The sequence below is a fragment of the Bos grunniens genome, chromosome 25, assembly GCF_055505025.1.
Source record: "Bos grunniens cultivar Pamir isolate PY7600 chromosome 25, Bosgru_T2T1.0, whole genome shotgun sequence".
In the NCBI taxonomy this organism is placed as follows: Eukaryota; Metazoa; Chordata; class Mammalia; order Artiodactyla; family Bovidae; genus Bos; species Bos grunniens.
In genome coordinates, this window is record NC_141189.1 from 24,667,524 (window position 1) to 24,810,789 (window position 143,266).

The window sequence follows — 143,266 nt, forward strand, 5'->3', positions numbered from 1 at the left end:
AGTAGGCACTCAATAAACATTGACCAATGAGTGAATGAAAGTGCTGAGAGTCAGGCAGCAGCACTAGGATCAGTTTCCACCTGCTTCTTCTCTGCATGGTTGGTTTCAGCTGCCCAGAGCCACCCTTTCCATTTCTGGGCTTCTGAGACATGACTTTAGGTCCCTGTATTTTTCCTGGATGAGACAGCATGCTAGCATTTGGAGTTGATGTGTTTGTATATGGAGGAAGAACAAGATATGAGGCAGAGTGTGATATTCAGTGATCATTTCTGTAAAATAATTTTTTTTTCATTAAAAGATTTAAATATATTCACTGAAAAACTTGGAAAATAAAGAAATGTAGGGAAAGGAAAAATCTATCACCCATTATTTTCAATACTGAAGAAAATTTCTGTTAACATTTAGTGTATCTTCCTCCAGACTTTTTTCTTCTGTAGATTTTCCTTTATCATAGAAAGTTGTGGTTCCCCACTATACATATATTATTTTTACTGACAAAATGAATGTAGCCCAAGTTTTTCCCAACACATATTTTTAATGGCCAGCTATAAAACATGGTATTGAGTTAATCTACCACAATTTAGTTAATCATTACTCTATTACTTAGGCATTAATTACCCCCCCCCAATTTGTCACTGTCTTAAACAATTCTACAGTAACTATCTCTTGAATATTTTGTTTTGTAGTGATTTCCAAAGATGGAGTTTCTGAACTAAAGGTATGATTAAATTTTGTGGCCCTGGATATGATTACCAAATAGCTTTATCAAAAGGTTCAAGTGGTTACACTGCCCCTGGCAGTAAGGTCACAAGTGCTCCCAATACTCTGGTGACCTGTCCTTTGGAGGGCTAGCTAAAAGCTTATTAGGAAGTAAGACCAGTGGGCAGCTACTGAGGATACCTCCGGACAGATGAGGAAGTTAAGCCACTGAACAGTTGCTAGACAGGGCAGTGGCTCTGAATTGGTGGTTAATGATGTTCTTTGCTTTCTTCCAGGGTCATCTAATGATGCTAAGGATGCCCACTTGGAGACTGCAAGCCTTTGATTTCAGTAGGGTTGAAAGGATGTTGCTCCAAGTGGGGATTAACCAGTGATCCCACCACTTGCTCTTGGAAGTTTCAGTGACTTATGGGACCTTTCTGGGGTTGCTTCTCATTTTTCCACTCTTGACTTCTCAATTTACTCCTTTGAATCTTTCCAGAAACCGTCTTTGGAAGTTCAGAAACGAAGGCCATCTAGTGACCATAAAAAAAAAACAAACAAAAAACTTTACAATTATCATTTCACAGCAAGACTTTTGTCCTGAAAGAATCATTACCCTCTGACATGTTATTGGAAAGCATCCATGATTCCTGGTTTTCCCCAAATGGCAACAATAAAAACAGCTGGCCTGGAATACAGGCACTTCCCAGAAGCATTTCAGTACCACCCATTGAATCTTGTTTATGCTAATTTTTAGGGCAGGCACACAGTGTGCTAAAAGGAAGGCCCAGTGAAGAAACAGGGAGAAATGGATGAAGCAGCAGCCAGAGTTACTCAGTCTTCACACTCCTAGTGCCTGGCCCTGAGTAGGAGTGCATGGAGCACATACCCATTTGATTTCCCAGCTTTTCAAGTCCTAGAACTTCCAGATGTTTACCTTCCTGGGGTACTTGTATGGAGCAGTCACCCTTTTCACATGCTCCTGGAGTTCTTGGGTTAGTTTCTCTGGGTCATGCGAGGAATAAGCTGGAGAAAGAACTATAAATGCCTTTACCACCTGTTGAAAAAACCAAAACCAAACAAAGGAAAAAACAAAGAATCAGTCCCCATATAACAACTCTTTTATGTTTAACCTAGCTTTGTGAATAAGTGCTTACATTTACCAGCTCAACATGAAACTTTTACCAGTGCCTTGGAGTGGGCCAGCAAATTGGACACCAATTTTTTTCTGTTGTCTGCCTTTTTAGGATCAATTATTGGGAGTAATTATTGGGAATTATGGCTTTTATAGAGTGATTTAGAATCCTATTTACAAAACTCTTCTCCATACATGAAATGACACTGTTAGAAGCCAACATGCTTCTCTTAAGATGACAATACTTTGGAGAGAGGAGTTTCACAGACTCCTTAGGGCTCATAGTGCACCTGTGTGTGCTTAGTTACTCAGTTGTGGCTGACTCTTTGTGACTCCGTGGACTGTAGTCCACCAGGATACTCTGTCCCTGGAATTTTCCAGGCAAGGGTACTGGAGTGGATAGCCATTCCCCTTTCCAGGAATCTTTCCAACTCAGGGATTGAACCCATGTCTCTTGCATTGCAGCCAGATTTGTTTTACCATCTGAGCCACCAGGGAAGTCTTTTCCTAACTAGGAAGGCAGCTAGGAATAGGGTTGGAGAGGCAGGACTGGGGGAAAATTTATACCATTTTCAAGGGGTGGTGGGTCTTTCTGAGACTGCATGTATGAGTATTTGCAATCAGCAAGCATTTTGCTGCACAGCTGTTTCAGGCATCCTGAAACATCCTGGACATTCTGCACCTTGGCTCTCTCTGCCCATATCTTTCTTGCAGGTTGCCTCTTGTTGAGGACAAGAAACAGTCCCAGACTCAGACACAACAGAACATGGTTTCTGATGGAAACCATAGAAGAGTTCATGGAAGAGTTCAAAGGCCAGCATACAACTCTGCCAACAATACCCTCAGCAGTGGTTCATTGTCTTTACACACATTCCAGTGGTGGGCATCTCATACCATTTCAGGTGCAGATAGATCTGGCTTTTAGGAAGGGCCTTCTCTTACTGTTAAAACTACCCAGCATTTATCAAACAGTTTCTATGTGCCAGGTTCTAGTCTGAGCACTATTCTTGGCTTAACTTGAACATACAGGGATTTGTCACAGCCCCAGTTAATTTGGGGCATGCAGGACTAGGCATACTTTTCCAGGTACAATTTCTGTACCTCATAGATGGGACTCTCATCTCCTTCACTGTTTATTAGTGGTCTCAGATTTTGGTGGGTATCAGAATCACTTGGCTAGGGGCTTCTGGTCAAAATGAAGACTCCTTAAGGCAGCATCCCCAATCACTTTGATTCAGCAAGTCTCACTTTAAGTCTAGAAATCTGTATTTTAAACAAAACTCCCAGAAGATGCAGCTGTGAGCAGTCCAGGGTCCAGACTTTGCAAATCACTCCTCTCTCCTGAGGCTTCTGAGGATGTAGCTTGATCTTGTACCAACTTTCATAAAGTAACTACATTATACTTTAGGATTATGCTGGATTTATAGCCACTGAAAAGTTCATGGGTCTGCCTATGAGTTTATTTCTCTCATATTGTCCCTTCTTCTGGCACCCATTGGAAGGTATTTGCATATTTCCTGAGAAAGGCCAGCTTATTAAAATTGGCTCATCTTTCTGATATATCATGGACTTCCCAGATGGTACTACTGGTAAAGAATCTGCTTGCCAATGCAGGAGACACAAGAAATGCAGGTTTGGTCCCTGGGTTGGGACGATCTCTTGAAGTAGGAAAGGGTGCCCCACTCCAGTGTTCTTGCCTGGAAAATTCCATTGTCAGAGGAATCTGACAGGCTACAGTCTATGGGGCTGCAAAGAGTTGGACATGACTGAGTGACTGAGCACATCTGACATATCAAGGTCACTTGGGATACTTAGTTTGTCATCCCTCAAGTTGGCTATCCCTACCAGGTCACAGCCAGCAGTGACCATGTTTGGTGTGCTCACTATACTCTCATCTGCAAATAGAAAAGGACCTTTTATTGGACAGGGTGAATGACAAAGCCCACACCTGCCACCAACATCTCCATCTAATAGCCCCTTTTGGATCCAGTTCCATGTCCAGTTGACACCAAAGTGTTTATATTTTCCCATGGTGTCCCTCTGGAGAGTATTTGTATCCTCAAAGACATGAAGGCAATGCTTAGCCAAAAGACATGTGTTTGTCTGATGGTGGGATTTCAGGCTTTGTGGTACCTGGATGGAGTGAGATATGGGGGAACCTGGGCCTTCCAGGTTACTCTGCTGGGTGCTGGTAGGTACAGAACCAGGAGGGAATGCTCTTGGTTGGACTAGTTACCTCCCCTCTAATGGGGTCCGGGCTGCTGACCACAGCAGACTCCAGGACAGCTGGGTGCTCAGCAAGTGCACTCTCCACCTCAACAGGCCCGATCCGGTAGCTGGAAGAGAAAAACAAACTCTTTCAAGGGTCCTCCTCTGTCCTATGAAGCTTCAAAGGAAGAAGTAAAGTATAGACAACTTGACCTTGAGGAATTGATCACGTCATCATTTCTTCCCATGAACCAAAAGTAGCCATCCTTATCCATGTGGGCTCGGTCCCCTGTGATGTAGAAGTCCCCTCGTTCTGATGCTGCTGTCTTCTCAGGGTTGTCCTGAAAGACACAGTGAGTCCATTAAGGGCCATCTGAACACAGTCATTCAGTACATAAGGCCTAAGCAGTCCCTTGCAGATGTCTGAGGACCCCTCAACAGGAAATCCAGTGGCCAGATCCCCACTGGACAAGGAGCTGTGAATCTGTGGGTTTTCCCTTTTTTAACTGAAAGGAAGCTGCCAGAAAATGATTAAGGACAGATACTCACTACCATCCTTAGAAGTGTCTAGGCAGCATACTTGTGGGCAGGGGGGTGGGCACAGGGCTGTTAGCTCTTTTTTTTTTTTTTGTAATGAATTAATTTTTTAATTGAAGGATAACTGCCTTACAGAATTTTGTTGGTTTCTGTCAAACATCGACATGAATCAGCCATAGGTATACATATGTCCCCTTCCTCTTGAATCTCCTTCCCACCTTCCTCCCCATCCCACTCCTCTAGGTTGTTTCAAAGCCCTGGTTTGAGCTCCGTGTTTTTCAGGATAAAAGAGCACACTGATACTCTTTGTGCTCAGCAATCACTGAAAATAGAAAGGGGATGGTTGGCAAAAGCAAGGGTAGAGGAAAGGAATAAAACATCAAATTCTGATTCTCAAAGCTTTAAAGTAAAAGCTACTGCTCAGCAGGAAAAAGGAACAAGTTATTGACACATGCAGATGAATCTCAAAAACATGTGCTGAAAAAAAGAAAGCAGACACACACAAATTAATACTTTGATTCTATTTACATAAAGTTCTTTTTTTAAAAAAGGGGAAAATTATTCTCAATGATGACAAGCAATTTAGCAATTGCCTGGATTCTAGGAGTCGACTGCAAAAGGGCACAACAGAACTTTTGGGGGAAATAAACAATGTTCTGTATCTTAATTGCCATGGTGGTTACACAGGTGAATACATGTGTCAAAAGTCATTGAATACACATGTCAAAATTCATTGATCTGTACATGTAACACAGGGACATTTCATTGTATGTAAATTATACTTTAATTTAAAAAATGCATTCTGAAAAATAAAGAAAAGCTAAACTATCAATACCTAAAACTGAATCTAACACAAAATCTGTAAGAAGCATATACAGAAAAGAGAAAACTCTATAGAACATCAAAGAAGATATGCATAACTAGAAAGATACGCTTAATATCATAAAGATGTTAATTATCCACAGATTAATCTATAAACAATGCAACTCCAACTAAAATGCTAACAGTTTCCAGAGAACCTGACAAGTTGATTCTAAACTGACCATGAAAGAAAAGAGAAATAAGAGTAAGTAGGTAAAACATTTCTAAAGAAATTAAGTAAGAAGGAGAAATTTATTCTATTAGATATTGAGACTTATGATAATGTTTTTGTGAATAAGTCTCTTTCTCAGGGTAATGATGCTTGTTGTCAGGCTGGGCATAGAGATGTATTCAATGCGCTGCCGTCAGAGCCAAGGCCCTCAGGAGGGAATATGCTACACAAAGCTTAATAATCATATTACTCCCAAAGTGGGGGACCTCTAAATAGTCATTAAAAAAATGAATTTTTCCAAAAATATTGAGTGCCACAAAAAAGGCTCATGACATAATGTTAAAAAGTACATAGTACAAAGTTGTGGTATGGTGTGGTACTAATTATATGTGAAACTGTACTTGAGGACCCTTTCATTTTAAAAAATTTATCATTTCTATATTTCTATATTAATAATCATATATTTCTTATAGAATAAATACAAAATAAAGATGAAGGATGACAAAAGATCAGTCTCACTATTCAGATAACTAAGGCTAAAAATTTGATCTTGTGTATGGGACCTTTTCATGGCTTATCTGTGATTCTATGCATATACACGTTTGTGTGAATACAAAACATTCTGTTCTATGTATTTCTAAAATCCAATTTTACTTTAGTTAACAATATATCATGAATATCTCCTCAGAAGAATAAAAAGTCAAATATAAATATGAAATATAAAATAGTTGCATAATATTCCTGTGTGACTGCAATATTAATTATTTAAACAATTTCATGTTATTAGAAATTGGATTCATTTTCTTTTTAGTCCTTTCCCTTTCTTTTTTCTTCTTTTTCTATCTTTCTTTCTATCTCTTCTTCTTTTTTTAATATGGAGGGCTATAATATCACTTATGTAACTAATTTCCCACTGTTAGAAATTCAGATAGTACATCCACATTTTTTTGTCTGTTATAAACAACTCTCTAATGAACATCTGGCATTTGACAGTTTGCTTCCCTATAGGAAAATAAGTAAATTCCTTACCCTGGGCATAAAATTGATGTGGGCACATTGGTTTAATTGACAAGTACAATCTCAGCTATTTGGAATGTACGCACTAATGAAGGGGGATGAGCTTACCTGGTCAGTCCTACTGACAACTCAGCATTCACAGAGCAACTCTGGCCTGACAACCTCTATTAATTTTCAATGCTCCATGATTCTCATGAAGAGATTAAATGCCTTAAGAATTTTCTTTGCTAAAAATCACCCAGAAACAAAACTAACAGCTAATGCTAGGATGAAATGAAAAAGTTGAAGAAAGGAAATGTTCTTGTTAGGAAAAACTTTACACTGACTCTCAATGGCATGATCACAGACTCACAAAGGTCCTATATGGAAGCCCTATGAGGACAAGGGTCTTATCTTTCCTGTCCAGTGCTGAATGCTTAGTGGCATGAAGTCGGTACTCAGTGAATACAGAATAAATTCTTCAGGAAAGTCAAGGATTTACTTTTGTTTACAAAAGTGATTAGAAGGAAATACATTTAAATTTTCACATCATCTCTGCTTGATGGAATTACTATCTTGTTGTTGTTGTTTTGTAGGTAGCTTGTGTGGCCTCCTGGTGGCTCAGAGGTTAAAGCGTCTGCCTGCAATGTGGGTAGACCTGGGTTCGATCCCTGGGTTGGGAAGATCCCCTGGAGAACGAAATGGCAGCCCACTCCAGTGTTCTTGCCTGGAGAATCCCATGGACGGAGGAGCCTGGTAGGCTGCAGTCCATGGGGTTGCAAAGAGTCGGACACGACTGAGCAACTTCATTTTCTATGACTTTAAATGGAATATCATGAAAGATTTTCCTCTTGTAATCACAGAAAAGTCACAAAATACATGTACAGCATTTCAAAAACAAATGGACTGTTTTTCATCTGCTTCTTCCAATATTGCTGCTGACTGAGGCCTAGTATACACAGCAGATGGAGTTCCTATAGATTTGGGCCACACATATGGATCACCTGGGAGCTGAGGCCCATTCTCAGAAAAGTTGCCTCTCACTGACTTGGAAGTTGAGTATCAGTAATGGATGAAGCTTCCAAGCTGCTACTAATGAGCATCCAGGATTGAGAACCAGGTCAGCAGAGTTTTGTAGAGAAGAGTTTGGAGAAAACAATCCATCATAAATACCACCCAAGGTAGGTATAAGGGAGAATTTATTACTGGATTATCACATAAACTTGGACTGGAAACCCAGGACACAAGCCCTGACAGCAAACCCTTATCCACACAAGACTGAAGGCAACGAGTCCTGAAAACTAGGCTCTTATAAGAAATTTTAATTTTACCTTCGATAAGTCCCTTCCCTTCTCTGAACCTTGATTTTATCATCATTAAAATGATTGAGTTGCCCTTATCTCATCATTAAAATGATGGCATGTGCCCTTAGACACACCACATTTAAATCCCATGTACTGTACATATTAATAGTAAGTGATTGATATTGGATAAGTCACTTCATCTTTCTATAACAGCTTCCTTATTGATAATAACATCTTATCAATATTAGTGCCAACTCATGCAGTTATTGCAAAAGTTAAACAAATAAATACTTATAAAGCATGGAGCACCATGCTTGGGACAGTGCAATTGCTGTGAAAATGGCCATTCCCTGTTACTTACCAAATAGCAAGTGAAGAAACAGAAGGGTCTGGTGGGTCTAACACGGATAGCAACATTCCCTTCTTCTCCAGGAGGTAAGATATTGCCCTCCTCATCTACAACCTGGCAGAGAGATCACAGGAGGGTGTCTTGAAGTCTGTACAGCCAGGCCACCCTGCCGGATGTCTGCTATTGCTAATACAGATATGTGTGTTTGCTCTCTTCTTCAAGCCTTATCAACAGTTGGGAGAGGCTGCCTACCTGCACATCATATGGTGGGGACGCTTTCCCCATGGATCCTGACTTGATTTTCATCCCTTTTGGATTGGCACAGATTACAACCTGAAGAGAAACCAGAACCAATAAGGAGGAGGCTTTTCTCCTTAGTCTCCTTCCTGGTCCGTGCCTTTCCTTTCACCCTGCCTTCAAACTCTGTCTCCTTCTTTCTTCTTCTTCCTCTCTCCTTCCTTTCATCTTTCCTTTCTTCCTTCCCTCCCTTTGCTTCCTTTCTTCCTTCAATTCTTTCCATAGAGAACAAACCCTTATTGAACACTCAAATGGACACTCACACATAAAGAGCTTAAGCGGTCACGAAGCTAAATGACTCAATTAATCACCAAGTCTGTGCCCAGGTGGCTGTAGAGAATGCTGTTTAAGACTGGGCGCTGACCAGAGACTGACATGGGCTGTCCTGGTGGAGACAAATACCTCAGCCATGAGCGTTAGTTCGCTGGCTATGGTGTCATTGTGAAATTAAATTACCTTTAAAACAAAAGAGAAGAAAGGCCGATTGTGTTTGTAACAAAAGCTAGTGTTTTGTTACTAGCTTCTCCTCCTTGTGAATGGAGAATGGATTTCCCTGGTGGCTCAGATGGTAAAGCGTCTGCCTGCAATGGGGGAGACCCGGTTTCGATCCCTGGGTCGGGAAGATCCTCTGGAGAAGGCAATGGCAACCCGTTCCAGTACTCTTGCCTGGAAAATCCCATGGACGGAGGAGCCTGGTAGGCTACAGTCCATGGGGTCGCAAAGAGCTGAACATGACTAAGCGACTTCACTTCTCCTCCTTGCGGACAGGGCAGTCCCTGAAGGTGTCACAGAGACAATAGCCAGAAATGCAGGAGGCCCTGCAGACCAGCTCTCCCTATTGACTGGCAGAGGGCTCAAATGGAGGTGGCCTGGGCAGGGACTGGCCTGGCAGCACTCACGGTTTCAGACTGGCCGTAGCCTTCGTGCAGCTCCAGGCCCGTCTGGCTCTTCCACTTTCCCCTCACGTCAGGAGTCAGGGCCTCCCCTCCGGTCACACAGTGTCTCAAGCTCTGAAACTGGTACCTTTCTCAACCAAAAAACAAGGCCACGTGTGTCAGAATCCCCGTGCCCGACCCCACACTCTAGCACTGCTGGGAGACACCTCGAGGCACCGAAGCATAGGCGCCCATACTTATAAAGATTTATAAATCTGCCCCAAGTGCCCTGACCTTGCACGCATGGACAGAAAATTTTTTTTTAATCTTATCTGAGTTTAAAATAAAATCAGAACCTCACACAGTAGGTTTTGGCATAACAATGGTGAATTCCACGTGAACTGGTCAAAATGATTTAGTTGCAAACAAACTGATTGATAATAAGTTGGTTAGGACAACCACCTGTGAAAAAGAGAAATCAATTAACAACTAAGAAGACAGAAAGTAGCCCTTTAGAAACCCCCAAATTCTGACAGATATTAAGTCTTTTGCAAAAGTATTCAACAAATTATTCAACATGTGAAAGATCAGAGACTGTAAATAAATTTATGATCATTTTCCCCTTTGGATTAAGTTGGTTTGGCTATTACCTAATATCTTTCAATCACTTTCTGCTTAAACAAATCATTCTAAGCCTGCTTTTGATCAAATCATGCTGTGTAAATATTCACAATATATTGACAGATAGGAAGAATTCTTACATCATAGAAGAATTAACCTTGAGAATCATGGAAGAACTCACTCTCTTAGGCACTTTATGACCAGATATATGGGATTAGGGAAGATAAGGGGGTTGGGGCAACTCCCATTACTTGGGAGAGAATAGGCAAAGGGAGACAGAGATGAGGGTCAGTAGGTTACCAATGGGGATGGGCCTCTCTCTTCCCAACCCAGCAGTGAAACTTGCCCCATCAGAAGATGTTGCCTTGGATTCACCCGAGACGGGAGCCATCTGCAAGGTCTTGTCACCCTCTGTTGGGTGGCATTCACTTGAGAATGGCTGGCTGGAGTTGCTTTGGGATGGATGGAGCTTCTATTGTGGTGGACTTGTTAGTCCCACCAGACCTAAGGCTCTGGCCACAAACCTATTCCACAGGTGATTAACAATTATCCATCATTTTTTCTAATCTCGTTGCTGAGGGAATGGCCTATGGGTATACGGGTGTAAGCACCAAAATTTCAGACTGTTTAGTTCTACTCGGTTCAGTTCCATTTGGTTGCAAATTCCTGGGGGCCAGAGGTTCATTCCTAAGAGGTGTCTACAAAGGATATGGGTATATATGCTTGTGAGTATGTGTGTACATGTGTGTGAGAGAGAGAGAAAGAGAGACACTGAGAGAAAGAAAAGTGGGATAAGAGGGGACATGTGTTATAAGGGGTACCTGTGCTATATATTTAGATACTTGGGTATCTAAAAGCACCAAAGCACCAAAAAGATGGGCCATACCTGGTTAGGTCCTCCTGCACAAGCAGACGGAACATGGTGGGGACACAACAGAGGGTGGTGATCGGGAACCTGGACAGAGTCTAAACAAAAACAAAGTGTGGAGATCTTCTTAGAGTGACGAGGGTGGGATTTCATGGAGGGGGAGTGGGTGAATCAGGTCTTTATATTCCCATTACCAGAGGAGAAAAGTTGAGAACGCCATGTGGTACCCGGCGTCCGAGATGGCCTGGAATGATTTCCACCTACCAGTATTCAAACTCGGTCCCCTCCCACAATGTACCACATTTGGTCTATGTGACCAGTAGGCTAACCCAGATGTGGCAGTAGGACTACAGCTTCCGCCTTGGGCACTGTCACTGTCTCTCTGTCTCTTGGTTCCCTCACTCTGGGAAAAACAAGCTGCTGTGTTGTGAGAACACTCCGGTCATCCAATGGACAAGTTCTTGTAGTGAGCAACTGAAGCTTCTGGCTAAGAACCAGTGAGCAATTGGCATTTTCTAAAACCTACATAAGTGCAGTTTAAAACATAATCTCCAATCCCAGTCAAATCTCAAGATAGCTGCAGCCCTAGCTGACATCTTTTGTCTTATTATTGTGATAAATATAATGGAAAATTTACCATTTTAACTATTTTTAAGTACAGTCCAGTGCTATTAAGTAAATTCATGCTCTTTTGCAATCATCACCACCACTCACCTCTAGAACTTTTTGTAATCTTCCCAAACTAAAACTCTCTACCTGTTACATGATAACTCCTTATTTCCCCTCCCCCCATCCTCTGACCATCTACTTTGTTTCCATGAATTTGATTACTCTAGGTATTTATATATTATCTGTCTTTCTGTCCTATATATTATTTCACTTAATGTAATGTTTTCAACATGATGTAGTATGTAGCAGGATTTCCTTTTTTTTAAAGGCAGAATAATAATCCGTTGTAAGTATGTGTCACATTCTATCTGGGTTGATAGAACTTGGATTGCTTCCACCTTTTGACAATTATGAATAATGCCACTATCAACATGAGTATAGCTTTCTGACCTCTTGACTGCAACGCTTTGAGAAACCCAGATCCAGAACCACCTGGAAGCTGATCCCAGATTCCCGATCATCAGAAACTGTGAGATAATAAATATTTGTGCTTTAAATTTATATGTTATTTTAGTCACTAAGTCATGTCTGACTCTTTTGAGCCAAGAATACTGGAGTGGGTTACCATTTCCTTCTCCAGGTGATCTTCCCAAGTCGGGGATCGAACCTGTGTCTCCTGCATTGGAAGGTGGATTCTTTACCACTGAGCCACCAGGGAAACTCCTTTTTAATTCATATATTTTGGAGTAATTTACTACACAGCAGTAGATGACTAATACACTACTTCAGAGTTGGGGGAAGGGGAGGGAGAAGGCACACATTGGTCTATCAAGCCCTGGACGAGTAATAATGATGGTGAGTTTGATGATGATGACTCAAAATTCTCCAAGCCAGGCTTCAGCAATATGTGAACCGTGAACTTCCTGATGTTCAAGCTGGTTTTAGAAAAGGCAGAGGAACCAGAGATCAAATTGCCAACATCTGCTGGATCATCGAAAAAGCAAGAGAGTTCCAGAAAAACATTGATTTCTGCTTTATTGACTATGCCAAAGCCTTTGACTGAGTGGATCACAATCAACTGTGGAAAATTCTGAAAGACATGGGAATACCAGAACACCTGATCTGCCTCTTGAGAAATTTGTATGCAGGTCAGGAAGCAACAGTTAGAACTGGACATGGAACAACAGACTGGTTCCAAATAGGAAAAGGAGTTCGTCAAGGTTGTATATTGTCACCCTGTTTATTTAACTTATATGCAGAGTACATCATGAGAAACGCTGGACTGGAAGAAACACAAGCTGGAATCAAGATTGCCGGGAGAAATATAAGTAACCTCAGATATGCAGATGACACCACCCTTATGGCAGAAAGTGAAGAGGAACTCAAAAGCCTCTTGATGAAAGTGCAAGTGGAGAGTGAAAAAGTTGGCTTAAAGCTCAACATTCAGAAAACGAAGATCATGGCATCCAGTCCCACCACTTCATGGGAAATAGATGGGGAAACAGTGGAAACAGTGTCAGACTTTATTTTTCTGGGCTCCAAAAGCACTACAGATGGTGATTGTAGCCATAAAATTAAAAGACCCTTACTCCTTGGAAGGTAAGTTATGACCAACCTAGATAACATATTCAAAAGCAGAGACATTACTTTGCCAACAAAGGTTCGTCTAGTCAGGGCTATGGTTTTTCCTGTGGTCATGTATGGATGCGAGAGTTGGACTGTGAAGAAGGCTGAGCACCGAAGAATTGATGCTTTTGAACTGTGGTGTTAGAGAAGACTCTTGAGAGTCCCTTGGACTGCAAGGAGATCCAACCAGTCCATTCTGAAGGAGATCAGCCCTGGGATTTCTTTGGAAGGACTGATGCTAAAGCTGAAACTCCAGTACTTTGGCCACCTCATGTGAAGAGTTGAATCATTGGAAAAGACTCTGATGCTGGGAGGGATTGGGGGCAGGAGGAGAAGGGGACGACAGAAGATGAGATGGCTGGATGGCATCACTGACTCGATGGATGTGAGTCTGAGTGAACTCTGGGAGTTGGTGATGGACAGGGAGGCCTGGTGTGCTGCGATTCATGGGGTTGCAAAGAGTCGGACATGACTGAGGGACTGATCTGATCTAATCTGAAGAACCTACTATGTGCCAGGCCATATGCCTAATATTATTTAATTCTCATAACAGCTCTCTAGAACCATATTATCCCTTTCTTCCCTTCCAATGAGAAACATGAGGCTCAAGGAGATTATGTGACTTTTCCAAGAAAACACAGTGGAAGATGTAGGATCAAAGACCAGGTCTGACTAATGGCCCAGCCTGTTGTATTAACCACCATGTTATACAGCTTGCCTCAATGCAAAGAGCATGGGCAGATGGTTCCTCTGATGTTTTAAAAAACTGTGGTTAGGATGTGGAGGGCAGCAGAAAGATGCCCTATATCTTCACTGGGGACATTGATTATGAGAAAACCCTGGCAGGATGGCTGGAGAGTCAGGGTGGGGTGAACTATCTATGCTAGGCACCATGGACAGCAGCACACAATGTTGAGGAGCAGGTTATAATTTTCCACCAAGGTTTTGATAAATAACTCTGCTTTTGACAAGAGTACAAGGAAGAAAGTAGTACCAGAAAAGGCACTCCACAAAAAAACAAATAGAACATGCAAAGGTTTGGAGATGTTAAGTGGTCTTATGTCTAGGAATATAGCTAGAGGATAGGCAATGATTCAAGACAACCAGGAGGGCATGAACCAGATTATGGAAGGTCCTGGGAGCCTTTGGGATTAATGTCAACATCGAAGAAACTTTATAATCACTGATTCATGCCTTTTATGCTATACACTCAAAACCTATATCCCACTCAACTAATTTATACCCGACACAGAAGAGGTGTTTTTGTCTCTTACATTTAGGATAAATTTGGCATCAACCCGGGGCAACTCATGCACAAAAAGGCAAGATCCATTAGGCCAGGCAGAGAAGAGCGTCCAGGCTGCCTTCACCCAGCCAGTGTCAGTTGTGTTCCAGAAGATGTCTGATTCGGTCAAGGCCACCCACCTCCTGCCAAAAATGGGAGGAAATCAGAACCCTCAGCAAAGTTTCTACCTTTAAAAAGAATTACATTAGTCTGTTCTCCTATTTGGAGCCCTACTCACTCACTTACACTTGTCATATCTGTATAAGAACCATAAAACCAGACTGCCTCCAAAGCATTTATTGAGCATCTTCTAAATTCCTATGTCCTAGGCTAGACTCAAAAAGACAAATGTGCCGCTTCCAAAGACTTCACAATCTACTGAGAGTGATATATAAGGGAACAAGTAATCTCGAAATAATGTGGAAGGGCACTTTATTTATTCAGTCAATATGTATTCAGTATTTATCCTGCCCTTACCATTGGAGGTAGAAAAATGAATGATTTGTCTTTTTTTCAGGGGCTTATAGTTTAGTAAGCATAAGCATAAACTTGCCTCATCCTTGAGGTTTGTCTCTTACCTCTCATCAAATCTTATAGGTCTACATTCAAAACACTTTCAGGATCATACTTCCGGTTGCTCCTTCCACTGCTATTCCCCCAGGCAAGCCTCCACCTTTGCCTCTCAATGCACTGGCCTCTCAAGTGGCCATCTGCTTCACCTTTGCCTCCTACAGTTTATTCTTAACCCAATATTCTGAGTTATCCTTTTAAAAAAAAGCAAATCAGATCTTGTCACGCCTCTGCTCAGAATACTCCAATGTTCCTCAAAAAATTACATAGGCTCACCATATTATCCAGCAATTCTACTTCTGATTATATATCCAGAAGAATTGAACAGATATTTGTACACCCGTGTTTATAGCAGCACTATTGACAACAATAAAACATGGGAGCAATCCAAGTGTCCATCAGTGGATAAGCAATGGATAAGCAATATTAGTATGGACACAATGTTACATTATTCAGTTCTAAAAAGGAGGAAGATTCTTACATAGGCTACAACATGTGAACCTTGAAGGTATCATGCTTAGTAGAATAAGTAAGACACAAAAAGAAAAATATTGTATGATTCTACTTTTATGAGGTTCCCAGAGGAGTCAAATTCTTTATGACAGAAAGTAGAATGGTTGTTTCAGGGCTGGGGATAGGAGGCATTAGGGGGCTTTTGTACAATGGTACAGGCTTTCAGATTTGCAAGATGAAAAAGTTTTGCGGTTGAATGGTGGGGACGATTGCACAAAAATGTGAATTTATTTAATGACACTGAACTATATACTTAAAATGGTTAAAATAGTAAATTTAATGGTACATGTAGTTTACCAGACTTAAAAAAAAAAAAAAAAAAAAAAGGAACACCTCACTCAAAGTAAAGCCCAAAGCCTTCTGATCCTTACCTGATTTGCCCCCATGTTAGCTCCTAACTTCGACTCCTGCCACTTTCCCCCTCACCCACACTCCTCCAGCTCACCCACCTACTTTTCAGTTCCTTGGACCCACCAGGCAAGCTAACCCCTGGTACCTCCCACTGGCCACAAAACCCAGTCCGTAGCTGGCCTGGGTGTGCTCGACCATCTTGGGGGTCCCAGTCGTGCCACTTGTGAAGTAGATGGCCACTGGGTCTTGACCCCTGGTCCTGGCACAGTTGTGTTCTGTGGCTGCCTCCCTGTAAAATATAAAAATATTATGGGGGTACTGCTAGCAGCACCAGCAGTAATATCTATAACAAGTAATATCTATAACAGTCACAGTAATATCTATAACAACAGTCACAGTAATATCTATAACAACAAGACAGGCTACATTTGATAAATACCATGCGTGAGGTACCTGCTGGAAGCTCCAGCTTGAGTTATCTCTGACCCCTACAATCATGTCATGGGGTTATAACCATTTGCACATAAGGAAATTGAGGCTCAGAATATTAAATGACTCACTCAAAAGAAACCTGTGCTTTTATCAAGGCATGAGACCTTCTGGTGAAACCAGCATTTATGAGTTCTACCTCAGTTCCTGGTAATTTAGAGTTGTTTTCCTAAGTGTTCCCTAAATTTGGAATTTTGAGATGTGGGTAATTCCTAAAAGTTTTGTGATCTGGAGAATGCTCTAACTCACCATTTCTTAATCCTGGCTGCATCTTAGGATCACCCGATAGGTTTTTTGAAAGAAATACTATTCCCTGGGCTCCAAGCTGAAGAAAATGGAATCAGAATCTTTGTTGGTGGGCCTGGGCACTGGTTTTTTTTTTTTTAATTTTCTAAGTTCCTTACGTAATTCTAATGACCACCAAAATTGAGAGCCTGCTGATTCAGACCAACCTGACATCTCATCAAAATCACTTGGGCAGATCACTGAATATAAGGATCTGGGCCCTTGTTCAAATATGTCTGGTTAAGTAGGGCAGATGTGGGACCTTAAAATCTGTATTTCAAACTTCACTCTAAAATAAATAAATGGGGCTTCCCAGGTGGCACTAGTGGTAAAGAACCTGCCTGCCAATGCAGGAGACATGAGAGATGAGAGTTCGATCCCTGGGTCAGGAAGATTCCCTGGAAGAGGGCATGGCAACCCACTCCGGTATTCTTGCCTGGAGAATACCATGGACAGAGGAGCCTGGTGGGCTCCAGTCCATAGGGTCACAAAGAGTCAGACACAGTGGAAGTGACTAAGCACACACTCAAATAAATAAATAAATAAATTCCCATAATTTTATGGTGGAAAGTTTGTATTCTAGCGTAGGAAAGGACATTCAAAAAACCATTTACCATGTCCTCAAACTTGAAAATATATTTTTGTATCTAACCGTATTTCTTACATATATTGATGATTTGCCGTTCAACTTTCAGCTGCTTATGATTATATTGGAATATAAGGAAAGTACAGACAATGCCACATGTTGGAAATATAATATTTTATAAAATACAGGATACACTATTTATAACCTATGCGTGTGAGTCTTATAGTCCTAAAAATGATAATACAATTAAATGCAAGTGACACAAAGTTTTCTTTTAAGCTAGGGACAAGACACAAATACTGAGATTAGCTAAAAAAAAAAAAAAAAGTGAAATAGCAGGTGAATCTAATGCCCCTGATCTATGAAGACAAACATTTGTGACTTAACAGTGCAGGCCCGGGTGAGGGACCCATTTTAGTTCTGGCCTCCAGTCAAGACAAAGTCTCAAATGCCCAGTTAGATTTCCATGAGTCCTTACTGAAAGGCAAATGGCTTTGGTTCTGTCTCAACCTTGACTTCATTACTTATCATCATCTCAAACATGTCATTTTATCTTTCCAGGTCTCAGTTTCATCATCTGAAAAATTAGGGTAAAGTGCACTTTATAGGATTTTTCAAGGATTAAATAAGACAATGCTGATTCATTATTGTCCGAGTATCAAGTACCATGCTTGTCACAAAACAGGTGTTCGCTAAAGTTTTGTTGCAAGATTGAATGAAGGTGAATGCTAACCCAGTACAACACCTGGAATACATTTCAGTTCAGTTCAGTCCAGTCGCTCAGTTGTGTCTGACTCTTTGCGACCCCATGGACTGCAGCACACCAGGCCTCCCTGTTCATCACCAACTCCTAGAGTTTACTTAAACTCAGGTCCATTGAGTCGTTGATGCCATCCAACCATCTCATCCTCTGTCATCCCCTTCTCCTCCTGCCTTCAATCTCTCCCAGCATCAGGGTCTTTTCTAATGAGTCAGTTCTTCGCATCAGGTGGCCAAAGTATTGGAGTTTCAGCTTCAATATCAGTCCTTCCAATGAATATTTAGGACTGATTTCCTTTAGGATGGACTGGTTGGATCTCCCTGCAGTCCAAGGGACTCTCAAGAGTCTTCTCCAACACCACAGTTCAAAATACATTTAGCACTCAATACATGGAAGAAATTAGATTATTAATTTTGCATCATGTAAATCATCTCATTTACTCCAGCTGATAATCTGTATTTATTACCACATCATAGAGGCAAATGCACAAAAATATCTAGTGACAATTCCAGTCCTGACTAAGTGAGTAACACTGAAGGAACTGCAGGTAGTCACCGGGATTAGGTCTCAGGTCTGTCGGGCTTCCAAAGTGATTCACTCTTTCCATGGGCAATTAGAAATGCATTCTTTTTACGCAGAGGGAAATGCCTTGGCCTTATTTTTATGCTCTCCTCTGGAGAGTTCCAACTTACCAGAGGAGTTCCCTGAAGTTCATCCAGCCTGGCCGATAGCTGTCTGACACAAGCAGCTTGGTCTGAAGGGAAGGGCAGTCGGCGCTAATGGCATCCACCCGTGGAGCCAAGGAGTCACTGGTGATAATGGCCTTGGCTCTGGATGCCTGCAGCCGAAATTTGAGGTCTTTTTCTGTCAGCTGAGAGATGCCAGGAATCATGATGGCCCCTGATACCACACAGAGAGGGGATGTTGACTGGGAGACAGGGAAGACCCCTGTGAACAGGTCCAGACCAGATATTCCCAGATAGAAGCAGGAAAGGGCCAGAGATACTTAGAATGCCTGAACTGGAAAAGGCACTATTAATGATAAAATATTGAAATTCAGAGAATATTTACAGAACATTTACACATGCTAAGAACTTTGCATGCAGTATTTCATTTAATTCTTACAACCCTGGAAAGTAGATGTTATCATTAAACCCGTTTGGCAGATTCAAAACACTAAGACCTAGACCCTTAGGCCTTAAATAAATTAACTAGCCCAGGATCACACAGCTAAAATGCTGTAGAGCTGTGACTGTGAACCCAGGCAGTTAAGGTTAAGTTATTAACCTTAACTCTCCATGATCTTGAACACTGTATTACATTGTCCTAGAAATTACCTGGAGAAAAAATGGCAACCCACTCCATTATACTTGCCTGGAGAATCCCATGGAAAGAGCAGCCTGGCAGGCTACAGTCTATAGGGTCTCAAAGAGTCGGACATGACTGAAGCGACTTAGCAAGCACACACGCAGAGATTACCTAGTTCCATGCTTTCTCAGGCCTTTCAAACAAAAGGCTATAGTGAATCTTAGCGTTGGGTGTGGATCACTTGGGGTGGGGGCAAGGGTATAGCAGTGGGGGCTCCATGACCCCATACTACTTCAAACAAAACCACTCTCTAGTAGTTGAGTTCACTTACTCTTAAGGGGAAGTGATAAGGAAGCAGAAAGCAGGCAAATTTTAATTAGACACTTGAAAAACCACTTGAACATCTCAGAATGCAGGCTGTAAACACTCCACACTCCACCGAGTCCAACATTCTCATTTCACAGACGAGAAGAAAGAGATCCTAAAATAATCGGCCACCCAGTGAGTGAGGATAGAAGACGGAGGAAAGGGCCAATCCCAAATAGGGTGGAGTCCAAGCAAAACCTTCATCTCCCTTCTCTCTATCTTCCAAACTCAGGACTTAAAGCCCAGCATGAACACTTTGGGAGCTGAGCAGTTTGGCTCTTCACTCCACCTCTCTGTTTTAGCTGTTTCTAATACAAGTCTGTTCTATCCGGAGCTTTGGCGGCCCAGGCAGATGGTGGACAGCCAGAGCTGTCAGCAAGAGAAACGAGGTGAATACCATAGCCTGGAAGAAAGTGACAAGTGCTTATCAGGAGAACATGGGGATGTGAGAATGTGGGGTCATTCAGGTTGTGTAGCCTTGGAAATCAACAGGATGCTAGACTTGATGTGGTGATGGAGAACATGGTCTTGAGCTACTTGGACATCAAAGAAATAGGGTATGTGTATAACTGGGGACACTGGAGACATTTTCCAGTTATCATTCCAGAAAAAAATGATAATAATAATACAAAGAGAAGTTTTGATCATGCAAGGCGCCTAACACAGTGCCTGGAACACAGCAGGTCCTCAGGAGCTCCCTAACCTCAGTCCCCAGTTCAATGGATTTTATATTCATGGCAGAATATGGAGAAGTCCCCAAACCTGTGTGCCTGTTTCTTTTCTTCAGAGCTGGATACTCTGAAATGCTGCTCACTTTTATTTATTGTTCAAAAATATGTAAAAATAAAATTTTGGGGAGGACAACCTATTCACAAAATGGTTGGATTAAGTTTGATCATACGGGAAGGTTAATTTTCTGACATGAGTTTGTATTGATTTGCAAACATTTTTGACAACAAATTTCAGGTAGATTGTTCTACAGATATGACTGGAAGAGAGTGGTTGACATTCTAAGTGGTATAAAGTTCCTAGGGGATGGAGAAACTAGCACTCCACCAAAAGCAGATGTCTTGCTTTTGAAAAATCAGCCTAAAAACTCCAGCCTTTTCAACATGCGCATAACACAGAGCCAGCAGAGGCTTCTGGGGCTCTGAGGGCTATATCCTTTGGCCTCCCCTCCTTTGCGGAAAGAATCATCTGAAGATCAATATGTTCAAAATAGCAGTCATCTCTGATGGGTGAGGCATGTGAGCTCCAGTTCACCACAGTCCTCAGCACTCCCTGCTGCCTCACACTGTTAGGGAAATTAAATGAATAGTCTTGTTTAGGCTTCAGAGACAAAGCAGAGCAGTCCTCTGACCTTGCTTCTAACCTTCTGGGACACTGCACTGACTGGGAGTGACTGCCTGCTGTGAATGCAAGACTTGCAGCACCAAAGATAAGACGGGGGACAAATCTTGAGATTGTTGAGCCCCTAGAAGGGGTCTGGCCAAACAAACCCCAGGCTTAGCAACATTCTAAGTTTTACAAGACAAAACAAACAGCTTTAACATGAAACCAGGCTTGCGATTTGGTCACAGATTGATGATGATATCAGTTTTCGTAGTCCTGGGATTATAAGCAGAACACTGAACGGCAATCTTCGAAGTCTCACCCATGGAGTCAACACACTGCCTGGGACCCTTTCCCAACTGGGACTCCAAATGTGCTGTGACATGGCGTTTCCCAGTGCTGTTTAAGTCTGGATGTTGGTCAAACCCCAATTTGGTGATGTATTCTCTGCTCTTTCTATTTTTCTTTTCTTTTAATGTTGGTATGTTGAAAGTAAGCTAGAAAATTCTCTAATACATATCTGTATTCTTTATTTGCATTTAACGACTGGCTTATTTTGTTAGCAAATCCTTTGAACCTGAGACAAAAGTGAAATGTGTTCAGCAAAACACATACCGCTTTGATCAATTACGGTGCTGTCTGGCCCCTGCACACAATCATGGTGTGATTGGTGGGTAAAGGGGAAGTAAACCAAACTCCACAGGAGGTTCGACTTGCTCCATCTCCCAGACATTGTGGATGCTGCTGAAACTCGGGCAGGTTGTATGAGCCCCAACTGGGAGTCTCAGCCTTGCTCACTGACCTGTCCGCATACAAGCCACGCTGACCAGCCACCACTCCGGGAGCCGCGGGAGCACCAGCATCATTCTGTCTCCAGGCTGCAGGCCACAGGCACCCTCCAGCACATTAGCCGCCTTCCTGGATTGCTCTCCCAGCTCTTCAAAGCTCCACTTGACCTCTGCTCCTGTACCATCAACCCACCAGAAGGCAGGGATTGGGGGCCGGTGCCCAGCCTAGAGAGTTGCATAGGCAAAAAAGAAAAAATCCTCACTATGGGTGAGGAATTTTGTTTGCTTGCTCTTCTTTTTTAAAATTTATTTGTTTTATAATAGTTATTAAATTCACAGGGTTAAAAAATCAAAATGATATGAAAAGATATGCGTTGAGAAGGCTTCTTCCACACTGTGCCTATCCTAAGATTCACACTATACTGTGTGTCCTCCCCTTTTTAAAATTGAGATGTAATTCTCCTACCATAAAATTTACCATTTTGAAGCACACAATTCAAGGGTTTTTGGTATATTCACAAAGTTATGTAACCATCACTACCATCTAACTCCAGAAAAATTTCATTATCCTAAAAATAATGTTTTACAGATTAGTAGTCACACCCTATTCTCTCCTTACCAAGCCCCTGGCAACCACTAATCTATTTTCTGTATGGATTTGCCTATTCTGGATATTTGACATGAATGGAATTATACAATATGCAGCCTTTAGTGTCTGCTTTCTTTCACTTAGCATGTTTTTAAGGTTTATCCATGTTGTAGCATGTATTGGTGTTACCTTCCTTTTAATGGCCGAACAGTATTCGACTGCGTGGATAGACCATATTTTGTGTATCCATTCATCAGCTGATGGACATTAGGGTGGCTTCCACTTCCATAATGTTATGAACATTTGTACATACGCTTTTGTGTGAACATGTGCTTTCTCTTCTCTGGGATATACACCTACGAGAGTAGTGTAGGTCATATGATAACTCTATGAGGAATTACAAACTGTTTTCCACAGCATCTGTACCATTTTACATTCCCAGCAGTAATGTATAAGGTTTCTAATTTCTCTATATCTTTGTTAACACTTCTTAGCAAACACTTTTTGTTTTTGGTTTTTTTCCTACTTTTTCTGTTTATTTCTTCTTGCCCAACACTTGTTTGTCTGTTTTTGTTTTTAGCCATGTCACTCTGTGTGAAATTGTATCACTTTGTGGTTGGGATAGCATTCTCCTAATGAATAAAGATGTTGAGCATTTTACCATGTGTCTGCTGGTGATTTGTTTATATTCTTTAGATAAATCCCTATTTGAATACTTAGCCAATATTTAATTGGGTTCTTTATACATTGCAGATATGTGCTCTCTCTCTCTCTCTCTATATATATATATATAAACACACACGTATATACACTAATTATATATCTCTGATATGTGATTTTGTGGGTTGTCTTTTCATCTTGACCTACAAATGCTAGAAATTTTCATGAAATTCAATTTATCTACTTTCTTTCATTGCTTATACTTTAGAAACCATTACCTAATCCAGGATATGCACCTATATTTTCTTCTAAGAATTTTATAGTTTTTTTCTCCTTCATTTAGGTCTTTGATCCATTTTTGAGTTAATTCTTGTATGTGGTGTGAGGTAGGGATCACCTTCTTTTTTTGCATGTGAATATTCAGTTGTGCCAGCACCATTAATTGGAAGGACAATTCTTTCCCCATTTAATTTTCTTGACACCTTTGTTGAAAACTGATTGATCATAGATTTATGGGTATATTTCTGATTCTTAGGTTTATTCCATTCATTTATGCCTATCCTTATGCCAGTATCAGATTGTCTTCTTCTTTTTTTCCCACACAGTTGATTACTGTAACTTTGTAGTAGGTTTTGAAATAAGAAAGTGTCCACCAGGTTTGTGCTTCTTTTTCAAGATTGTTTTGGTTATTATGGGTCCCTTGCATTTCCACATGACTGGACAAGACTGTACATTTTTGCAAAGAAGTCTACTGGAATTTTGATAAAGCTTACATGGAGTATGTAGATCAATTTGGTATATATTGTCATTTTTTTTGCAACTTTATAATTTCTGCCTTAATAACAATTTAGTTTTTAAAATATACGGATCAACTTATTCATACTATTCCTTTATAAAAGAGACTTCAGGTAAGCTTTTAAATGTATGCATAATGTAATACATAATTATTTTCTGGTAGTTCTTGGCTGCCGAAAGTTAAATTTCATCAGATGTATTTTAACATTTTCAGAGTCGTCATAGAGAATATGTAATTTTTACGTAATGAGGTAATATCTCTGGGGCATTCTCATTGAGATACACCCAGATGTTAACCAGAGTGTCTTTAGTATACATTCCCTGGATTACTCTAATCTTTAGTTAGTTTCTAGAGTTCTGAAAAGTTGATTATGACTAAGGTTTTTGTTTTGCTTTTATGGAGAATAAAATTTCAGGAAGTCCTTATTCCTTCATTTTTGCTGACTTAACCCTCTTTGTTTGATTTTTTCATTAGGAGAAGTCTTCTAAGGATGAGCTTGCATGCATGCATGCTAAATCGCTTCAGTCCCATCTGACTCTTTGCAACCCCATAGACTGTAGCCCACCAGGCTCCTCTGTCCATGGGATTCTCCAGGCAAGAATACTGGAGTGGGTTGCCATTGCCTTCTTCAAGGCAGGAGGAAGCTGCTGTCATCCCCACCTTACAGGCAAGGAGCTGGGGCCAGTCTTGCTGTTCACATAGCCTGTGGGCTTATGAAATCCAGGGCACTGTAGAGCCTGGGAGGAAGGTCATTTCAGGGAAGCACTGGATGAGCTTAGAGTGGTTTTATTTTTTAAAAAATCTTACACTTTGTAGATAGTAAAGGAGCACTCTGACCCCATCTCTTCTCATTTAATTCTCACAGCTCCAGTTGGCATACTGTATGACTCCATTTTTATAGATGAGACAACTGAGATCCAAGGAACCTAGCGATTCGCTCAAGGTCATGCTTCAAGCAGATAAAGCACATCTATCTGACAGCAAAACTTACTTTTATATCTCAGTCATTCTCATACCACCCCCATACATTTGACCATATCCACTATTACTACATCTACTCACAATATTACTTATTTCATCTTTTTTCTTTAAACAAGCTCTTCTTAAAATTAACATAAATAAATTTCTTTGAGACAAAGCTTATATTCTCCTATAAACAAAAGGTATCTTTGACATAGAGTACAAAGAGAGGCACAACAGACACAAGGAAGGGAGGATAAAGAAAGAAGCAAATGCACTGAGATACACAAGGAAACCAAGATCATCTGAATTCAATCCTATGTATTTGCTGTGATCTGTGAAAAGCTTTGGAGAAGGCAATTGCACCCCACTCCAGTACTCTTGCCTGGAAAATCCCATGGGCGGAGGAGCCTGGTAGGTTGCAGTCAATGGGGTCGCTAAGAGTCGGAAATGACTGAGCGACTTCACTTTCACTTTTCACTTTCCTGCATTGGAGAAGGAAATGGCAACCCACTCCAGTGTTCTTGCCTGGAGAATCCCAGGGACGGGGCAGCCTAGCAGGCTGCCACCGTCTATGGGGTTGCACAGAGTCAGACACGACTGAAGTGACTTAGCAGCAGCAGCAGCAGCAGTGAAAAGCTTTGAGCCTGAGCCAAGCTCTCTCCTTATTTAAAAGGGACAGGCCCAATGTGAGGAAGATACTAAAAACAGATTAGTAGTAATACAAAACTTTCCCCTTCTCTTGCTCAGAATGATTTGAAGGAAATCAAATCATTGATTTAATTGGGGCGTAACTCTCTCCCTGTGTAATTTGGAATGTGAAAATACTAGAGATTAGGTAGGGGTATCTAAGGCTCAAAACCTTGGTCATAATAACTTTTTTAAGGCTTAAATGCTCACAGTTTACATTTTAAGACTTTCAAAACTCTCAAGCCAAAATGTACACATGTCTTGTAGCCTCAAGTCTCAGTGGGGTTTTGTGAAGGTGGAATCTGATGCCCAAGTTGGACCCTAGGACACCGTGAGCTTCACCTTTTCCAGCTGACTCCACACGTCCAGCACATCATGGGCAAAGTTGAAATACTCAGGCACTGGCTGCCTGCCCAGGCTGATGGCTTCCCAGGTGGCCACAATCTTCTGAGGGACAGGAAGAGGCGGTGGCTGCCCATGAGACCCACAGATACCCCGGGCATTTCTCAGTGCCTGGAGGACCAGTTCTCTTAGCCATAGTCTCATCTTGCCTCCTGCCTGTCATCAAAGAAGAGAGAGAATGTCATCATGAATTTTGGGCTTTAGGGAGACACTGAGGTTGGAGAGAAACCTGTGGTCAGCCATAGGATGAATGCAGCACATATTAGCTTGTAGAGCAGAGTCTTGGGCTTTAATCTGAGTTCCATGGTGTGATTTTGATAATTTCTCCTCCCTGGGCCTGTGGTTCATCTTTTCCACCATTCACAGCCTGTTGGATCTCTGTGGAGGGCAGGAACTCAGAGCCCACCTCCTAAGGCTCAGTCCTTCAAACTGAATCCCTCAAAAAGCCTTTGGCAAATCCTGAACTGGCCTGACAAGTCTGAAGAAAGCTCCAGGGCAGCACCTTCCAAAAGAAATGTGATATGAACCACACCTCCTCCTGTAATGCACAATTCTCTGGCAGTTTCATTAAAATAAATAAATAAATAAAAAGAAACAGGTGAATACATTTTATTTAACTATTGTGGAATGGAATGGAATGAAGTGAAGTGAAAGTTGCTCATTCGTGTCTGACTCTTTGCAATCCCATGGACTATACGGTTCATGGAATTCTCCAGGCCAGAATACTGGAGTGGGTAGCCGTTCCCTTCTCCAAGGGATCTTCCCAACCCAGGGATTGAACCCAGGTCTCCCACATTGCAGGCAGATTCTTTACCAGCTAGCCGCAAGGGAAGCCCTTGTGGAATGGAATACTTCCTGCGATATCAGTGGGCAAGAAATGTAACAGCTATCAGTGATTTTGGGCTTCTAAATGTGAATGAGGGCTCCCCAAAGGGAATGCAATGCCTGCTATCCAGCAGATTCGATGCTCCCTATGGTGATTGCTGAGGAGCTGGGGGAGGGGTGGGAAGTGCAAGAAGCAACCGTCCACTACCTCTGCCATTCCTTATGGTGAACAATAAATTAAGGATGTAAACAATCAAGAAACAGGGTTTGGCCCCAGATAGCTGAGGGGCATATGAGTCAGAGAATGAGAGTTGCTCAGTCATGCCTGACTCTTTGCAACCTCATGGACTGTAGCCTGCCAGGCTCCTCTGTTCATGGAATTCTTCAGGCAAGATTACTGGAGTGGGTTGCCATTTCCTCCAGAGGGGCATATGAAAGGATGAATTATCTGGTTTTCCATACTTAATAATCTTCGATGTTCAGATTGCCTGCCCGCTTTGTTCCAAACTTGTATATAGCCTGACTCCCTTTCCTGCCTCCTCAGAGCAATTTTCTCAGGGCTCCTGAGATGCTGCCTCCTGGGCTGGGAGTCCTTAACATTCCCAACAAATAAAATAATTCTCTACTTTCAGGTTGTGACTAATTTTTCAGTTGACACTAGCTATATCCCATAATTTCAAACATGTAATCAATATCAGAAGACATTATTAGAGATATTTTATGTTCTGTTGTTCTTAAGTCTTTGAAATCCAATGTGCGTTTTCCATTTACAGGCACACTTCGGTTTAGACCAGCCACGTTCAAATGCTGCAAAAGCTACACGTGGCTAGTCTCTACTGTATTGGACCAGAATAGTTTTAGTATCTGGATATTCAGAGTGTGGTCTATGGACCACTGACATCAGCATTACTTGGGAACATGTTACAAAGGCAGAACCTTAGACCTCACCCAAGACCTGTAGAATTAGAATCTGCACTTCAGCATGAACCCCAGGCCAGCTGAGCACATTAAAGTTTAAGAAGTGAAGCAGTGGGCACAGGACTATATCCCCAGATTCATTTCCTTTCTGCCAAGTTCCTCTTAGTAGTAATAATAATAGAATGCAGTAATAATAACTGCCATAGACTAAATGTTTGTGCTCCCCCAATGTGTAATTTAATCCTAACCTCGAATGTAATGGTGTGAGGAGGTGAGGCTGCTGATTGGTGATTAGGTCATGAGGGCGGAGCCCTTATAAAAGAGATCCCAGAGAACTCCTTCCTTCCTTCTGCTTGCTGAGGCTAGAACTATGAACCAGGAAACAGGCCCTCACACCAATCTGCCCATGGTGCCTTGATCTTGTACTATCCAGCCTCTAGAACTATGACAAACAAATGTTGTTTAAACCACAAAGTATGTGGTATTTTTGTATAGCAGCCAAAATGACTAAGACAACAATAATAATGTGCCAGGATAACAAGAAAAGCAATAATAACTGTCATCTTCTTGAGCATTTGAAAAGTGCTTTATAAATGTTAATTCCTTAAATCCTTGTAACTGTGTAATGTGCTATGTTCTCTATTTTACAGATAAAGAAAGTGAGGCCTGGAGAGGAAAAGTGACTTCCAAGTCTCACCTCCCAGGAAGCTAGACCTCAGCCCCTGTGTGGCCACCAGCCCCCCTGGGGGCCAGGCTGCAGGTGGTGGCTGCAGCTTCAGGACTCCCTTTCCCTCACCTCCCTCCCTTACTCCTTACCTCTCCAGAACTGTCCCAAGCCCTTTCCTCTGCCTTTCTCTCCTGGATTCCTGGGGTCCCTTGATAGCAGATAGTTAGAATCTCAGGCTTTCTTCCTAAGTGTACAAATCCCCATTTCCGGCCCTGCCCCCTTTAGGATTAATCAGTAAAGGCCTAGGGCAGCTGACACCTCCTGCCAAGCGTTTCTCTTCACTGTACCTTGTTCCTGAATCCAGGAAATGCGAAGACTTCCAGGTTTTACTTCAGCAGAATGCAGGCCTTTGTGCCTGTAAACGTTCAGGCTCCCAGGAACGCTGGTAAAGGCAATCTGCTAACTCAGCCTCCCGTGGGAACTTTGGCCCCAAATGCAGCCAAGAGAGAGCAGAGCCTGAAGCCAGCAGAGGACGCATGGCGTCAGCTGGTCAGCACACTTGAGCCAGCGAGAGTGGCCCTGCAACCTTTTTTCACAGCTGGGAGATGCAATTCTAACCCCAGTGCCTGAAAATTCAGGTCACCATCTAATCCAGAAAGAGAACAGGAACTTTATTATATTCTTGCAGAAAGGAGAAAATAGTGACAATAATATAAATCAAATCATGTCCCTTTTCTGTGCAAAACCCTCCAGAAACAGGAAATAGACAAGAAGTAGCTTGGCAATTGCCTAGAGGAACTGGACACAAGGGATCTCTTTGTTGGAAATGTTCTAAACTTGGAGCATGGCCATGACTGCACATCTCTACAAACTTCAGTTCAATTCAGTTGTCGCCCAGTCATGTCCAACTCTTTGTGAGCCCATGGACTCTGTGACCCCTTGGACTCTATAAACTTACCAAAAGAAATTAACAGTAATACAAATAATTGCACATTTGAAATGAGTTAATTTTTTGGTATGTGAATTATACCAAATAAAGCTACTAAAAATAACTAAGCCTCCTCTGTTGCCTTGTGTCACTTAGAGTCAAAGGCAAAGTCTCGGAAACAGTTCTCACCGGGCTTATTGGGCGGCAGCCACTGTGGTCTCCTTGTGGGACTGAAGTTCTGGCTTGGGGTGGGGCTGCTGGTAAACTGGTTCTCTGAGAACAAAAACCACACAAGTGACTTACAGTGTTTGCTAGTACCTGTGGTTAAAAATTCCCACCATGGCCAGTTTCGATTCCCACAAGTTCCAACCAACCAGAGTTGCAAAATTTCTAAATATTAACAAGCCCTCAGGCTGGCTCTGGCCAGTGCTGCTTCAGGTCTTCCTTCACATGGCTCAGCTCATGGAGCTTTCAACCCACTCCCTCATCGAAAGTGGAATCCTCTCCTTTCTGATGCTTCCTATCCACTGTTCTCTGCTTGATCTTCCTCCCCAGGATTTATCACTTTAATCCAACTCTATGCCCCAACCAGTAATGCTGAAGAAGCTGAAGTTGAATGGTTCTATGAAGACCTACAAGACCTTTTAGAACTAACACCCAAAAAAGATGTCCGTTTCATTATAGGGGAGTGAAATGCAAAAGTAGGAAGTCAAGAAACACCTGGAGTAACAGGCAAGTCTGGCCTTGGAATACGGAATGAAGCAGGGCAAAGACTAGTAGAGTTTTGCCAAGAAAACGCACTGGTCATAGCAAACACCCTCTTCCAACAACACAAGAGAAGACTCTACACATGGACATCACCAGATGGTCAACACCATAATCAGATTGATTATATTCTTTGCAGCCAAAGATGGAGAAGCTCTATACAGTCAACAAAAACAAGACCAGGAGCTGACTGTGGCTCAGATCATGAACTCCTTATTGCAAAATTCAGACTGAAATTGAATAAAGTAGGGAAAACCACTAGACCATTCAGGTATGACCTAAATCAAATCCCTTATGATTATACAGTGGAAGTGAGAAATAGATTTAAGGGCCTAGATCTGATAGAGTGCCTGAAGAACTATGGAATGAGGTTTTCATGGCATTGTACAGGACACAGGGATCAAGACCATCCCCATGGAAAAGAAATGCAAAAAAGAAAAATGGCTGCCTTGGGAGGCCTTATAAATAGTTGTGAAAAGAAGAGAAGTGAAAAGCAAGAGTTCCAAAGAATAGCAAGAAGAGATAAGAAAGCCTTTCTGAGTGATCAATGCAAAGAAATAGAGGAAAACAACAGAATGGGAAAGACTAGAGATCTCTTCAAGAAAACTAGAGACACCAAGGGAACATTTCATGCAAAGATGGGCTCGATAAAGGACAGAAATGGTAGGGAGCTAACAGAAGCAGAAGATATTAAGAAGAGGTGGCAAGAATACACAGAAGAACTGTACAAAAAAGGTCTTCAAGACCCAGATAATCACGATGGTGTGATCACTCACCTAGAGCCAGATATCCTGGAATGTGAAGTCAAGTGGGCCTTAGAAAGAATCACAACGAACAAAGCTAGTGGAGGTGATGGAATTCCAGTTGAGCTATTTCAAATCCTGAAAGATGATGCTGTGAAAGTGCTGCACTCAATATGCCAGCAAATTTGGAAAACACAGCAGTGGCCACAGGACCGGAAAAGGTCAGTTTTCATTCCAATCCCAAAGAAAGGCAATGCCAAAGAATGCTCAAACTACTGCACAATTGCACTCATCTCACATGCTAGTAAAGTAATGCTCAAAATTCTCCAAGCCAGGCTTCAGCAATACGTGAACCGTGAACATCCAGATGTTCAAGCTGGTATTAGAAAAGACAGAGGAACAAGAGACCAAATTGCCAACATCCGCTGGATCATGGAAAAAGCAAGAGAGTTCCAGAAAAACATTGATTTCTGCTTTATTGACTATGCCAAAGCCTTTGACTGTGTGGATCACAATAAACTGAAAAATTCTGAAAGACATGAGAATACCAGACCACCTGACCTGCCTCTTGAGAAATTTGTATGCAGGTCAGGAAGCAACAGTTAGAACTGGACATGGAACAACAGACTGGTTCCAAATAGGAAAAGGAGTACGTCAAGGTTGTATATTGTCACCCTGCCTATTTAACTTCTATGCAGAGTACATCATGAGAAATGCTGGACTGGAAGAAGCACAAGCTGAATCAAGATTGCCGGGAGAAATATCAATAACCTCAGATATGCAGATGACACCACCCTTATGGCAGAAAGTGAAGAGGAACTCAAAAGCCTCTTGATGAAGGTGAAAGAGGAGAGTGGAAAAGTTGGCTTAAAGCTCAACATTCAGAAAATGAAGATCATGGCATCTGGTCCCATCACTTCATGGGAAATAGATGGGGAAACAGTGGAAACAGTGTCAGACTTTATTTTTCTGGGCTCCAAAATCACTGCAGATGGTGACTGCAGCCATGAAATTAAAAGATGCTTACTCCTTGGAAGGAAAGTTATGACCAACCTAGATAGCATATTGAAAAGCAGAGACATTACTTTGCCAACAAAGATCTCTCTAGTCAAGGCTATGGTTTTTCCAGTGGTCATGCATGGATGTGAGAGTTGGACTGTCAAGAAAGCTGAGCGCCGAAGAATTGATGCTTTTGAACTGTGGTGTTGGAGAAGACTCTTGAGAGTCCTTGGCCTGCAAGGAGATTCAACCAGTCCATTCTGAAGGAGATCAGCCCTGGGATTTCTTTGGAAGGAATGATGCTAAAGCTGAAACTCCAGTACTTTGGCACCTCATGCGAAGAATTGACTCATTGGAAAAGACGCTGATGTTGGGAGAGATTGGGGGCAGGAGGAGAAGGGGACAACAGAGGATGAGATGGCTGGATGGCATCACTGACTCGATGGACGTGAGTCTGAGTGAAGTCCAGGAGTTGGTGATGGACAGGGAGGCCTTGCGACCCCCCTGATTCATGGGGTCGCAAAGAGTCGGACACGACTGAGCGACTGAACTGAACTGAACAGTGGATATATGTTAAAATATGTTTTTATTTTTATTTTTCTCCAACTTTATGGAGGTATTGATTCTGGACACTTGCAGCAGGAAGTGGCAGCTTGCAGCAAGCAGCTGGAAACAGGGTCTTAGTTTCCCAGACTGGAGTCCTAACCACTGAACCACAGGGGCCTGCCTAGTCAAGAATGAATTCAGGTGAGGTAAAGAGAAGGTTTAGAGTAAACCTTACTCAGAAGATAAAGAGTAAAGTAAATAGTTTATTGAAAGGAAAAGTACATGCAGAAAGGCTCATGGGTGAGCTCAGAGAGACAGTCAAGCCTCTGGGAAGTTTAAATCCTTTATAAGGGGCATTTCTCCAGGTCTGTCTTCCCTCAGGTCAATCACCTTGCTTTGTTCCACACTGGTTAATTTGTCTCAGGACATTCCCCTGGGGTGCACATGTACACTTGAACCATTAAGGTGTGGCTAATCTCATGCACACCATTTGAATCTCAAAGTGAAGTCTTCAGGGAGGAGCAAGACTCATTATGGCCTGGAATTACCCTCTAACTTTTGACTCCAAGGAGCCTTTCTGTATGTGTATAGGTTCAGTTCGGTACAGTTGCTCAGTCGTGTTCAACTCTTTGCAACCCCATGGACTGTAGAACACCGGGCCTCCCTGACCATCACCGACTCCCAGAGTTTACTCAAACTCATGTCCATTGAGTCGGTGATGACATCCAACCATCTCATCCTCTGTTGTCCCCTTCTCCTCCCTCCTTCAATCCTTCCCAGCATCATGATCTTTTCAAATGAGTCAGCTCTTCGCATCAGGTGGCCAAAGTATTGGAATTTCAGCTTCAGCATCAGTCCTTCCAATGAATATTCAGGACTGATTTCTTTTCAGATTGACTGGTTTGATCTCTTTGCAGTCCAAGGACTCTCAAGAGTCTTCTCCAACACCAGAGTTCAAAAGCATCAATTCCTCAGCGCTCAGCTTTATTTATAGTCCAATTCTCACATCCATACATGACCACTGGAAAAACCATAACCTTTACTAGATGGACCTTTGTTGGCAAAGTAATGTCTCTGCTTTTTAATATGCTGTCTAGGCTCATCATAACTTTTCTTCTAAGGAGTAAGCATCTTTTAATTTCATGGCTGCAGTCACCATCTGCAGTGATTTTGGAGCCCCAAAAAATAAAGTCTGACACTGTTTCCACTGTTTCCCCATCTATTTCCCAAGAAGTGATGGGACCAGATGCCATGATCTTCGTTTTCTGAATGTTGAGCTTTAAGCCAACTTTTTCACTCTCCTCTTTCACTTTCTTCAAGAGGCTCTTTAGTTCTTCTTCACTTTCTGCCATAAGGGTGGTATCGTCTGCATATCTGAGGTTATTGATATTTCTCCCAGCAATCTCCATTCCAGCTTGTGCTTCAACCAGCCCAGCATTTCTCATTATGTACTCTGCATATCAGTTATATAAGCAGGGTGACAGTGTAAGCCTTTATGTACTCCTTTACCTATTTGGAACCAGTCTGTTTTTCCATGTCCAGTTCTAACTGTTGCTTCCTGACCTGCATACAGATTTCTCAGGTCAGGTGGTCTGGTATTTCCATCTCTTTAAGAATTTTCCACAGTCTGTGGTGATCCACAAAGTCAAAGGCTTTGTGGTAGTCAATAAAGCAGAAAAGTTTTTCTGAAACTCTCTTGCTTTTTTGATAATCCAACAGATGTTGGTCTCTCTTATTTTTCACTCAGACATGGTTTTTTCCTTCTCTTTGTCTTTGCCATGATTATTCCCTTGAGGTGTTTACAAGAGACTCCAGTTCAGTTCAGTCACTTAGTCATATCTGACTCTTTGTGACCCCATGGACTGTAGCATTCCAGGCTTCCCTGTCCATCATCAACTCCTGGAGCTTGCTCAAATTCATGACCATAGAGTCCATGATGCCATCCAACCATCTCATCCTCTGTCGTCCCCTTCTCCTGCCTTCAATCTTTCCCAGCATTGGGGTCTTTTCCAATGAGTCAGTTCTTTGCAACAGATGGCCAAAGTATTGGAGTTTCAGCTTCAGCATCAGCCCTTTCAATGAATATTCAGGACTGATTTCCTTTAGGATGGACTGGTTGGATCTTCTTGAGTCCAAGGGATTCTTAAGACTCTTCTCCAACACCACAGTTCAAAAGCATCAATTCTTCACTGCTCAGCTTTCTTTATGGTCCAACTCTCATATCCATACACTGGAAAAACCATAGCTTTGACTAGATGGAACTTTGTTGGCAAATAATGTCTCTGCTTTTTAATATAGCTCTACAAGGCATGTTGGATGTTAGCTCCCTGTGTGTTAGTTGCTCAGTTGTGTCTGACTTTTTGCAACCCCACGGACTGTAGCCCACCAGATTCCTCTGTCTATGGGATTCTCCAGGCAAAAGTACTGGAGTGGATTGCCATTCCCTTTACCAGAGGATCTTCCCGACCCAGATATGAAACCCTGGTCTCCTTCATTGCAGGCAGATTCTTTACCATTTGAGCTACAGGGAAGTCTCTTGTTACAAGAGACAAAGACTGGCTATTTACCAGTCAACAGGGGGCTGGTTATGAATGCCTCAGCTGGACCCCACCTGTTTCTTATCTCAGGAGGCTGACTGATTGTAAAGCTCCAGCCTGGAGCTTTCAGTATGACTGACAAATAAAGTTGTATATACTTAGGCATACAATGTGATGACTTGATACACATGTACACGATTACCAAAGGCAGGGTTTCCTGCCTTCCAGGTGCTACCTGTAGGTATCATCTCATCTAACACTTACAACCCTTCTAGGTGTTGTATGTCATTTTGAAATGAGAAGAAAGGGGGCAGGGCACAACTTTTGAAAGAATGACATAGCCCACGGATATAGCATAAACCAATTAGAATCCAATGGGCCCCAGATGGCAGACAAGTCAACTTCGACTAGACTTTGATCCTCAATCAGCAAGCTAAATGACACACCCAGAGGTGCCATGACAGTTCTACTGCTAAGTCACTTCAGTCGTGTCTGACTCTGTGCGACCCCATAGACAGCAGCCCACCAGGCTCCTCTGTCCCTGGGATTCTCCAGGCAAGAACACTGGAGTGGGTTGCCATTTCCTTCTCCAAAGCAAGAAAGTGAAAGTGAAGTCGCTCAGTCGTATCCAACTCTTAGTGACCCCATGGACTGCAGCCTACCAGGCTCCTCCGTCCATGGGATTTTCCAGGCAAGAGTACCGGAGTGGGGTGCCATTGCCTTCTCCATGACAGGTCTAAGCCACCATCAAAACCAAAAAGTGATCAGTGGCCCAACTCCTGGAAATCTCCACCCCCTCCCAAAAATAGTTAGAATAATCCTCCCACTCATTAGCCTATGAAATTGCCCAGCCCATAAAAGCTAACCACACCACATTTTGGGGCCCCTGTTTTCACCCTCTGCAATGGCCCCACACTTTGTCTATGGAGTATGTTTCTCTCTGAATGAAGCCACTTCTTAACTATCACTTTGTCTCTCACTGAATTCTTTCTGTGATGAGACATCAAGAACCTGAGCTTCATTACTGTGGGATTTGGCTGGGTTCGAGTGCTGGTCATGTGAGTTCAAGTCCCAATCTAAGATAAACGGTTTCAATTTTACCGGTGAGCAAACTGAGCCTCAGAAAGCCTAAGTGACACTCCTGAGATCACACAGATGCTTAGGAACAGAGCTGGGATCCAAATTCCAATCTATAGGCACCTTTGATGGGGACACCCAGTACCCCATAGTGTGTTTTGTTTCTGGCCCTTCTTGTGACCTTCAGCCCCCCTCCCCCAACTCAGCATGGGCAGGGGAGGCCCCTGCTCTTACTCAACAATGGCCTATTCTTCTCCCGGGCCACCCCTGGTCCTCCAGAACTCCAGAACTCAGAACACTGTGGCTACAGTTACTGCGGCCTCAGTGTGTCCAGGAAGGGACTCCATTTCTACCTCTGGATTTCTTTAGGACACTCAGCTGCTTTTGGGTCCTGCTCTGGTCACAAAGAGAAGTCAGGAACCTACTCTTCAGCCCACGACTGTCCTCCTCAAGGGCCAGAAGAGTTCATTGCCCGAGCCCTGGCTCAGCCCCAGTAGGCCTGAGAGAAACCAGGCTTCTTGCAGGTATGAACTTGAGTGAAAACAGCAATTCTGACTAAAGGGCCCTGCCTTGACAGCCTTCCTTCTGCCAAGGTGGTTATGAATTTAAGTGTGAATTTCAGCATAAATGGTTACACATTAAGATGACCAAGAGGGCTTAAAAAGAAAAGATACCCAGACTCACCCCACCCCAGAGCAATGGAATTGAATCCAGTGCGTTTGAGTTCAAGCATCAGTATTCGGCTGAGAACCACTGAAACAGACTTGTGGAGTTTGCATGAGAATTAAATTAGCATTTTTATTCATTCATTAATTCAAATTCCTTGAGCTCCAAATCTTGGCCGGACACCATTCCAGGAGGAGGGGAAACAGCCACAGCCATGAACAAGGGCACTTACATTAAAAAGTTAGAAATATAAACAAGATGCAGTAGGAAGTAAAAATACAAAATTTGAAGCAAACTGTTGTGATGTGACCAAGAGCACTCAAAGTTGGGGTTTGGGGAGACAGAGTGGCCTGCGGAGACCCTTCTGAGTTGGTGGTGCTTGTACCCGGACCCTTCAGAAAAGGCTGAATGAAGAGCAGGATGAGGGATTCCAGGCCAAGGCAAAGGCCGGGAAGCAGGATGTGTTTGAGGAGAGGAAAGGAAAGCAATGTGGCTGGTGCCCTGTGAATGGGGGTGGAGAATGGAGCGCTGGTGTCAGAGGGAAAAGGAGCTACAGAGGCCAGAGTTGGCCTGAGGGGCCTGAGAGGACAGACATGCGGTGGGATTGTCCGGACAGCAAGCCGTGGACCTTTTTGTAAGACAGCAATGTGATCTACATTATGTTTAGAGAGAAAATTGATAACTGAGGGCAAGTAAAGAGAATAAGGAGAGGGATCAGACAGGAGGCCACCGCTCCAACTGGACGAGGGCCGACAGTACAGGGACGAGGGGCCTCTCTGGGAACGCGGGTGGAGACAATGCACACACCGCACTGGCTGGTGGGTAGGAAGCCCCTCTGTGGCAGCTATTCTTGTTCTTAATAATAAAAATTTCTTATCACGGCACAGTTCTCCAGAGTGAGTGAGGTGAGACCACTGGCCCAGGCTTCCCTTCCCTCTGACAAGAGCCATCAGGATCTCTCAGAGAGAGCCTACTACTGCTACTGCTGCTAAGCCGCTTCAGTCGTGTCTGACTCTGTGCGACCCCATAGACGGCAGCTCACCAGGCTCCCCAGTCCCTGGGATTCTCCAGGCAAGAACCCTGGAGTGGGTTGCCATTTCATTCTCCAATGCATGAAAGTGAAAAGTGAAAAGTGAAAATGAAGTCGCTCAGTCGTGTCCGACTCTTAGCGACCCCATGGACTGCAGCCCACCAGGCTCCTCTGTCCATGGGATTTTCCAGGCAAGAGTACTGGAGTGGGGTGCCATTGCCTTCTCCACAGAGAGAACCTAGCAACCTCAAATCTTGAGATTTCTTTCCAAAAGACCCATTGGTACTTTGGCAAATCCCTCCCACCCCTGCCAAACAAGAGATTTTGGGTGCCAAGGGGTTTGAAAGGGGTCACCAATGGTCAGTCACCCAGAAAGGCTCTGGGTGGCTCTCACTGTCTTATGCTTGCATAATAGATAAGGGGTTATTCTGGTGATTGTCTGTAAAATAAAAGTTAACTCTCTAGCACTTTAATGTCTCCATCTAGACAAAGAAATTTAGATGAGAGTTTCTCTTGCAAATAAATTAATCAATGAACAAACAAGCAAACAGGTGCCAATGAAAGAATAGAGCTCACCACCTGGTTCTATAAGAATTAAGTCATTAGTCATTGCAGTTGCTGACCTTCAATACACCCTGAAAGGAGTTCAGGGCAAAGATGAAGAATGAAGTACTCTGTGCTCTGGGAAAACTGGCAGCATAGGTCTTCAAAATAGTTAGATATTTTTAGGAGAAATTTTTATGAACCCAGTTTCTTGCATTTTCTCATGTTTAGAAAAGCACTAAAACCAATAACTAGGACATTGGTTCCTTGTGATCAATAGCAACCTTCTACTGAGATGTGTGTTTGATTACATGTACCCCTTAACCAGAATTATATATACACTGACCTCCTCCCTTACATCTTCTGAGCAGTTTCTCAGAGCCATCTGAGAGGCTGTCTCCCCAGGCTATAGTCTTCAACAAGACACTCAGTTCAACTCACAGCTCTTACATTGTGTGTTTTTTCCCAATTTGACAAAGGTGAATTAATACTGAAAACAAAAGCTCCATCTAATAGTCATCATCCTGTACCAGACTTCCCCAGGACTAACAAGTGGCATGTTATCTGTGGGTCCTGGGATTCTGGGGATTATTAAGCACCCTTCAGGCTGGGTGGTAGTAATGAGCCCTTTGGTTGAAATGTAGATTTGAATAATATGCATCACAGCTTTCCAGAAAACCAGGCTCTCCACTCTGCCTTCATCCTTATCTCAACTCTCCTTTATTGATTTTATTTGACCATGTAGTTCTCAACCTACAGGCTGCAGGACAGAATCACCTGGAAGGCTTAAGAGATCCAACAGTCAATGACAATACACAAATCTCAGTTGGATTCTGACTCAAACAAACCTAAAACTTATGAAATAATTAGAGTAGTTTATTGTCTAGGTATTTGATGATATGAGGGATTAGAGCGAATTTTGTTGTAGCTATGTTTTATTATCAGATTTTCATCTTTTAGAGATTCACAATGAAATACCTATGGATAAAATAATATGATGCATGGGACTGGCTTCAAAATAATCCAGGGTGGGGAGTTGACAGGAGTATAAAAGATATGATTGGGAGTGACAACTGAGGTTGAGTGATGAGTTACCTTGGGGGTATGTTGTACCATACCATTCTGTTTTTATGTTCAAAATTTTCTAATAATAATCACCTGGAGAGCTTTTAAAACATACATATATCTGGACCCCACCTTGAGCAATTTTGAATTAATAAAGGGTCAGAGGAGCATCAATATCACCTTAAAAACTCCCTAGAGAATTTTAATGTGAATCCAGGTTCTTAGTTCATGTTAGTCGTTCAGTCATATCCAACCTGTTTCGACCCTGTGGACTGTAGCCTGCCAGGTTCCTCCATCCATGGGATTCTCCAGGCAAGAATACTGGAGTGGAGGTGCCATTTCCTCCTCCAAGGAATTTTCTCAACCCAGGGATAGAAACCGATCTCCTGCATTGTGCTAATCAAGCACAAGTTCTTTACGAATCTTCACAACTACTCTGGAATGAAAGGCCACTCACCCATTCTGCAGAGGGAGGTGCTGTGCTCTGATAGAGGACTTTGCAAATCTGAGAATCTGTGACCACTTCCCAAGTACAAAATCTGAGGTATGGACATGAGAGCAGTGTGGTATGGTGATTTAGACCCGAGGTTAGCAAACTTTTCCTGAAGAGGGCCAGATAATAAATATTTTTGGCTTTGCTGGCCACATAGGGTCTCTATTACAACTACTTAACTGAGTAGTTGTGGTAATGGCTGCTGCTGCTAAGTCACTTCTGTCGTGTTCGATTCTGTATGGACCCCATAGACGGCAGCCCACCAGGCTCCCCCGTCCCCGGGATTCTCCAGGCAAGAACCCTGGAGTGGGTTGCCATTTCCTTCCCCAATGCATGAAAGTGAAGAGTGAAAGTGAAGCCGCTCAGTCATGTCTGACTCTTCGCGACCCCATGGACTTCAGTGCACCAGGCTCCTCCGTCCATGGGATTTTCCAGGCAAGAGTACTGGAGTAGGGTGGCATCGCCTTCTCCGGTAGTAAAGGCAACCATAGGCAATAGTGATGGGATGGGTATAGCTGTGAATCCTCTAACACGGTATTTACAAGAAAGGCAGAGGGCTGTAGATTGCGAGTCCTGGTTTAGACCCATATGCATTAGGCTTAGATATACCTGAGCTTAAGTCTTGCTCCTTCTTCTAGGGTGGGTCTCCACTTTTGTAAGTTGGGCTTATAATTGTACCTACCTCACAGACACGCTGTGAGGGTTAATGAGATGATGCATGTAAAGCTCAAATGCTAGCTTAATACATGGTGATTGACTTATTACTGTGACCAGAGTGTGACTGAGGATGGGGACTGCAGTGGTGAGCAAAAAGAGAAGGGACAGAGGGTCAGAACCCTTTCTCAGGACCCTAGAAGCATCAAAGCTCTTGCCATTCCTCCCTGCCCTCCTGATAAGAAGGCACACTTTTATCTCCTTTGGGGAAGATAAATGTTCCTTCTGTCAACGTGTTCTTCCTTACCTAGAGTTTATAGCAGAAACCTTTGAGTAGTCAAAAACCCTTTTATATTTTCCTGAAAAGCTTAATTCTTGCAATTAGAACCTTGACTTGCAAGCCCCTCCTGAGTTTTAAAGGCCTGTTTTGTAACCCCAAACCAAAAATTTGATTCTGTTCTGTTGCCAGCCTCAGTCCTCCCCTTCTGAGACACAGCATGATTAGATGGTGGATACCAGAGATGGTGCTTGGAGTCAGGGAGCATCAGTTACTGTCTCAAGACACTGTTCACTGCACCAGTTTTACAGGGGGCATTAGAGAGACAGTATATCATTCTGGTTAAGGACATGGATTCTGTAGCTAGATATCCTTTTTTGAAATCCTGCTTCTGTCATATGTTAGTTGTATGGCCTTGGACAAATCATTTAACTTTTATGTGCCTCATTTTATACTCACTAAATAGGGATTATAATATTACTATCTTATAGAATTGTCATAGGAGAGATGATGGCTTGGAATGCATAGAACAGCCATACATGACAAGTATATTTAGCTACAGGTATTTATAAATTTAACACTTGATACATAATTTAACAAGTATGTTTAGCTACAGTAAAGTGAAGTCACTCAGTCATGTCCGACACTTCGCGACCCCATGGACTGTGGCCTACCAGGTTCCACCATCCATGGGGTTTTCCAGGCAAGAATACTGGAGTGGGTTGCCATTTCCTTCTCCAGGAGAACTTCCTGACCCAGGGATTGAACCCGGGTCTCCCATATGGTAGGCATTGTAGGCAGATGCTTTAGCTAGCATAGGTATTTATAAAATTTAACACTTGTGACCAATTATCTAATACCAATGATTTTGGTATTAGACCAAAAAATTACATTAGAAGATCTACTTTTAAAAAATCCTCAGATAGTGTGCCAAACATATTTACCAGGTACGTATCAAATATCCACTCATTCATTCATGTTTATTTGCCTATCATAAATACCAAATGCTAGGAACACAGCACTCAAAGAAATTGAGGTCCTTATAAATTTAATCTGGACCAGCTATTTGCCATGTTCAAAACACTTGAGTAGTCTGTACGCTGCATAGGAAAATGGTTCTGTGCTTAAGGACAACATGCAAACATCTGTGACAGTGATCCTATGCTCTAGATTATTAGGGGAAACATTACTGGGGAGAGTGGCACTTAAGGAGAGACAACTGCTGACCCAAACCATCTGAACAGAAAAGAATTGTAAAAGAAAAAAAGGAAAAGAAAAAAAAAAATGAGGGGAAAAAAAAGAGGAAAGGAAATCATGTTATAGACCTAGTATGTACTGTTATCAAAAAGGTATCTGGATTATATTTTACATCATTGAGTAAGACAGTTGGACAATGAACAGTATTGCCTATCTAATTCCATTTATTATATACATTTAAATATATATTCATACTGGCATTTTCAACATTGGTAAAGATTCATTCCAAACTGAGTCACTTTCTCAGAGGTGGGGTTATGGGAGAAATTTTTGTTTTCTACTTAACATTTTTTTATTGTGTTTCTTGAAATTTTTACATGTGTGCATTATGGTGATTACTTTTGAAAGAAATATTTACATTTGAGAAAATTTGCTCAAAAATCAAATGGGTTACACTGCCAGCAGTAAGCTTCCCATCAAAAGAGGTATTCAAGCAGGAGTTGGGGGAGCATGAGCAGAAGCTGTGATAGGGATTGGATTAGTCATCTCTGAGACCCAGAGGCTCACCTTGGGATTCTGGACTGAGTTTCATATCTAAAAATATTCTTACCTATTGTCTGGGGAGCCAGTGGGCTTGAGTGTTGGTTCGTGATTTGGCTTTCTGTTGCTCCGAGTGGGACCCTGCTGCCCTGAGCTAATCCCACGCAGTTTCAATGGGCCCCAAGGTTAACCTCTCTGGCAAAGTTTGCCTCTCCTTTACCAGCTTGCTTTGCTGAGCTCTGGGCACTGCTAGGAAGCCAGTGGGGGCATGCTGAGGTAATATTCTCCACATCAGGACTGACCTTTTAGGAAAGGAGATGGGGAGGGAGTGATGACGTGGGTCCCCACCACCCGTGTTGGTAAGAGTTCTTGTTCTTTCTCCTGCCCTTGAAGGACAGCCATGGAGCTGCTCTGTATGTCTCTGCTGCTGGTAGCCTCTTGTGTCGGCACTGTCCAGGGCTCACCAGAGATGAATGGCAAGAAGGAGAGCATCAACATGTCCCAGCCCTTGCATATCCTTGTGGAGGAAAACTTGATGGTGCTAACACCTGCTGGCCTGACTCAGATGCTGAACGAGACGCGCTTCCTGATGGTGCTCTTCCGTGAGTGTCTCCCACTCCTGGGCAATGGGTGATGGGTGGGCTGAGACCTGCCCCCTTTCTTCTGGTAGCCAGAGGAATTTTAAGTATTGTTAAACAGGTGGCGCTAGTGGAAAAGAACCTGCCTGCCTGTGTAGGAGATGTAAGAGACGTGGGTTCGATCCCTGGGTTGGGAAGATCCCCTGGATAAGGAAATGGCACCCCACTCCAGTATTCTTGCCTGAAAAATCCCATGGGCAGAGGAGCCTGGCAGGCTACAGTCCATGGGGTCTGCAAAGCGTTGGACACAACGGAAGCAACTTAGCATAAATATATGAGAACACATTTCAATAATAATTTAAAAAAAAATAGCATCATCCTTAATTCCCAGATGAGAGTACTGAGGTCCAGGGAAACTAAATCATTTGCAAGATACTATGTCGCCTCTTTGGTCTTGATTTGTATGGGGTCACACAGGGTCGGACACGACTGAAGCGACTTAGCAGCAGCAGCAGCAGCAGCAGCCTCTGTTTCACTGAAGGCAAGAAGCCAGGATTTACCTTCAGGTGTCTTTACCATTCTGAACCTTAGTTTTCTTCTCTGTAAAATGGGTATAAACAGAAGTGCTATACTGGATTATTGTGAAGACAAAATAAGTTGTTAAGTTGCTAAATAATATTGTAAGTTGCTGGGACACAGTTATGGGCACTGTCTCAAGGAAGATTTTTTTTTTTTTTTCAAGGAAGATTTTTAGATCATCAGGTTTTTCATCTGAATTTTGCATGCCCACTTTTATTCTTCAGATTTTGCATCAGCAGGCATTTTGATGGAGGAAACGGACTCCTTTTTCCTGAGACACTGACACAGACTCATGTCTATGCTTTGAGACCGGATGGAAGGGATGTTCATAACAACTTTCACATAGTGGGCACCTACTGCGTGCCGGGAACTGTCCTTATAGCCCCACTAAATGTTCTCACACACTCCTCATAATCACCCAGTGTACTGCCACTATTTGTCTCCCTATTTGGGGACATTTCATAACTGAAATTCAATTTACATCTGCTCCTGAAAAACCAAGAGATCTGGAAGCCCTGGCTTACATTCCTATAATGTGACGGTTGGCTGGAGCTAAGTGACAGTTTCCCCCTTGTGATCAGGAAACAGCACACTAGTCAGTTTGCCACATTCCTAGTCAGCCAGCCCCACATAGTCACACCCCTGCTTCACCCCTCTAGCATTTGAGTCTGTGTCTTCTGCCTGAAATTCAGGCCTCCCAGCTCCTTCCTCAATTCTTGTCTCTTCTCATTTGATACATTCTCTCTGAGTTGCACCACTTCAGTGAGGTGGTCTTTGCATCAGTGGGCATTTTGTGACAGTGACATAGTATCAGTAGCTCAGTTACCATGGATCCCATTGCTTCCTCAGCTGACCTGTGCAGCCACTTCATAGCAACATACAACAACCTTAACCTTAACCTTGCCCTTAACCTTGGTAGTTCCCAGGAGAGAAAATCTAACTGGGTCATTTTGCCTCCTTCCAACTTTCACCCTTATGGCGGAAAGTGAAGAAGAACTAAAGAGCCTCTTGATGAAAGTGAAAGAGGAGAGTAAAAAAGTTGGCTTAAAGCTCAACATACAGAAAACTAAGATTATGGCATCAGTTCCCATCACTTCATGGCAGATAGATGGGGAAACAGTGGCTGACTTTATTTTTGGGGCTCCAAAATCACTGCAGATGGTGATTGCAGCCATGAAATTAAAAGACACTTACTCCTTGGAAGGAAATTATGACCAACCTAGACAGCATATTTCTTTTCCCTGTCTCCTGTACAATGTCATGAACCTCAGTCCATAGTTCATCAGGCACTCTATCAGATCTAGTCCCTTAAATCTATTTCTCACTTCCACTCTATAACCATAAGGGATTCGATTTAGGTCATACCTGAATGGTCTGGTGGTTTTCCCTACTTTCTTCAATTTAAGTCTGAATTTGGCAATAAGGAGCTCATAATCTGAGCCACAGTCAGCTCCTGGTCTTGTTTTTGCTGACTGTATAGAGCTTCTCCACCTTTGGCTGCAAAGAATATAATCAATCTGATTTTGGTGTTGACCATCTGGTGATGTCCATGTGTAGAGTCTTCTCTTATGTTGTTGGAAGAGGGTGTTTGCTATGACCAGTGCGTTCTCTTGGCAAAACTCTGTTAGCCTTTGCCCTGTTTCATTCCGTACTCCAAGGCCAAACTTGCCTGTTACTCCAGTTGTTTCTTGAGTTCCTACTTTTGCATTCCAGTCCCCTATAATGAAAAGGACATCTTTTTTGGGTGTTAGTTCTAAAAGGTCTTGTAGGTCTTCATAGAACCGTTCAACTTTCAGCTTCTTCAGCATTACTGGTTGGGGCATAGAATGGTTTACTGTGATATTGAGTGGTTTGCCTTGGAAATGAACAGAGATCATTTTGTCATTTTTGAGATTGCATCCAAGGACTGCATTTCGGACTCTTGTTGACCATGATGGCTACTCCATTTCTTCTAAGGGATTCCTGCCCACAGAAGTAGATATAATGGTCATCTGAGTTAAATTCACCCATTCTAGTCCATTTTAGTTTGCTGATTCCTAGAATGTCGATGTTCAACATATTAAAAATCAGAGACATTACTTTGTCAACAAAGGTCTATCTAGTCAAGGCTATGGTTTTTCCAGTAGTCATGTATGGATGTGTGAGTTGGACTACAAAGAAATCTGAGTGCAGAAGAATTGATGCTTTTGAATTGTGGTATTGGAGAAGACTTTCGAGAGTCCCTTGGACTGCAAGGAGACCCAACCAGTCCATCCTAAAGGAAATCAGTCCTGGGTGTTCATTGGAAGGACTGATGTTGAAGCTGAAACTCCAGTATTTTGGCCACCTGATATGAAGGGCTGACTCATTTGAAAAGACCCTGATGTTGGGAAAGATTGAAGGCAGGAGGAGAAGGGGACGACAGAGGATGAGATGGTTGGATGGCATCACTGACTCATTGGACATGAGTTTGGGTAAATTCTGGGAGATGGTGATGGACAGGGAGTCCTGGTGTGCTGCAGTTCATGGGGTCGCAAAGAGTTGGACACGACTGATGAACTGAACTGAACATGAAGTGTGCCTATTGTGTAAAGTTCTATCAAAATAATTCCAAGCCTCTGACCTCCATCTAGTTCAGGCTCTTAATGGTTTGTTTCCTTCAAAGTGTCAGAATGCACACCTGATTCTGCTTCAAGCCCATGGAGCAAAACTTGGTGAGATCCAGTTTGGGTCATTTTCTTTATAGGAGCCTGTGAGCAGGGCATAATTTCCACCTTACTGAACTACTCCTCCAGCTGGTTCCCTACCTCCCTCATTCACATCAAGACTTGGGTCACTCCTTGAATATTTGGTTCATGGTTTTTTCCCTCAGGGAAGAATTGAGAACTCTACGGCTGCTGTGGCTTGTGAGTTAATGGTTTGCACAGGTCAGCCATCTAAGCCGTCTTCTCTTTTTTGCTGCAGCCTTAAGCCCTGAATCCTGGACCCTCAGTGGAAATATTGAAGGATTTAGAGCCACACACTTTGCATGACACAACACACACCACAGCACTCATTTATGCTTCCAAAATGACACGGCAGGTGGACAAACCTGGGTAACCTATCCAATCTGGGTGAGAATGTAAGACTCTGTCCACAACTACTCTGCTTTAATCAGGGCAGAAGGGCAAGTTCATGGTTCTTTGGGACGTTGATGTTTTATAACTTAGGGATTGACACTGAACCTGGGGCTATGAAGGGAGCTAATCGATTTTATATTCTTTAATTATACCTGATAACAACCAATTTGAATACTTGAAAGTCTTCCCACCAGCAGGTATTTCAATTCGGTGAACACTGGCAGAGATGCTATCTAAAAGACACTCAAACTCATTTCATTTGAAAATTTGATTTCTTCAAATATGCAGCTTAAATAAAAATGAATTCTCAAAAGCTTGCAGACCCTTTAAAATGACCTTTGGAAAAACGAATCACTTAGGACAAGCATTATAAAAGTACCCCCCACCCTGCCGCCAGGAGTAAATGGCTCTTTACAAAAAGGTCTTTCCAATATTGTCCCAGGGAAATACTGTCCTGGTAACTATCAAATCCTTAGCTGCTCCCCAGTTTCTCATTTCTCCAAGGACTCCAGATTCAAGAACCAACACTCAGAGGCATCTTTTCTCTTGGATATCTCACACATCTCAATGCCACATGTGTCCAAAATAGACCTCAGCATCTTTACTTGATTTGCTTTTTCTCACATCCTGTCTTGATTGACAGCATGGCTATCTTTATAATGTCAAAGTCAGAAATCCTAGATCATTCTTGACTCCTTTCTAGTCTCATCTCTAATCTCTCACTGAGTCCTATTGAAACTACCTCCTGAAGCCCTCTGCAATCTCCAGTCCTCCCCATTCCCCCCGCCACTGCCATAGTTATGGCCTCATCATTCTCTCCCTGAACCACTGCAGTATCTTCTAGATCAGGGGTAAGAACTGGGCCACACAGCAGGAGGTGAGTGGTGGGTAAGCAAGCAAAGCTTCATCTGTATTTACAGCCACCCCTCGTTATTTGCATTACTGCCTGAGCTCTGCCTTCTGTCATGTCACTGATGGCGTTAGATTCTCATAGGAGCACAAACCTTACTGTGAATTGCACATACAAGGGGTCTAGGTGGTGTGTTCCTTCTGAGAATCTAATGTCTGATGATCTGATGTGGAGCTGAGGCAGAGATCATAATAAATCAATTGCTTGCGGACTCATCAAAAAGCTGCATCTGGGGGCGGACTTTATAGTGGCAAGAGAGGTGAATTTCTTCAATTGTACAGTTGCATCTTGGTGGCAGGCTTTAAGTTAGAATCCAGCACTTATTTCAGTCCATGCATGGCCTGCCTGTGTTTTATTTACCACTCTGTCTCTGCTTCTTTTCCACACTGTGCACTTGTCTCAGTCACAGTTTTGGCAAACTCACAAGCTAACTCTAGCCAAAATGAGTAAAAAATGAGTGTCACTGGGGAGCTTCTTTGAAAAGGGGGAAAGACTAAATTATGAGACAGCAGAATATTCTAAGACTGCCAACAAAAAGAAAGCCACAGTTACAAGAAAATATCAGAGACTTAAGTTACAGGCTCATTGCAACAGGTGATTTATATTCTCTAAGCTCACTTTCTATGGTGACCAGCTATCCAACAAAGCCATGAAATCTTCAAATCTGCTTTGCCACATGGAGACCTAGCACCCTGCATTAAAAGACAAGCCTTTGGAGCTTTTCAAAAGGAAAAATGTGAACAGGAAGAACAGAAGCAATTATTGAAGGCCACCACACCACCAAGCATTTCTGCACTAACAGCATCATTCTTAGAGGCTAAATTAGCACATCTGCTTGGATCACTTTCTGATTGAAAATCCCAAAGTTTCCAAACTCCTTAACATAGCTACAATGTCCTTGGCTTGATTTAACCCAGGCCTACTTTTCCATTCCACTTGAAGTCTGTGCTGTACACCCTGAGTGTGGCTACCAGGTAGGTCACACTGGCACTAGCCTCCTGGCCTTTACACTTGAGGTTCCCTCTACCTGTAGTGTCCTTCCTGAACTTCTTAAGCTGGATTATGAAGTTTAAGTTCATGAAGTTGCCTTGTCAAGAGGCTGTGTTCACCTCCCTCCCACCTAGGCTCTGGCATGCTCACTCAGCCCTCTGCACCCTGCTTTTTATAACATTTGCCACACTGCTTTGAAACTGCATTTAAACTTGTGAGTTCCACAGGGGACAGGGGTCAAAACTGATTCATCTCTTGATTGCTAACATCTAGGATTGTGCCTGGAGCACAGTAGTCATTTGGAGATGTTGGTAAATAAATGAGCTTTCCTTTGGCCCACAGTGTTCTTCATAAATGAGACAAGAGAACAGGAAAAGCTACATTTAGTGGAGGAGGCCAAAATGAGACTTAAAAGGAGCAGTTTCTAGGTTGACTAATTAGTAATCATCCGTAAGGCAGAGGTGGCAAGAGTCTGCCTTGGGAGCAGATTAGATGATGTAGATGGTATAGTAGATGAGGATGGTGATGACGTGGACAATCGTCATGATGAAAATGAGGAAGACCATTTACTCAGACCTGTATTCCAGGCACTGGGCTTGTTCTCATTGTTCCTGTCTTATATCATGAGGCAAATAAAGTCTCAGAAAGGTTTAGGATTTGCCCAAAATTATACAACTGGTAAGTGATGAGGATTTCAGACCAGGTCTAACACTCAATTCTTCTTAAACTGTGCTGATAATTGAAACATTCATTCATTAAACACTTATTGAATATTTATTATATGCTAGATCTCTTCTAGGCACTGAGTGGTAAGCAAAACAGACAGACCCTTGCTTTACATATCTTTTATCCTGGAGAGGTGAGTGAAAATGAAAGTGAAAGTTGCTCAGTCATGTCCAACTCTGGGACTCCATGGACTATACAGTTCATGGAATTCTCCAGGCCAGAACAGTGGAATGGGTAGCCTTTTCCTTCTCCAGGAGATCTTTCCAACCCAGGGATTGAACCCAGGTCTCCCACATTGCAGGCGGATTCTTTACCAGCTGAACCACAAGGGAAGCTTTGAGAGAGGAGACTCAAGATAAAATGATGCAGAAGTCAAAAATGTAGCATATCTTAAGGGTAGAAGTACTATGGAGAAAAACAGAGCAGGGCCCTTAGGAAGTACAAGAAGTGGTGCAAGTGGGTTAAGTACAGGGTAGCCAGAGAAGGCTTTCCTGTGAAGATGGAAATTGAACAAAGACCTGAAGGCAGTAAAACAGCAACCTGAGAAAATTTCAGGCAGAAGGAACAGCAAGTGCAAAGGCCCTGAGGTGGGAATGGGCAGGGTGGCTAAGCTGAGTTGCTGAAGAGAAAAGTAGTGGGATATAAGATCAGAAGGGTAAGGAGCAGATTTTTAGAGTTTTGTAGGCCTTTTCAATGGTCAAAGAAACTTGTTGCCTGGACCCTGAGGAACTGGGAGTTGGAGATCATCCTGAAGTCCTTATCACCTATGAGCACTATAAAGCATCCTATGGAATGGTGAGAGTATTATACTCATAAGCTTTTTCCATGCTTGATCTTGAACTTGGTCTTAAGTGGGGTTTCTCATCCTTAGCACTGTTGACATTTCTGCTGGCTAATTCTTAGCACAGTCTCTCTATGTATGTGTGTGTGTGTGCGCGCGCATGCGTGTGTGTGTGTGTGTGTGTGTGTGTGAGATGGGGAGGAGGGTGTCTTGTGCACTGTGGGATATTTATTAGCATCCCTTGCTTTTACCAACTAGATACCAGTAGCATTCCAGATGTGACAACCAGTAATGACTCCAGATAGGGCCAAATGTGCCCTATTGAGAACCACAATCTAAAGAAAGGCAGACTCCAGCTCCCTGTGCTGGGAGCGAATCTCCATTTCCTACATTCACACCTCTCCCATCCATCAGCCCCATGGGGTTACCTACTAAAGACCCAGGCAAACATTGATTCTAGGTCCACTAGCCATTAACACATTTACACACTAGGCACACTGTCGAGAGCCACTGCCAACTCTAATGGGACCCTGGGTGCCATTTGCTTAACCCCAAAACCCATGAGAGAGCCACAGAATAGGCCTCAGCCTTATTTTGGATGGCTTGTCACCCTTGTCTTCCTTTCCCCAGGAATAAGAAGATTTGCTGAAGATCCTGATAACTACATAGGATCCTTCCTCCCCAGAGAACATCTGGTCAGAGCAAGACCATGAATTTCCCCCATATTATCATAATGCTCAATGTTTATTGGGCACTTCTGTATCAGAGCTTTGCATACCTTGGCTTACTATGTAGGCTTATTCTAAGGTATGGAAACTTATCACTATCCCCATTCTATAGGTGATGAAGCTAAGGTTCAGAGATGTTTAAAAAAACTCGTTTTCTGGACCACAGGTGCTGTAAGCCACCATAACTGTCTCTGATTTATGAAACAACCTAAGGAAATGATATTCATTGAGTATCTAGTATGTGCCAGACAATGGACCCTAGTTAGAACCTGAGGAGGGCTAAAACTGAAGGAGCTCCCAGCAAAGGGCTCCCTGCCCATCCACAGTCCACTGGGCACTGCTTTGCCCAGGTTCCAATGTACAGCTGAATTGACTCCATGCCCCGTAAGACATAGTCACCAAGATCTGAGGGTGTATGCATTCATTTTACCTTTACACGTTTGGCATTCAAGGCTCCAGAGGTAAACACTGATTTGCAAATTTTAAAAAGATAGAAACTAGCAAACAGGACTGGACATAAAAAGTAGATTTGGTTCTCTACAGTCTATCTGCTTTCATATGAACCACCCAGAGCAGGGTAGATTGGAAACTCACCCCTCCAGGGAAAAAGAGCATTTTTTCAGTCTGGCTTGCCTACAAGGTCAGTTAGAGCATGGAGTTTGGAGTCAGCCAGCCTTGGAGATGGAGAAGGCAATGGCACCCCAATTCAGTACTCTTGCCTGGAAAATCCCATGGATGGAGGAGCTTGGTAGGCTACAGTCCATGGGGTTGCACAGAGTCAGACATGACTGAAGTGACTTAGCAGCAGCCTTGGAGCTGAGTCTTGGCCTAATGCTTACTAGCTGTGAGACTTCTGGGTTTCTATTTCCTTGTCTAACACTCCTCACCTGTAATAGTAGATGACTGTCTACAACAGTAGATGACTCCTAGGCTTTTTCTGAGGACTAATCAAGATAATGCACGTAACACTTAGCAAAGTACTTGGCATAGTAAGTGTTCAATAAATGCTGTTATCTTGTTATCAATACTATGATCATCATCACAATCATTACCATCATCATCACTATCATCATCCTTCTGGTTGCTCAGGTCAAAATGTCAGAGTCATCCTTGATTTCTTTCATTTACATTCCACCTCCAATCCATCAATAAACCTTGTCAATTCCTCCTTCAAGACCCCTCGAGGCTCTGACCACTTCTCACCCTCTCCATTGCCACTCCCCTGATTCAAGCCGTTAACATTTCTTACCTGGATTATTATAGTGGCCTCCAGCTGGCCTCCTTTTTCCTCTGTGGTCTAATCTCCATGTAACATTCAAAACAATCCAGTAAAAATGTATATCATCACATCTAACACTGCTCCAAACCCTCTAGTACATTTCCACAAGCTTCAGAGGAAAGACCAAAGTCTATTCAGTGGTCTACAAGGCCTGTGTCTCCAGACCCAATGGACTTCTTGTCATCCCTCAGACATGTTGCTGCTACTGCTACTAAGTTGCTTCAGTTGTGTCCGACTCTGTGCAACCCCACTGACGTCAGCCCACCAGGCTCCCCCGTCCCTGGGATTCTCCAGGCAAGAACACTAGAGTGGGTTGCCATTTCCTTTTCCAGTGCATGAAAGTGAAAAGTGAAAGTGAAGTCGCTCAGCCGTATCCGACTCCTAGTGACCCCATGGACTGCAGCCCACCAGGCCCTTCTGTCCATGGGATTTTACAGGCATGTTGCATGTGTTCTTACTTCAAGGCCTTTGCTCATATGGCTCCTTTGCCTGGAACTCTCTCCCTCCTGTGAGTGAGCACACAGCTGGTTCCCTCATCATCTTCAGTCTTCATTAAAATGTTCCATTCTTTTCTCAGTGAGACCTCCGTTTACCTCCCTACTTAAAATCCATTCCCAGACACACTCCCAACTTCCATGTCTGCTTCTTTTTTCTCCATAGCACTTAGCGTCTAGCATAGAATACAGCCTGTTTCTTTACTTTATTCTTTACTTTATTTTCTGGGTTTTCCAATGAGAGCAGTGATTTTTATCAGTCTGTTCATTGTTAAGTCCTCAATACCTAAAATACTTCCTGGCACATGGGAGATTCTAAAAAAGATTTGTCAGATAAGTGAATGAATGAATCCCATTACTGTAACTATTAGGTCCCATCCATCCAACTCTCAGGCCCCAGTTGTCACAGTCTCTTTCTCTCACTTTCATGTTAGACACCAAAAAGCACTGGGCTATGTGTGGAACCTCAAAAACTCCACTGTTTGGACAATCATTCCAAGTGTTTCTCTTGTCCCAAGCTTAGAAACTCAGATTTGAATGCTATGTCAATCAGCAGCCCTGAGCCAGGCATAGCCAAATCCGTGAGGAAGTCAGAGGAGAGGCCTGCAGGCCAGAGCTTCTGGCAACAGGCCAACCCCTGCTGATGGTGAGGGATGGGGTATCGAAGGCAATGCTGGTGACGAAGCAGGCAGTGGAGAGGCACTGATCAACAAGGGAGGCGAAAAGTCACACTTCATGTCCATTGATTGAGAGTTTAATGAAAGTGATCATTCACATTTGGGTTCCATCACTGGAGCAGTGTGCTGACTGGCAATGGGGTGTGTGCCAACTGTCCTAGGCCTGGCTTTCTGGGTTTTGCTTTACAAAAGCCCTTTCTCTTGTACTTGGAACTTGCCCATGGCAGTGGAAATGACTTGCACTGGTTTCAAGTGCTCCAGATGGACAAGGGAGTTTGAGAAAGATAAAGCACTCTGGCTTAAAAGGGAATCAATGACCCCCTACCCTGGCTCAACCCACCTGCTGCAGACACTGGGCTCTGAGAGCCAGTGAGGGGCCTACAGTCTCTCAACATTATCAGGAGGAAGGGAGACAAATGTGATTGCCTTTTAGCCCCTCCCATTTAGGCCAGGAAGTCTTATACTGCTGCTGGGATCGAATGCCAGTCCCGCAGGGCTCTTTCCAGAAAAAGGCCCCTGACTTCTACTTCCAGCCCACCACCCGGCAATGTGAGAGGCCAAGGAATCTTGATCAATAGTGCCAGGTCTCTTCAACACTCTGGACCAAGGAGATGAGCTGGATGGGTAGGGGGTCATCATAACCTCCCCCCACCCCCTTATCCTTCTCACATCTGGCCTCCTTTTCACAAGCATGTCTCCTGCCATATTACATGTAGATACAGGGCAAATGAAGGTGCAGAACCTGTCCTGTTAGCTCCAGGAACTTCCACCAGATGGTGCTCATTCTCCCTCTCTCTCCATGCCCCGCCCACCCACTTCTCTTTTTCTCTCCTCTCACCTCCCTCCTTCTCAATCTCTCCCTCTACTATGATTTCTGATAGACATTTTAACCATAATAACAATATTAATAAGAAGGCATTATATACTGACCAAGTGCCAGGCCTGATGCTAAGGACAGGCCCAGTGGAGGTTAGAGAGCAAGCACCCAAGCCAGAGTGAGTGAGTCCCATCCAGCTACACCTCCTATTGCTGTGAAACTTTGGGCAAATAAGTCATTTCAATTATGCAACAGTTTCCTCCTCTATCACAGTGAGATAATAATAGCCATACCTACTCCATAGAGGCTTCTTTGGTGGCTCAGATGGTAAAGAATCTGCCTGGAATGGGAGAGACCCAGGTTTGATCCCTGGGTTGGGAAGATCCTCTGGAGAGGGAAATGGCAACCCACCCCAGTATTCTTGCCTAGAGAATTACATGGACAGAGGGGGCTACAGTCCATGGGGTTGCAAAGAGTCAGACATGACTGAGAGCAACTAACACACACACACACACACACACATACCCCATAGGGGTACTTGGAGGATTCAGTGGGTTAATCCACATAAACCTCTTTGAAAGTAATAAGCACTATATAATTGATTGTTAAATCTTTTGACTCAGCTTCACAAAGCAGCCACTATTTCCCCACTTTATTGATGAGGCACAGGAGTCTCTGAGAAATTAAATTGCCCAAAGTTGTATTGTTTCCAGTGTTGCTGAACCCCCGAAAAACCTGATGCATATCTCCCAAACTGATCAGTTTCATGAACTGTGATATACTGTCACATTTCTGAATCTACCCATTAGCAGTGGAACATGAGAAAAACCCAGGAGTTAAGCAGGCCTTAGCTTTTAAAAAAAAAAAGCCTTAATAAAGGCTTAAACTTAACAAAGCCTCCTCCTTGGGAGATGGGATGGAGGAGAGGTTCTAGTGAGCTCTGTCTTCTTATTGGCTCTTTCAGATAACCCATCCTCAAAGCAATCCAGAAGCTTAGCTGAGGAGCTGGGCAAAGCTGTGGAGATCATGGGCAAAGGCAAGAATGGGATTGGCTTTGGCAAAGTGGACGTCACAGTTGAGAAGGAACTTCAGAAGGAGTTTGATGTCAAGAAGGCCCCAGAGTTGAAGCTGTTTTTTGAGGGCAACAGATCACAGCCCATCAGCTGCGAAGGTAATGGTATTTGTGTGTCAATCAAAGGAATGCTAACTATGGAAATACAAAAATCTGCATTTCAGTAGCTTAACAGAATCACAAGTTTATGTCTTGCTTGCACCAAACCCAGTTGTAGCCAAGGTTGGCTGTGGGGCTTCTGGTCCACACAATCTTTCAAGGACCCAAGTCCCTGTCAGCCTGTGGCACTGTCCTCCCCTAGGACCTCTGATTCTCTGGCTGTTCCCTCTGTGTCTGGCCAGAAGTCGGTGCTGGGAGGCAGAGGAGTGCCACCAGTGGAGTCCGTAGCCCAGACCTGGAGGTAGTGAATACCACTTCTATTCCCATCCTATTGATGACCTGGTTTCTGTTATGTGGCTCCACCCAACTGAAAGGCCTGGAAATATGGCCCTGCTCTATGACCATAAGGAAAAAAATGGATTTTGGTGGACATGTAGTTACCTCCACCATATCTGAGCTGGTGGGCCCTGGAGGCACACGAGATGGCACAGTGAGGTACATGGTTTCTAAACTAAAAAGACCAGAGAGTGAGTTCCTGGCTTACCTAACTGCCCACTCCCACTGCACCCTTCCACTTTAGAATGATCTTGATGGGGTCTCGGACCAAGGAAGTACTGACTGGTCAAAAGGGAGACCGGGAGGTGCTAGAACAAGATGCGCATGGGACAGGGTGACTACTAAACTAAAGCTAAAGCTTCTGTCACCATCCATTTCATTAACTCATTCACCCACTTATTCCACACCTCTTTATTAAGAACCTAACATGTGTCAAGCCCCATCTTGTAAAAATATTCATTTGTTTTTATTTATTTGGCTGCACTGTGTCTTAGTTATGGCATGTGGAATCTAGTTCCCTAACCACGGATTGAACCCAAGCTCCCTGTATTAGGAGCACAGAGTCTTAGTCCCTGGAACATCTGGGGAATCCCTCAAGTCCTATCTTAATGCTGGGGAATTTGAAGAATTTTGTGCCTCAGTGTGACTAGGTCTTAATTTTTAAAAAGTGTTAAATATATGGAGAAGCTAAAGGTAAAGGGGAAAAAGGAAAGATATATCCATTTGAATGCAGAGTTCCAAAGAATAGCAAGGAGAAACAAGAAAGCCTTCCTCAGTGAAAAAAGCAAAGAAACAGAGGAAAAAAACAGAATGAGAAAGACTAGAAATCTCTTCAAGAAAATTAGAGGCACCAGGGGAACATTTCATGCAAAGATGGGCACAATAAAGGACAGAAACTATATTGATCTAACAGAAGCAGAAGTTAGTAAGAAGTGGCAAGAATACACAGAAGAACTATACAAAAAAGGTCTTCTTGACTCAGATAACCACTGTGGAGTGATCACTCACCTAGAGCCAGACATCCTGGAATGCAAAGTCAAGTGGGTTTTAGGAAGCATCACTATGAACAAAGCTAGGGGAAGTGATGGAATTCCAGCTGAGCTATTTCCAAATCCTAAAAGACGATGCTGTGAAAGTGCTGCACTCAACATGCCAGCAAATTTGGAAAACTCAGCAGTGGCCACAGGACTGGAAAAGGTCAGTTTTCATCCCAATCTCAAAGAAAGGCAATGCCAAAGAATATTCAAACTACCACACAATTGCACTCATCTCACACACTAGCAAAGAAATGCTGAAAATTCTCCAAGCCAGGTTTCAACAAACAATACATGAACCGTGAACTTCCAGATGTTCAAGCTGGTTTTAGAAAAGGCAGAGGAACCAGAGATCAAATTGCCAACATCTGTTAGATCATCGAAAAAGCAAGAGAATTCCAGAAAAACATCTACTTTGACTGTGTGGATCACAACAAACTGGAAAATTCTTAGAGATGGGAGTAACAGATCATGTTACCTGCCTCCTGAGAAATCTATATGCAGGTCAAGAAGCAAAAGTTAGAACCAGACATGGAACAACAGACTGGTTCCAAATTGGGAGAAGAGTACGTCAATGGTGTATATAGTCACCTTGCTTATTTAACTTATATGCAGAGTTCAGTTCAGTTCAGTCGCTCAATCGTGTCCAAGTCTTTGCAACCCCATGAATCGCAGCACGCCAGGCCTCCCTGTCCATCAACAACCCTTAGATTTTACTCAAACTCATGTCCATCAACTCGGTGATGCCATCCAGCCATCTCATCCTCTGTCGTCCCCTTCTTCTCCTGCCCCCAACCCCTCCCAGCATCAGGGTCTTTTCCAATGAGTCAATTCTTCACATCAGGTGGCCAAAGTATTGGAGTTTCAGCTAAGCATCATTCCTTCCAAAGAACACTCAGGGCTGATCTCCTTTAGGATGGACTGGTTGGATCTCCTTGCAGTTCAAGAGACTCTCAAGAGTCTTCTTCAACACCACAGTTCAAAAGCATCAATTCTTTGGTGCTCAGCCTTCTTCACAGTCCAACTCTCACATCCATACATGACCACAGGAAAAACCATAGCCTTGACTAGATGGACCTTTGTTGGCAAAGTAACGTCTCTGCTTTTGAATATGCTATCTAGGTTGGTCATAACGTTCCTTCCAAGGAGTAAGCGTCTTTTCATTTCATGGCTGCAGTCACCATCTGCAGTGATTTTGGAGCCCAAAAAATAAAGTCTGACACTGTTTCCACTGTTTCCTCATCTATTTCCCATGAAGTGATGGGACCAGATGCCATGATCTTCATTTTCTGAATGTTGAGCTTTAAGCCAACTTCTTCACTCTCCACTTTCACTTTCATCAAGAGGCTTTTTAGTTCCTCTTCACTTTCTGCCATAAGGGTGGTGTCGTCTGCATATCTGAGGTTATTGATATTTCTCCCAGCAGAGTACATCATGTGAAATGTCAGGCTGGATGAAGCACAAGCTGGAATCAATATTGCCAGAAGAAATATCAATAACCTCAGATACACAGATGATACCACCATAATGGCAGAAAGCGAAGAAGAACTAAAGAGCTTCTTGATGAAAGCGAAAGAAGAGAGTGAAAAAGTTGGCTTAAAACTCAACATTCAACAAACTAAGATCATGGCATCCAGTCCCATCACTTCATGGCAAATAGATGGGGAAACAATGGAAATAGTGACAGACTTTATTTTGTTGGGCTCCAAAATCACTGCAGATAGTGACTGCAGCTGTGAAATTAAAAGAGACTTGCTCCTTGTAAGAAAAGCTGTGATTAACCTAGACAACGTCTTAGATAACAGAGGTGTTACTTTACGAACAAAGGTCAGTCTAGTCAAAGCTATGGTTTTTCCAGTAGTCATGTATGGATGTGAGAGTTGGACTATAAGGAAAGCTGGGAGTGCCGAAGAATTGATGCTTTTGAACTGTGGTGTTGGAGAAGACTCTTGAGAGTCTCTTGGACTGCAAGGAGATCCAACCAGTCAATCCTACAGGAAATCAGTCCTGAATATTCACAGGAAAGACTGATGCTGAAGCTGAACCTCCAATACTTTGGCCATCTGATGCGAAGAATTGATTCATTAGAAAAGATCCTGATGCTGGGAAAGATTGAAAGTAGAAGGAGAAGGGGATGACAGAGGATGAAATGGTTGGATGGCATGACTGACTTGATGGACATGAGTTTGAGCAAGCTCCAGGAGATGGTGACAGATGGGGAAGCCTGGTGTAGTGCAATTCATGGGGTCTCAAAGATTAGGACATGACTCACCAACTGAACTGAACTGAAATATATGGATGCAAAAATGTATGCACAATGTGTAGAAACAGTGGCTGACTTTATTTTTTTGGGCTCCAAAATCACTGCAGATGGTGACTGCAGTCATGAAATTAAAAGACGCTTACTCCTTGGAAGGAAAGTTATGACCAAACTAGACGGCATATTAAAAAGCAGAGACATTACTTTGTCAACAAAGATCCATCTAGTCAAGGCTATGGTTTTTCCAGTGGTCATGTATGGATGTGAGAGTTGGACTATAAAGAGGACTGAGCACAGAAGAATTGATGCTTTTGAACTGTGGTGTTGGAGAAGACTCTTGAGAGTCCCTTAGACTGCAAGGATATCCAACCAATCCATCCTAAGAGAAATCGGTCCTGGGTGTTCACTGGAAGGACTGATGTTGAAGCTGAAGCTCCAATACTTTGGCCACTGATGTGAAGAGTTGACTCATTGTAAAGGACCCTGATGCTGGGAAAGATTGAGGGTGGGAGGAGAAGGGGATGACAGAGGATGAGATGGTAGGATGGTATCATCGACTCGATGGACATGGGTTTGGGTGGACTCCAGGAGTTGGTGATGGACAGGGAGGCCTGGCGTGCTGCGGTTCATGGGGTCGCAAAGAGTCGGACATGACTGATCGACTGAACTGAACTGAACTGATGTTGGGAAAGATTGTGGGCAGGAGGAGAAGGGGACGACAGAGGATGAGATGGTTGGATGGCATCACTGACTCAATGGACATGAGTTTGGGTAGATTCCAGGAGTTGATATTGGACAGGGAGGCCTGGTGTGCTGTGGTTCATGGGGTTGCAAGGAGTTGGACACGACTGAGCGACTGAACTGATCTGAACGTGTAGATGAATAGATAGATGGATGGAATAAAACTGATGAACACAGAAATGCTCAACACAACCCTTCCTTTATTAGTAGAATGTCCCCATTGTGTATGTTGAATGATTCAATCACAGAAAACTGAGCCTGTCTTTTAGCAGGGCTCAGCATTTAGCAGGAGAAGGCAATGGCACCCCACTCCAGTACTCTTGCCTGGAAAATCCCATGGAAGGCGGAGCCTGGTAGGCTGCATTCCATGGGGTGGCTAAGAGTCGGACACGACTGAGCGACTTCACTTTCACTTTTCACTTTCATGCATTGGAGAAGGAAATGGCAACCCACTCCAGTGTTCTTACCTGGAGAATCCCAGGGACGGGGGAGCCTGGTGGGCTTCCGTCTATGGGGTCGCACAGAGTTGGACAGGACTGAAGGGACTTAGCAGCAGCAGCAGCAGCATTTAGCATGTTTGCAAAAATCCTATTCAAGAACCAAAGGGGTAGAGTGGAAAGGGCCACCATGTGCAGGGGCTGCAGGCTGCCTTGAAGCTCTCAGAAGGGACACAAAGAGAGTATGAGATACACAGGCCAGACTTGCAGAAGAGCCTGCCTCAGGGCAGGTTGCATAAAAGACTTGGAGCCTCCTCCTAGCTGGTTTGTAGGAGGGTAGTGTGTGAGGGAGTAAGAAGAGAAAGAGATGAGGAGAGAGGATAGGAGTGAGAGAAAGGATAAAGACTGCTGCTTCCTGTGTGCTGAGTGATACCCTCAGTGGCTACACACTGACCTAAGCGAGGAGTCCTTTGTGATGTGTTGGTTTAGGGGAGGGCTGTGAAAAAAATAAAAGCCTGAAGTTACTTTGTTAAAGTACATATCTGCTCATGGAGTTACTCAGGCTCTTGGGATACCCTCACTTCCTAAAGGACAGGTGAGGTCCAACTGCACTTAAGGGTAAAAGGGTTGCAGCATAAAGAGGACTGTCTGAGCCCTCTTTGTGCTGGGGGCCAGTGCCTGAAATCTCCTCATCATTCAGGAAGAGTCACCATCACCTCCTCTAGGAAGTCTCCCCTGATTGCCTGGGTCATGGTGCCTGCCCTGTTTCTGTGGTCCCACAGTACCTGTCCTTCCTCCTCAAAGATCTCACCTCTCACCTGAGAGCACAGGACAGAATCCAATCTCACCTTCTTTTCTGCGATCTCTGAAAAGGCTACCAGAACTGGTGGACACTGTGACTTCAAATCCTCACTATGTACCTGAGGAGCAGCCACTTCCTCCCATCGAATTCTGATTTCTTCATCTGTAAAGTGTGAAGGGCAAAGATATCTACCTCTGAGGGTTCCTGGGAAGAAAGATAAGTGGACATGTCTGAAGCATTTACTGTGTTACAGATACTGTTCTAGGCCCTTCTCAGACATTACGACACAGGGTAGGAGGTGCTTTTACAGGTGGGGAAACTGAGGTGCAGAGAGTGGAATAACTCTTAAGGCTCCCCAGCTAATAAGCAGTGAGATTCACAAACATTTTCTCTAAAGGACCAGAAAGTAAATATTTCAAGCTTTACAGGCCAATCTCTGTTGAAACAATTTAACTCTGCTGATGCTCTGAAAAAGGAGCCATACACAAACAGATGTGGCTCTGTCCCAATAAAAATAACTTATAAAATTAGATGGCTGGTCAGATTTGGCCCATGGGCTATAGTTGATGGATCTTTCCTGCACATTGTTCTGTCCTCTAAGTAAATGGCAGATGTGGTTATTATTGTTGTTCAATCACTCAGTCATGTCCAATTCTGTGACCCCATGGACTGCAGCACATCCAGGCTCCCCTGTCCATCACCAACTCCCGGAGCTTGCTCAAACTCATGTCCATTAAGTCAGCGATGCCATCCAACTATCTCCTCCTTGGTCATCTCCTTCTCGTCCTGCTTTCAATCTTCCCACATCAGGGTCTTTTCTAATAACTTGGCTCTTCGCATCAGGTGGCCAAAGTAATGGAGCTTCAACTTCAGCATCAGTCCTTCCAATGAATATTCAGGGCTGTTTTCCTTTATGATTGACTGGTTTGATCTCCTTGTGGTCCAATGGACTCTCAAGAGTCTTCTCAAAAACCACAGTTTAAAGCATCAATGTGGTTATTATTATCCTCAAATTATTACTTTTCTAACCCTAGACCAGGGCCTGGAATGCTTAGGTTTTTAATGCATATTTTTGTGTTTGAATGGGGTGATATTAGAAGGTTCCCACTGCAGCAGGCTTGGAGTAAAGAAGCCAGCTGTTATTTGTACTAGGCTTAACCATCTCCTTCTTCCTCAGTATGACCCTCAACCATGGAAAGAGACTATGGAATACTGGGATGGAGTCAGGGCCCAGATTTTAGGATGAGCACTAGCTGTGAGAACTTGAGGCAGCCTTGATCTATCACTTCCTAAAAAGAATGACTTGTGCCAATTCTGCCACTTGATAGGACTTCCCTGAGCCAAGCAGGTGATGGTACTTTACTGGCCTCCTACACTGTGACTTGTATGAAAATTTTCCTCAGATGCAGGTTGGGTTTAGTTCTTGTTGAGTCAAGTTCAGGTTCTCCTCTGGTCTCCAAGGACTGATGGTGGGAGACTTGGCTTTGACCATCTCCGTTGAGGGAGGGAGACTCAGGCTGCCTCCAGGCCCTCAATTAATGATGCATTCACACCTTGTGCCTGGAAATATGCAGCAGAGTGACGGCCCCAGTTAATTATTGGCACGACATTCACACCTCAGTTGTCACTGTGTCCTCTGGCTCAGAGCCGAGCAACAGGACAGGCATCTGCATAGTGGGGACAGTGCCCAACACTCAGAAACAAACTGTTTACCAGACTCAGAGCTGTCTCAGTCCCATAGGGCCCAGGGGGCCAAGTGGAGTCCACCCATCCCAGAGAGGAGGGTTCAAGATCAAGTTCCCTCACAGTTATCTAATGACTCATTAACCTTGTTCATTCATCCCATGATTTCCTGAACACCTACTATGAACCAGACATTACAAGATGTAGGGGAGGAAAACTTTTCCTTTCTTCCCTTCTAGGTTCTTTGAGGGGTCTAATAATTAAATGGACATAAGAGAGATTAATGAAAGAAAAATTAATTTCATATGTATAGGAGTCCCAAAGATATGAGGCTAAAAAGAAGTGATCAAAGCAGGCAGATTTTATACCTTTTAGACAAAGAAACAATAAAGTTGTGAAGAATTGACAAGAAAAAAGGGGTTGGGGCTTGGGGTAGAAAATTAGTGAGGAAGTAACCAGGTTTGTTTATATAGCCTTCTTGACCTTAAAACCCTATGAGTCGTAATAAGGATGTCATCGACCCTGCTAGTGTTGGGAGGGTACCGCCACATGGGAGATTTATTTCCTGCTTTCAGAGGGATAAAGAAGAATCAGAACATCTTTTTTGCACAGGCTATTTCTCAAGTACCTTTCATTCAAAATAATATGCCAAAGTAGTAGAATTTGAGGTGGCATATTCTATTATCCTTCAGGAGCTACTGAGAAAGTTAGCAAAAACTCATAACTTCAGAAACAGAGTCAATGAGGAAAATATAACAGGTCATAATATAGAGAATGATTGAAAGGAGAGTAGGAAAAGACCAAACTGAGGATTAAATAAGCAGGATGAGATGCACTTGAGGGCTGAGAGGAAAGGACAGCCTAGGCGGAGGGACTGGTGGATGCCACAGCCAGTGTGCTGGAAGACAAGGGTGTGACTGGAGAGTGGCCACAGGGAGAGGGAAATCAGGGCAATGGTCCTGATGACCTGATATGCAAACTCGTTTGAAGGGATTTTATTCACCTTTTTTGACATTTTCAGAATGTCTAAGCTAATTTCTTTCAGGTCACTTAGAAAAAAATAATTTTTTCAGGCAAAGCCTTTAGGAGAAAGGGTTTGTTTTCATGATGTGTGCCTCTTTCTTCCTAAAAGATGGCTTGGACCACTGTGAAAATAGAATCTCAACATTAGGCTGGTATCTGGGTTGGAGGGGTGGGGATGACTGCTGTGAGTGGAACCATGGTCTGAGAATGGCATGATGCCTCCCCACCCACTCTGACCCTTGAGACCACCACATCATCCTCTTATGAACCTTCAGAGGCTTGACTCACCGTGACTTTTTTAATGGCCTAATCTGTATCTACTGAAGCTGGACATTGTGTACCCATGACCAGAAATTCTTGTCTTGGGCATGTACCCAACAGAAGTGCATATAATGTGCCCCTAGAGACATGCCCAAGAATTAATTCTTAATAGCCCCAAACTGTAAACAAACCAAATGCCCATTAATAAGGAATGGATAAATAAGTCATGGAAATCTCACACAACAGTGGGAATGAATCTGAAAATGCAACATGGAGGACTCTCACATGTGTAATGAAGCCAGATCCTCAATCACATACTGTATGACTGTTTACATGCAGTTCAAGAACAAGCTGTTAGAAGCTAGGGTAATTGTTACTTCTAGTTACCTCTAGGTGAGAGCAGGGTAGAGGCTGGGAGGGGGCACATGGGGACTTCTAAGGGGCTGATAATTTTCTATTTATTTATCTGGGTGGTATTTACACATGTTTGTTCGTTTTATGAAAATTCATCAAACTGTATATTATAATTTGTGTACCTTTCTCCACGTTGCTGCTGCTGCTGCTAAGTCGCTTCAGTCGTGTCCGACTCTGTGCGACCCCCATAGATGGCAGCCCACCAGGCTCCTCTGTCCCTGGGATTTTCCAGGCAAGAACACTGGAGTGGGTTGCCATTTTCTCCTCCAATGCATGAAAGTGAAAAGTGAAAGTGAAGTCACTCAGTCGTGTCCGACTCTTAGCGACCCCATGGACTGCAGCCTACCAGGCTCCTCCGTCTATGGGATTTTCCAGGCAAGGGTACTGGAGTGGGGTGCCATTGCCTTCTCCATTTCTCCATGTAAACATACTTAATTAGAACATTTTTAAAGGCCTAATGTTCTTAGGAAAGGTAAGTAAAGACACTTGGTGCCCTTTCCAGTCAATTTAACAATAATGTCCTTTTCAGACAGTTGAACAACACTGTGTGCATTCCTCAAGCCCCAGGCTGCAATTTGTCCTACCACAGGGGCTTTGCACAACCTGTTTTCTCTGCCTTTCCTTCTCTAGCTACTTCCTGTTAACTCTTACGTATCCTTCAGTTTTCAGCTCATAAGTGATTTCCTCCAGGATTACCTCCTCAACTTCACAGTGTAGGTCATGTATCTACTGGTCCACAGAATTTTGCTTCTTAATGCTAACTTTGGGTGTGACTACATACTTGTTTGTGCAGTTATTTAACAATTATCTTCCTCAACAGAATGAGAGGTGCATAGCAGAGGCAAGGTCTTATTTCTGTTCACCATTTTATCCCCAGGACCAAACACAGCACTTTAACACGGCACTCCAGTGCATATTTATCAAATGAATGAATGAGTGAAGGAATGAATCATGAGAGAAGGAATACAGGCTTTTTTATGTCATACAAAGCTACTCACAACTAACATTGCTCTAGCTCATAAATTCGTTTTAAATGATCCATTCTATTCTATAACAGTCTTTGACAGAAAATATTTTCATTATCTGCCATCATATAACATCGATGATCCTAGCAAGCACAGTCCATTTGTAGCCTTGTGTACATTTTGGCACACTATTATGTCTCCCAGATATGGTCGATGTGTCTCAATTTTAGAAGCTTTCTGCATGCTTGGCATTTCCTATATGATAGCTGAGAAATGGAAGTCAGGATAGATGACCTTAGAGGACATCCATGTCTCAGCTAACGAATGGGAGACACACGGAGATAATGGAATTTTCCTAAGGGTGCAGAAAAATTCTGCTGGTCTTTACCTTTTAAATTTTTATATTTAAAAAAATAAATCCATCTTCCTTTTACTTTGAATGGTGAATAAGAAAACACGGCTGGGCATGCTTCCTCCTCTGTTTGATTCCCAGGTTCACTAGTGGGGTGGCCACTAGCGAGTTGAAACCTCAATATGTATCCCATAGGGCTACTATGGAGACGTAATACATGCAAAATGCTCAGCACAGTGCCTGGTCCTTGGTAAGTGTTCGGTAAAGTTTAGTTGTTATTAAAGTTTACATCCTTGGGGCTCAGGTTGAGGAAGAGAGGAAAAATTGACCTTGGCTTTCAAGGGGTGGGAATCTAAGGCAAGAGGTTTTTACTCATTTAACTTGGGGAAGATAGGCCTTGCTCCAGTTCAAGAGGAAACTTCTGTGCGATCCATTTAATTGTACCTCTCTCTCCAGGAGTGGTTGAATCTACTGCTTTGGTTGTTTGGTTGAGAAGACAAATTAGCCAGAAAGCATTTCTGTTCTCTAACAGCAATGAGATAGCAGAGTTTGTGAATTCCAGGCCCTTGGTCATCATCGGTTTCTTCCAGGTACTGCATTCAAGAGGTGGGAGGTGGCTTCTCAGTTTCTAAGGATTCCTATGTCTGGGAAGGTGTGTGGGGTGAAGAGAGGTCTTCCATTTAGGTTAATTCCATGCCCATTTTTCCTTTTTCAATGAGTGGTTTTCTGGGAAAACTGGAAGGATAAAAAAGAAAAAGTGGAAGCTGAAATGGCAGGAGGAGCTAACTACAAAGGCAGATAGTAATGGGGAGAAAGGAGAGGAGATTAGTATACTTTGAACTGGTTTTGATAGTATCAGATCAGATCAGTCGCTCAGTCGTATCCGACTCTTTGCGACCCCATGAATCGCAGCATGCCAGGCTGATCTTTTTGAGGTCCACTTAGAACATCAATGAATAATAAATGATTTTCAAATTGCCCCTGCTTTTGGAGAATGAGTTTTTTATACATCTTTGCTCATTTCCTGTAACTTTGATGACTCCTCCCTTTTTCTGAGCAGAAATCAGAACTTTGGGGTTATATTTATACATGGGGAGAATTTGTACTTTTTTCTCTCCCATATTACATTTTGACATTGTTTTGGGCCACAGTTTTCTTTCAAGCTAAAGAATGAAGGCTGAAACTACAGTTATATCTTAATATGAAGTTCATATTTGTTACTACATGTGATCAAATCAATGGCCTCTTCTGAAAGCAATTAAGGACTGTGTGTGCATGTGTGCTTAGTCACTCAGTTGTGTCCAACTCTGCAACCCCACTGACTGTAGGCTGCCAGGCTCTTCTGTCCATGGGGTTTCTCCAGGCAAGAATATTGGAGTAGGTTGCCATACCCTCCTCCAGGGGATCTTCCCAACCCAGGGATTGAAACCAGGTCTCCCACCTTGCAGGCAGATTCTTTACCATCTGAGCCACCAGGGAAGTCCATTTAAGGACTAAATGTTATTAATAAAAAGTCTCAACAACTGTGTTCAGACTTCACACTCATACTTGGAAAAGGTCAAGTTTATCAATTCTCTCTGTTTATCTCTGTGGATTTGCCTATTTTGACCTTAGTCATAGCCATAGAGGAAAAGGCAATGACAACCCACTCAAGTACTCTTGCCTGGAAAATCCCATGGATGGAGGAGCCTGGTGGGCTGCAGTCCATGGGGTCGCGAAGCGTTGGACACAACTGAGCGGCTTCACTTTCACTTTTTACTTTCATGCATTGGAGAAGGAAATGGAAACCCATTCCAGTATTCTTGCCTGGAGAATCCCAGGGACAGAGGAGCATGGTGGGCTGCCATCTATGGGGTTGCATGGAGTCAGACACGACTAATGTGACTTGGCAGCAGCAGCATAGCCATAGAAGTATTCTGGGTGTGAAACATCCATGAAGGTGGATTTAGGTAGCCTACCAAAACCACAGAACTTGGAAAGGTGAAGAGTTGAGTTAGTCACCATTTTCACCCTGTCCTTAAAACTGCTAGGCATTTCGCTTTCTGTCGAAGCCTCATCAAACATCTATCCCCAAATAGGACTTGGAGGAAGAAGTAGCAGAGTTGTTCTATGATATGATTAAAGACTTTCCAGAACTAACGTTTGGAGCGATATCGATTAGACATGCCATTGGGCGTTACCATGTCACCCTTGACAGTGTTATAGTGTTCAAAAAGGTAAGACTTGAATTTTATTGCTAGTGATGGGTCTCTAGTTCAAAATAATGAACCATGCATGGGCTTTGGGTATAAATTCTGGTTCTGTACTTGTGAACTAAGTGGTATTGACTAGTTGGTTTCTGGGAAACCAGTCTCTAGACGTCTGTCTGACCTTTCCATCCATTTCCCATCGGGAGCTCTTCCTTTCCTTAACCAGTAAATGCCATTAATTAAGGCTCAGTCTTCTGCCCTGCATTTTCTTCTGGTCCATCCATATACCCATGATTTACAAATCTCCATCTCCAGCCAGACTCCTCTAATCTCCAGACCTTTAAATCCATCACCAGACGTCTCAACATGGTCAAGCCTAAAGTCATGACCTCCCTTCCAAACCCTCTTCTAGTATTCTCTCTCTCTTTTTGTGAATAGCAGAAACATTTATTCCACCCAGCAGCCACTGAAGAAAAGCAAAGTTCAAAAACATTTCTTTGATTATCTTCTCAGTTATAAATAGAAATAGGCATTTTTGTCAAAGAAGACATACACATGGCACATGAACACAACACAAATGTTCAACATCATGAATCATAGGGAAATGCGATCCTCTCACAGTGCGATGTCACCATCACTCCCAGCTCCTCTGTAAACAAAATCAGAACACCTAGGCATCATTCTAACACCTCTCTCTTTTCCATCCCTGCTAACCGATCCATCAGCCCAATCCCATTGATTTTTAAATTTAAAATGTTCCATGAATCTATCCACTTCTTTCTATTGCTACCATCATAGATCAAGTTGACCATTCATATCCCACAGCCTAGTGCAACATACATTCAACTGGTCTACCACATTTTATCTTGTCCTCTAAAGAGATATCTTTTCAAAATTAAAATCTGATGGTTATTTTCCTTCTTCTCATTGAAAGCCCTTTAACAGTGTCCTATAATTTTTAGGATAAATATGAGTCTTTGATGAGACCCACAAGGCTTTCCACAGTCTAACCTCTATTACAAACTGCCCTCCTCTCCCTCTCTGGGATCTAGATCTGAGCTGTTCAATACAGCAACCACTAGTCACATGTGACTATTTACTGTAACATTAAAATGTTAGTTCTTCAATCAAACTAGCTATTAGTAGATAGTGGCTACTATATTTAATATCATTGATTTACAGAGCAAATCCATCATCTCAGAGAATTCTACTGAAGTGTTACTTTAGACTCTGTAGTTTGGTTCCTAGAATATGCATTATTCCTTCCCTACACAAAGCTAAATCCTTACAATAACCATGTTACTTAAAGACACGGCTCAGAGAGGTTAGGTTACTTGCTCAAGGCCACACAGGAAGTAGATGAAATGATCCAGATGCTGGTTGACTTCTCATAGGGAAGACTGTGAGCCATTGTGTTTTACTTAGGCTCATGAAAGTCTGAAAGATTCCAAGCTAGAGAATAAAATAACCTGATTTGTGTTTTTGAATGGACAATATAGAGTCCAGAAGTAGATCCATATGCATACTGAAATTTAGTATTTAATAAAGATGCTGTTTTAGACTAGTAGGCAGACTATGTTATTCAGTGACTAGCATTGAGAGAATTGGGTAGCCGTTTGAAAAAAGCTAAAGCTAAATCCATAAGTCATTCCTGCCACCAAATTAAATTTCAGCTTGATCCCTGATTTAAAAATATAATAAAACTGTGGAAAGACTAAAAGACGCCATAGGAGAATTTGCTTTCTAACCTTGGAGGGAGGGGAAAAGTCCCTTTATGAAGCATGACAGAAACCATAGAGAATATGAAAAGAAACCACTATTAAATTTGGACCATACAAAAAAACATTAAATTCTGAAGAATAAGTGAAGGTCACTCAGCCGTGTCCAGCTGTTTGCAACCCCATGGACTGTACAGTCCATGGAATTTTCCAGGCCAGAATACTGGAGTGGGTAGCCATTCCCTTCTCCAGGGGATCTTCCCAACCCAGGGATCAAACCCAGTTCTCCTGCATTGCAGGCAGATTCTTTACAAGCTGAGCTACCAGGGAAGCCCTCTGCAGAACAAACCCAGTCACAAAATAAAAAACGAAACAGCAAACTTGGCATTGCATTTAGGAGAGATTTGGTTTATGTTAATGGTTAAGAACATGGGCACTAGAGTCAGATTGCCTGAGCTGGAATTTTGGCTCCATGTCTTAGCTTAGCTTAGTTTAGCTTAGCTTAGCAACTCTGGGCAAGTCACTTCACTCCTCTGTGCCTCAATTTTCTCAACTGTAAAATGGGCAAAATAATAGTATATGGCTCAGTGAGATGTTATGAGGATTAAATGAGTTAATACATACATGTTTAGAACTGTGGCTGGTACAACTTGATCTCTCCATAAGTTTAATTAGTATTATTAAACTATTATTATGACCAGACAAGAGTGTAGGCTTTATCAAGAGGACAATAAGGCTTATGTTTAAGAAAGAGTCGCATTTTAACATCACTCTGGCTGAAGTTTAGGGGACAGATTGAAGGGAAGCAGGGGGATAAGTTGGAAGACTATTAGGAAACTATTGTAGGAGCCCAGGAAATACGTTTGGATTAGAGGTTGGAATTGGTATAGATGTAGAGAAGGAGATGGAGTAGAGAGAAATAAGGAGATAGCTACTTTTTTCTCCTTCTCCCACAGACTTTGATCCTGTGCTACAGATAATTTATATTATTTTCTGTGTTAATCCAGTTCCTTCTGAGAAGCAGTCATCAAGCAGGATTAGTCATGCAAAAATTAGAGGAAATGCCTGTGAAGGAAAACAGAAAGGGGGGTGGGGAAACTTATCAGACCATGATGCAGATTCGACCCTTGGAAGGAAGGAAGGTGAAGTGGAAGTCTTTGATTGCAGTGTAGTCCTAAGAAAGTTCATCAAAGTCCTCCATAAGAGAAGTCCTGCATCTTCCAGAAATGGGCTTGCCTTAGTATCCTTGAAAAATTCATTGGTTAGGAGCAGTGTGTGAAAAACTGCTCAGCATCAGCACAAATACATTGACGAGATTTCAGAGCAAGGCAGATAGGGCTGTCAGTCAACTATACTCCCTGCTCTGTAGACCAGAGATTTTCATGGCTTCCCTATATCCATATTCCACCCTCAGGTTAGTCTGCTCAGATGTCTATATTTATTAAGTATCTAGATTATATGTCACACCTGTTACCATGGTGTTTCCCTTTTATCCTAGGGGAAAATCGTACTATTTACATTTATTAAATGGTTATGTCATGGATGCTACTGCCATCTAATTTTTTCTTCTATTGTCCAAGGGAAGAATTGTGAACCGCCAGGAGCTTATTAATGACAATGTCAACAAACAAATCCTCAATAAACTCATAAAAGAACAACTCACAGATCTTGTTATTGAATACAACACTGAGGTCAGTGAGCAAAGGGTCTCAGGAGGAGGGTAGCTGCGGTAGCTGTGTGCACAAAATGACTTGTTTTCTTTTGAATTTCAGAGTAGGGATCTGATTTACGAATTGAACATCCTGAATCACATGTTGCTCTTTGTCTCCAAAAGCTCGGAGTCATTTCGTATAATAATGCAGCATTACAAGTTGGCATCGAAGATATTCCAAAACAAGGTTTGTGGAAGTTGCCATTGCTTTTTAGGGTTCTTTGGATAGGAATCAAAGCCCTGTAGACCCTGATGCCATCCATCTGCTTTGCTGATTGTAAATGAATCTAAGAAGAATTGGCATATTCATTTGTATACCTCCTGATTTGCAGTCTTCTTCCTGCCCAGTGTCTCTTTCTTTCTCACCAAAGTTTTGCTTTTCCTTCCCTCATCTTTTTGAGAAGCCTACTATGGTAACATGATTGTTTTGGCTGCTTTTTTGATGGACCAGGCTCTGCTAAGAGTGGGTGACTGCACTGTGGCTAGAATCTGGCCTGGAAGAGAGGGGAAAGCAAGACCTGAGGTCAGGGACTGTGAAAAGCCTGAAGATGTGAAGCAGTACAGACAGCAGTTGCTGGGGTTCTAGGATTCAGCATCAACAGGCTTCGGTGCAAATTCTCTTCCTCTTACAAGTGATTTTGTCTTAGATGAGTTTAATCTCTCAGTCTCAGTCACTTTCAGTGAAAAACGGATAATTAGAGCAAGAATTAAAAGTGCTTTATGTAAAGGAATGAGCAAATGTACAATAAACAGTGCTTACTTTTATTATTATTAGAAACACATCAGTGTTTCCTAAGTATTATATCCATATATATGTAGTTACCACCGTCTGGATTATGGAAGCTATTTTCTTCCTTTTTCTCTTTATTTTTATAAGAAGTAAGGTAATAAAATTATTCTGAAATTTAAACAAAACAATTAAAAACTTTGAAGACTCAAATGAACACATAATAAAGCCACTATGCACCAACATATGTAAAGACCATGCTACATCCCACATCATTATTCTTCAGGAAAGCTGTTCTAATTACAGAAACATCTGTTGTAAATGCATTCCTGTGTGTGTGTGTGTGTGTTTGTGTATGTGTGTGTGTGTGTGTGTGTACGTGCTCAGTCGTGTCCTACTCATTGTGACCCCATGGACTGCAGCCCTCCAGGCTCCTCTGTCCATGGAACTTCCCAGGCAAGAATACTGGACTGGCTTGCCAGTTCCTTCTCCAGGGAATCTTCCCAACCCAGGGATCCAATCTGCTCGTCTTATGTCTCCTGAATTGGCAGGTGGGTTCCTTATCCCTAGCACAACCTGGGAAGCAATAGTTCCTGGTTTATTCAATTTTAACCTAGATTTTTGATGTAATTAAATTGATTACAATCTGATTGCTTTCCCGCTATTTTTGTTATAATGGTCAATTTGTTGTTGCTTAGTCACTAAGAGACGGAGAAGGCAATGGCACCCCCACTCCAGTACTGTTGCCCAGAAAATCCCATGGATGGAGGAGCCTGGTAGGCTGCAGTCCATGGGGTCGCTAAGAGTCGGACACGACTGAGCAACTTCACTTTCACTTTCCACTTTCATGCATTGGAGAAGGAAATGGCAACCCACTCCAGTGTTCTTGCCTGGGGAATCCCATGGACAGAGAAGCCTGGTGGGCTGCAGTCCATGGGGTCGCACAGAGTCGGACACAACTGAAGCGACTTAGCAGCAGCAGCAGCAGTCACTAAGAGAAGTGAAAGACGAAGCAGAAAAAGAAAATATATCCCTCTTAATGCAGAGTTTTAGAGAATAGTAAGGAGAGAAAAGAAAGCTTTCTTAAGTGAACAATGCAAAAAAAAAAAAAATAGAGGAAAACAATAGAATGGGAAAGACTAGAGATCTCTTTAAGAATATAGATACCAAAGGAACATTTCATGCAAAGATAGACACAATAAAGGACAGAAATGGTACGGACCTAACAGAAGCAGAAGACAGTAAGAAGAGGTGACAAGAATACACAGAAGAATTGTACAAAAAAGATCTTCATGACCCAGATAATCACGATGGTGTGATCACTCACCTAGAGCCAGACATGCTGGAGTTCGAAGTCAAGTGGGCCTTAGGAAGCATCTCTGTGAACAAAGCTAGAGGAGGTGATGGAATTCCAGTTGAGTTATTTCAAATCCTAAAAGATGATGCTATGAAAGTGCTGTACTCAACATGCCAGCAAATCTGGAAAACTCAGCAGTGGCCACAGGACTGGAAAAGGTCAGTTTTCATTCCAATCCCAAAGAAGGGCAATACCAAAGAATGTTCAAACTGTTGCATAATGGCACTCATTTCACATACTAGCAAAGTAATGCTCAAAATCCTTCAAGGTAGGCTTCAACAATATGTGAACCGAGAACTGCCAGATGTTCAAGCTGGATTTAGAAAAGGCAGACATACCAGAGATCAAACTGCCAGCATCCTCTGGATCATAGAAAAAGCAAGTTCAGTTTAGTTCAGTCCCTCAGTCATGTCCGACTCTTTGCAATCCCATGAATCACAGCACACCAGGCCTCCCTGTCCATCACCAACTCCCGAAAAAGCAAGAGAGTTCCAGAAAAAATCTATTCCTGATTAATTAACTATGCTAAAGCTTTTGACTGTGTAGATATCAATAAACAGTGGAAAATTCTTAAAGAGATGGGAATACCAGACCACCTGACCTACCTCCTGAGATACTTGTGTGTAGGTCAAGGAGCAACAGTTAGAACTGTACATGGAACAACTGACCAGTTCAAAATCGGGAAAGGGATATATCAAGGCTGTATATTGTCACCCTGCTTATTTAACTTATATGCAGAGAGAGTACATCATGAGAAATGCCAGGCTGGATGAAGCACAAGCTGGAATCAAGATTGCCAGGAGAAATATCAATAACCTCAGATACGCAGATGACACCACCCTTATGGAAGAAAGTGAAGAGGAATTAAAGAGCCTCTTGGTGAAGGTTGAAAGAGGAGAATGGAAAAGCTAGCTTACAACTCAACATTCAGAAAACTAAGATCATGGCATCCAGCCCCATCACTTCATGGCAAATAGATGGGGAAACAATGGAAACAGTGACAGACTTTATTTTCTGGGCTCCAAAATCACTGTGGATAGTGACTGCAGCCATGAAACTAAAAGACACTTCTTGGAAGAAAAGCAATGACAAACCTAGACAGTGGATTAAAAAGTAGAGACATCACTTTGCTGACAAATGTCCATATAGTCAAAGCTATGGTTTTTCCTGTAGTCATGTATGGATGTGAGAGCTGGACAGTAAAAAAGGCTGAGCACTGAAGAATTGATACTTTTGAACTGTGGTGCTGGAGAAGACTCTTGAGAGTCCCTTGAACAGCAAGGAAATCCAACCAGTCAATCCTAAAGGAACTCAACCCTAAATATTCATTGGAAGGACTGATGCTGAAACTGAAGCTCCAATACTCTGGCCACCTGATGCAAAGAGCTGATTCATAGATCCATTGACAAGACCCTGATGCTGGGGATGATTGAAGGCAGGAGGAGAAGGCAATGACAGAGGATGAGATGGTTGAATGGCATGACTGACTAAATGGATATGAGTCTGAGCAAACTCCAGGTGATGGTGAAGGACAGGGAAGTCTGGTGTGCTGCAGTCCATGGGGTGGCAAAGACTTGTACATGACTGAGCTACTGAACAACAAGTTGCTAAGTCATTTCCGACTCTTTTCTGACCCCATGGACTGTAGCCCTCCAGGCTTTTCTGTCCATGAGCTCTCCCAGCAAGAATACTGGGGTAGGTTGCCATTTTCTTCTCTAGAGGAATCTTCCTGACCCAGGGATTGTATGCACATCTCCTGAATCATCATGTGGATTCTTTACCACTGAGCCACAGGGAAGCATAATTGCTTAGCCATAATTCTTCTAGATTGATTTTTTAATTTATCTCTTTAATCTAGATGGAATTTATTTTGGCATATATCAAAAGACTGAGGTTGTTGATTGCCTTTATCCCATTTAGCAAGCTTGTTGAATGTCATTCATGATTGTGCTCCATTTTTGAGGCAAAGTTATACAGTTGGATAAATATTATTCCAACAGGTCATGCCCCTTATCTTGTTCTCCTCTAACAAATGTTTACTGAAAATATACATGGTTTTAATATGTCTACTTTGTTTTTCACTCTCTCCCCAGCACCTGGAAGACTGTCTGATACACAGTAGACTCTTAATATTTTGAATCATGAATGACCTGAGAGTGTCCAAATCCAGAGTCTTCAAGAGCCTCTAAATGGTCTCCTTTCACATTTTCTTCTTATCTACAACCAGAGTGGCCTTTTTAAATTATCACCATGTCACACTCTGGCTTATTATTCTCAGAAACTTCTCATCTCTTTCATATCAACTCTCGGCTCCTCACTGTAGATCTGACCTTATCTCTCACCATCTCCCATGACTCTATCCCTCATGGTGTTGTAGCCACACTGGGCTGCCTCTCTGTTCTAGAACACTCTAAGCATTCCCCATCCCTCCACCCAGGCCTTTTCAGTGACAGTCTTCACTGCTTAAATAAGTGATCCCCTGACTAGTTACTCATCACTCAGGTCCAAGCTCAAATGTCATCTCCTCAAATATGCTTTCTGACCTTCTATTGAGCCCCTATGTCACCCTATCTGTGCAGTCACTCTCTCACAATGCCCTGTCTCATTATCCAGTTGGCACTCACTCATTGCTATCTAGTTGATTAATTTCTTTACTCATTTCTTGCCTGTCTTCTCCACTAGAACGTGAGCTCCATGAAGGCATGAATTTTGTCTACATTGTATCCCCAGTACTTGGTAAAATTCCTAGTAGCCACTCCACAAATAGGTGTAGAATGCATGGTTGAATGAGTTATGAGTTTCCTAGATGGAAGAATAATTTGGAATAATAATGAGTTGACATGTAGTGAGCAATTTTCTACCTCCCAGTCACTGAACTAAGCCTTTTATATACAGTATCCTGTTTCATTCTCACAGCAACCCTGTAATGTGGATACTATTGTAATTATCACTTTACAGATAAGAAAACTGTAGCACATAGAGGGGACATTACTGTTTTGCCCAAGGAACTGAGATGAAAGCTTAGGATCTCCTGACTTCCTGCAGTTGTATGTCTTGCACAAGGATGATGAAACTAGGATGACAGCTAATGCCTGTCTATGCAGTGGTGTTCAGGACTGCACCTGATGAAAAGGAGCCTTTACAGAGATGCTCCATAGATGCTGCTATTTGCATTTCATTAAGTGCCTTGCCGGGCTTCCCTGGTGGCTCAGACAGTTAAGAATCTCCCTGCAATGCAGGAGACTCGGATTCAATCTCTGGGTCAGGAAGATCCCCCAGAGAAGGGAATGGCTACCCACTCCAGTACTCTTCCTGGAGAATTCCATGGACAGAGGAACCTGATGGGCTACAGTCCTTGGGGTTACAAAGAGTCAGACATGACTGAGCAACTCAAACTACTACCACTACAAGTGCCCTCTCGTAGCTTCCCACAGTTTCTCTCCCTCGCCCTCTCCATAACTCCAGTCCAGACAGACATGGGTTTCATTTGATTTTGCAGATCCTTTTCATCCTTGTGGATACAGATGTGCCCAGAAATAGACGTGTCTTCAAATACTTCCAGATCAGAGAGGTCGATGCCCCATGTATCCAAATCCTAAACTTAAGCTCCGATGCAAGGTACAAAATGCCTTTCGAGGAAATAACCTACGAAAACCTCCGGAACTTCGGCCAGAGCTTCCTGAATAGAAAGGCTAAGGTAAGCCCATCCTTGGATAATGATTATTCAGAACCTCAAAATAATTCTTTTTTGGCTGTGCTGGGTCTTCACTGCTTCGCTTAGGCTTTCTCTAGTTGCAGTGAGCGGTGGCTACTCTTCGTTGTGATGCTCGGGCTTCTCATTGTGTTGGCTTCTCTTATTTCCCAACATAGGTTCTAGGCAAGCTTGGATTCAGTAGTTGTGGTATACAACCTTAGTTGCCCTGAAGCATGTGGAATCTTCCTTGACTAGGGATTGAACCCACGCCCCCTGCATTGGCAGGCAGAATCTTATCCACTGTGCCACCAGGGAGGTCCTCAAAATAATTCTTTTTCTGTCATTCTGCTGGCTTTGGGCATCTGAATGGAAAAGTCAGTCTTACGTTTCTTGTGATGAAATACCCATATCTCCCCATCTCAAATCTATTCAACGTTTGATATGTCCTGACCTTATAATTCCACCATTAATTCGTTATTCTTAATTTTAAGACATTTTCTCTATAGGAATCTCCAATTGAAATGAGCACTCCCAGCCTGGCATTGTCTCAAAGTAGGTTCTTATTCTTCTTTCAGACTCTAAAGTGAAAGATTTACTTGGGCACAGGGTAGATGCTTGCTTGGGGGAGAAGATGGGGTGGCATATATGGAGCAATCAGGACTTAACCTCAAAGACTTTAGGGACTAAGGAGGAGAGGCTTCAAAAAGAGGGCTACAAACACTATGTTGCCCCATTACATAACCACCTGCTGTTTATTTAGCTCTTGCTGTATCCTCAACCACCTTTCTGAGTTACTTCCTGCTGAGTTAGGTGATCATATTGTTTATTTTTCCAAATGTGGACACTTTTGAGAGTAATGGGAGCATTCTTTGGAAGTATTTTAAATGGCAGGAATAAACTGGGATACTCCAGGCAAACAGGAATGTATGATCACCTTATTTTGGAGGGCTCCCTTTACTTCTGTCCATCCCCCCACAGACACTGCTTCCTCTGAAGCCTTCTCAAATGAAAACTGATTTTTATTTTATGTACAGCATTATCACACACCAGTTGGTAAGGCTGGTGTCCTCCATGCCACTTCTAAACCATTTCTCTTCCTCTTGGCTTTTAAAAACTCCAAATTCTTTAGATTCCATGCCTTTGGACTTTAGACCACCAGCTCCTGCCTCCCATGGCTGTCCTGGTCACTTCCCTTTCACTTTCTGAGGATGCAGACATGCCCTCTACCCCTATTCTGTCCTTATTTACAGAGATGTCAATATCCAAAACCCTCATCTCTTCTCCAGTAACGGTATGTCCATGCCTTCTCAGCCACTTGCTCTTAGGGCCATACTCTAGAGATGGCAGCCCCTCTGAAAGCCTGATTTCACCCTTCCTGTCCCCTCAGTTCCCTTCCCTAGTAGCCACATGGCTACAACCCCTTACCCTTTTCTTGTGGCTCCAGTCTCCTGATCTTATTTCATAATCCCTTTAATGCCCTCCTTTGTTAACTTGGATTCCATGTCCATCACCCTGATGATGATTCCCTTAACTCCTCCGTCCCTTCCACCTTCTACCTCCTCTACATCCCCTAGCATTTCCCAGGCAAAATCACAACTCCAGTTGAACCCACTTAACTTTCCTATAGATTCTAGGCCAATTCTGGAAAAAAAGAACATCACCCTGAGGCAGGCTGGCTTCATGGAGTCACAAACCAAACCCCCTGTGGGCTCTTAGAAATGTTCTGACATTTATAGAAATTTCACTTAATGTGTTCATTCTCTTAATCTTGGAGTCTATTTCTCCTCAACCTCATTCCTACTTTCAGTCTGAGCTGAGTATTCTAATATATCCCTAATAAAATAGAAGGTTTCAGACAGGGTCCCCTCATTTTCTATCACCACATCTGCAGATCTAAGATGGAGCTCTGCCTGTCCTCTTTTTCTCATTCTGGTTATATCTCAGGAGGTGTTTGTCTTCCTCTCAAGGACCAGCACATCCTCTTGTGTTCTTGGGACAAAGAAGAGCATCTTTCATCTGACCTATAAGATGTCACGAGTCTGATCTGGCCCACTACTAATTCTCCATCATTTTCTCCATTTCCCATCCCTCACATCCAGTCCCCTCACAAAGAATCTTCAGGTCCTTTCCAGAGGTGGGGGTAGGGATGAGGGAAGCTATTGTAGGTGACAAGGCTGGTGAGTTGGGCAAAGACCACACAGCAAGGACTTGTAAGAATATTAAGGACTTGGTCTTCTAAAAGCAATGGGAAGCCACATTTGCCTGGTGAAATTAGAACCTGCTTTTAGAATAAAGGTGTGAAGAGGATTAGGAGGAGATAAAGAGAGGACACTGTAATAACAGTGACCTAGATGAGAGATGAAAGCTACCTGGCCAAAGTAGTAGCAGTGCAGACAGAAAGGTGTGAATTCAAGAGATATTCAGAAAACAATGGTTGCAAAGAAAAATACATGTTCTGAGATTTTTCATCGCCTCCTTTAAAGAGAAGCAAGAACTGAGTTCATTTTTTCATTTGTTCACAATATTGACTGAGGTCTCATGATGTACCAGTACTCAGTGGTACTCAATGATAAGGGAAGAAAAGTCCTTTGTGAGGACTCAGATAGGGACACATTAATCACATAACCATAAAATAAATATAAATGATAAATAAGTGATACAGGAAAAGTACCAAGTATTATGAGAATTTATGAAAGCAGGGCTGTGACCTAGTCTGGGGGAGAGTCAGGGAAATCTTCCTCTGAGATCATTCTGAAAGACAAATCTAAGTTAGAGATAATTCTGATAGAGAAGGGAGCATGGGAATGAGGAAGTGGGCAGAAGGCTAGTCCTTTGAGTGAATAGACCAGTGTGGCTGAAGAAAGCGAGGAAACAATGATGAATGTGGAAAAGGTGGCGGAAAACAAAGTATAATATATATTTTATAGGTGACATAAGTGATCCTAGTTTGATTCTTGGAATAATTGAGGACAGCTATATTTTTGGGAGAAGGGACATAGACTAGTTTAGATGTTAATGATATGAAACCCACTCTCATCTAAGAATTCTAAGAATCATGTATTTGGAATTCTGGAATCCACCCTGGTTTGGGACTCTGCTGCCTTCTCAGCCCTCTGACTCCAGTGCCCTGGACAATCCAAGTTACACATTTAGCTCATGACCTTTCTTAACATTTCAAATGCTTTCCCAAGGCTGCTATAAAAACAAGAGAAAATTTTCTATTGTTTCCAGCCGTGGTGGGGACCCTAACTGCCAACCCATTTCTGGAGGCTGTTAAAATGTCTGAAATTTATTTCCTAGAAACATCTATCCAGTGAAGAAATTCCAAATTATTGGGACCAGGGGCTGGTTAAGCAGCTTGTTGGGAAGAACTTCAACGTCGTCGTGTTTGACAAGGAAAGGGACGTGTTTGTGATGTTCTGTGAGTATCTCTGCAGGGGCCTCTGGAGGCCGTGGCTCTAACGTTACTTTTTCAAGTGGAGGTTCCTGAATTCTTGGGTACCAAAATCTCCAAAACCTACCAAAGCATCATGCCAAGAATGGTCTTCAGATATCCATAGTTTGGCTCAAGATGCTATCAGCTACAAAGCAACTCTCCCCCCAGATCAAATTCTTGAAGCGTGTGGAATACCTTTCACGTAATCGAAGCCTGTGGCTATTTGTAACAACAGTAATACTGATGGCTAACGCTGATTGGATGCTAGAGCCACCAGGCCTGCACCATCACACTACACTAGCTCACTCAATCCTCACACCTTACTTTTGAAAGTAGCTACTTTATTGCTCTCACCTTACAGGTGAGTATACAGAGTCCCAGGGAAGTGAAACTTTACTGAAGTTAGGCAGCTAGTGGGTGACCTTAAGTAAGTAAGGGATTGGAACCTAGTCAGCCTGAATCCAGTGGCTACACGGGTAACTGCTGTACCAGCATAAGTTAAGTAACATCAAATAGCCCATATTTAACATACCTGAGTTGGGGCAACCAAAATGAAGACTCACATCATACATGTAAAAGACCTGGAACAGTGTCTGGCATGTTGTAAGCACAGATAAAAGGCAGGTACTATTTATTGCCGTTGTTTCCCTTGTTATGACTGTTTCCAGTGTTCACCCAGGGACTGTTGCTCTTCCTCCATTGTTTCTGATTTGCATGTGAAACCAAAGCGAAGGGACCTTCTCTTTTACCCTGAGACACAGAGAAGGGTGGCAATGCAGTGACTTCAGATACCTCTTTTACTTAACAGGAGGAGTTGATATTTATTGAGCACTGATGAGTTTGCTGTTTATACACCTGCTCTCATTCCTCCTCCAACCAAGCCTCTTAGGAAGGTACAGTGGATTTCCCCATGATACAGATCAGGGAACCTAGCCTCAGAGAGAAGAATTACTTTACCCCAGATCCCATAGCAAGTAAACTGCAAGACAAAAAGTTCAAATCCAGGTCTGATGCCATCATTTCCTAGAGGGTGAAACAAGGACTGGGTTACATTATGCAGGCCTTTAAAACTCTCATTAAAATGGACATTCATCCACGGAGCCAGGTGTTTATAAGTCTGCATGGCTGAATAACCATGATCTTTTGCCTTTAAGTGAGAGCCTGGGGAGGCCTTTCTTTGCTCGTCTGACACTGGGAGTCTTGAGAATGCTCACTTGGTTCTGGTAAAAAACCAAAGTGGTCTCATTTTTTTGGAATCAGGGTTGTCAGATTAGCCTCACGACCATAGCCATTAGGCCCCCTTGGGTTCCCACCCAGGGCCTGTTGATCTCCAGGGAAGCTGCCAGGATGCAGCCAGGAGAGTAGATGATCACAGAGGCACTCAGTCTGTAAATGGAGGGATAATCATCCAAATGTAATACCCAGGGACTTTGAGCCACTCCTCCGACAAAGCCAGAATCTTTAATGGAACGAATAAGGCAAGGTTGTTTCCCTTCCATGGTTGGAGCTGGTCCCAATTCTCCCCACAGTTCCAGGTGTCTGGACTGTCCACAGAGCTTAGGGAACTATCTGGAGGGAAGTCCAGTGTCTCTTTCCCAGGGATAGTTGTACTTAGCTCAACCTCATGTTCACTTCCTAGGTGGACTCTCCTCCATGGGACTGAAAGGAGTGTGATACAATGGTCACAAGTCAAAGCAGCCTGTCTGCTAATCCCACTTCCTCTGCTTAAATCACTAAGTGACCTTGAGTTGTAAGCTTAACCACTGTTGGAAAACTCTTGTGCTCTCTCTCACATACACAAATACACATACTTTTTGGCAGAACATAAATATTTTTTTCTTGGTTTGGTTTTCCTCTTCAGCTGGATAGAAGGAAATGTTAAAGGGAAATCAGAGAATAGAAGAAAATGTCCCAACATGTTAATGTCTGAGTGGAAAGGGGACTAGGTTATTACTTTTTTTTTTTTCTAGTTTATGTAGTGATGATCAGATACTATAGCTGAAATGTAAGATAACCTAAGTGAAGTAAGTGAAAGTGAAAGTTGCTCAGTTGTGTCTGACTCTATAGTCCATGGAATTCTCCAGGCCAGAATACTGGAGTGGGTAGCCATTCCCTTCTCCAGGGGATCTTCCCAACCCAGGGGTCAAACCCTGGTCTCCCACATTGCAGGTGGGTTCTTTACCAGCTGAGCCAGGAGGGAAGCCCAAGAATACTGGGGTTGGTAGCCTATCCCATCTCCAGCAGATCTTCCTGACCCAGGAATCGAACTGGGGTCTCCTGCATTGCAGGCGGTTTCTTTACCAACTGAGCTATCAGGGAAGCCCAAGATAACCTAACATACTATTAAAAGAGACAGGGAGTGCAATTTGCATGGCAGCAGACCATTAGTGGAGCACAGTGATGGTGTCTACGGGGCAGTGTGGCTTTCAGGGTCTTTATGAGTGTGAGCTTGAGTGATGGCCCTTCTTTTCCAGATGCACCCTGGTCCCAGAAGTGCATGGTGTTATTCCCAGTGTTGGAAGAACTGGGCAGAAAGTATCAAAACCACTCCACAGTCACCATCGCCAAGATTGACATCACAGCAAATGACATTGAGCTGACGTACCAGGACCGGTACCCCTTCTTCAGACTCTTCCCCACTGACTCTCAAAAAGTGAGGGGCTCTTGGGATTCACATAACTGGAAATGTTATATTATTGTCAAGGACTCAGTTTCTCTCAGTCTCCCTCTACCTTTTACAAAATCAACTTCACTCTCAGCTCCAACTCTTATTATCTTTTCATATTCAAGTTAGAGAAAAATTTCCACTAGCTTTCAGAAAATTCCCAACTCAGTCTGATTGGGTCCCCCTAACCCAATCATTGTGGCAAAGGGGATGTTGGTGTTTTGATGGTCAGGCCTAGGTCAAATGGTTCCCTCTGGTATTAAAGCTGAGCTTCACTCAGACTATATGGAATAAGGTAAGGGGAGTCACCATGTGAATATTGGGGGTGGGGTGGTACCAGAAGAAGGAAGACTGCATGATGGAGACAATTAAGTACTTTACACTTTGGTTATAGAGCCATTGAACATCACCAGTGTTCATGGAATACATACTTCATGCTACTTTGGTATGTGGGGAAGGACGTCAAAGAATCACAAGCCAAGGTCCCTGATCCCAGGAAGAGTACGATTAAGTGTTGGGTAAAGTCATGGAATGTGAAGTCAAGTGGGCCTTAGGAAGTATCACTGCGAACAAAGCTAGTGCAGGTAATAGAATTCCAGTTGAGCTGGAATTCCAGTTGAGCTATTTCAAATCCTAAAAGATGATGCTGTGAAAATGCTGCACTCAATATGTCAGCAAATTTGGAAAACTCAGCAGTGGTCACAGGACTGGAAAAGTTTTCATTCCAATCCCAAAGAAAGGAAATGCCAAAGAATGCTCAAGCTACTGCACAATTTCACTCATCTCACATGCTAGTAAAGTAATGCTCAAAATTCTCCAAGTCAGGCTTCAGCAATATGTGAACCGTGAACTTCCAGATATTCAAGCTGGTTTTAGAAAAGGCATAGAAACAAGAGATCAAATTGCCAACATTTGCTGGATCATCGAAAAAGCAAGAGTGTTCCAGAAAAACATCTATTTCTGCTGTATTGACTATGCCAAAGCCTTTGATTGCGTGGATCACAATAAACTGTGGAAAATTCTGAAAGAGATGGGAATACCAGACCACCTGACCTGCCTCTTGAGAAACCTGTATACAGATCAGGAAGCAACAGTTAGAACTGAACATGGAACAACAGACTGGTTCCAAATAGGAAAAGAAGTACGTCAAGGCTGTATATTGTCACCCTGCTTTATTTAACTTCTATGCAGAGTACATCATAAGAAATGCTGGGTTGGAAAAAGCACAAGCTGGAATCAATATTGCCAGGAGAAATATCAATAACCTCAGATATGCATATGACACCACCCTTATGGGAGAAAGTGAAGAAGAATTAAAGAGCCTCTTGATGAAAGTGAAAGAGGAGAGTAAAGATGTTGGCTTAAAGCTCAACATTCAGAACACTAAGATCATGCCATCTGGTCCCATGACTTCATGGAAAATAGATGAGGAAGCAGGGTAAACAGTGGTTGACTTTATTTTGCTGGGATCCAAAATCACTGCAGATGGTGATTGCAGCCATGAATGCCATGCAGGCATTCCAAGCTTACTCCTTGGAAGGAACGTTATGACCAACCTAGACAGCATATTCAAAAGCAGAGACATTACTTTGCCAACAAAGGTCCATCTAGTCAAGGCTATGGTTTTTCCTGTGGTCATGTATGGATGTGAGAGTTGGACTGTGAAGAAAGCTGAGTGCCAAAGAATTGATGCTTTTGAACTGTGGTGTTGAAGAAGACTCTTGAAAGTCCCTTGGACTCCAAGAAGATCCAACCAGTCCATCCTAAAGGAGATCAGTCTTGGGTGTTCATTGGAAGGACTGATGTTGAAGCTGAAACTCCAGTATTTTGGCCACCTGATGCGAAGAACTGACTCATTTGAAAAGACCCTGATGCTGGGAAAGATTGAAGATGGGAGGAAAAGGGGATGACAGAGGATGAGATGGTTGTACGGTATCACCGACTCAATGGACGTGAGTTTGGGTAAACTCCAGGAGTTGGTGATGGACAGAGAGGCCTGGCGTGCTGCGGTTCATGGAGTCACAAAGAGTTGGACATGACTGAGTGACTGATTTGAACTGAACTGAAGGTCATGGTATAGCCTCATCTCCAAATGCAATTGACATTAAATAGGGCAGATTCTGGAGGGCTTATATGGCTGGAAGTCTTCATGAAAATATGACACTTTGAAGAATGGTAGGGATTTAAATCAGAAGTGTGTGAATTATAAGTAGGGAGTATAATATAAACAAGGGGGTAGGCGGAGGGCTAACCACAGAACTGTGAAAGAGATGTCATCCTCCTGGTGTAGAAGATGCACATGGAAAATGAGGCTAGATTGAAAGGGTGGATGGACCTGGTTCAGATCTTCAGTTATCTGAAAAGGAGTTTAGACAGCCAGAGGGCAGTAAACAGTTTCCTAATCTTCTTAAAGACTGAAAAAGGAAAGGAAGCTAGTGATAGCTGAGCAAGAACATACGCCAGACCTTTTGTAAAACAAATATTCTCATTCTTTAGTGATAAAATAGCATATATATCTAGATGTAGATATATATAGTGCTCCTATGAGTCAAGCGTTGTTTTAACTGCCTTTTGCACGCTGTTTGCGACCCCATGGACTGTAAGCCCACCAGGCTTCTCTGTCCATGAGATTTCCTAGGCAAGAGTATGGGAGTGGATTGCCATTTTTTTTTCTCCAGGGGCTCTTCCCAGCCCAGGAATAGAACCCAGGTCTCCTGCATTGCAGGCAGGTTTACCTCTGAGCAACCAGGGAAGCCTCCTTTTCACATAGTAACTCGTTAAATCCAAAGAACAACACCATGAGCAAGGGACTGTTATTATCTTCATCTTACAGTTAAGGAAACTGAGTCATAGAGTGGTTAAGCTTCCAGACAACACTGCAAAGTGATGAAGCCAGGGATTGAGCCCCAACAGTGTGGCCCCATAGTTCTTGCTCTGAACAACTACATCACAGCCCTATGATGGAGGATATTTCATTATTCTTATGGTAATGAAAGCTCAGAGAAGTTAAGGAACTTGCTCACTGCACTCAGGTTATTAGGAATTTGACTCCGGATTTGTCTGTGGAGCAATCCCTGAGTATCCTGCAGGAAGAGGCTACCATTTCATCTCTGTGCCATTTTCTTCCTAGGCTGTACTGTACAATGGTGAACATACCCTGAAAGGCTTTTCTGACTTCCTGGAAAGTCAAATCAAGATTCAGATTGAGGATGAAGATGAGGTAAGGTGAAACAGCAGTAGCCTAGACCATTCTGTCCCACACAGAACCATCAAGAGCTCAACAGATTAGGAAAGAGGGTGCCAAGAGTTCTATAATCTTGTGGGAGAGAATGGAGGAGGGATCCAGGTTGGATGACTTTATTTCAAGGACACATGCTATTAGAAAGGCAGAGTTGAGAAACACATAAAATTAATAAATTTATATTAAAAAAAAAAAAAGGACAAGGTCTCACACAGCTCCTAGGCTGCTTCCCTAGGTCCACTATTCTTGAGTGCTTAACCACACGTCCTGATTGGCTCCTGTGCCCTGGCATTGTTCTACAATTTCCATTCCCTCCTAATTCTGTCCATGCCTCAGTAAGCTGAAAGGGGTCATCTGTATTAGTTAGGACCCTTTCAGTTGCAAATGTCAGAAACTATAGCACTGTTTGGCTTAAGCAGCAATGGGAATTTATCCCCTATAACCAGGAGAACATCAAAGGTGGGTGGATTCTGAAGCTCAGAGTCATTTTCTGTCTCCCCATCTCTGTTTTCCTCTGTTTGCTTCATTCCCAAGCAGGCACTTCCCCACGGAGGGGCAGTGACTGCTCCACAGCTCTCAGCTAACATCTTCTCAGCTTGCAAAGAAAGTATTATTAATAATACCAGGTCTTTAGTAGTCCTAGCACATGTCCTGGAACGAATCTCAGCAGCCAGGCCTGGGGCAGCAGCACCTCTGAGCTTAGAGCAGTGAAAGGCTGCTTGGCAATACAATGGCAATTACTGCATAATTCTTGCCTCTATTTATTTTTCCTCCTCCAACCCTTTCTCCCTCCCTCTCTTCTTTTCTTAAATAGCTACTCTCTGTTGAGCAAAGTGAAGAAACAGAAAAGAAGGTATTAGCGGAGGAAAAGGAGGAACATTTTATGAAGAAAGAGCTACCAGAACAGAATTTGCCTGAGCTGGAGAATGTGACCAAGCTCGAAGGGCCAACTGAGCAGAAAGAAAAGGCTGAGGAGGAGAAGGTAGCTGAGCCAAAGGAACCTCCAACACAGGCGGAGAAACCAAGAGTGAAGGAAGAACTGTAAGGCTCTCCAAAGCCAGGAAGAGAGGGTGCCCATTTTCCAGATCCTGGCATCATTTTCTGAGTTTATCCACTCCAAATAAAATTCTATATAATTGTGGTAGGTGGGTGGAGGCTGGATAATAAAAGCCCCTGAATGTCTTTGGCCCCGTGTTACTCATTACCTTTTTTCTGCTGGTGTTGCTTTAGAAGAGCTCTTTGGCCTTGAATTCAGATAGGGCTGCAAGGGAAGCCATAATAGTAACATTTAATGAGTGTTTACAACATACTGGGCATTTGCCTAGTTCTCACAGCCTCACTGAGAGCTAGGTTTCATCATCCCCATTTTATAGATGAGGAAACTGAGGCAAAGAGAGGTTGAGCAACCAGGCAGGATCACAAGGCTAGAAAGCCCTTGAAATATGATTCTGGGCAATCTTACTCCACAGGTGGTGCACACATCACCATCACCACTACCACACTGGGATCCCCAGAGAGGGTGGCTGACGCTTTCAAAGAGGTGGACTGATCTTTTTTTTTTTGCTTCATTTTAGCACGGTAAGAAAGAGATTTGACCCAAAATCTCTCCCTAGTCTTTCACTCAAAATGACCCATTCTCGTAAGCAACCATATGCTAGGCTAACGCTCAAGTCCCTTCTTTCCTTTTATTACCATAAAAGTAACTCCACCAAAATACATGACTCCTCCTACTTCCTTCCATGTGACTCCATCCACTATTCCCCATCTCCAACCACCAGTCTCAGCCACAGAAGTCTTCTAATTGGTCCCTCTACTGCGGCTCTGTACCTCCAAGCCCCCAACACATACATGCACACAATCCCTAACCCTAAAGCTGTTAAAGTGATCTTTTTAAAAGCCGTTTCATGAGAGCTCACGGTACTACCCTGTTTTTCTAGTTTCTAGTGGCTACCTGCCATTCATGGTTTCCTCTTCAAAGAACTCTGACCATTTGTTTCCATCCTCACTTGTCCTGCTTCCTCTGACTCTAATTCTTCCTGCATCTCTCTCATAAGCACCACTGTAATTGCACTGGGCCTGCCCAGATAACCTCATCTCAAGATGCTGATCTTAATTATACCCACAAAGTCCCTTTTGCCATGTAAGGTAACATTCACACGGAGAAGGAAATGGCAACCCACTCCAGTGTTCTTGCCTGGAGAGTCCCAGGGACGGGGGAGCCTGGTGGGCTGCCGTCTATGGGGTCGAACAGTCAGACACGACTGAAGTGACTTAGCAGCAGCAGCAGCAGCATATTTATGCTGCTGGTTTGTGACATTCACTTAATTCGGGTATAATAGACCTCGGTAAAAGGAGGGCATACTATTTTAGAAACTAAGGTCTACACAAACCACCTGGGCCTCTCCACAGCCTTCCTATTATGTAACGCAAAGGCTGATTGTACTTAATCAGGTCTCAATAGCCTGTGCCCCAGTCTCTCCTTTCCCAAACCCGGGCCTGTCCACATCCAGACTAAGCAGGGAACAGCCTGCGGCCCTGGAACTCACCGGAACCAGTTGCCCTGGCAGGAGCAGGTGTTAGTATTCAAGACACGATTCCAAGCTCACCTGCTTCAAAGCCATGTGGCTGCCAGTTGAAGGAGGGGTCCCCGGGGGCTTCTAGGAAATCACGTGGAACTAAATCACATGGAACAGAGCTCCTTACTGGCCATGAGCCAGAAAATGGGTGTGCTACTTGCCTGTCCCCCAGATGCAACTGGGGCCTTAGGAATTGGGGCTCAGATTGGTGAATACAGTATGGGTAGGTGGGGCAGGTGATGACTCTCTGTTGGGAGGTCATTAGAGCATACAGGGAGAGAAAAACCTTTTACAGAAGGATACTGTCTCAATGAAAGGACGGGATGTGGAAGATGAGTCCAGAGGCAGGTAGATGGAGAAGATGTGGGAGGCATGGCTTAATGACTCCAATGAAGTTGCCATGTCGTCATTAAGTGTGTGGGGCTGGTGGGGGCAGGGAAGGGTGTGAAGAACAAAGAGTGGAAAAATAGCCAATTAGAGAAATATACCACAAGATGATCTAGCTGTGTTGAATGAAGGTGGTAATTACTGTTCTAAAATACAGATTTTATTATAATTCAAGTCTGACAAAGGCAACAGAACAGGAGATAACTGTCATCAAAAGATAGTTTATTATACTCTCAGATCCTAAGAGGAGGGAATATGTCATGCCATGAGGGTGGCATACAGGAAAGTGCTAGGGTTGGTCAGAAGGCAGAGGAAGCAGGGGAGAAATCTGACTATAACCTGAAAATGTAGGCTTTATTGTGGTTTCCATAGGAAGGGACAGAAGAGGCAAGGTAAGCAGGTTTAGGATTGGCTAGTTGGAATAATGTCAGTAGGCTCTGGGACTTGGAAATTGTCCCTAGTTATCTGGTACCTGGTCCTGAGTGTGAGCCTGACAGAGGAGAGCTTGGGTGATGGGCTCTAGACTGGCTGTTTTGCATGTGAAAGGCATGCTCTCAGGAATATGATATTCTTAGAGATAGCAAGGTGTATCTCCAATGCTACCTATCTCCAAGGCATAGTTCACCCTCAGTGGGGCAGTCCCTCCAGAATCACCAAAGTTTCAAGATGTAAAAGCATCAAACACAAAAACTTGAATAATGTGGTTGGTTATTAGACTTAAGAATAGTCTCAGCCCAAACTCCCTATTTTCCTACCCAAGATCTCTGCCCAGACAACTTCAGGAGCTACCTGGAGCTCCATCTTTAATCCTTTAAAGACACTCAGACTTAGGTTTTGACAGAGCCTTAGAAGGAAATGGCAACCCAGGGACGGGGGAGCCTGGTGGGTTGCCGTCTCTGGGGCTGCACAGAGTCGGACACAACTGAAGCGACTTAGCAGCAGCAGCAGCAGCATGTCACCAACCAGAAATGACACTCACCATCTAGGATTGAGAAAAAAAATATTAAGAACTTTTATTTTCTTCTGAAGTTATAGCAAAGAAAGGGAAAAAAACATTCTTACGGGGGGTGGGGAGGAAATGGGCAAAGGATACAAACAGTTCAGAAAAGAATAAATAGTAAGCAAATGAAAAGATAACTTCCTTTTTCATTAAAGAACTGCAAAAGGAAATAACGATGAGATATTTCTCACTTTTCCACAAAGATGAAAGTTAATGCCCAGGGTGGCTGAGTACTGTGCTGGGATTGTAAACTAATTGTTATAGATCTCTCTGGGGTGCTGTTTGGGAAGAAATATCGCTGAAAACTGTGCTACCTCTTTTCCTATGAAATTCCCCTGAGGAGGTGAGTGAGCCTCTGCTGATAGTCACCCGACCACTAGGCCAGACAGAAGGAGAAAGCCCTCAAAGAGGCAATGCTGTGGATCACTGTCATACTTCCTGCTCAGCCTGAGTTCACACGTACCTGATTTTTCTCAATATGGCATTGCCATTAATGTGGAATTAGGTCAGGAGACCTAAGGCTGAACCAAGCCCTGTCATTCTCTACCCCATGACTGCACATCACCAAAGCAGCATCGGCAGTGACTTCCACAGTTGGTACCATTGCTATATGCCTTAACTTGCATCATCTTCTTTAATGGCCATAACAATTCTAGGACACGGGTATTCTTGTTTTATAGATGATGAAAATTACCTCTGGAAGGAAAGAAATAAGCCCACTGGCACACAAAAAACGCTGACCAGGATTCAGATAGACTGACTCCAAAGTCAGTCTGTTCATTTACAAAATTATCTACTTCTCAAGGACCTTCCTTCATGGGAATTCAAATTTCTTGATTCACAGAGCATCTGGTCCAATGATGTCTGAATTACCTTCTGTCTCTGACCTTCAGGCATTCTCAGCTCCTTTCCTGCTCACATCGGGACCCCAGGGAAGCTGGTTGAACCCATGAGGATGGAACTTGCTTTGGAACTGAGTGGCCACAAGTATACATCCCAGTGGGGACAGTGAGCACCCCTTTTCTCCTGGAGCAGCCTGGCTTCAGATTCTGGCCTCTGCTTGGCTCCACTTTGTGCTTTTCAATGACCAAGAAAAGCCCAGGCACTTGGAATTGTTTACCCAGTTAATTTCTAACTAAAGAACCTCTCGTTGCCAAAAGATATAAAACAGAGCCCTTGTAACTCTGGGCACAACTGTGACCCCCAGTGTCAATCATTTGGGGTCTCTACCTATTAGGGAAAAGAACAACAACCACCTCACAGCCTAGAAAAGGAAAACACTGTGTCAAAAGGGAAAAATATTCCACCCCCATTAAAATAATTAAGAAACAGAACCAGAGGATCATTGGAGGAAAGACTGCCAGTGGGGGACAGATGTATATATATAGATATGATAGTCACCTACTTGTAAAAGGATTAATTCTACCTTTCTGGTTTCAGGTAAGGCTATCTGCAGCTCTCACTTCTCCTAGCCACTTCTCCCATCTAGTCTTTGCTGACTCCCATTCTGTTTGAGGGATGGGGGTCTGGAAATGAAGAGATTGGACACTTGAATCAAAGCTAGGATAAGTCATTACTCTGCTGACTATTGACTTTAAGGGCTTTGATAAATCAACTCCCCTCTCTTTAATCTTGCGCTTCCCTAACAACAATGACTACAATTTTTCCATTTGTTCAATCCATATTAGTGAAGTTCCTATTATATACTAGGCATGGGGATGGAGAGAGCAGTGAACAAGAGCATCTGCTCTGAACCTGCTTTGCACATATCATTTTTGTTAATACCGGGATGGTAATATGCAGTCTGATATTAGCCAAACTATAGTTCTCAGCCCATTAGTGGATTACGGAATCATCTGTGGGTTACATTCAGAATTTTCTCTTAATTAGATACAATAGGATATATCAGCAAGGAATGCACGTAGTAATGGTAAGAATTGTTTTATAAAACATTTATTTCATGTGTACATGTGTGTGTGTGTGTGTGTGTGTGTGTATTAGCAACTGTACTGGGTCATGGCATAAAATATTTTCCTTATAGCAGATCATGGTCACTAAGGTTTGTAAAACACTTTCCTATGAAGCAGGTTCTTTACTAAAAGGAGACTTCACACTGAGCCTGATGCATTATAGCCACTCAGTTTGTGCAAGCAATAATCTCTATTTCATAGATGAGGAAACTGAGTCTCAGTGAATTGAAATACCTTGCCCAATGTCACATGTGAGTTTACCAATCATAGTGATTGGTAAAATAGAGGTTCAAATCCTTGTTGCAGCCTCCAGGTCCTATACCTTTAACTGCCATGCTACCTTATGCTGCTATAAAAACTGGGGTATTAGTAGATTATTTTACCAGGTGAGTGAAATAATATCTGAGCACTCTGGAAACATTAAAATACATTATGAAGATTAATCACTTCTCAAACTGCTTATCTCAAGCCACTTCTTTACAATATGTGAATTGCATGAAGTCAGGGACCTTGTCTGTCATTTGGTGCTTAGCTTCCTGTTTGGCTACTCAATAAATTTCTGTTGAATGAGTAAATGCATCTAGGAAAGTTTAGAGTTTTCCATGAGGGAATCATGAGGGTGCCTCCAATAAAATGGTGAGTGCAGAACACCCAACCCCCACGTCTTGCAGGTTCCTGCTCCAGATGAGAGACTCAGCTCTTTCAAATGCACTGAGACTTGGGGAACTGAGACTGGGATGTGGTGGGAATTAAGAGTAAGGCCACAGAGGGGAAAGCTCTACCAAAGCAAGGACCACAGCACTACACACTTTTTGTGGTTCACATAAATGGCATCTCCTGGACTTGCACAGAGCACAACCAAAGCACTTTTCCCAACTGTGGGGAAGGGAGTTCCATCATGTATTTATCTCATCTGACTCTGTTCACAGGACTTCAGGGATCAGGGACAGAAGGAAATCTCAAGAGGCCAGCCTTTCCTTGCCTTTGGGAAAGTCTTCCCAGACCAGAAGAAGCTGTGAGGAACAGAAAGGATGAAGTGTCTTTTCTCTCCGAACTTCATGTGGATGGCAGCGGTGGTGACCTCTTGGGTCATCATACCTGCAGCAACTGACACCTCATCAGCAAGTAAGTGCTGTGTGTGTAGAGAGCAGTGCCCCGTTAGCAGAAGAGGTCTCAGTCCCTCTCCTTTTATGCTTGGGATTTGCATAGTCTTTATTCTAAATTCATTTCTTATACTTTAAGGTACATAGGACTCACCCAGGAATTTTACTAAAATGCAGATTCTGATTCAGTAGGCCTGGGGTGGGGCCTGAGACTCTGCATTCTAATGAGCTCCCGGATGATGCTGATGATGTGATCCTTGGATCACATATTGAGAGACAAAAGTTTAGAACATCACTAAGCCCGCCCCCCCACCCCCAGCACTTTACTGGAAGGTCAAGAACATATTCAACCACACAAGAGATGTGAACATACTTGGGTGGGACCCAAAGACATCCCCTTTCACACATAAGTGACCCTTCCATTGGGTTGCACATTGCTGTTAGCTTTTTGTTGGAGAAGGGAGCTAGACACCTCTCCACAACCCCCAACTGGATTTCTCTGGAGCAGAGTAAATACCACTGTGTCATTGTGGAGCACACACACTGTGGTCCTGCAACCTCCATTTGTGTCCTGGCTCTGCTGCTTACCAATGAAGCAAGTAGCTTAAACCCTCTGAATCTCAAGTTTCCTCACCTTTAAACTATGGCTAAATACAAAAGTAATTGCCCAGGGCCACTGGAGAGGATTCTATTAGCTAATGGATAGAAAATGCCTATCCCAGTGTCTGGCATATCCTAAGCACTTAATACATGAGAGCTCACCATCTTTACTGTTGTTATTGTCGTAGAGGAACACACAAAATGTCAGTGTCACTGCTAGGTAGAGAGGGGAGGCAGGGAAGGAGATTTGAGCAAAAGGCATAGAATATATCAAGTTGGGGAAGGGGTGACAGGGTTCCCCAAATCCTTACCGAAGTGTCAAGTATTATTACCTGCATTATTCCTCTGGTGGTGGGAAGGTGGATGTTTGAAAAGATGACACAGCTTGAATGCAATGCTTAACACAAGAATGCAGGTGGGTGTTTAGACATCGGGGGAGGTTTATTTGTTTCTTTCAAAGGGAGTCTGCTATGTCTTAAAGAACCCTAAGGACCATGGAAAGAGTCTCTTGGTGAACAGTGGCCTAGTGGCCCCTACTCTGAATCTGGGCTTTTCTGCCTACAGAAAGCTGCTCTGAATGTCACAGCAATGCCACTTGTACAGTGGACGGGGCTGCCACGACCTGCGCCTGCCAGGAGGGCTTCACTGGCGACGGCCTCGAGTGTGTGGATCTGGACGAATGCGCCGTTCTGGGGGCGCACAACTGCTCCGCCACCAAGAGCTGCGTGAATACGCTGGGCTCTTACACGTGCGTCTGCCCTGAAGGTTTTCTCCTGAGCTCGGAGCTCGGCTGCGAGGATGTGGACGAGTGTGCAGAGCCAGGGCTCAGCCGCTGCCACGCCATGGCCACTTGCATCAATGGCGAGGGCAACTACTCGTGCGTGTGTCCTGCGGGCTACCTGGGAGACGGAAGGCACTGTGAGTGTTCCCCGGGCTCCTGTGGGCCTGGGCTAGACTGCGTGCGGGAGGGCGACGCGCTCGTGTGCTTGGACCCGTGCCAGGTGCACCGCATCCTGGACGAATACTGGCGCAGCACAGAGTACGGCTCCGGCTACATCTGTGATGTCAGTCTGGGCGGCTGGTACCGCTTCGTGGGCCAGGCCGGCGTGCGCCTGCCCGAGACCTGCGTGCCCGTCCTGCACTGCAACACGGCCGCGCCTATGTGGCTCAACGGCACGCACCCATCGAGCGACGAGGGCATCGTGAACCGCGTGGCCTGTGCACACTGGAGCGGTGACTGCTGCCTGTGGGACGCGCCCATCCAAGTGAAGGCCTGTGCCGGCGGCTACTACGTGTACAACCTGACGGCGCCCCCTGAGTGCCATCTGGCTTACTGCACAGGTGAGCGGGTGTCTCCCAGCAACCCCCCCTGGGCCCTGTGGGCGCCCCGAGAGACTGGAACTCATCCTTGTTGACTGTATCTGTGACCCTGCAGACCCCAGCTCTGTGGAGGGGACGTGTGAGGAGTGCCGTGTGGATGAGGACTGCAAATCGGATAATGGTGAATGGCACTGCCAGTGCAAACAGGACTTCAACGTCACCGGTGAGGCCGATGGGGAGGTGGGGTGGTACTCAGAAATGCCAGGGACCTGGGGAGGGACATATTCCTGTGTGTGAATTGGGGGCCTGTGGGGATGACCCAGGGTGTGCATATTATCCAATCGGAGTGGAAAGTCAGTCCAGTAATACCTATTAAAATCAGCCAGAAGCCCTCTGGATTCCTGGAGTCTCCCTTTAGTTGACCCATAAGCTCCCAGAGCTTGAGGAACAACCCCACTCCCAGGCTTCTTTCGGAGGCCCCCAAAATCCTGATGGATAAGCAGGAGGTTGCCACCTATTGGCCAAAGGCTAACCTGAGCTGTATTCCCACAGTACAAGAACACAGGCCTGGCCAGCAGTCTGTGGTTTCTTGGACTGGGCCCTCCGCTGACCGGCTGAGGACCCTGAGCAGGGCCCTGGCCATCTCTAAACCTGTTTCCCTGTATACATAATGACTGAAGCAGGCTGCTGCTGCTGCTAAGTCGCTTCAGTCGTGTCCGACTCTGTGTGACCCTATAGATGGCAGCCCACCAGGCTCCCCCGTCCCTGGGATTCTCCAGGCAAGAACACTGGAGTGGGTTGCCATTTCCTTCTCCAATGCATGAAGTGAAAAGTGAAAGTGAAGTCACTCAGTCGTGTCTGTCTCTTAGGGACTCCGTAGACAGCAGCCTACCAGGCTCCTCTGCCCATGGGATTTTCCAGGCAAGAGTACTGGAGTGGGTTGCCTTGGCTAGTGTTTCCCAAATTCCAGTCTTGGTTTTAGTCACAACCTTCTTTTAAGTAAACTTGGGCCGTTGAAGTTCACTAATGCGTCTTATCTGTGGGCAGTAGCAGTAATAATGAATACAATGAAAGAAAGTTGTTAAATTTCATCAACTATGTAATACTTTAATTAAAAAAATCTAACTGGATCTCTTTATATGCTGCAAATACTTAACCAGAGGTCTGTTCTCTGTGGTTTCAAGGAAAATTGGCAAGTGTATGGTGTTAATAATAAAAACATTAGCAAATCTTGAGGATTGTCCCCTTGATACAGAAAGGATGGAAAGAAATTACCATTAACTTATTAGCTTTGTTTGCTTGCTATTTGTTTTGTTTTATTAGGGTTCAATGATATTTAGTGCCGGGGCTGTGGAGTCTGGCAGGCTACAGTCTGTCCATAGAGTTGCAAAGAGCTGGACATGTCTGAGCACACAGAGAGAGCATCGAATGACCCAAATGTGTTACTTTTCTTTGCGTACAGCCTAGGCTTAGGGTGACATGGGCTGGTGGTTAGTCACGTGGATCCATCCAGTGATACTTGGAACCCAGTCTCATGTTTCCACCTCCCTGAGAGGGGAGACCACAGCATGACTCTGAGTACTCCCAGCTGGTTGGCTGGTGGCCAACCCAGCTAGCTGGACCTGGGCCCTGGGGATGTGCTAAACCTTGAACTGTGGTCACAGGCCTCCAATCCTGCCTTCCCTGACCATTTCAGATCTCTCCTTCCTGGAGCGCAGGCTGGAATGTGGGGTTGATGACATTAAGTTGTCCCTGAGCAAGTGCCAGCTGAAGAGTCTGGGCTTTGAGAAGGTCTTCATGTACCTGCATGACAGCCAGTGCTCAGGCTTCACTGAGAGGGGCGACCGGGACTGGATGTCTGTGGTGACCCCAGCCAGGGATGGCCCCTGTGGGACAGTGATGATGGTACGTTCTGGCAGGTATGGGACAGGGTCGGAGCACAGCCCCACCACTTACTAGTTGTGTGAATTGGGTGAGTTATTTAACCTGGATGTGGCTCAGCTTCCTCCACTGAAAATGGAGTAATAGTAACTCCTTCATAGGGTTCAGATCAGATCAGATCAGATCAGTCGCTCAGTCGTGTCTGACTCTTTGCGACCCCATGAATTGCAGCATGCCAGGCCTCCCTGTCCATCACCAACACCCGGAGTTCACTGAGACTCACGTCAATCGAGTCAGTGATGCCATCCAGCCATCTCATCCTCTGTTGTCTCCTTCTCCTCTTGCCCCCAATCCCTCCCAGCATCAGAGTCTTTTCCAATGAGTCAACTCTTCACATCAGGTGGCCAAAGTACTGGAGTTTCAGCTTTAGCATCATTCCCTCCAAAGAAATCCCAGGGCTGATCTCCTTCAGAATGGACTGGTTGGATCTCCTTGCAGTCCAAGGGACTCTCAAGAGTCTTCTCCAACACCACAGTTCAAAAGCATCAATTCTTCAGCGCTCAGCTTTCTTCACAGTCCAACTCTCACATCCATACATGACCACAGGAAAAACCATAGCCTTGACTAGACGGACCTTTGTTGGCAAAGTAATGTCTCTGCTTTTGAATATGCTATCTAGGTTGGTCATAACTTTCCTTCCAAGGAGTAAGCGTCTTTTAATTTCATGGCTGCGGTCACCATCTGTAGTGATTTTGGAGCCCAGAAAAATAAAGTCTGACACTGTTTCCACTGTTTCCCCATCTATTTCCCATGAAGTGATGGGACCAGATGCCATAATCTTTGTTTTCTGAATGTTGAGCTTTAAGCCAACTTTTTCACTCTCCACTTTCACTTTCATCAAGAAGCTTTTGAGTTCCTCTTCACTTTCTGCCATAAGGGTGGTGTCATCTGTATATCTGAGGTTATTGATATTTCTCCCAGCAATCTTGATTCCAGCTTGTGTTTCTTCCAGTCCAGCATTTCTCATGATGTACTCTGCATATAAGTTAAATAATCAGGGTGACAATATACAGCCTTGATGTACTCCTTTTCCTATTTGGAACCAGTCTGTTGTTCCATGTCCAGTTCTAACTGTTGCTTCCTGACCTGCATACAAATTTCTCAAGAGGCAGATCAGGTGATCTGGTATTCCCATCTCTTTCAGAATTTTCCGCAGTTTATTGTGATCCACACAGTCAAAGGCTTTGGCATAGTCAATAAAGCAAAAATCGATGTTTTTCTGGAACTCTCTTGCTTTTTCCATGATCCAGCGTATGTTGGCAATTTAATCTCTGGTTCCTCTGCCTTTTCTAAAACCAGCTTGAACGTCAGGAAGTTCATGGTTCACATGTTGCTGAAGCCTGGCTTGGAGAATTTTGAGCATTACTTTAGTAGCGTGTGAGATGAATGCAATTGTGCGGTAGTTTGAGCATTCTTTGGCATTGTCTTTCTTTGGGATTGGAATGAAAACTGACCTTTTCCAGTCCTGTGACCACTGATGAGTTTTCCAAATTTGCTGGCCTGTTGAGTGCAGCATCATCTTTCAGGATTTGGAATAGCTCAACTGGAATTCCATCACCTCCACCAGCTTTGTTCATAGTGATGCTTTCTAAGGCCCACTTGACTTCACATTCCAGGATGCCTGGCTCTAGGTCAGTGATCACACCATCATGATTATCTGGGTCGTGAAGATCTTTTTTGTACAGTTCTTCTGTGTATTCTTGCCATCTCTTCTTAATATCTTCTGCTTCTGTTAGGTCCATACCATTTCTGTCCTTTATCGAGCCCATCTTTGCATGAAATGTTTCTTTGGTATCTCTGATTTTCTTGAAGAGATCTCTAGTCTTTCCCATTCTGTTGTTTTCCTCTATTTCTTTGCATTGATCACTGAAGAAGGCTTTCTTATCTCTCCTTGCTATTCTTTGGAACTCTGCATTCAGATGCTTATATCTTACCTTTTCTCCTTTGCTTTTCGCTTCTCTTCTTTTCACAGCTATTTGTAAGGCCTCCGCAGACAGCCATTTTGCTTTTTTGCATTTCTTTTCCATGGGGATGGTCTTGATCCCTGTCTCCTGTACAATGTCAGGAACCTCATTCCATAGTTCATCAGGCACTCTATCTATCAGATCTAGGCTCTTAAATCTATTTCTCACTTCCACTGTATAATCATAAGGGATTTGATTTAGGTCATACCTGAATGGTCTAGTGGTTTTCCCTACTTTCTTCAATTTAAGTCTGAATTTTGCAATAAGGAGTTCATGGTCTGAGCCACAGTCAGCTCCTGGTCTTGTTTTTGCTGACTGTATAGAGCTTCTCCATCTTTGGCTGCAAAGAATATAATCAATCTGATTTCGGTGTTGACCATCTGGTGATGTCCATGTGTAGAGTCTTCTCTTGTGTTGTTGGAAGAGGGTGTTTGTTATGACCAGTGCATTTTCTTTGCAAAACCCTATTAGTCTTTGCCCTGCTTCATTCCATATTCCAAGGCCAAATTTGCCTGTTACTCCAGGTGTTTCTTGACTTCCTACTTTTGCTTTCCAGTCCCCTATAATGAAAAGGACATCTGTTTTGGGTGTTAGTTCTAAAAGATCTTGTAGGTCTTCATAGAACCGTTCAACTTCAGCTTTTTCAGCATTACTCATTGGGGCATAGACTTGGATTACTGTGATATTGAATGGTTTGCCTTGGAAACAAACAGAGATCATTCTGTTGTTTTTGAGATTGCATCCAAGTACTGCATTTCTGACTCTTTTGTTGACCATGATGGCTACTGCATTTCTTCTGAGGGATTCCTGTCTGCAGTAGTAGATATAATGGTCATCTGAGTTAAATTCACCCATTCCAGTCCATTTCAGTTTGCTGATTCCTCGAATGTCAACATTCACTCTTGCCATCTCTTGTATGACCACTTCCAATTTGCCTTGATTCATGGACCTGACATTCCAGGCTGCTATGCAGTATTGCTCTTTACAGCATCAGACCTTGCTTCTATCACCAGTCACATCCACAGCTGGGTATTCTTTTTGCTTTGGCTCCATCCCTTCATTCTTTCTGGAGTTATTTCTCCACTGATCTCCAGTAGCATCTTGGGCACCTACTGACTTCATAGGGTTAGGAGAGTTAAAGGAGTTACTGTGTGCAAAGTGGTTAGTACAGGTGACTGGCACAAAGTAAGTGCTCAATAAATGTCAGTTTCAAATGAAGAGGACAATCCATAGTGATAGTTCCCCATTTGACAGATGCCCCCAACAGAGCAATGACTATTCTAAGCCAGTAGGTATCAGCACTGAGTTCAGAAGCAGATCTGTTTGTCTCTGATGGTTCCTGGGAGGCAGAGTCTGCACTTTGAGTGTTCAGAGAGCCAGGGCCTCAGCTACAGAAGCCTCCTCCAAAGGGACCCAGAGGTAAACATTTGTGTGAGTGGGTTCTGCTTCCTTGCATCTCCCTCATCCCCCACATAGAGAAAAAAAAAAAGACATAAGAAACAAGGAAATAATTGTCATTTGCCAAATATGACTTTTTGACAATCTGCCATTAATGATGACTCAGTATGTGATTTTTAGTCTTTTGGCATGCACGAGAGGAGGCATGAGGTGATGGGAAGAGTCCAGGCTTCTTAGACCCCCTGTACCATGGATAAGTTACCCAGTTCCCATGAACTTCCATCTATATTAAGGAGGTGGTCATCCTGCCTGTCAGGGTCATTGAAGGATCCGTGCAAAGATGCAGTAGGGACATTCAGCTTGGGAGGGGGGTGCCTAGCTCATGACTCATGCTAATGGAAACTGGGAGGGCAGTTTCAGCAGTTTCAATGCCTTTGGTTTTGAATCCTACTCAGATTCTATTCCTTTTCCGCCCTTCCTCCCCCCACCTTCCTACCCCAATACAGAGGAATGAGACCCACGCCACATACAGCAACACTCTCTACCTGGCAGATGAGATCATCATCCGTGACCTCAACATCAGAATCAACTTTGCGTGCTCCTATCCCCTGGACATGAAAGTCAGCCTGAAGACCTCCCTGCAGCCAATGGTCAGGTGCGGCCAGAGAGGGTCCCCAGTGTCCCTGGCCAACTCCACCCCACAAACCCTTGGCCGCCAGGACCTCAGCTTCTCTATCAGCTGCCACCAATAAGGAGTTGATTGGAGGCGGTCAGCTGGGAGGCAGTGTTGGACTCCAAAAAGAGTCCATAAGGAACCCAGCTAGGAAATCTGGAGCCCACTTTCAAATCTTGGCTCTATCTCACAAATGGCTTTGGGAAATTGATAACCCTATTCTAGGCGTCAGTCTTCTCATATGTTAAATGGATTTAGCAGTAAAGTACTGTCTTTCTTAGAAGCACAAAAGTGCTCTGCAGTGGTGAAACCCATATTAGGGTCCCTGGTTTATCTGAGGGGTAGAGTGGTTGGACCAAAAGAAAGAAGGTTGGAGTCTCAGTTCAGACCTGCTATGGAACTGGGCAAATTGTACCCCATATTTGGATCTCAGTTTCTTTCTCTGTAAATAGGAGAAATTTGAATAAAGAGGGGTTTACAAATTATGCTTCTTGGAGTGTGAAGGTCTTTAAGGAAGTGATTTGGGGATGTGAACCAGAGAACTTTTTAAATTTTATTTTTTCAATTGAAGTATAGTTGATTTACAATGTTGTGTTAATGTCTATGCATTCTTTTTTAATATTCTTTTCCATTATGGTTTGTCATAGGTTATTGATTCTAGGTTCCAGTGCTATACAGTAGGACCTTGCTGTTTATCCATTCTGTGTATAATAGCTTAAATCTGCTAATCCCAACCCCCTACACCAGCCCCCCTTCCCCTGACAGCCACAGATCTGTTCTATAAATCTGTGAGTCTATTTCTATTTCATAGATTGCTTCGGTTGTGCCATATTTTAGATTCTACATGTAAGTGATATCATATGATATTTATCTTTCTCTTTCTGACTTTACTTAGTATGATAATCTCTAGTTTCTTCCATGTTGCTGCAAATGGCATTATTTCATCCTTTTTTATAGCTGAGTAGTATCCCATCATGTATATGTACCACATCTTCTTTATCAATTTTATTACTTAGAAAATAAAAGGATCCTGTTGCTAAATAAACTTGAACATTTCTGAATAGGATGAATCACAAGCCAATGATGCAGATACTTGGAAAAAAATAATAGTTGTGATAATAACAAGTGTTTAGCAAGAGCTGACCATATGTCAGGCATTGTGCTAAGTGCTCTAGATGGAACACCTCACTGAAATCTTAGCATGGCCTAGAAGGTTTAAATATTATTATTATTGAAATTGAAGTTCAAAGAAAGTTTAGTAATTTGTCCAAAGTGGTAGAGGAAAGTAAGTTACAGAACTGGGATTCAAACCCAGGCCATCCGGCATAGAGCCTCCACTCTACCATGACCTTTTTTTTGAAGCTTGTCCATGGTCACATGTTTTCTGGGCCAACCAGACTTGGGAAGGGCACCTACCACTGATGAAGGTGCTTGGCTGACTTGAAGGAAGCCAGTTGCTCCTTGTCTGCCTCTGTGTGGAACATCACCTGGCCAAGAAGTGCTCTGGAGCAATGTGGCCATGCCTCAGACCTGCTAGGTTCCAGAGAACAAAACAGCTGTATGCAGATCTCTCTCTGGCTTAAGCTAGAAATCTCATCCCAGTCGAACACCAAGTCCAAACAAATAACCCAGTACTCACCTCTAAAATGGACTTCCGCATTACTATTTCTCATGTACCCCCTTTCCTGGGGCATCAGTCTTTCAGTGTCCTTTGTAGGATAATCCCCATGGAGTTGCCATCAGTGTGGCTGTTTTTAATGTGATTTAAAATAATGCATTTTAAAAATCCTAATCTTCTGCTGTAGGTGGAATCAGAACTCTGACTAAGGCCTATAGGACTCATAGCCCATCTTTTAAAACTGTTCTATATTAAGATCAAAAAAGGAATCTAGGTGATTCCCTTGAGAATGTGTTTGCCACACTTAAATGCAAGGGCCACCATGTGAAGGGGTAGACGTGTTACAGAAAAATGTGATCTCTGGATCAGAAGCAGCAGCGTCACCTGGGAACTTATTAGAAATGCAGAACCTTTAGCCCTATCCCAAAGCTACAGATCCAGAATCTGCACTTCAACAAGATCCCTAAGTGACCTGTGTGTGATTATTGTATTTTGCAGAGCAGTGGTTGGTGGATTCCAGTCCTGTTGCTGGATAAAATTCCAAATAACTGCCAGGGATGGCCCAGGAATGCAGATCAGAAAGAGTGACCTATCTGTTGCTGTTCTTGGTTCTGGTTGTCTCACCAGCCTCTCTCCCCCTGCAGCGCCCTCAACATCAGCATGGGCGGGACCGGCACATTCACCGTGCGAATGGCACTCTTCCAGAGCCCTGCCTACACACAGCCCTACCAAGGCTCCTCTGTGACCCTGTCCACAGAGGCGTTTCTCTACGTCGGCACCATGCTGGATGGGGGTGACTTGTCCCGGTTTGTACTGCTCATGACCAACTGCTATGCCACGCCCAGCAGCAATGCCACAGACCCCTTGAAATACTTCATCATCCAGGACAGGTAAGGCCTGTTGGATGGAATTTGGGGCTGGGGAGGGACTTTAGACTTGGATGGGTACAAAGTACATCTTCACATTCATTCACCTCTAGCTGAAATTCAGCACTGTCATTCATTATGATATAGGCAACAAACCAGAGAAGTATTAGCAGGACATTTGAAGACATTTACACAAGTCAGTATTTTTACTGATTTTACTATATTGTAGTATTAGAATTTCAACTAGATCTTATTATTTGATATATATCAAATACTTGTACTTGTAAATATATAGTTATATCCAGATATGTAAATACATGATGTATTAAGTTTAATATTTTAAGAATTATATTTAATTTTTTTTATTATCTTATGTAATTTAGTATATGCATTTAAAGCATTACTTTTGACGAGGAGTGCATAGGCTTCACCAGATGGCAGAGGGGGTCTAGGATTCAGAAAAGGATGAGGAACGTGATGGAAAGGCAGGCCCTGGACAGGAGCAGGCTGGCACTTGGCTGGGAGGAATACAGCAGAGGCATGGTTAGAAAAGGGTCAGTGGAAACAGGGAGGACACAGATGGACCGCTTTAACTCAAACACATTAGAGAAACATGAACCACACTGTGAGAAAGTGGTTCACATTTTCATTCATAAATTGAACAGATATTTTTGGAAGCTTATTGTGTGCCAGGCTATGTGGATAACAGTGAATAGAAGAGACAAAAGTCTGCACCCTTATCGCTGATATTCTAAGTGGGGAGATCAACAATTAAACGAAAGTGCCATCCATGGCATGTGAATGATGACGGTGCTATAGAGAAAAAAAATGAAGCAGGAAAAAGGGAGGGGAGTTGCTGTCTTAATAGTGCAGTCAGAGAAAGCGCTCCCAGGAGACCCTGACCTATTTCTGTCTCACTTCTCTTAAAATCTGCCTGGTCACGTCAATTGGGTGCTCATCTGGTGTTCACACTTCCGTTATTTGCTAATCTCCCTTTACAACAAAAAGAAAGGAGAGCAGAAGTCTTTTGGGGGTCTTTTACAATCAACAGTGTTGAAGTAAAATGCAACAGTAGTGTCTGACTGTGTTTGTATGGTCGTGTTTTATATATGGCAAGCAATGTGCTATGTTCTCAGTCATTCAATTCTTTGTGACCCCACAGACTGTAGCCTGCCAGGTTCCTCTGTCCATGTAAGTCTGCAGGCAAGAGTACTGAAGTGGGTTGCCATTTCCTACTCCAGGGGATCTCCCTGACCTCAGGATGGAACCCTCATCTCTTGCATCTCCTGTATTGGCAGGTGGAGATTCTTTATTTTGCCACCTGGGAAGCCCTTGGTTTGCTATTTGTGGTCATGATCTTTTTTAAAAAAAACGTTTGTAGATTTAAATAAAAATAGTAATAATAATAATAAAATAATGTAAAATAATAGTACAGGTGTTGGCAAACAGGAAAACATTCAGGGAGGTGGTTTCTGTATTAGGCAAAAAAGAACTGAAATTTGAAAAATATTGACATGACCTTGACTGGGACATCATGGAGACTTGGGCTCATAGCATGGGTTTGCTGTTTCTTAGTTCAAGAAACAGCAAACAGTTCTTAGTTCAGCTCATCTGTCTGGATATTCATGTTCTCATATGTGAAACAGGCATGAAGAAAATCTACTGTGCAGGGATTTTTAAGCTTGTGTGTGTATATATATATATATATATTTATCTGAGTATAAAGGTAGAGCATGTATATTGTGAAAAGCTTAAAAAGTCTTGAAAATGAAGCATGAAGAAATGCTGGCTGTGGCCTGTGTTTCTGCCATGGCATGAGTGGGAGCTGGGCTGAGGACTGCCAGTCTGTGAGTTGTTCAGAATATCACAGGGGTGTAAGGCGGAGATGAGTTGAGGAGGTGCTTAAGCACTGGGGGAGACACGTAGGCGCCTTACTTGGGTTGACTGCCTGGGGCTGCCAAGGGCAGTGCTGGCTGCCTCTTCCTCTGCTTTTTGTAAGGTGGGTCTCCTTAACCACAGGGCTTTTCTTTTGTCAAGTAGAGTCAGATTTGAATTGTGGGGGACACAGAACAAAATGAACACCATTCCGAGAAGTTTCTTTCTTGGTCCTCCAATGCAGTCAGCCTTCAGCCCCTTTTCTAAGTCCATTTTGAGCGGATAGTGTCAAAAAGCAGACGGGGTGCCCGATTTGCCTGCTTAGAGTGCCTGTGTACCCTGATCCAGCCCAGCACTCACGTGAGTCTCTGGATGTGCAGTTTTGAGTTTCTGCGTGTTTGGGTGCACTGGGTAATAATGTGTGCTGATGAGCACACATACATACCCCAACTTGGCCAGCAGCCTTCAGTGCTCAGATGTTTCCAATGTTAGAATTAACACCAGGCACTAGTAGATAGCCAATAAATGCTAGGTAATGACTCCTGCCTGGAAAATCCCACGGACAGAGGAGCCTGGCAGGTTGCGGTCCATGGGGTCGCTAAGAGTCGGACATGACTGAGCGACTTCACTTTCACTTTTCACTTCCATGCCTTGGAGAAGGAAATGGCAACCCACTCCAGTACTCTTTCGGGGAGAATCCCAGGGTTGGCGGAGCCTGGTGGGCTGCTGTCTATGGGATTGCACAGAGTCGGATATGACTGAAGCGACTTAGCAGCAGCAGCAGCAGCAATGACTCCTGAATGCCATTTCCTGAGAAATCAAAAAGTGCTTACTTAAGGATACACTTACTTAAGTGCTTACTTACTATCCTTAAGTAACTGTCCTTAAGCTCTGAACTGATTACATTTGTATTTTAGAGTCACATACATGTAGCACCTATTGTACGCCATATACTGTTTACTTTGTAATTTTAACTCATTTAATTATCGCAACTGTCTGACGATGTAAGCTAAGATTATTATTCCTGGCACATAGGTAGGGCAACGGGCTCAGAGAGATTGAGTAAATTGCCCATAGTCACACAGCTAATAAGTGATAGAGTGAGATCTGAACCCAGGAAGTCTGGCCCCAGAGTGTTTGCATAACCAACCATGTTATGTGATGTCCCCTTCCCAGATGTCCACGTGCTGCGGACTCAACCATCCAAGTGGAGGAGAATGGGGAGTCCCCTCAGGGCCGGTTTTCTGTCCAGATGTTCCGTTTTGCTGGAAACTACGACCTGGTGTACCTGCATTGTGAAGTGTATCTCTGTGACACCGTGAATGAAAAGTGCAGACCTGTGAGTCAGTCTGCTTGCCACACCCTCACACCCAACTCCCGTAACCCAAGACACTTGGCCACAAGGTGAAAAGAAAACAAAACGTCTCTGCCATATTTCCATTTTAGTACGGGGCTAGTCAGAGCTACAAGACGAGGCTGCCATGGCCAGACAGGAGACTAGGCTGTGCGGAAGCTGGGTGAGATCAGGGCACTGCAGTAGGCTGGTGAACCTCTCATTTATCTGCAAGCTTGTGTTCTAATAGCAGAAACTGACATTTTTAAGCACTGTGTGCAATTTGCACGTGTTAACTTTTTGATACTTCACAGCAACTCTATAAGGGAGGTATTTTATTAGCCCCTTTTTCCATATGGGGAGAGAGGCTTAGAAAATGTAAGTGACTTGCCTAAGATCATACACCTAACAAACGGCAGAGCTGGGACATGAACGCATGTATACAGATCTCCTAACAACCCCTGCCTCTACCATCCTCAAGTCCCAGCCTGAGGCAAGAGGTTGCTCTTATGAAGGGTGCACCCAGCTCCCCATGGCAGGGCCTCATTCAGTCTCTCTTGTGGAAAGGTTTCTTTGTCACCGTCTCCCTGCAGACCTGCCCTGAGACCAGATTCCGCAGTGGGAGCATCATAGACCAAACCCGTGTCCTGAACTTGGGTCCCATCACACGGAAGGGTAAGAAGGCCACTCCCCTCTCCATGTTCCTGGTGAGAAATGTTCTCTGGAGATGAGGTGAGGTGAGAGAACCTGGCACTTGGGATCTTCCTGGGGTCCGAAGAGCTGGAGCAAGTAAATCCTGTGAGACGAGGTAGACTATAAGCTGCCTTCCTCCTGCAGGTTCTCATTCATTGCACGGCTGTCTTCTCATGCCTGCCTTGTGGCAGGCCTTGTGTTAGTGGCTGGGGGTTCAGGATGAGCAGCAATGGGTACAAGCCTGGCTCGTGTGCCACTTATGGACTGGTAGAGGAGACATCATTTAAATAATCATGTGTCTCTGGAGTTGTGATAAGTGCAGGCATGAACATGGATCAGGAACTCTGAGCTCTTGCCACAGGGGAAGCAGACCTAGTCTAGAGGATTAGGGAAGAAAGGAAGTAAGTTTTGGAAACTGAGAAAGGATTAAGTAACTGGGGTCAGGAGAAATGGAAAAGAGGGAGGAATCCCAAGGAGAGAGTAGAGAATGAGCAAAAGGCCTCTGCAGGAGGGAACCCAGGGTGCTAGAGGAACTGGCCAGGCAGGCTGAAAGGAGGAGGGGAGGTTGGTGTGGGTGAGCTGATGGAGGTGTGGGACCAGACCACATGAGGCCTTATCAGTTCAGTTCAGTTGCTCAGTCATGTCTGACTCTTTGCAACCCCATGAACCGCAGCACGCCAGGCCTCCCTGTCCATCACCAATTCCCGGAGTTTACCCAAACTCATGTCCATTGAGTCGGTGATGCCATCCAACCATCTCATCCTCTGTCATCCCCTTCTCCTCCTGCCCTCAATCTTTCCCAGCATCAGTATCTTTTAAAATGAGTCAGCTCTTCACATCAGGTGGCCAAAGTATTGGAGTTTCAGCTTCAACATCAGTCCTTCCAATGATAGTACTTCTCTTTTTTCTTCTTCTCCTTCCCCTTCCCTTTCTCCTTCTTCTAATTGAAATATAAATAACATGTAGTTCTTGCTAAGGTTTTGGGCCCTTTCTCTTGAAAGTAGACAGCAGCCCCCGAGGGATCCAAAGCAGGGGAGTGAGATGACCAGATTGGGGTTTTTAAGAGACCACACTCTGGCTGCAAGCAAGAGCAGACGGAAGGGGCTTCTTCCAGGCTTCCCGTGCACTGATCCTTCTGTTTCCTCCCACAGGGGGCCAGGCTGCAATGTCAAGGGCTGCTCCCAGTAGCTTGGGTAAGTTCAGATCCTCTTTGCACAGGGACTTGACCAAAACCTTCATCTGGGGCTTTTATCTGTTGGCCTAGGGCGTGCTGGAGTGCCCGGTCTGCTTGGCCTGAGCTCTGAAGAGGTGACTGCGTGTGTGGAAAGTGCTGGACCTGGGGCTGCACACGCGCGCACATACCTGTGCTGTCCCACGACAGTGCACATAGACGCAGGCACACACAGACAGGTGCACAAGAGCGAACATCACCTAGACTTTTTCACACACACCCACGAGGTCACATGCACATATTCATACTCACACACAAAACGTCATCACAGCTGCAGCTACTTGTGTGTGGATCTGCATATGCCGACATACGCATGCTTGTCACACACCTGTATGCAGTGGACATGCACACTGCGTTGTGATCTGCACCTTGAGCATTTCCTGAAGCTTCAAGATGTATCTCTAACACCTTTGTCAGGATGTTTGGAGCCAGGATGAACATGGCAGACAAACAAAAAACTCTGTTTTCTGCTTTTCTGCTCCTCTGACCACAAAGACCAGAGACCGGCAGCATTTTAATGGCCCTTGACTTTTATGGCTGCTAAATTGTCTGAAAATCTGGATTAAAAAGTGAATCTGTGTAATTGTTGCTCTGCTTGGCTCTTGGCACCTAGATCTGAGTGGGTTGTTACACCAACCTAGTGTTTGACATAAGCTGGTTCATTCCAGTATCAGTGAGCTCAGTCCTGGAGAGGCAAGGTGCCCCCAAGAGGCTTGCCCTTTGTGACTATCCCTCAAGGTCACCGAGGTTGAGTAGGTTGGTCACTTCACAGGAGTACGCTTTTGAGTGGCTATCAGCTAGTGCCTGCAGAAAGGCTGCCTTTTTCAGATTGGCCCATCTGGGAGGGCACCTTTTTCTAACTGGTTTTCAGGGCAGGTAAAGAAAAAACTTCCTTTTTCTAACTGATCCGGTCAGATAACATGTTCTTTCCTAATTGGTCAATTTAGAGGAGGCATTTTATGTTAGTTTTGCCATAAAATGTGCACATCAGTGCTAGCAGCAACCCTGTAATCTCTTTCTTTTCAGGGCTTCTGCAGGTCTGGCTGCCTCTGCTTCTGTCGGCCACTTTGACCCTGATGTCTCCGTGATCCGTGGCCGGAAATCCTGTACTCTGTGGCTACCAACTCACTTTCTACTGACTGGCGAGGCCATGCAGGCTAGCACTCCACCCATAGAGAAAGGAGCCCACACTTCAGTCACTCTGCTCCTATTTTTCTCCCCTTTAATCCTTATTACCAAAAAATAGCCTGTGTCTTTAAATGCTGCTTTCTCTCAAAATGGGTCTTGTGATATGTCTGTTCATGAGGCCCCTATCTTCTTAAAGGGTATTGCAAAATAATAATTAAAAAAAGCTCAGTCTGTGAGTCATTCATTCATTCAATAAGTATTTATTGAGCACCTGCTCCGTGTAGGCACTGTCTGTGGTGCTAAGGATCTGATGGTGAGAAAAAGCAGACTCTATTCCTGCCCTAATGGACTTCACGGTCTGGTCACAGACTGGGTTCAACTCTGGTTTTATGAGCTTAAATAAAATGCACACTGTCTCTGAACTTTATCCATCCATCTATCCTTTCAGTCAGTCAAGAAATATTTGCTGGTAACCTACTATGATTCAGGCAATGTGCTGGGGATACATCAGTAAACAACCTCTGCCTTCCCAGAGCTTAAGGTCTGGAAGGGGAAAAGAACAAGTAATTATAAGTCTGTCAAGCATTGCAGAAATGGAGGGTATAACAGGAGGCTGCTGCTTCTATCATATGGGGATAATTATGATACCCTCACAGGGTTCATTCAGCTTTCCAGAAACATCTATTTGAGCACCCAGTACGTGCCAGGCACAATGCTAGGTGCTGGGAAAAGATAGTCCTGAATAGGATAGACACAGCCCCAGGCTCTGGAGTGTCACAATCCTTATATAAGGGACTTAGATGGCATGTCCCATCATCCTTTGTACTTCTCTCCCTGCCCAATGCAGGAGATGTAGACCTGTTTACAAGGACTTGGCAGCAGAAACAGAAAGCAGACCATTAACTCCATTGAGAGAGGATGTTTTGCAAGGGAGACCTCTAGGAGGTTCCTTGGAGGCACAGCTGGAGACCACCCAGGAGACCCAGATGTCTCAAGGGGCTCTGAACTTCTTTGACAAGTGGACCAAAGGCAGTTGATGCTCATGAGAAATGTCCACCTTGATGCCAGCTGCTTCCCTGGACCCCAGCTGTGGCTTTCAGAAGAGACCAAGGCCCTGACCCATTTTTAGAATCTCTGATCCCAGGGAAAACCACACGTGTGTAACAGCAAACAGCGGGCTGTGAGGTCAGCATATCTCGAGTTAAGGAACCTCTTATCACACACAGACATGCACTGAATCCCCATGCCTGCTGCCTTTGTGTCAGAGCTATGGGAGATGTCCATGGTCAGATGGGCCAGCTAGATGTGTGCACAATCTATACTTTGACTCAGGTACAAGAGAACATAAAAAAATTAAAACAAGGGTCAAAGGCCAGGAGGAAAAAATATATATATCAGAATTTATCCCTTTATTCCTCTGTTCCTTTTTTCCCCCTTCCCTTTACATTTTACTTTTGTTTGCTATCAGATAGTTGCTCAACTCAATATTCAACAAATATTTTGAGCATAAATTCAAGACTTGAAACTTTTATAGGCAGCAGGGAAATTGCCAGTGATCAGAACAGAGCCCTTGCTGATAAGGACCTTATGTTTAAAGGGGGGATACGTTTAAACAATAGCTATGTGATAAGCCACCTGGGGCTTTCCAGGTGGCGCTAGTGGTAAACAACCTGCGTGCCAGTGCAGGAGACATAAAGAGAAGTGGGTTGGATCCCTGGGTCGGGAAGGTCCTCTGGAGGAGGGTATGGCAACCCACTCTAGTATTCTTGCTTGGAGAATCCCCGTGGGCAGAGGAGCCTGGTGGGCCACAGTCCATAGGATCGTAAAGAGTCAGACATCACTGAAGCAACTGACAAGGGGGCAGGGGGAAACAGCAGTAATAAGGCAATGAAGGTGTTAGTTTACCTAGGATGACTGGAGAAAGGTCTCACTGAGATGTAGAAACTGAGAGAAGAAAATGAATATCTGAGGAAGACTACTGGTGGTGGGCCAGCAAGTGCAAATGCCTTGAGGCCTTGTGTCTTTCTACCCAACTTTCACTAAGACTTGGACACCTAAAGTTTGAGGCATCACTCACAGGAAAGGGTCTTAAGCATACATACTGTCATTTTTGTCCATTTGTTAACTCAACTAGTACTTACTAGGTGCTCATTAGAACTGCAAAGATAAGATTGATGTCTGCAAAGATCTTACAACCTTCAGAGGGAGACAGATATGCTAGCGGGTAATTGAGTGCGACTGCAATCAGCCCTGAGAGGTGAAGGAGCACAGAAGAGCAGCACCAGCAAGCCTGTGGAATTTAGGAAAGTCTTCCTGGAAGAGGCAAGCCTGAATGGTAAACAGTAGGAAGAGGCTGGGCACAGAGTGATCCAAGCAAGCATATTGTATGTCGGGAGAAGCTGTAGATGAGGTGGGAGCTGTGAACGGGGTCAGATCCCAGGATACTTTGCATGTAAGTGGTGGGGAATAATGCAGAGAGGTGATGCTGTGACATCTGGCTGCAGGGAGATAACAGAATGAAAGGAGACAAGAACAAAAGAGATCCACTAGGTAGCTGTTAAAATCACTCTTCTAAGAGATGGTGGTGACCTGACTTAAGGTTGATGAAATGGGCATGAAGAAGGAAAGACAGGTTCACGAATATTTGAGATATTAGTGATTACTGGAAATGTTAGACTGAGGGGTAAAGGAAGGAAACAGTTTTCCAGCTCAGGTGACCAGGTGAACAGTGGTGCCAATGATTAAGATAGATGATTCAATGAGGAAAGTAAAAGTGAAGTTGCTCAGTCGTGTCCGACTCTTTGCGACCCCATGAACTGTGTAGCCCACCAGGCTCCTCTCTCCATGGAATTTTCCAGGAAAGAATACTGGAGTGGGTTGCCATTTCCTTCTCCCGGGGATCTTCCCAACCCAGGGATCGAACCTGGGTCTCCGCATTGCAGGCAAACACTTTAAACATCTTAGCCACCAGGGAAGCCCAGTGAGGGATCCCCAAACAGGGATGCAATGAGGAGGGAGGGATATAGGGGAAATCATGAATTAGGATTAGGACCTGCTCAAAAGCAGAGACATTACTTTGCCAACAAAGGTCCGTCTAGTCAAGGCTATGGTTTTTCCAGTGGTCATGTATGGATGTGAGAGTTGGACTGTGAAGAAAGCTGAGCGCCAAAGAATTGATGCTTTTGAACTATGGTGTTGGAGAAGACTCTTGAGAGTCCCCTGGACTGCAAGGAGATCCAACCAGTCCATTCTAAAGGAGATCTGTCCTGGGTGTTCTTTGGAAGGACTGATGCTAAAGCTGAAACTCCAGTACTTTGGTCATCTCATGCGAAGAGTTGACTCATTGGAAAAAACTCTGATGCTGGGAGGGATTGGGGGCAGGAGGAGAAGGGGACGACAGAGGATGAGATGGCTGGATGGCATCACTGACTCGATGGACATGAGTTTGAGTAAACTCCAAGAGTTGGTGATGGACAGGGAGGCCTGGTGTGCAGCAATTCATGGGGTCGCAAAGAGTCGGACACAACTGAGTGACTGAACTGAACTGAACTGAAGGTTCAAGGTGCCTTGAGCATCTCAGTCCAAGTAAAGTCCAGCAGGCACCTGGGAAGGTGGATCTGAAATTAAGGAATTAGTTGGGTATGGAGGTACAGATTTGGAACTCATCAGCCTGTGGATGGTACTTGAAACCATGAGATAATTTGACACCTCCTAGGGAGAGTCCATGGAGTAACAAAGAAAGATAAGACCTAACAGCCCTCTCAAGGACAACTGGAGGAAGAAGGTAATTATCATGACAATGATCATGATAATTTTAGAGCACAAGTATCCAGATAGAGGAGAATAAAGAAAGTAATTGGTGCAGGGGAGTCAAGGAAATGCAGAGTGCCTAAAGGAAGCAGCAAAAAAATCCATTGACAAGAAGCCAGAAAAAATGCCCAGTGGACTTGCATAAGAGCGGACGTTTGCAAGGCAGTCTTAGCCATATGCCTCAGATTGGAATGGAGAAGTCAGAGACAGGTGGTGGAACTGACTTTGAAAAAAGGAAAGATCACCTTATCAGAAGCTAGGGAGGAAGTGGAAAGTGGAGGTAGATGTTTATGTTTCTAGAGGAAGGGGACACAAAGTTGAGCGAGGTCAAGTGTGATGGCCTAAACTTTCTTGAGGTGGAATGTAAGACGCCTGCTGAGAAAGGAGGCAGTGGGAGAGAGAAGTGAGTAGTAATGGCTGCAGAGACTTGAAAGGAAAAGGTTGAGAGTGGCCACTGGGGAGACTAGGGTGGGTAGGAACGGACACATGGGCTGTTTTGTGGGCTCAGATGGATTTCTGAATCCAGCATTTGTAGTTGCTATAAATTCCACATTTAGGGGATTCTTCTCCAAATGCAGTATGGTTAAGAAGGTGGCTTGTACCACCTCTTCTTTGTCCATGTTGAGTTTTTGCTGGAAGGTGTTATCAAGGCAGGACCTCCAGGCTCCCTGACCCTGTAGCCTTGGCTCCTTGAAGAGTCCCAGTGTAACACAGAAAGGCAATGGCCATTTATTCTGCTGAAGCTTTGACTCTTTTGTTAATTCTGTAATACCCACTTTGCCACAAAGCCAGGTTCAAGCCTGAAATTTAAAAGTCCAAGATCTTCAAGGTCCTCTCAGTTCTCTACCTTACAGTCTCTGGGGTAGCCCACATATCGACAGGCTCTTCAGATGCTTATTTTGTCCAAAGGTCTAGGCTATCCTTTGCTGGTCTGTGATTCACATGTCCTCAGATTGGCCTTTCCCAGACTGCTCAACATGGAGCATCTGAAGTTGGGTAGATTCTATGGGCCCAAAATGAGAAATATCCATCTGCCCTTCCTTATTTAGTCCCTTGTCCTAACTGACTCCAAGTTGACTGGCTTCCAGACAGAAGCAGAAGTGTTCTAAGGTAATTAGCTAGGAACGCAAGAAACAATTGGAAATCTATTGTGCAAACAAGTGTCTGTTTGATTTCTCTCCACTTCCCTTTGGATATTAAGCTTCCGTTTGATTAGTGTTTGGTTTCCAGTAATAAATATGGTGCTACTTCATGCGTTCATTGTGAGGATTAAAAGTGAGAAATAATGGGTGCAAAGCAGTGCCCAGTTATGTTCAGAATTCAGTACATGCTGCTCTTGTTTGTAGAGAAGCATTTGCGCGAAGGAGAGACTGCTGGAAGGGTTACATGCAAGGGCGTGGTGGGCAGGTGGTGTGGGAACAAAGGGGCCTTCCCTTCACCACCATTTCTGGTAAATTGTTTATCTTACCTGCACCCAACCAACCCAGTGTATGCCTGGGAGGCTAACTTCAGTCTCATCTCTGCACCAATCCCAGAGAGCCACATTGGTGGGAAACGGCAATAAAAGGACGGTCCACAGCAGACGTGCATTTCCACAGCCAGAGAAGGAAGAACATTCTGTGTTCTCGCCACCAGGTAAGTCCTACTTCAAGCCCCAGAAGGCTTTCTCCTGAGCCTGGGGGCCTCCTCTGATACTTGGCCCTTTCAGAACCCAACAAGGAGTTTAGACCCTGGCCTTTATTGAAGACTCCATATATCACTGTATTTCCAGTTCAACCATGACTCCAGCTACTCCAGGGCAAAAAGTGCCCCCTTCCCTTGTCTCTGGACACTGTCCCCCTCCACTCCCCCAGGAAGACAGGCGTCTACTTAGGATTTCACTTCTAAGAATTACCAGTCCTGGGCACTCTCTCATAACATAGCCACGATATCTCTTCCGGAAACAAACTTCTGTCTTCAACTGAAGTCTTTCAGAGGCTGTAGAATATTATCCAAAGATTTTCCCTTTTGAGAAAAGAGTTTCCCAGAAGAGGAGGTGTTATTTATTTGAATGTTGGCAGGCTCTTCACAGTTCCTTATTCCTGTCCACTCCCTCCTTGCTCGTTATTCACAGATCCCCCAAATGTCTCCTAAGCACCTCTTGTGCTCTGGGCACTGTGTGAGGAGCCCATGATGGCCTCAGTCTGACATGGTCTAACTCTCACAGATATCTGCATACACAGAGGACACTTCGGGCTCTCTCTGCACAGTACGCGATGCACAGAACCGAGAAAGGGAAAGCTGCTACTTTTGTCTGTAGACATTCATAGCTCTGTCACCCTCCCTTCCATCCATTCTCCGAGAGCCTCTACCTTGACCCGAGTAGGACCTGCCCTGAGGCCTTTGAGGACCTTCAGTAGTCTTGCTTGCCTTTGGTTCTCTTGCTGTCAACCTCACCCACTTAACAAATCTCCTGCTCCTGTTATAACATCTCTTTTCTGTAAGTCACAGATAGGACTTCAAAGCAATACAGCCTTCATGAAAGAAACCATCAGAACATTTCTGAGAAAATGGGCCTAAGCAAGCTATTTCACTTTCAGCATAGTACTTGCACATAGAAGGGATTCAATAAATATTTCTGGGATTAATGTACTCTGAGTCTCAGCTATTTCATCTATAAAATGGGAACGATAAATATACCTTCCCTGGAGGGTGGTTTGGTGTCTTAAATGAGCTAAGGTATGCAAAGTGCTTGGTACAAGGCATGTGCTAACTGATGTGAGTTCCCTAGTTCTCTTCTTACCCCTGCAGTCAGGGGAGCAATCTCTGTCTCCCCAATCGTATCTGGGTCTCCCCACGACCACTGCATGGAGAGTCTGCAGGTTGCTGAGTGACCCACATGTCTCAGCTCCTGGAAAGGATGACTTCTGTCCTGTGGCTGGCCCTGGCCTCCTACATTCTGACCCTGTCATCTACAGAACAGCAAGGTGAGTACTCTGCTCACCTGGCATCTCAGATGACCCGTGATACCTGGAGAGGCAGCAGGGGAGAACAGAAAATTGGTTCAGGGTCAGCGAGGAGACAGGGGCATGATAAAAACTCGAGGGAAACAAGATGCGAGAGACCGGAATCTAGTCACAATCTCTCGAAGAGCCAAATCAGAAATTCCCCCTCAAGGGCAGTGGGAGCCAGTTAAAACCTCCTATGCCTGGATATGGTGGCAAGCAGAGGGCTGGGGATTCATGAGGACATGAAGCTCCCAGTCGCTCTGTGCCTTGTTTTGGCAAGCATCCTCTTTCCTCCAGATCAGTTTGCTCATCTGTAAAATGAAGAGACCAGGCTTAGTGATCTCTCTGTGATCCTTCCAAAGATCCATGGATTGGGCATCTTAGATGCTTGTAGGAAGGATTCTCAGGCTTTGCACAAGGGTGAAAATTTCTGCCTACGTCCCTGTGGAGGGGGCTGGAGGCACTTAGCTCATGGCCTGCCTTGGCAAAATAGTGTGTGCAATAACCAGTCCAAGAATAATAAGTGCAGTGACTCCTTTCCTTAAAATAAGCATGTACAAAAGCAAGGCTTGAAAATCTCTTTCCTAAAAAGTTCCTCTAATGTGATCCTGCTTTGTGGGGATGGACTGAGCCCCAGTAATCAGTGCATCAGTGCTGGGCACACGATCACCCATTAAATAGTTTAATACATCAAAAGAAAAGAAACGAATGTGATCTTGGTAGAATATACTTAATTCATCATTGGGGAATTTGTACTATTCAGCATGTCAGAACTAGGGGAGAGAACTAGCTTGAACTACTAGGCTCCAGGTGCTGTGCATGCCATTTTGCACCTAGTACCTCATTTAACCTTCTAACAGTCCTTTAAAGGTTTATTCTCCCAAATGGGGCATGCATATCCCGAAATGAGGTTGCATGGCAAACTCTTAACTGCAGGGGCAAGAGTTCACTCCTTGGTTGGGAAACTAAGATCCCACATGCTTCAGGGAACAGCCAAAATAAAAAAAGAGAGAGAGAATTTTTGGTAGCTATGTTATATGTACTTTTCTTCACGGGTATTAAACCATATAACTAATATATCATACCTATGTATCACAGATACTATTCCTTAGGATGAAATGAATCTATAAAGAGAATCACTGAAAGAAACATATGAAATATATAATGACCTTGTTAATCACTCCACACAAAATAAAATACAAAATAAAAGGTTTTTAAAAAATTTAAAGAGTAAACTACAGGCATCCGTGCACTTTATCTGTAAATATTTCAGCATGCAAATGATTAGTCTGAGTTCAATATTGCTTTCAGTTGTTGTTGTTTTTTTTTTTTGAGATAAACTTAAATACAATAAATGTACAAAATTTAAGTGTATAAATAAAGAGAAAAAACACATGAGATAAATGCAAGGACAGATGGACACCTGTGTGGCAACCATGACCTGAAGTACAGGAATGGATGATATTTGTATTAGCTTACATGTGGTATTTTGCAGAAGAGTCTCAGGGGAATTAAACCATCTGCCAAGGTCAGCCAGTCAGCAGGTGCAGAGCTGGATTTAAACCCAGACTGTCTGGCCTGTGACTTCCTCTACCCTCCACCCCACCCCTGCTTTACTTCTCCATATCTTCACACATCACAGTCCTTGAATCTGTTAAAAACCATGAGACCAGCAATAGGAAATGGCCCTATTAGACGCAGTGGTTCCCAATGTGGGGGGAGTGATTTTGCTTTTCAGGGGGCAATTGGCAGTGTCTGGAAAAAACTTCAGGGAGGAGTACTCTTGGCATTTAGTAAGAAAACTCAAGGAAGCTGCTAAGCATCCTACAGTGCACAGGACAGAGCCCGTCCCCCCATATAATTATCCAGCCCAAATATCAGTAGTGCTGAGGCTCAGAAATCGTCATCTACTGATAAAGGAAAAATCTCTATGATATACTAAATAATAAATGCAAGTGGAAAGAAAGCTGTACAGCATTAAACCCATTTTTATTTAAAAAAAAAACTATTTTAAACAGATGCACAGGAAGGGTCTGAAAACTGTACGACAAATTTATGGTTACGTCTGGGAATGGAACGCGCTATGACAGGTGTCGTTTGTACTTTATTCACTTTAATAACCTTTGAGTTTTCTCCCATGAGCCTATCCTACATTCACAATGAGAAAAACAAATACTGGCAGGCAGAACCACAGTGTGCGGTGGCTCAGGGGAGCCCTGCAACAACTCCAGAGCCTGCATCACCACTCAGGCTCAGTATGAGTGACACCCTCTGGGGCTACGCAGAGAGTGTGGGGACTCTGATGTTCTTAATGCCTACAATATACCACACAAAGCCCTCATTATTATTCTGACCCCAAGGTGATGAAGGCTGATGTGCAACTAACCGTTTGTGTGCCTCTTGCCCTCACTGGGTTCCCTAGCATTCCCAAAACAGAGTGTGTAGGGCACGAAAACCCTGTAGGCCCCAGGGTCTGCTCCATAAACCCATTATTCTCCAGGTTACAGAAACTCCACCAACACTGGTTCCTATGAAAAGGACTTGGATTGCGGAGCCCCTGGCACCCCAGAGGCCCAGCTCTGTTTTGACCCCTGCCAGAATTACACCCTCCTGAATGAACCCTTTCGAAGCACAGAGAATACAGAAGACATCCAAGGCTGTGACAATGACAAACACGGCTGGTACCGATTTGTGGGGGACGGAGGAGTGAGGATGCCAGAGGACTGTGTCCCCACGTTCCGATGCCAGACGTCTGCACCCCTGTGGCTGAATGGCACCCATCCTGGCCTTGGGGAGGGCATCGTCAACCGCACTGCCTGTGCCCACTGGAGTGGCAACTGCTGCCTCTGGAAGACAGAGGTGCTGGTGAAAGCCTGCCCGGGCCCATACTACGTGTACCGGTTGGAGGGCACCCCTCAATGTAGTCTGAGATACTGCACAGGTGAGTGGGGCAGGGCAACCCAGGGGCAGTAGAGTGGGTGTAGGAGGAGACTGAACAGAACAGCCTTGGTTCAGCGCCTGCAGTGGGCACAGACAGGTTAAGCCATTCTCCCAACATCACAGAGTTGGAATGTAGCAGAGCCAATTTGAACCTAGCATCCCAGCTCCAGGATCCAAATGCCACCCCCACCCCCACGAGGTCTACATGTGAACTGAAAGAGTTAAGGCATGGAAAGTTCTGGAAATAGCATCTGCCCTGTAGTAAAAGCACCAAGATGGCAGCCCCAGGGTTCTCACTGCACCGGATCAGGAGTTGGGAAATTCAAGTTCGAGGCTTGACACTTCCACCAAATATGGCACAACCTTTGTCAAACATGGCAAATCTTCTGTAGAATGACAAGGTTGGCCTTGGTGGCCTCAAGTCCCCCCTGCTGTGCACCCTGATCCTCTTCCTCCACGCCTCACCCCAGACCCTGCCACCGCAGAGGACAAGTGTGACAGGACCTGCCGCCCCGAGGAGGAGTGTCGCCTCGTCAGTGGCACCTGGGGCTGCTTCTGCAGACAGGACCTCAACGTCTCCGGTGAGCACTGGGACTGTGCTGACCCAGCGGGCAGGGCAGGAGGGAGGGAGCTCCAGAGGGTCAGGACTATGTGTGGACCACAGTCAGTGGCGATGGAACCAAGGTCAGCGGATGAGAAGTGCCAAGCCAGAGAGCTTGCAAGGATGGGGCCAGGGGTCGGACACATTTCCAGGTCAGCCACTGGACGGTGGCCTTGGGAATGGGTGGGCTTGACTCATGAGGGACCAAGATACCGAGGATGAGGACTCTGCCGGTGTTGGAAGCTGTGTTCAGGTATCAGCATGGTCTCCACGTGAGGAACAGGGGCAGACTCCTTCGTCAGTCTTGGATTTGTCGGGTGGGGTCTGGGACCTGGGGCCAGCTGCTTACCCTCTCTGAACCTTAACATTCTCATCTGTAAAATGCAGGTGAGATAATAATAATAATTTTAAAAACCCACCAAGCAGGGCTTTGATGAGAATTCAATAAGAACAGTCCAAATGGGCAGGCTCTGAAGGTGATGTTCTTATCATCCCAGCAGGTAAGCAAGCACAGGCACATGGCTACAGATGAGCCCTAAGCCCTGGATGGGAGTTGGAGGAGCTTTCCAGCGAGAAGATCTCCTTCCCTCCTAGACTCTAACGAGAGCCTTTGATTCTTGCTTTGGGCACAAGCCTGCTTTCCTCTGTGTGTACTCCTCACCCCAGTGGAGGACAGAGTGTTCAATATTGAGGGACAAGAGGGAGCTTGAGGTCCCTATCTGTGGTGGCAAGCGTGTCCTTCTACTCCACATGCAGGGAGAGCACCTTTCACATGGGAGAATCATTTCCTGTTTTCAGGGAAACAGAGGTGTGTCAGAGCATGACTCTTGCATTAGCTGCAACTGAAGTAATTTTAATTCAAAATAATCAATACACCATTTGGCATATTTGGGGATGATCTGCTCTGGGTCCCAGGAGAGACCAGACATGAGAGCCTTCGCCAAGCCTGCACACAGCATGCTTGGAAATCTTGGACTGGGGCATCTTGGCCAGCCTCACCTATCGCAACCTGAGTGTAAAACCCACGTGGGCCTTGGGCCCCTCTAGCCTCCCCAGCCTCCTAGTAGGCAAGGTGGTTTGCCAAAGGGCACAGTATGTGAGCTCTGCCCACTCCTTCCAGACCCCTACCCACCCCACCTGCCTTCCTCTCGACTTTCCAGATGTGCACAGTTTGCAGCCTCAGCTGGACTGTGGGGACACGGAGATCAAAGTGTCACTGGACAAGTGTCTGCTGGGAAGTCTGGGTTTCGGAGATGAGGTCCATGCCTACCTGCGGGATGGGAACTGGAACTGCAGCAGCCTCAGGCAGAGTGAAGAGGAGAACTGGATATCTGTGACCAATCCCACCCAGGCTGGTGCCTGCGGAAACATTCTGGAGGTGAGAGATGTTTATACCCCTGCTGCAAGAGTGCAGGAGCTGGGCAGGCGAGGTCTATGTCAGTAACTGTGAGTCCTTGGACAAGTAACTTAGCCTCCATGGACCTCTAAAGGCATGTGAGATTACATGTGTTGGTCCAGGAGGCAGCTTAGAATAGGCATGATGCTTAAGCTCAGTAAATGAAAGCTATGATTATGATTCTTTCACTTAGGGATAATGTGGGAGGGGTTCGCAAAGGAGCAAATGTGGCAGTTCCTGACCCCGAGAGTCAACAGTTTATTGTTCTAGTTTTCGATCTGGGATCTTCATTCCCCTTCCAATAAAGAGCCAGTGCCACTGGGGGAGGAGGCCCATTGCCTCCGTGAGATCAGAGGACAGGGTTGTCCGCTTGACTGACAGCATCAACTCTGGAGTCACACAGACCTGAATCCCAGATACACTTGTACCTGCATCCATGTCAACATATATGTGGTCTTGTTTTTATGCCAAAGAGAAACCAGACCCATGCCATCTACATAAACACGCTCTCCTTAGTCAACGATTTCATCATCAGAGACACCATCCTCAGCATCAACTTCCAGTGTGCCTACCCACTGGACATGAAAGTGAGCCTTCAAATGGCCCTGCAGCCCATCGTAAGGTATGGCATGATCTTTACCCTTTGACCTCTAACCCTGACTGACTTCAAGCACATTTTATCATGTCCACAGGATGCTACCCGCCTCCCTCAGGAACTTCCATTCATTCCACAAATATCTGTTGATTATATATTAGGATGTTCAGCATGAACAAAGCAGGCATAGAATATTTTGTGGATATTGAAGATTATTACTATGGAGCAATGCAACGACATGAAACAGTGTTAATTAAATAAGCTGAGGAACAGAAGAGCATGACAATTTCATTTATCTTGAGGTAGAAAGGCATTAAACAACTCATTATATCAAAAATTATTTACAAGTGTGATGCAGGCAACATAGGGGAGGCACAGGGTGCTGTGGGAGCAGGAACAAGGGTCCCTGACCTAATCTTGGTTGGGGAGGAAAGCTGGGGGCAGGAAAGCTTCCTTGCACATGTGGGATTTAAGCCAGACTAGCTTTGATTGGATAAACTCATCAGATATAGAACCAAATAGCAACTTGGGTAGAATTCAATTTGGGCAGGGGGTCTTGTCATTTGTTCACTGCTATCTAACTGTGCCTGGAATGGTCCCTGCTGAAGGAATTCCTCGGCATTCCTAGATGTGCTTAGGAGACTTTCTGGGGTATTTGAAATCCAGAGTACCTGTCCCCATTACCTTTTTGCTTCCTGGTCTCTCAGAATGGCAGAATCAGGATTAGAAATTTTATAGTTCCATTTCTAGTTTTCAGTCTATAATGTGTTGGGGCCCAAGGTTCATAAAAAAATAAATATTAAAGCTATTTTATTTATCTTGTTAAAATTGATGTTTCACTGAAAATTATGGGATAGAGGGAAGAGATGTGCTGCTAAAAATTGTGAGCCCACAGAACGGGTTCCAAGCCCAGTTCTGCAGATGAGAAGCCAGAGGTGCTCTTTGAGTGAAGGAGGTATACGTGCTCTCTGATGCAGGGAGGACTGGTAGGAAACCTGAAGTCAGACATCTGTTTGTTGAGTTTCATGCCTAGAAGATGGTAGATACTTGATATAAGTAAATGACTAGTTCATTTAGGAATCAAAGATGTGCCTCTGGCTTCATAATCTTACACAGGTGTGGGACTTGATTTTGTTCTCACTGTTCAAAACCTCACTCTTGTGGATTTTGTGTTCTCAGTTCCCTGAACATCACTGTGGATGGGGAGGGAGAGTTCACTGTCAGGATGGCCCTCTTTCAAGACCAGGACTACACGTCTCCTTATGAAGGAACTGCAGTCATGCTGTCCGTCGAATCCATGCTCTATGTGGGTGCCATCTTGGAGAGAGGGGACACGTCCCGATTTAACCTGGTGTTGAAGAACTGCTACGCCACGCCCACTGAAGACAAGACTGACCCTGTGAAGTACTTCATCATCAGGAACAGGTGCTGGACAATCTGGGGTTATCTTTCGGCCTAAATGAGGTTTGGGGTAGAGAACAATGATCAGCTCATCCCTGCCTGGCCGTTTTGTCGATTGGCTTGCCTCTTCTGGAAAACAATTTGGTATGACATGACCATACCCTTTGACTCAGAAATATCACTCCTGAAATTGTGGCCTTAAAAGATTAATGCAAAACAGATGGGCAAGGTAAAGAAATGCCAGTTATTTTTCATTTCAGTATCTTTTATCATTTTGGCAGTAGGTTCAAAGGGGACTTTATACTGATGTTAACACTGACTAAACAACATGGAAACAGTGTGTTATGGGACAAAATATTATTGAATATTGTTAACTGGCAAAAACAAAGGAAAATGCATATCTATAGATCACGATTCACACTGTAGTGAAAATACTAGTTAATATTTAGCATAGAGTTTAGGTGTGTACCAAGCACTGTGCTAAGCAGAATACAAGGATTATCTCATTAAATGCTCACATCAACCCTAGGAAGTACATATTCCTGTCCCTACTTTACAGATAATAAAACTGAGGTTCAGTAAAGTTAAGTAATCAGCTCACAATCATTTAGTTAGGAAGTGGGTTGGGTTGGAATTTGAAATCAGTCTGTCTCATTCTGGGGACTATAGGCCCCCAAATTTAAGCCATATGTGTTTATTGGTCACATTGTGGAGAAAACCTGGAGGAATAAAAATCTATGCTATAGGTTGGAATAAACCTTGGTGGGGGGTGAGGAGGCTCTTTAATTCTCTCCAGTGCTGTTTTTACGCTGGATGCAGATTAGAAATGCAGAAAGAGCCTCAGACCCCCTGAGTTTTTCTAGAAGCTAGATCCTTGTCCCTGTCACCCTCCAGCTGCCCAAATCAACGTGATTCCACCATCTCCGTGGAAGAGAATGGGGTGTCAGCAGAAAGCCGGTTCTCAGTTCAGATGTTCATGTTTGCTGGAAATTATGACCTAGTTTTCCTGCATTGTGAGGTTTCTCTCTGTGATTTCATTAAAGAAGAGTGCCAACCGGTGAGTATCTCTTTGGACTAAACTATTCAGTGCCTGACACGGGGCCTGGTACCTCCATTCATGTTTATTGGAATTATGTATGGATTGAAAGAAGGGAGTGTGGGAAGGAGAGAAGAAGGGAGAAAGGGAGAGAAAGAAAATCAGATAGATGATGAGATGGAAAGATGGATGGATGGATGAATTAATGGAAGGGAGGGAAGGAGAAACAGAGAAAGAGAGGGAAGAAAGGATGGATCAATGTAACTTAAGTCTCCAAAAGCCCATGTGTAAGCAATTATAGTATCCCCAGGAAGCATATTAGATGAAAGAGCCTGTCTACTATGTTTCCTTGGTACAGAACATTTTAAATTATTTTAATAGTAGTTGACTTCTTTGAGTGCTTACTCTGTGTCAGTTCAGTTCAGTTCAGTTGCTCAGTTGTGTCTGACTCTTTGCGACTCCATGGACTGCAGCACACCAGGCTTCCCTGTTCATCACCAACTCCCAGAGCTTGCTCAAGCTCATGTTCATCTAGTTGGTGATGCCATACAACCATCTCATCCTCTGTGATCCCCTTCTCCTCCTACCTTCAATCTTTCCCAGCATCGGGGTCTTTTCCAATGAGTCAGTTTTTCGCATCAGGTGGCCAAAGTATTGGGGTTTCAGCTTCAGCATCAGTCCTTCCAATGAATATTCAGGACTGATTTCCTTTAGGATGGACTGGTTGGAACTCCTTGTAGTCCAAGGGACTCCTCAAGAGTCTTTTCCAACACTACAGTTCAAAAGCATCAGTTCTTCTGTGCTCAGCTTTCATTATAGTCCAACTCTCACATCCATACATGACTACTGGAAAAACCATAGCTTTGACTAGATGGACCTTTATTGGTAAAATAATGTCTCTGCTTTTTAATATACTGTCTAGGTTTGTCATAACTTTTATTCTAAGGAACAAATGCCTTTTAATTTCATGGCTGCAGTCACCATCTGCAGTGATTTTGGAGGCCAAAAAAATAAAGTCTGTCACTCTTTCCATTGTTTCCCCATCTATTTGCCATGAAGTGATGGGACCAGATGCCATGATCTTGGTTTTTTGAATGTTGAGTTTTAAGCCTGTGTCAAGCACCATTCTAAAACTTTTATATGCCTTATCCAATTTAATTCTCACAGCACACTTTTAAGTAGATTCTTTTATCAACTGCATCTTACAGATGAAGAAACTGAGCTCAGAGAGGTTACTTGCCTAAGGGCCTCAGAGCTAGAAAGTACCAGGGCTGACTATGCCCTGGCTGAGGTGTGACTTACATGCCCATGCTCTTAACCCAGATTCAACACTGCCTACTAAGAGTTGGCATTTCTTGAGTGCTTGCTGTGTGCCTGCGTATTGCACACATATTTCCTTTTAACCTTCACAGCTGAGAAGATATGATTTAATAATAGTAGACAGGTGTAGTCATTTATTCCAAATTAGACAACTGAAAGAAAAGAGAGGAGATTCAAACCCAGGTTCATTTGACATGACAGTGAGAATTCTCTAGATTGAGAAAACCACAGCGTCAGAGTCAGGATCATATCGTGGGTGGGAGCCCATTCCTGGGCCAGAGCTGCTCATGGAAGGAGCAATTTGGATAGGAACATGCCTTTCCATTTTGATATAATGAGAATTCTCCATCCCCACAGTCTTGCTCAAGAAGTCAACTCCGCAGTGAAGGGGTGGCTATTGATCCAGCCCGAGTTCTAGATCTGGGACCCATCACTCACAAAGGTAAGAAGTAGCCAAGTCCTGGTGATAGCTCCAGCTGGCCAAGTGCTGACAGTTAACCTCAGATGCCTGGGGTCACCAACTTAACAGCCCAGGTCCTTTTCTGCTTCCTCAGGAAACCCAGTGGTAAATGCATCTTTCCAGGAGATGTTTTGGGTAATGATAATAGCATTTGCCACTTGTGCTGGGCTTCCTGTGGGCTAGAGATCAGGCTAAGCTCTCAGAATTCACTGACTCAATCCTCTCCAACTGCATCCATTTCACAGATGAGAAACTGAAGCTCAGAGAGATTAAGTGACTCACCCAAGATCACCCACTCATGAGCAGCTGGAGTTAGCATTGAACCCAGCTCAGGCTGATTCCCAAGCATGTGTCTTTTGTCTTTTCCCTCCTGCCAGGTGCCCATAACTCGATCTCTTTGAGATGAGGTCTAAGTACTAAACCAACTTAGGTTTCTGGAGAATGACCATATTTCTCAAAATCCAGTTATGGTGTTCTGGGGCATGACATAGGAGAAGCTTTCCAAATGCTCCTTAAATTTTCATCTGTCTATCCCACAGGTTAACAGTACTCTCATGGCTTTTACTTGCACTGAATTGACAGAATCAAGAAATCCAAAAAACTGAAAGCATTTTTTCTGTCCTAGAGAAATTAAGGTGCAGTAACATTAATAATGGGGTTCCCAGGTGGCCATAGTGGGAAAGAACCCACCTGCCAATACAGGAGACATAAAAGACTCTGGTTCCATTCCTATAACAGGAAAATCCCCTGGAGGAGGGCACGGCAACCCACTCCAGTATTCTTGCCTGGAGAATCCCATGGACAGAGGAGCTTGGTGGGCTACAGTCCATAGGGTCATAAAGAGTCAGACATGACTGAAGCGACTTAGCATGCATGCAACATTAATAATATTAATAACAGTAACATTAATAATAATACCTCCTGCCTGGCAGCATATTTATATACATTATCACATGAAATGTTCACAACAGTCTAGAGACATAAGCACCATTACCACTGCCATTCTCCAGATAAGTAAACTGAGGCTGTCTCATGAAGAAGACTCTGCCTCTAGTTATCTTGTTCTTCTATTGAATCTTCCTCTAGAAGTTCATGTGTTGCCACAGGGTAGACTGGGGAGGAGGGAGAAGGGATTGAGAACTTCTACTTTGCAATCAGGTAGACTGGGGTTTGAATCCAAACTATTCCACTTATTGGCAGACATTGCTGAGCCTCAGTCTTCTCATCTGTCAAATGGGGATGAGAACACTCTTCACAAATCTCTCAGGAGGATTAAGTTTCTAATGCATGAAATGTGTTTAGAAAGGTACTTGCTAAATAGTAGATGTTTCCACAATGTGGATTGCCAGTGACTGTGATGACCAGATCCGGGAGGTCTTGGAGCAGCTATGGCTACAGTGCCATAGCCAGTGGAGCATGACTGTGGAAATCCTCACCTTCTGATCTTGTCTCCAGGTGCCCAGTCTCTTGGTGTCATGAGTGGAACACCCAACACTGCAGGTACATTATTTTCTTTTGCCTTTCCCACAGCCCTCCCAACTCTTCTTTGTTTTAATTCAGTGCATATTTATTTAGTCTCTTCTATGTGAGAGGCCCCAAGAACTGTGCCAAGAGCTGTGAACCCTGAAATGAATCAAACCCCAGACTGGCTCTAAAGATGCTCATAGTGCAGCAGGAGAGCCATCATTAGACAAAAAATGTTTATTGAGCACCAACTGTGTGTTAGGCATTGTTACTGGCACTAAAGTTATAATGGTGAATGGTACAGGTCAGGTGCCTGCCCTAATGGAGATTGTGTTCCAGTTTCAAAATAGACAATAAAAAAGCTAACAAGGCAATTTAGAAATAGAAGAGAATGATGTGATAGGAAGTTACCAGCACGGGTAATACTGCCTTTAATAACACAGAAGTTTATTTCTCTCACACATAAATGAAGTCAATAAGGCAAGCAATCCAGGACTAACGGGCCAGCATCATGAGGTCATCAAGAATCCAGACTCTCTTCTTGGGTAGGGGAAGGCTAGCTCCTAATAAAGACAGCGAGGCTCTGAAGGCATTGGTTCAAGGCTATCAGAAGAATCACAATCCTTAGGAGCCTCTATCCAGATGATCCCATCCCATGTTCCTCAGTTCCCAGGTTTTTCCAACCAGGGCTCTGACATTGTTGCAAAGCTGCCCAGACAGAGCATTCAATCACCTTTTAAACCTGGCAACTACAATGAGTCCAAATTTGCCCCTCAGGGGTATCCACTCTCCTAATGCTGGAGATAAGGGCCTCTTACAAGTTACCTACCAAAGAGACACTCCGGCTCTTTCACTTGGCCCTAACTATTAAAACCCATCCATTTCTCATCTTTCTGCAATAGGGCATTACTATAAAGCAGTAATAGTTAACCAAGTCCATTTCCCCTGTACTTAAAGGCCTGAATCATTGCACTTGACAGAAAATTCCCCTCCTCAATAGGAACTTTCTCTTGGGTCACTAACTGATGAAATTTTTTAGCAATTATTTGGCTACCTTATGATGGGAACTACTCATGCCACACATATTAGTTGGGATTGCATTCTAAAAAAAAAAAAAAGAATCCAGACTCCTTCCATCTCACCCCTCTACCATGTTTAGGATGTTGCCATCATACTCATGGTCCAAGATGGCAGACAGAACACCAATCTTTATATCTAGGCCAGGGAACTTGGAAGAAGTCAATGACTTTTAAGGAACAATCCTGGAAGCTGACACCTTATATCTTCACTTACTTCTCATTGATCAGTGCTGAGTCACATGGCCACATCTGGCTGCAAAGGAAGTTGGGAAACACAGTCTTTATCCTGGATGGTCACACACCCAACCAATGTTTGATGGATCTGTTAAACAAGATAGGAAGGAAGAATGAATATCAGAATGGATAAATAGTCAGAAAAATGTTTGAAGGAGGTAATGTTTGAACTAAATGAGAAAAAGGAGCCAGGTATGCAAATATTAGCAGAACAAGCCCTATAGGAAAAATGAACAACAGTTGCAAAATTAAATACTCATATAAGCAAATAAATCACAAGCAAGTAGATAGTGCAGAAGAGTAATTAATTGTATTGGATAAGATCAGAAGAGAATTTCAGCTGATGTTAACATCTGAATGTGGTTTTGATGAATGAATTGGAGTCCAGTAGGGAGACAAATCTAAGAAATATATTTTGATCCAAAGGCAAAGCAATGCTATTAAGATTTCACTGTCCCCCAGAATGGCCTATACTCGTCAACCCAGACATTAAAAAATTCTACCCATCCTCAAATCTCCAACTAGATAACAGTCCAAATGTTTCCAAATAACTTCAGTGCTAACATTCAGACAATGCTCAGAAAAGTAGTACTCATCAGAGAGGGTGGTTAGAGCTCAGACTGCAAACAGCTTGAGAGCAGGGACCTCAGTCTCATTCATTTCTTCCAGTCCTTCGGGTTAGCATAGTGCCTGGAACAGCCTGGCTTCGCAATGGACTTTGCTAAATTGACTAATTTCTTGGTGGGTACTGGTTTCTGGAGACTTTTGAAAACAGAGGAATCACTCCAACATGATGCGGTGGCAGACTACCACAAGAGTGCACCTATGGGTTTCACAGTTTGCTCTCTCCCACAGCCATTTATGACATTTTTAGAATTAACTGAACATCAACCTACATTTCATTGTCATATAATGATATGTTTCTGAAAATTGTGATATTCGTCTCCCTCTCCCTCCTAAGGACATCAGCAAGTTATTTTGAAATTTAAGGCTTGGGGAGCCACTATAATCTGGTATTGGGTGGAAGGGGCTTGCACCCAATAGAGATATCCTCTAATAAGGGGCTTGCACCCAATTAGAGATATCCTCTAATATGATAGCTATGATCCAGGAGACAAGCCTTTCTTTAACCCTGAGTATACAGTAACGTTCAGAAGAGATATGATCCCAATGTCCCAGATCTTAGAGTCCGATTTTCAAAACCAATACTTACATGGTGTTTACCATGTGTCAGGCACTGCTCTAAATGCTTGCTATGAGTTCACTCACTCACCTTACAAAAATCTCATGCAGTAATAGCTGTTAGTAATGATCCTATTTTGCACACAGGGACATTCAGGCACAGAGAGATTCAATAACTCACCTGGGCCTGCATAGCTAGTTGCAGAGTTAGAATTCTAAACTATGCAGTCAGGCTTCAGAGGTAATGCTTTTTTAACCTCTATTTCTGCCTTCAGTGTCTTTCTGCCTCTTCACTATCAGAGTGAGTAATACTAGCTACTGTGACAAGCGATCCACAACTTTCTGTGCTTTTATGCAACAGTTTATTTCCCATAAAATCACTGGAAGATGCAGCTCAGTGCCCTTTACAGTCATTAGGAACTGGGGCTCTTACCTTCTGGTAAATTCTGGCAACTCTGCTGTCCCCTGAAAGTCCTCTCTTGGAGCCTCTGCATCTGGTCCCTAGATGCTGGATGAGGGAGCATGGAAAATTATATAGGAGGCTTTAAGAACCAAGCCTAAAAGTGGCACATGTGACTTCTACCCACATTCTACTGGTCAGATCCACTCATATGGTCCTACCTACTGCAATGCATGTGGGAAAAAGTAACTTCCTGTGTGCCCACAGGGAACTGAAGTGTTTGGTGGTGGTGAGTCAGCTTTGCCTCTATGACATGGCCCTTTGCCACCTCCCAGGGGCAGAAATCTAAAATAGATATTAAGGATACTCTGTGTTTGTCATCCTTGTCCAGCAGAAGATAGGGATGCCACCTCACGTTGGCTGCTGAGTTCCAGAGCCCAGCACCCGACAGTCCTCTCTTGTGTTTCAGGGTTCCTGGTGGCCTGGCCCCTGGTTCTCCTGCCTGTCCTCCTGGCTGGGCTGTTCTGAGAGCTCAGCTGGGCATCTGGCCTTGAAGCTTGTGTTCTTCCCTCTGGCGATGGCTTCCAGTCACCCTGCAGCTCTGCTGGTTCTGTCTTCAAACAAATCACGTAGTCTCCAGGCCTGACTAGTTTTGGAGAAAAAGAAGAGCTTTGCCTTGTTTAATACTCTCAGTCCTTTGTATTCCTCTTTTTCTCATGGTGGGGGCTCTGACACCTGGCCTGGACTGACTTTCCTCATTCATTAGCAGGCTCTTGAAAGCAAACTTGCCAGGTGCTTGCGTGTCTACAAGTATCTCACATGTTCATAGCTTCAGGGAAGAGGGGCTATGTCAGTGAGGGGAAGGAGCAGGGGCAGAGCTTGTAAAAGAGGTACCCTTCACGATCTTCCAAAGTACCTCCATTCTGACTGCCAATAAATTGAATAGACTGATGTTTGCTTTCAGCCTACTTCCTCTGGTGTATTTCCATCATGGTTTCAACAGTTTCCATGAAACATATTGTAATGTGGCCAGTTTTGGAGACCTTACACCAGAGAAGACTAGTCCTCATTGCTCCCCTGGCCCCGCCACACTGCAGACCTGCTTTACATACCTAGCAATATACAAACTCCTACCCTGGGGCCTGGATGCTAGAAGAACTGCTCAGTTTAGGCGCAGAGATGTTGTCTCCCAAGAGCACACCTCTAGTGGTAAATAGTGATGCCCTTGCTCTGAAGGGCTCAGCAGGGAGTCCCAGTATAAAATAATGCATCAATTCTGCCCTGAGGATGTAGCAGCAGAGCCTGGAGGGTGAGTAAAATCCCTTTCTGGAAACCTTGAATGAATCTTCACGAAGACTGCACAAAGATGCCTCAGATAGAGAATGCTATGCAAGAGGCCCCTCCAAGCTGGCTTCAGGGAAACTGACAGGATCAAGGCTAGGAGATCAGCAGGACTGTGTGCACAGTCATGTCCGACTCTTTGAGACCCCATGATTGTAGCCGCCATGTTTCTCTGTCCATGGAATTGAAAGGTTGTTGTTGAATCACGCGAAGACACCGGGATTCTTGGCCCCCGGAGGAGAAGAATTCAATCTGGGGCCAGAGACGAGGCTTGATCGCTCAGAGCTTTTGTGTAATAAAGTTTTATTAAAGTATAAAGGAGATAGAGAAAGCTTCTGACATAGGCATCAGAAGGGGGAAGAAAGAGTACCCACTTGCTAGTGTTAGCAATGAAGTTATATACTCTCCAATGAATCCAAAGAACGTCTGGAGGTTGTAAAGACCTCACCAGACCTACTCCCATAACATACATTTTAAGATAACAGAATTAGCCAGAAGGTTTAATCCAGAGACTGTCCTCAGGCAGGATACATCTTTGTAAAGACCAGGTCTACTTGCATAATTTACATTTTAAGATAACAGAATTAGCCAGAAGGTTTAATCCAGAGACTGTCCTCAGGCAGGATACATTATTGTTATATAATCCTAAGGAATGTAGAGAAGGAAAAAAAGTTTGTCCTTTCTTCCTCCTTGAGAATTCCAGACCCCTCTCTCCTTGGGGACCCCTAGACTCCTTGGGGACCCCTAGACTCCTTATCAACCTGCCTAGGAAATGACTGTCTCAGAATTTTCCAGGCAAGAACACTGGAGTGAGTTGCCATTCTTCTATGGGGTCACACAGAGTCGGACATGACTGAAGCGACTTAGCAGCAGCAGCAGCAGTCCAGAGGATCTTCCCAACCGAGGACCAAACCTGCATCTCTTGCATCTCCTGCATTGGCAGGTGGATTCTTTACCACCTGGGAAGCCTGTAAGTGACTAGGGGCAGAGCCTATTCATCTGCCAGGAGGAGACTTTGCAAAGTGCCACATTGGTCAGATATGGTGTGCTTGCAAGAAACAAAACCCCACTCCAATGGCCTCAGACCAAAGGGGAGTTAATTGTAAGAATATAGGAGCACAAAGACCAAGGGCAAAAGATACAGCCTGACTGCACAAGGAGAACCGCGAGAAACAGGCTTGTCTCTTTCACCTGTCAGTCTTCCCGAAAGCACACAGCCTTTACATCTGCTTATTTTTGTGTGTCCCCTTCATTTTCCCCTCTCTGTGAAATTAACTTTGCCCATCCATTCATCATCGTTGACTGAATATGGACACTGCAGCTTCACATCACTTCAGGGACCACAGAGACCAAATGGCATTTTGGTATCCCACATCCAAACTGTACCCAGGGAGTGTGAGTTCCCTGCGTAGGTCTAAGTGCTTCTTCTGGTCCAATTGTTGAGGTCATGTGAGTGGGCTCATCTAACACAAACAGAGCCACTAGGGCTGACCTGAGGGGGCAAGTCTCAGATAAATGGGGGTGTTGCTTGGACAGATATACCAAAAGACCACTGTGATAGTGGCTTCTTTGAAAGGGGGATTCCTGGGAGAAATTGCTTTCTTTTTCCCAGTAAGTTGGAGGATTTACAACTACCACATTCCAAGGAAGGTGGCATGCTAGCAATGGAACTCAAAGGAGGTCAGAGGTCCTAATTTTTCCCCTCTCTGAGGCTCATCTTCTCCCTTCTGTAGGGAAAGGGGGCTTGGCTATAACAAGATTCACAACATTTATAGGGGAGCCATTTTTTTTAAATACAAGTCTGCCTGAGCATCCAATATAGAGAAGTTGATAGACTGATGCCAGGGTTTACCTCTTCCGTTCTGTGCTTGCCTCCTCAACCCCTCAAAGAAACTCCATGATAACCCACAGGGTTACCAGGGACAAAATTTTGGAATTCCCTGGAACATACAACCTCTAATATCTCTTCCAATATAAATTACATGGGATTCTACTTAACTAGACTCAATCCTATCTGTCTGTCTCCTGTCTATCTATCTATCTATCAATCTATCTATCCATCTAGATCCTGTTCTTTCTTTCCCTCTCCGTCTGTCTACCAATCACTGATGTACTTACAACCTTTCATTTTCTATGAATGGGCATGCTGAACAAGTAATAGCCGCTGAATATTAAGTCTATGTCATTCATTCAATCAACACTAGTCTGCTGAGCAATTGCTATGTTCCAAGTCTAAGGGCCTGGGTAAAATAATGAAGAAACACAGTCCCTGCCTGTAAAACATTCAAAAGCTGGTGGAATGCACACATTCACGGAGGCACATGCATGCATATCACACTCACACACACTTACCACTGACCCTCAGGCCTAGTCCTCACACCCATGCCAACGTGCACTTGAAATTGATACACATGTCAACTTTTTGTGCTCAAAGATGCATCTCATACACAGAGATCCTGACCTGGGCCCTCAAGCTCAATCACTTACATATTTATTGCCATGAATAACGTAGTAACAGCTAACATTTTTCCGTATCCTGTGCATCATTCTGGGTGCACTGTGGACACTGTATTATCCCACTCTCACATTAGATACTGAAGATACATACTTTTATTACCACTATTTTAGAGATGAGTAAACCAAGGAATAAGGAATTACTCACTCAAGAGCTTATAGCTGTTAAATGCTGTATTCAGGGCTTGAACCCAGGTAGCCTGAATTTGGAGCATTTGCTTTTAACTAGACACTCTATGCTGACACTATACACAGAGCACACACACACGCACACACACACACATGCATACACAGACATACTCATATACCTACATGTGTATCACCATATATATACATACACTCACATACAGACACATGGGAACACATACATACACAGCGACACTCACATGTGGACAGACACATACATTTGCTTACACAGAGACACTCACACATACACAGGCATGAATATTAATGGACACACATATGCTAAGGTGCACACTGACTTACGTGTGGCCATGTAGATGCAGACACATACACCTTAGTACAGAAAAATAAATAAAACCAGAAACAGATCTTATGCTATATACATGCCCATACAAACACTTACAGATACATAAGCATATGCATGCATACCTACAGCACGCAGGACCTGAATCCAGCTCCCCCGCAGCCAGGATTCCAACCACGTCTCCTCTCTCATTCATTTTCCTCTCCTCCATCCCCAGCCCTGCCCAAGTGGGCACTGAGATAAAAAGTCTATCCCAAGACACAGTGAAAATAGACTCTAGACTCAGCATCTGGAAGTTCTGGAGTAGAAGGATGACAGACGGTGAGAAGGAACTTGACCTGTATCAGGAACACCAGTGTCTCCATCCTTGAGGGTGGGACCATCTCCTCATAGCAGCGATTGAGGATGCAGAGAACAGGGCAGCCCTGCCCTCTAGGACCTTGGAGTCAACTTGAGGAAGCCGGGCATGCAAACTACAGGCTAAAGCCAAGCAGTGTGAGACTGACACAGACACTGCTGCAGCATCGAGAGAAAGGAAAACTCGACTCACCCTGGGAGAAGAGGGAAGGAGTCCATCTCAGAAGATTTGTAGTTCCTTTATTTTCTGGGTGGAAACTGAGGTCCCCAAAAGAGGAAGGAGCACATCCATTCTTAACCCTATAAGGGATCCTAGAAGATACATTGTAACCAGCTGGGTGTGAGGCGGCAGGGAGAAAGTGGTCCTCTGAAAATGGGTCACCTGAAGGAAATTGGAATGAAGACCCTAAAGGATAAATTCCACCCAACCTAAGTCATTTCATAATCTCTTCTCACCCTCTCCTTCTACTTCCACCTCTTTCTCTTACAATGGACTGGAAATCAGCCTTTTCTTTTCCTTCCTCATCACGGTAGAGTCTCCCTTCTAAAACACTACTACATTCAGTCACTTTTCTTCAGCTCCTTTGACACAGATCTTCTCTAAGTTACGTCCTCTTTCACCTTTATTAACAGTTCCTCAAGTAGTCTGTCTCCAGTCTCACCCCTCCCCATCCACTCTGTACTCTGCAGTGAGCCAGCATTTAAAGCAACTTTACTTCTCTCTTGAAATCCCTTCACCAGCTCTTTACCTTCTATGGGATGGGATCGGCCTCCTAGCTGGAAAAGTCCTCCACAGTCTGAACCCTGCCTGTGTCTTCAGCCTTAGATCTTACATGCATCTGCTTTTTACCCTTGTTCTGCCTGCTCTGAATTTCCCAGTTCTCTGACCTATTTCACTTCACCTGTGCTGCCTTCGCATGTGCTGGTCTCACTGCCTGGAAGACCCCTCCCATTGTGGGAATGTGATCCTGTGATCCTAATCAGCTTTAGGGTCATTTCTTCTGAGAAGCCTTCCTGACCCTGCTTCCCAGTCTAGATCTGATCACACTCCACTCTTCGAGCCCTTCTCTACAGAACCTCCTGCTCATGTGCGTTATCTGCCTCTAAAGTGATCTATTTACACTTATCACCCACATCCCCCACCCTGGACTGCTGGTTTTTTGAAGGCAGAGGCTTTGCCGTATCCGTACATTACTGGCTGGATAAATGAAGACACAGGCTGCATCATGCTGTCATCTTCCAGGAGGGGAAGAAATAGCTTATATCAAAAATAAAGAAGAACTTCTCACTTGGATAATTATGATTAAAGAACCAACTCAGAATGTGAATAGGAATTCTGGGTTCAACTCCAAACATGCACTCCCATCCCAGGGTCAGCCAATTTCACTGAAGATCCATTTTCTCTCCCTTTAGTTCCCATCTTCTCTGGCTTCAAGGGAGGTTGATTGGAAATCTGAGTATTTTCTTCCTCTTTTTCTTATTGAGAGGGGTTATAATGAAACTGATAAAGTGGTTATTGGTGGAGAGCAAATTGAGAGGGCTGAAGAGTGATTACTAATTAGCAGCAGCGGGGTAAATACACACAAAACCCCACAAAAACCAAGCCCATAAATGCTAGGGAGACTAAGCCCAGAACTGAATGCACACAGCAGTTGGGTAGAAAAATAGCATTCCCTCTACCCTCACGGGGCTTCCTTTGTAGCTCAGTCGGTAAAGAATCTGCCTGCAATTTGGGAGACCTGGGTTCTATTCCTGGATCGGGAAGATCCCCTGGAGAAGGAAATGGCAACCCACTCCAGTATTCTGGCCTGGAGAATCCCATGGACAGAGGACCCTGGCAGGCTACAGTCCATCAGGTTGCAAGAGTCAGACATGACTTAGTGACTAAACCACCACCTCTACCCCTTCAGGTGGAGGTTGAGACACATCCCCCATGCACACACACACACATTGTAATAAAAGAAGAGAAAACAGAAACGTAATAACGTGTCTATCTCCTATATACATGAGAGATGCCCAGGAAAAGTGTGTAACTCTCTGAAATGGTCCAAGCCATCACCTCAAATACCATCTCCAGCTAAAGGTGAAAGACAATTTGGGGGAGCTGAGTGGGGAGGAGGCCAGTTACGGGCAGTCAGCAGGTAAATAAGGGTCAAGTTGTTTTGCAAAGTACAGACAGATTTAAGTCTGCCTCTCCTTTGTTAGAGGGTTCTAGAGGTTTAGAGTCATCTTTCTCTTCCTGGTACAGAGGACATACCCTTACAGATGGAATTTTCCCTCATAGATGTGAATGTCTCTTGTAAGACGTTAGATAACTTCTAACATCTTATTAGAAGTTATTAGGTAACTTCTAAAGATAACTTCTACTCAGGTTTCAGAGTGTCTCCTGTGTCTGCCATTTCTTAAAAATAACAGCTCAAAATGATCCTTATGTCCAAGAATCATATTTTGCAGTGGTGAATTCTGTCCCCCTTAGCAGCCAATCAGCAAACAAATCTTAGAAAATCACAGAGAGGGACTTTCAAACAGACAAGTGTTAGAGAAAGAGTCCATTGTGCACTCCAGCCACAATACCAGATTCTGGGAGCCCTTGTCTTCAAGAAAAATTATGCTTGTTTCATACAATACTTTGTGTGTGAATTGAGTTGGCAAGGAGGCAGAGGGGCCTGGTTTGTACATACTTTATTTCAGTGCCTAAACCTGGCTCCAAGCTCACTGAGAAGAGCTACGATTTTAAAGGGCAGCACAAATAAATAAATAAATAAAGGGCAGCACACTCAGACTCTGGGTCCCAAACAACCCATGCAAATGCTCCCACTCCTTAAATTTAAAAATGGGATTTGCAAGGTTGTCAGAGAAGCAAAGAAGATACAAGCCATGAAGTCACTGTGCAACCATGCAGATGATGGCTGCAGCACTACCAACACGACTGATCATCCTCACCATGGCTATTTCCCCATTGTAGTATAATAAGCCGAATCTCATGTCTCTGTTTGTACTCCTAGCTTCTAGATGGGACCAAAAGAGATTGTTTTTCATAATCTTTGTGCTTGCCAGAAATAGGACTCTTGGGAGCATGTGGAAGGGAGTAGCCCCTCCCTCAGACATGGGGTAATACTTTATGAGAACTTAATACGTACAAGATCGCTTCAAGAAAATTAGAGATACCAAGGGAACACTTCATGCAAAGATGAGCACAATAAAGGGCAGAAATGATATGGACCGAACAGAAGCAGAAGATATTAAGAAGAGGTGGCAAGAATACACAGAAGAATTATACAAAAAAGATCATTATGACCCAGATAACCATGATGGTGTGATCACTCACCTAGAGCCAGACATCCTGGAATGTGAAGTCAAGTGGGCTTTCAGTTCAGTTCAGTTCAGTCACTCAGTCGTGTCCGACTCTTTGCGACCCCATTAATCGCAGCACGCCAGGCCTCCCTGTCCATCACCAACTCCCGGAGATCACTCAAACTCACGTCCGTCAAGTTGGTGATGCCATCCAGCCATCTCATCCTCTGTCGTCCCCTTGTCCTCCTGCCCCCAATCCCTCCCAGCATCAGAGTCTTTTCCAATGTGTCAACTCTTTACATGAGGTGGCCAAAGTACTGGTATTTCAGCTTTAGCATCATTCCTTCCAAAGAACACCCAGGGCTGATCTCCTTTAAATGGACTGGTTGGATCTCCTTGAAGTCCAAGGGACTCTCAAGAGTCTTCTCCAACACCACAGTTCAAAAGCATCAATTCTTCAGCACTCAGCCTTCTTCACAGTTCAACTCTCACATCCATACATGACCACTGGAAAAACCATAGCCTTAACTAGACGGACCTTTGTTGGCAAAGTAATGTCTCTGCTTTTGAATATGCTATCTAGGTTGGTCATAACTTTCCTTCCAAGGAGTAAGCATCTTTTAATTTCATGACTGCAGTCACCATCTGCAGTGATTTTGGAGCCCCCAAAAATAAAGTCTGACACTGTTTCCACTGTTTCCCCATCTATTTCCCATGAAGTGATGGGACTGGATGCCATGATCTTTGTTTTCTGAATGTTGAGTTTTAAGCCAACTTTTTCACTCTCCTCTTTCACTTTCATCAAGAGGCTTTTGAGTTCCTCTTCACTTTCTGCCATAAGGGTGGTGTCATCTGCATATCTGAGGTTATTGATATTTCTCCCGGCAATCTTGATTCCAGCTTGTGCTTCTTCCAGCCCAGCATTTCTCATGATGTTCTCTGCATAGAAGTTAAATAAGCAGGGTGACAATATAGAGCCTTGATGTACTCCTTTTCCAATTTGGAACCAGTCTGTTGTTCCATGTCCAGTTCTGACTGTTGCTTCCTGACCTGCATATAGGTTTCTCAAGAGGCAGGTCAGGTGGTCTGGTATTCCCATCTCTTTCAGAATTTTCCACAGTTTATTGTGATCCACACAGTCAAAGCCTTTGGCATAGTCAATAAAGCAGTTAGAAAGCATCATTACAAACAAAGTGAGTGGAGGTAATGGAACTCCAGTTGAGCTATTTCAAATCCTAGGAGATGATGCTGTGAAAGTGCTGCATTCAATATGCTAACAAATCTGGAAAACTCAGCAGTGACCTGGAAACAGTACAGGAAAAGGTCAGTTTTCATTTCAATCCCAAAGAAAGGCAATGGCAAAAAATGTTCAAACTACTGCACAATTGCCCTCATGCTAACTAAATAATGCTTAAAATTCTCTAAGCCAGGCTTCAACTTCCAGATGTTCAAGCTGGATTTAGAAAAGGCAGAGGAACCAGAGATCAAATTGCCAACATCTGCTGGATCATGGAAAAAGCAAGAGAGCTCCAGAAAAACACCTACTTTTGCTTTATTGACTATGCCAAAGCCTTTGACTGTGTGGGTCACCACAAACTGTGGAAAATTCTTCAAGAGATGGGAATACCAGACCACCTAACCTGCCTACTGAGAAATCTGTATGCAGGTTAAGAAGCAACTGTTAGAACCATACATGGAACAACAGACTGGTTCCAAATTGGGAAAGGAGTACGTCAAGGCTGTATACTGTCACCCTGCTTATTTAACTTATATGCAGAGTGCATTGTGTGAAATGCCGGGTTGGGTGAAGCACAAGCTGTAATCAAGATTGCCGGGAGAAATATCAATAACCTCAGATATGCAGATGACACCACCCTTATGGCAGAAAGTAAAGAACTAAAGAGCCTCTTGATGAAAGTGAAAGAGGAGAGTGAAAAAGTTGGCTTAAAACTCAACATTCAGAACACTAAGATCATGGCCTCTGGATCATGGCAAATGGATGGGGAAACAATGAAAACAGTGACAGATTTTATTTTCTTGGTCTCCAAAATCACTGCAGATGGTGATTGCAGCCATGAAATTATAAAGTGCTTGTTTCTTGAAAGAAAAGTTATGACCAAACTAGACAGCATATTAAAAAGCAGAGACATTATTTTACCAACAAAGATCCATCTAGTCAAAGCTATGGTTTTTCCAGTAGTCATGTATGGATGTGAGAGTTTGACTATAAAGAAAGCTGAGCACCGGAGAATTGATGCATTTGAACTATGGTATTGGAGAAGACTCTTGAGAGTCCCTTGGACTGCAAGGAGATCCAATCAGTCAATCCTTCAGGAAATCAGTCCTGAATATTCATTGGAAAGACTGATGCTGAAGCTGAACCTCCAATACTTTGGCCATCTATGCGAAAAACTGACTCATTGGAAAAGACCCTGACGCTGGGAAAGATTGAAAGTTGGATGAGAAGGGTATGACAGAGGATGAGATGATTGGATGGCATCACTGATGGGATAGACATGAGTTTGAGTAGACTCCGGGATTTGCTGATGGGCAGAGAAGCCTGGTGTGCTGTAGTCCATGGGGTCACAAAGCATTGGACACGACTGAGTGACTGAACTGAACTGAATGTGTACAAACTGTTGAAGCAGTCTGAGCACAGGTGGAAAAAGAATTTCCTGACACAGAGAATTTCAGAAGGGAGTGAGTTTATTAAGGGCAGGAGCAGACATAATGAAGTCACTGCAAACGCAGTGGGCTAGCCTCCTGACAGACCGGGGAGAGCGGATGCTTTTCAAGGGTTAGTAGCTAATTGTTATAGCCTCAAGACAAAGAACACTCCTGCTGGCAGGCTGGTATTAGGTGAATGGTTAGAGCACTACAGAGAGTACCAGGGTGGGCATTTTTGCCTAATTTGGGGTCAGGAAGCTTGCTGGTGATGATCGAGGGGGCTTTTGACAATGGTTACAGTGGGGTTCAGTCAGCTTCAAAAGTGACCTTGATTCTGGGCTCTGCTTCTGTGGCCTTGGGGCAGGACTCCACACACACCAGTGTGCTGCACATTTTACACTTAGTACCTAACTTAATCCTCACAGTAATCCTTTGTGATATGTGCTGTTATGCCCACTTGACAGAGGAAGAAATGGAGGTATCGGGAGATTTAAGGGACTCATCATCACATGGATGGCAGACACCCGTCATTTTTGTGTGTGTGCTCGATGGGTCAGCAGTTCAAATTTTACCTATTACAGAGGAGGAAGCTGAGGTTCTGAAACACTAGTAACTTGTTCAAGGTTGCACAGTGAGGAAATGACAGACTCCAAGGCTGGAACTCAGGGTTGCTGAAATTTAAAATATGAGCTCTCGCTTCCATGCCACACTGGCCTCCCCACATGAACCTTGATGCTCTGCAATGACAGTTAAAAACCTACCTCAGAACTATGGCAAAACGTGCACATGCATATGTGTATATGTGTATGCAAGTACGCGGGCTTCCCAGGTGGCTCAGTGGGTAAAGAATCTGCCTGCAATGCAGGAGACACAAGGGACGTGAGTTCGATCCCTGGGTCGGGAAGATCCGTTGGCAAAGGGCATGGCAACCCACTGGAGAATCACAAAGACAGAGGAGCCTGGCGGGTTACAGTCCAGAGGGTTGCTAAGAGTCAGACATGACTGAAGCGACTAGCACAGACACACACATGCACACGCTTTCTCGTGTATTTGTATGTGTATGCACGCATGTGTGTGGGCATGTGCATTTTGGCAGCCACTAGATAGCTAACTGTAAGCTGAATGATATAAAAACCACTTTTCCTGAGACATCCTTGAAATCCTTTCCCACTCAGTAGGAATTCAGAAGGCTTTTTGGACCTGGGAGACCTGAGGAGATTTACAGACAATCTAATCCTACCCCTTCTTGTGTCCACAATGAACGTTGACACCCAAAATGCATTGGGGCAAGAATCAAGAAATTCAGATTTTAGACTGATATCTGCTGATGTGAGTTCAAGAATGCCACGTAACTTCCCTCAGGCCATCAGTAAGTGAAAATAATGATATCTCCTTTGCTGCACTTAATGATCTTTGACTCTGCCATCGACAGGCCGTGGCTGTCACACATTCTGGTCCCAGCACAGTAGTCTCTGTCCAGCCTGGGGCTGACTCAAGACGCATTCTCAGTGGTAAACTTGTCCTTGGTCTCTATTTGCCTCAGAACCTGGGAGAAGACTTCTCTGGTCCTGAAATGCTAGGGGGAGGGCGGTTCAGAACTCAGAGATTGTTCCCTGCCTTGATTCCTTCAAGCTCTTTCTGAAGAGTCCAGTAGGCCAGGTCTTGCGTTAGTCTTTTTTTGCTCTTAGGAGACTCACTGGAACTGGTTTACTTTGCCAAGTGTCCCTTCCAGCTGAAACTTCGCAGGTGGAAAAATGCCACATAAAGCCTTTTTTTGTCCTCAAGATAGTT

The 143,266-nt window shown here is 43.9% G+C and overlaps 4 protein-coding genes and 1 long non-coding RNA gene across 16 annotated transcripts; 3 read left to right on the forward strand and 2 right to left on the reverse strand.

Moving 5' to 3' along the window:
• Nucleotides 1-515: 515 nt before the first annotated feature.
• ACSM5 (acyl-CoA synthetase medium chain family member 5) lies at nucleotides 516-29,523 on the reverse strand. Of its 11 annotated transcripts, none has more exons than XM_086375483.1 (14): nucleotides 29,418-29,523; nucleotides 25,831-26,046; nucleotides 21,808-22,018; nucleotides 18,692-18,899; nucleotides 16,025-16,168; nucleotides 14,435-14,588; nucleotides 10,944-11,023; nucleotides 9,461-9,584; nucleotides 8,517-8,597; nucleotides 8,277-8,378; nucleotides 4,259-4,386; nucleotides 4,074-4,173; nucleotides 1,640-1,759; nucleotides 516-1,235 (listed from the first exon to the last, which is right to left on the reverse strand). In XM_086375483.1, exons 2-14 carry the CDS (start codon nucleotides 26,032-26,034, stop codon nucleotides 1,119-1,121), a joined length of 1,773 nt encoding a protein of 590 aa, XP_086231609.1. In that variant the 5' UTR covers nucleotides 26,035-26,046; nucleotides 29,418-29,523; the 3' UTR covers nucleotides 516-1,118. The 11 variants fall into 11 exon arrangements, with proteins under 11 accessions (XP_086231609.1, XP_086231608.1, XP_086231607.1 ...); XM_086375482.1 differs by lacking the exon at nucleotides 29,418-29,523 and adding an exon at nucleotides 28,648-28,964; XM_086375481.1 differs by lacking the exon at nucleotides 29,418-29,523 and adding an exon at nucleotides 28,450-28,554.
• An 11,375-nt stretch (nucleotides 29,524-40,898) lies between these two features.
• On the forward strand, nucleotides 40,899-87,416 carry PDILT (protein disulfide isomerase like, testis expressed). Its single transcript, XM_086375492.1, has 11 exons — nucleotides 40,899-42,962; nucleotides 54,982-55,188; nucleotides 65,953-66,086; nucleotides 67,575-67,712; nucleotides 70,984-71,094; nucleotides 71,176-71,301; nucleotides 76,698-76,895; nucleotides 80,193-80,313; nucleotides 82,803-82,981; nucleotides 86,124-86,213; nucleotides 87,049-87,416. The coding sequence occupies exons 1-11, from the start codon at nucleotides 42,761-42,763 to the stop codon at nucleotides 87,277-87,279; spliced, it is 1,737 nt and encodes a 578-aa protein (XP_086231618.1). The 5' UTR covers nucleotides 40,899-42,760; the 3' UTR covers nucleotides 87,280-87,416.
• Nucleotides 87,417-91,604: 4,188 nt separating this feature from the next.
• UMOD (uromodulin) lies at nucleotides 91,605-110,146 on the forward strand. Its single transcript, XM_086375493.1, has 11 exons — nucleotides 91,605-91,637; nucleotides 93,097-93,292; nucleotides 94,435-95,211; nucleotides 95,306-95,413; nucleotides 96,887-97,095; nucleotides 101,000-101,148; nucleotides 103,429-103,674; nucleotides 106,702-106,864; nucleotides 107,452-107,533; nucleotides 108,703-108,744; nucleotides 109,809-110,146. Exons 2-11 carry the CDS (start codon nucleotides 93,199-93,201, stop codon nucleotides 109,868-109,870), a joined length of 1,932 nt encoding a protein of 643 aa, XP_086231619.1. The 5' UTR covers nucleotides 91,605-91,637; nucleotides 93,097-93,198; the 3' UTR covers nucleotides 109,871-110,146.
• A 4,954-nt stretch (nucleotides 110,147-115,100) lies between these two features.
• Nucleotides 115,101-131,766, forward strand: GP2 (glycoprotein 2). 2 transcript variants are annotated; one of them, XM_086375494.1, is made up of 11 exons: nucleotides 115,256-115,355; nucleotides 116,511-116,686; nucleotides 119,208-119,648; nucleotides 120,118-120,228; nucleotides 121,409-121,626; nucleotides 122,118-122,266; nucleotides 123,419-123,664; nucleotides 124,535-124,697; nucleotides 126,354-126,438; nucleotides 127,912-127,956; nucleotides 131,285-131,766. In XM_086375494.1, exons 2-11 carry the CDS (start codon nucleotides 116,599-116,601, stop codon nucleotides 131,341-131,343), a joined length of 1,605 nt encoding a protein of 534 aa, XP_086231620.1. In that variant the 5' UTR covers nucleotides 115,256-115,355; nucleotides 116,511-116,598; the 3' UTR covers nucleotides 131,344-131,766. The 2 variants fall into 2 exon arrangements, with proteins under 2 accessions (XP_086231622.1, XP_086231620.1); XM_086375496.1 differs by lacking the exon at nucleotides 116,511-116,686 and having other exon boundaries at nucleotides 115,101-115,355; nucleotides 131,285-131,759.
• LOC147345322 (uncharacterized) lies at nucleotides 129,184-135,832 on the reverse strand. Its single transcript, XR_015154659.1, has 3 exons — nucleotides 135,708-135,832; nucleotides 130,849-130,923; nucleotides 129,184-129,321 (listed from the first exon to the last, which is right to left on the reverse strand). It is a non-coding gene; the product is annotated as an uncharacterized LOC147345322 (long non-coding RNA).
• Between the last annotated feature and the right edge of the window lie 7,434 nt (nucleotides 135,833-143,266).

What these genes read in the sequence shown, in the direction of transcription:
- UMOD (XM_086375493.1), top strand. Translation starts at nt 93,199, where the DNA reads ATGAAGTGTCTTTTCTCTCCGAACTTCATGTGGATGGCAGCGGTGGTG. An exon ending in ACAGGACTTCAACGTCACCG is followed by an intron (nt 95,414 to 96,886) that starts GTGAGGCCGATG and finishes TGACCATTTCAG; the next exon opens with ATCTCTCCTTCCTGGAGCGC. An exon ending in TCCCTGCAGCCAATGGTCAG is followed by an intron (nt 101,149 to 103,428) that starts GTGCGGCCAGAG and finishes CTCCCCCTGCAG; the next exon opens with CGCCCTCAACATCAGCATGG.
- GP2 (XM_086375496.1), top strand. Translation starts at nt 115,211, where the DNA reads ATGCCTGGGAGGCTAACTTCAGTCTCATCTCTGCACCAATCCCAGAGA. An exon ending in TAGTCTGAGATACTGCACAG is followed by an intron (nt 119,649 to 120,117) that starts GTGAGTGGGGCA and finishes GCCTCACCCCAG; the next exon opens with ACCCTGCCACCGCAGAGGAC. An exon ending in TACTTCATCATCAGGAACAG is followed by an intron (nt 123,665 to 124,534) that starts GTGCTGGACAAT and finishes GTCACCCTCCAG; the next exon opens with CTGCCCAAATCAACGTGATT.
- ACSM5 (XM_086375483.1), bottom strand. Translation starts at nt 26,034, where the DNA reads ATGAGACTATGGCTAAGAGAACTGGTCCTCCAGGCACTGAGAAATGCC. An exon ending in CGTGGCTTGTATGCGGACAG is followed by an intron (nt 18,900 to 21,807) that starts GTCAGTGAGCAA and finishes GTGTGGTATCAG; the next exon opens with GGGCCATCATGATTCCTGGC. An exon ending in AACTTCAGGGAACTCCTCTG is followed by an intron (nt 16,169 to 18,691) that starts GTAAGTTGGAAC and finishes TATATTTTACAG; the next exon opens with GGAGGCAGCCACAGAACACA.
- PDILT (XM_086375492.1), top strand. Translation starts at nt 42,761, where the DNA reads ATGGAGCTGCTCTGTATGTCTCTGCTGCTGGTAGCCTCTTGTGTCGGC. An exon ending in TTATTGAATACAACACTGAG is followed by an intron (nt 71,095 to 71,175) that starts GTCAGTGAGCAA and finishes TTTGAATTTCAG; the next exon opens with AGTAGGGATCTGATTTACGA. An exon ending in AGATTGAGGATGAAGATGAG is followed by an intron (nt 86,214 to 87,048) that starts GTAAGGTGAAAC and finishes TTTCTTAAATAG; the next exon opens with CTACTCTCTGTTGAGCAAAG.